At 40.0% G+C, this 142319-nt stretch overlaps 16 protein-coding genes and 2 pseudogenes across 18 annotated transcripts in view; 5 read left to right on the forward strand and 13 right to left on the reverse strand.

The window, feature by feature from the left end:
* Window positions 1-4190: 4190 nt before the first annotated feature.
* On the reverse strand, window positions 4191-13005 carry camkk1b (calcium/calmodulin-dependent protein kinase kinase 1, alpha b). The gene is made up of 17 exons (XM_029446597.1): window positions 12927-13005; window positions 10004-10303; window positions 9847-9894; window positions 9708-9761; window positions 9566-9617; window positions 9371-9480; window positions 9222-9258; window positions 9100-9121; window positions 8890-8978; window positions 8202-8401; window positions 7970-8023; window positions 7805-7878; window positions 6844-6931; window positions 6613-6741; window positions 5970-6073; window positions 4740-4790; window positions 4191-4414 (listed from the first exon to the last, which is right to left on the reverse strand). Exons 2-17 carry the CDS (start codon window positions 10226-10228, stop codon window positions 4333-4335), a joined length of 1419 nt encoding a protein of 472 aa, XP_029302457.1. The 5' UTR covers window positions 10229-10303; window positions 12927-13005; the 3' UTR covers window positions 4191-4332.
* A 753-nt stretch (window positions 13006-13758) lies between these two features.
* On the forward strand, window positions 13759-15608 carry LOC115018092 (vacuolar protein sorting-associated protein 37D-like). The gene is made up of 4 exons (XM_029446907.1): window positions 13759-13909; window positions 14090-14261; window positions 14372-14445; window positions 15169-15608. Exons 1-4 carry the CDS (start codon window positions 13808-13810, stop codon window positions 15589-15591), a joined length of 771 nt encoding a protein of 256 aa, XP_029302767.1. The 5' UTR covers window positions 13759-13807; the 3' UTR covers window positions 15592-15608.
* Window positions 15609-18122: 2514 nt separating this feature from the next.
* LOC115017606 (mitochondrial uncoupling protein 2-like) lies at window positions 18123-21954 on the reverse strand. Its single transcript, XM_029446229.1, has 6 exons — window positions 21401-21954; window positions 20464-20671; window positions 19610-19813; window positions 19136-19237; window positions 18862-19042; window positions 18123-18771 (listed from the first exon to the last, which is right to left on the reverse strand). The coding sequence occupies exons 1-6, from the start codon at window positions 21527-21529 to the stop codon at window positions 18657-18659; spliced, it is 939 nt and encodes a 312-aa protein (XP_029302089.1). The 5' UTR covers window positions 21530-21954; the 3' UTR covers window positions 18123-18656.
* Window positions 21955-22977: 1023 nt separating this feature from the next.
* c2cd3 (C2 domain containing 3 centriole elongation regulator) lies at window positions 22978-38617 on the reverse strand. Its single transcript, XM_029447080.1, is given in 34 exon segments — window positions 22978-23217; window positions 24448-24556; window positions 25200-25926; window positions 26983-27173; window positions 27258-27313; window positions 27315-27408; window positions 27510-27640; window positions 27723-27928; window positions 28019-28083; window positions 28167-28305; window positions 28387-28725; window positions 28825-29424; window positions 29513-29593; window positions 30008-30276; window positions 30551-30686; window positions 30774-30946; window positions 31120-31303; window positions 31383-31566; window positions 31904-32147; window positions 32653-32804; window positions 32924-33376; window positions 33624-33755; window positions 34062-34180; window positions 34293-34408; window positions 34500-34703; window positions 34974-35074; window positions 35208-35355; window positions 35472-35624; window positions 35723-35855; window positions 35951-36105; window positions 36232-36410; window positions 36935-37092; window positions 37169-37438; window positions 38383-38617. Coding segments are annotated over 34 exon segments (6591 nt in total). The 5' UTR covers window positions 38435-38617; the 3' UTR covers window positions 22978-23079.
* Window positions 38618-40129: 1512 nt separating this feature from the next.
* Window positions 40130-53769, reverse strand: p4ha3 (prolyl 4-hydroxylase, alpha polypeptide III). 3 transcript variants are annotated; one of them, XM_029446451.1, is made up of 13 exons: window positions 53418-53769; window positions 51211-51365; window positions 50872-51095; window positions 48163-48312; window positions 48031-48082; window positions 47778-47941; window positions 46700-46876; window positions 44450-44514; window positions 44166-44325; window positions 43999-44061; window positions 43423-43491; window positions 42586-42682; window positions 40130-41834 (listed from the first exon to the last, which is right to left on the reverse strand). In XM_029446451.1, the coding sequence occupies exons 1-13, from the start codon at window positions 53603-53605 to the stop codon at window positions 41764-41766; spliced, it is 1635 nt and encodes a 544-aa protein (XP_029302311.1). In that variant the 5' UTR covers window positions 53606-53769; the 3' UTR covers window positions 40130-41763. The 3 variants fall into 3 exon arrangements, with proteins under 3 accessions (XP_029302311.1, XP_029302310.1, XP_029302312.1); XM_029446450.1 differs by having other exon boundaries at window positions 46700-46879; XM_029446452.1 differs by lacking the exon at window positions 53418-53769 and adding an exon at window positions 53189-53299 and having other exon boundaries at window positions 46700-46879.
* A 1894-nt stretch (window positions 53770-55663) lies between these two features.
* or95a1 (odorant receptor, family 95, subfamily A, member 1) lies at window positions 55664-56614 on the reverse strand. The gene has a single exon (XM_029446512.1). The coding sequence runs from the start codon at window positions 56612-56614 to the stop codon at window positions 55664-55666; it is 951 nt and encodes a 316-aa protein (XP_029302372.1).
* A 5503-nt stretch (window positions 56615-62117) lies between these two features.
* On the forward strand, window positions 62118-63928 carry LOC115018024 (diablo homolog, mitochondrial-like). Its single transcript, XM_029446820.1, has 6 exons — window positions 62118-62254; window positions 62482-62602; window positions 62750-62875; window positions 63164-63274; window positions 63416-63512; window positions 63712-63928. The coding sequence occupies exons 1-6, from the start codon at window positions 62118-62120 to the stop codon at window positions 63915-63917; spliced, it is 798 nt and encodes a 265-aa protein (XP_029302680.1). The 3' UTR covers window positions 63918-63928.
* Window positions 63929-66140: 2212 nt separating this feature from the next.
* Window positions 66141-67065, forward strand: LOC115017954 (odorant receptor 131-2-like; annotated as a pseudogene).
* A 3791-nt stretch (window positions 67066-70856) lies between these two features.
* LOC115017961 (odorant receptor 131-2-like) lies at window positions 70857-71810 on the reverse strand. The gene has a single exon (XM_029446728.1). It carries the CDS (start codon window positions 71781-71783, stop codon window positions 70857-70859), a length of 927 nt encoding a protein of 308 aa, XP_029302588.1. The 5' UTR covers window positions 71784-71810.
* A 3507-nt stretch (window positions 71811-75317) lies between these two features.
* On the reverse strand, window positions 75318-76241 carry LOC115017962 (odorant receptor 131-2-like). The gene has a single exon (XM_029446729.1). The coding sequence runs from the start codon at window positions 76239-76241 to the stop codon at window positions 75318-75320; it is 924 nt and encodes a 307-aa protein (XP_029302589.1).
* A 3573-nt stretch (window positions 76242-79814) lies between these two features.
* Window positions 79815-80744, reverse strand: LOC115017963 (odorant receptor 131-2-like). The gene has a single exon (XM_029446730.1). It carries the CDS (start codon window positions 80736-80738, stop codon window positions 79815-79817), a length of 924 nt encoding a protein of 307 aa, XP_029302590.1. The 5' UTR covers window positions 80739-80744.
* A 3463-nt stretch (window positions 80745-84207) lies between these two features.
* Window positions 84208-85137, reverse strand: LOC115017958 (odorant receptor 131-2-like). The gene has a single exon (XM_029446724.1). The coding sequence runs from the start codon at window positions 85129-85131 to the stop codon at window positions 84208-84210; it is 924 nt and encodes a 307-aa protein (XP_029302584.1). The 5' UTR covers window positions 85132-85137.
* A 3602-nt stretch (window positions 85138-88739) lies between these two features.
* On the reverse strand, window positions 88740-89295 carry LOC115017816 (odorant receptor 131-2-like; annotated as a pseudogene).
* A 3884-nt stretch (window positions 89296-93179) lies between these two features.
* Window positions 93180-94109, reverse strand: LOC115017967 (odorant receptor 131-2-like). The gene has a single exon (XM_029446734.1). It carries the CDS (start codon window positions 94101-94103, stop codon window positions 93180-93182), a length of 924 nt encoding a protein of 307 aa, XP_029302594.1. The 5' UTR covers window positions 94104-94109.
* Window positions 94110-97594: 3485 nt separating this feature from the next.
* Window positions 97595-98524, reverse strand: LOC115017966 (odorant receptor 131-2-like). Its single transcript, XM_029446733.1, has one exon. The coding sequence runs from the start codon at window positions 98516-98518 to the stop codon at window positions 97595-97597; it is 924 nt and encodes a 307-aa protein (XP_029302593.1). The 5' UTR covers window positions 98519-98524.
* Window positions 98525-101158: 2634 nt separating this feature from the next.
* LOC115017817 (odorant receptor 131-2-like) lies at window positions 101159-102085 on the reverse strand. Its single transcript, XM_029446513.1, has one exon. The coding sequence runs from the start codon at window positions 102083-102085 to the stop codon at window positions 101159-101161; it is 927 nt and encodes a 308-aa protein (XP_029302373.1).
* An 8407-nt stretch (window positions 102086-110492) lies between these two features.
* On the forward strand, window positions 110493-113301 carry LOC115017667 (diablo homolog, mitochondrial-like). The gene is made up of 6 exons (XM_029446323.1): window positions 110493-110630; window positions 111029-111161; window positions 111280-111402; window positions 111988-112098; window positions 112279-112375; window positions 112748-113301. Exons 1-6 carry the CDS (start codon window positions 110587-110589, stop codon window positions 112954-112956), a joined length of 717 nt encoding a protein of 238 aa, XP_029302183.1. The 5' UTR covers window positions 110493-110586; the 3' UTR covers window positions 112957-113301.
* Window positions 113302-118247: 4946 nt separating this feature from the next.
* nectin3a (nectin cell adhesion molecule 3a) overlaps window positions 118248-142319 on the forward strand; it is a 28715-nt gene continuing 4643 nt past the window's right edge. Inside the window, exons 1-5 of the mRNA XM_029447063.1 lie at window positions 118248-118465; window positions 131797-132138; window positions 136396-136695; window positions 138543-138660; window positions 140205-140356. Coding sequence (XP_029302923.1) covers window positions 118270-118465; window positions 131797-132138; window positions 136396-136695; window positions 138543-138660; window positions 140205-140356 — 1108 coding nt within the window. The 5' untranslated portion in view covers window positions 118248-118269. The remainder of the gene's footprint in view (window positions 118466-131796; window positions 132139-136395; window positions 136696-138542; window positions 138661-140204; window positions 140357-142319) is intronic.

The following is a 142319-nucleotide window of genomic DNA, read 5'->3' on the forward strand; positions in this document are numbered from 1 at the left end:
CCCCCCTCCCCAAATAAACGCTCTCCATCTGGCTGCAACATACAACAACACTGCTGTCGTTTAGATAGTTTGCCATGTTTGATGATCAAATCATCTAATAATACTGGAGGGGATTATTCATAACTACAGAGGCTCGTGTGATGAACAGAAGTTTGTAAAAAGGTGAGTCTAAAATTAAGTCCCCCCCCCCCATCTCCTCCCCACTGTCTCACAGTTACATCACTCTGCATGTTCTTTCAAGGCCTCACACCACGTTCCCTGAGACAAAATCATCCAAAATAGTACAAGCATAAAAAAATATTTGAACACTCATTCGATGTGTTGATTAAATATCTTCATGAAGATTGTTTACTTTATTGTAAATATATATATATTTACAATACTATATTATATATATATAAATATATAGCTCTCTTAATTGAACGTTTAAAACATCTCATCAATTTCCTCTAAAATGCGGTTTCAGAGGATTCTTTTTCTCCCACGATACTTCTTTACAATAAAGATAATCTGCATAATAACTACTTGCAAATTGATAAGCAATAAAGTATATTTGTATGTTAAAGTGTGCAGAATATATTTTTTAAAGTTGAAGATAATTATGTGACTTATGTGTAAAGAATCTGTCACAAGAAGGAAAGTTTTCCTTTAAATCCCTGTTCTAAAAACACTATAAATAATAAATAATAGAGAACACTGACCATACATAACGAAAAATCTATTTTGTTTTTGCATTTCTTCTATGAAAAAGTGACTTAACTAAGCATAATTATTTTCCCCTTTTTAGCTGTCAGATATCAGTCTCATCTTCAGTCGCACTGTAATAAAGAAAAGCTGCAGGATAGATCAAAAAGAAGACGAAAATGAATCTGGTGTAATGGTTGCAAAAGTATTTTAAAATGTCCATCTTTAATTTTCATTTGGACAGTAAAAAGTAGAAGTATGTGTGAAACTTTTCTCATTGTGTCTTAAAGTTTGAGATACAGTGATATAAACAAAACCTTTTCCCCTGAAGAAACACAAATGTAATTCAACAAAACATTCATGTTAAATATGTTGTTTTTGGTGCACAAAGTGAGATGAGTTGGGGTTATTGACAACACATGTGCATTACGTGTTCCTGTGTTGTTCTAACAGGAGGATAAATGTCTTCTCGGAGCCCCACCTAAAGCATCCAAAGCCGCCCTGGACAGTCGTACAGTGGGTGGACAGTCGTACAGTGGGTGGATCCTGCAGTCAGCTCACTCTCAGAGGAGGTGACCTATCTGTGTGACCTCCTCTGACAGAGTGCTGACCAGGGAAGCGTCTGCAGTGAGGAGGCCACACATATTGAAACGGTTAACGCCTGACTAAATTTAGCTGCATCTGTGTAAGAGAGTCATTTTTCTTTTCCAGTCATGTTTGTTCATAGTCATGAAAGTGAGAATGAAATGACATCACTTGTCTGACAGGCTGTGGTGTGACTCTGTGTCTATTTTTGAAGTCTTAACTCTCACCACAGCAGAGACAGAATAACGTGATCTGTTAATGACTCAAATATAATATAAAGACTTATCTGTTAATGATGGGTTTGATAAAAGAAGTGCAGTCTAATGCTTTCTCCATATCATTATTAAGCAGATTTGAACATTTCTTTTCTCTCTGTGTGTTATTTTACCTTAACAGGATGTAAACAGTCCTGCTTTGTTTTACAATCAACTCCTCAGGTGCCAACTGGTTGACAAATTATACCTTCCAGTGTTTGTGGGTCTGCCTGATGTCTGAGCTGGTGACTCATTATGTATGTGGGCACAGGGGAATCCCAACAGTGCAGGGAAGAAGAAGATGAAAAAAATAAAAGCCTTCCTCCACTCTGCAGCCCTGAGGGGATGTACTGCTCAGTTGTCAGCGGGCCAGTGGGGTCGGCCGTGGTGAGTAACAGGCAGTGAGCCTGGAGAGAGAGAGAGAGGAGGGTGGGGGTGGCTGATGCTGAAGGCGTGAAACGTGGTGTGGTGACAGGCATACAGGGTTAACAGTGAGGGCCAAGGGTCAGTGTTTAGCTAAATATCTGAGGCTGAACTACAGGTGGCTCTGGCTGTGGAAACTAAAGGGAGTGTGGGTGAGGAACCACGCGCTGAAACCACACCGAAAAATAAACAGACCTTATTATGTATTTGAAAATATACAAAATACATGATATATAATATAATATTATGTTGCTTTAGTGCTCAGGCAGTGAGCTCAGAAAAAAGAGCAGTCATACAGGGAAGTTACTACTCTGTATGAGTGCAGTATTGTGCTGTTGCATGGCAACGGTTTCCACAGAAATCTCTGCTCAGAAGCACTCCTCGTTGGTCTTCACATAACTGCAACGGCAGAAAAACGGGCTGACTGCAGGAATACAAATGATCTTATGAACCATTTCAGCTTGCAGAGGCTAAATGATTTTCTAACATATTTCCAGAGCAGACGATTCACAAAATGCATGTTTACGTATTTTCATATAATATATGTAATTTCATTTTCTTAGACCGTATTGCATTTGAGGATATAGGCCACTTGAGGATGTGGTTTGTGCTACTACAGCTTCCAGACAACATTTCTTCCGCTGATCATATTATAGTAGTAATTTACTGCCATGATATGAATATGAATGATATGTCAAACCTTTTGCAAACACCATCTCTATAATAATGTGTTACACAATGCTTACCCAAATCCATCAAAGGACTAATAGCTCTTAAAGCAATGCACTATAACTAAAGCAATAGCTTTTTGGGAAATATGCTTCTTTGCGTTACACCGAGAGAAAAGCAAAAACAAGGAGAATAAGCATTTCTTCCCAAAATGTGGAATTCCTCACATTTTCATCTGTGTGTTGTTTCTCTTCGTCTTTAGTCACACAGTATGTACACTTCTTGTGTCTTTTACACATTGTTCTGTCAGAGATATCGTTCCACCTACCACTACGCACCTCCAGAGAAACCTTCAGGCCCACTCTTCTCTCCAGCATGCTGCGTTTACCTCATTAAAACCTGCCTCCTCAAACTTGAAATTTGTGCTGATCAGGTCCCATCATGGACAGTAACGCTGTGAAGGGGACCGTCAGTGGCACTCAGGGATTTTACATTTTGCAGCATCATACCTCCAACTTATCCGCAGAAGTAAAACATCTATTTTTGCAGCACTATTAGATATGAGGTACCCGTAACATTTGATTGAAAATATTGGTACTTATGTTTTTAAGTTCACTGGTTTTGACCACCTTACCCTAATAATGCAGGAGGATATTATCATTTTACATTATATGTATTTAGCTTACGTATTGTTGGCTTGCCAGTTTTGAATTGTTTCAAATTATTCAAGAGCTTAAAATAAACCAATAATATACCAATAATATTAAAGGGTGTGCTATTTTTGGATGCTTTTTTGTGTTGTGAAGGAGAAAAAAATGTCAGAGCAGTTTTTGCTGGAGCTGGAAGCTGCCCAGTGTCTTGCTCAAGGGCACTTCAGCAAGGTGGTAATGCTATTAACAGGAGCTGAAACTCTGGACCTCCTGGTTTGTAGTTGATCTCTTTACTTTACTCTTTACACTGCTGCCCTCTACAGGTCTGGAGAATGACATGTGTTTGATAGTGAAACCAGCTTTAAAAATAAGACCAGGCTACAGTTTGCTGGTTTGAAAGTGTTTAGAGATGTGAGCTCTCTGTGTCGTTGCAGAGCATCTTTAAAGTTTTGACTAGAGTACATGGTGATGTGGAGTATTAAGTGCTGAAATTGCAAAGGCCTCGTAGATACAAAAGCAGAAAGACTGCACAGAGGCAAACCAAGGACACAACAACGAGAAAATAATGCAATTGTTGTCACAAGGTTGCCATCTAGTGTTTCACATTCAACACAAAAACTCTGCTATGGTGCTGTACGTATTGGAAGTTGCATTTACCCCCCAAAAAAGTTTGAAATTAGAACTTGTATTATCTTCAATAATACAATTATTGTCCTCAGCAGCTGTAGGAAAACCTAAAAATGTCTTCTCTGTGGAGCATATTTAAACTTTTAACGTTTAAAGTCAATACATCACATTCACGAACAGCATCAATCTGTCAACAAGCAGCGTGGACAGAATACAATCTAATTTATTTTGTAATCATTTTATGTATTTAACTATTCACCTTTCTAATATTCAATACAGCACATAATTATTATCAGTGTTATGTATTAAAGTGAGAAACCAATTTTTAGCATGTAAGCACAGCAAACATGAAGTAAAAGTAAAAATGAGGACAGAAAAAGGTACGTTAAGGTAAGGTAAATTATTTTCTGCACTTTTTTAATCTGTGTCCATGTGTCAATTTAATCTGAACACTCTGTATATGCATCGTCTTCATACAAGTTCTCCAACTCGCCGTCTCTGCTGCCTTCGTTGCTGATTTTCCTGTAGGGTGACAAATGCTCGATCATGTTGTTGAATGTACTTAGTGAGATTGCAGATGATGAGAAGGAGAACGAAAGGGAAGGGTGACACTCAAGGAGTACATATCCCCCACTGCTCAGCTCATCACTGCCTACCCACATCAAGAGGACACAAGAGAGACAAAGGCAACACAAAGCAGCCAACAGCAACAACCTTGTCCGTCCACTTATTTTAAATACAGCTTGTTGAGAGCTTTGTCTCCCTTTAATCCTCTTAAAGGTTCAACAATCAACTGAAAGGCTGCTGCTCCGTGTATGAAGCTCAACCTTTTCTTTTGAAAAGTTACCTCAAGGAAGGATGAAGCTGAGACGAGGACCTCAATAAGCCCCAAGAGCCACTGCAAGAAGCCAGAATTTATACTCTGTTAGTTTGCAACACAGTTAATGATAAACATAGATGTTATTGTAGCAGGACTGTAGCAGTTTAAAGTCTTAGTCAAACATTTTGGAAAATAAACGTAATCTCCTCATAGCTGAGGGGTAGATGAGAAGATTGATACCACTCATGTCTGTGCAGTAAATATGAAGCTACGGGCGGTTAGCTTAGCTTAGCTTAGCATACAGACTGAAAACAGGAGAAACTGCTAACTTCACTCCAAGTCTACCTACTTGGCCCTTTAAAGCTCACTGTTTAACAGAGTTGTATCAATCTCCTCATCTAACGCTCAGTATGAAAGTGAATTAGTGCATTTCAAGTTTCACTATATTACATTTTGGACTTTATCGATGATGCCTCCATCAGGAATTTTTATTACAGTGTCCCCATACAGATGATGATTCGATGTGTTGTGTTAACACTGCAGAACTGATGGAGAACCCAAAGTGTTCAATAGTGAGTACATAAATAAGACATTATGAAATAAAGAGTTATGTGACAAAATGCAGAAAAGTGTAATATTACAATACATCATCCCTCCAAGAAGATCAAATCAAAACCATTTGATCTTCTTCTTTAAGACAACTGTAAAGCCAAACTACGCCTTTCAAACCGATCTTTAATTATAGCGTCCCCTTTATTATTCAGGTGCTCAAATATAGTTTCAAATTGAGTCCATGTTGCCTGACAAATTCACCATTTACACATCACATGATCTCCACAGATTTCACATGTGTGGGAGACTGCAGCGCTGTAGTGCTGGAGGTGCCTGGATAAGTGTGGAGGACGATGTAGCTGCAGCTCCACATCTCTTCACGTGGAGGTGTAATTAGCTGTGGCAGCGGCCCCGCCACAGACAGGACTGACTTATTAATGGGAAATAAATGCTTTTATCTGCCTCACTGTGCTGTTGATTTCATGAGCAAAACAGATACAGTGTGCGAGCTAGTATTCAAAGATTAATATATAATATCTTACATATGTATTTATTATGTGAGAGACACGCTACACGAGTATGTTACTGTCTGATCTAATTTTATCCAAGCATCTGCTCGCTGCTTTGTTTCGTTAGAGGCCTAATAGCAGAGCTGGCAGTTTGGCAGAGAGATTGGCACGCAGATTTGCAGAGTAGGCCACTTACGTAAGAAGACCTCCAGGGGCAGACATGGACCTCTCAGCCCGTCTGACCAGACACTCAAAGGGATTACCGAAAGACCGCTTCCTCAGCATGGACTTCACCAGAATCTGCAGAGAGAATCAACAGAAATACAAAACATTTTCTTATCTCCAGTGAAGTCTCCTCCACAAAATACACACATTTAAATGTCAAATTTGTATTATTTTTTAACATGAAACTGGATTTCATGGATATTATTCTGGTTAACTGTTAACTATTAAAGGGTTACTCTTCTTCATATTGTTTAATGCTTTAATACCAACACATATTGTTTAGTCATCTCCCCTTCACCTATCCTTTCATATAAATATTGCAAGTTCATAACTTGTAAGGCAACATGATCAACTAAATGGCTTTTTGTGTCCTCCCACGTCTGTGATTGTCTACATCTTGAGATTTGAGTAAAATGTTTGAGATTTCGTATAAGTTAAATGTATTATCCCTTATATATTTAGGACTACAGAGGATATTTCAAGAAAAGACCTTCAAGCAATCCGCTCAAATAAATGTAAATATTTCAACTGACATTATAATACTCAAAGCAGCAGCCAGTTGTGGTCATTAAGGTGTTAAATAGCGACCAGAGAAGGAGCCTGGTGCGACTTACCATAGTGGAGAGGCTGGGGATGAGTTTGACGCTGTTCTGCACCTCCTCCTCTGTGACCTCCACCGCCGTGCAGTGCTCCTCCTCCAGAGGGAGAGGATTGGAGCCGTTCTCCGTCACCCACGCATGGAGCTGTAACAACGCAACAAAGTAACACAAGTTGTTAGTGAACAAGTGGTCTTTTATTATTTATATGATAATAATCAGATGTGGTCTTTGTTCTTTTCAAGTCACCTTAATTTCAGGGATGCTGATTCTTGTTTCGGGGTTTTTATCCAGCATCCGTTCAATGAGCTCTTTCAATGTGTTACTAATCAATGGCCTGCGAAAAATTATATGGCACTATTATTTTACATTGTGTAACAAAAATATAAATATGTTTTTATGCCAGTGGTTCCCGTTACAACCCCAGCTCAGGGGGAAGCAATAGGAAGGAGTAAACCATTTTTAATTTAGCTGAAATTCAAAAAACAAACAAAGAGTAAACACAGTAGTGCGGAGAGACTGCTGGCTGAGACAGAGCGTGTGAAGGAGGTGGAGGAAGGGCCTTTTATAGATGGATCAGGTGTCACTGATTGGATAGGAAGAATTAATTGGGAGCTTCCTGAAACAAAGACAAAGCCAGGTACACAAACAATAAAAAGCTCATATCATTCGCAAACTGTGCACATTTTACCTCGTGACAATAACCAAGAGGTTGAATGAAGAGTTGTACTTTGTCAAACACAGTTGTAACTTATGATATTATTATTTGAAGCAAGGTCTGCGAGTTAGATTCATTAATTCATTTGGGAACGATAAAGAAACAAGACTGCTCTGATGCTAACATCAACAGGCGTGACATTCTTCCAGCCTTCAAAATGGAGCACGATTTACTTGTTTATGATAACATGTATGATGTTACAGTGGCTTCATCATAAGACATACATTTAATCATGTTTCTCTCTCTCCAGTTAACAAAAATGTTTTAAAAGCTGTCTGTAGAATGTTTAATATCCACATCTACTGTAACACCATTACAAAGTGTGATAGTTGTTTTTTGTATCAAAAGCAAAGTCACTTGCTGCCAGATCTGAGGAAATACTTAAACTAGTCGTGTTGAACTCATACTGATTATGTCATAGCTACATGTATCCTATTACGTAATAAGCCCGGTAGATATTCTGCAATCTCAATGTGTTGAATGTTGTCTTACGCCTCTGGAAACTCCACAGGTTTGTTCTTGATCTTGTGGCGGAGAGACACTATGTATTCATCAAAAAAAGGGCACTGGAACCGGAAAAAAAGAAATGTAGTTATTAAAATTTTAAAATCATATGTTGGACTGGCTTTTTAGTCTCCAAGCTGTGATTTGTCTTACCTTCCCAAAAACAAAACAGTAGAGTGTGACTCCCATCGCCCACACGTCTAATGCCTGGTAAACAAACACAGTAATTATCAGGGCTTTGTCAATACTGGGAGGCTCTCAGAAGGTGTTTGGACATCATGAATCACAATGAAACAGTCTGATATGAGTCAAATCCAAAAAGAAATGTGATTCAGTGATTACCACGGCCTGTTTTTCCAGTTGGCCAATGACTGTAGTGTCTCACCTTCCCGCTGAAGCTATGCTCGTGGTCGGTCATCATCTCGGGGGCCATGAAGGCCGGAGTCCCTGCGGTGCTCGACAGGTTGGCGTCCGTCCCCTCAAACTCTTTGCTCACACCAAAGTCTGCGATCTTGATGTGACCGTCGTCCCCCAGCAGCAGGTTGGAGGGTTTGATGTCCCTGTGGATGATCTTGTGATAGTGCACTGTGATGGACAATGTGTAGACAATGCAAAGAAGTGAACGTGTTGATTGTCTGCTGATAAGAAATATCAGCTCTGTAGTCATTTTAGAGAAGTCACAAGGAACTGTGGGGCATTTTGGTAAATGAAATAAATACAAACTACATTGTATAATAAAATACAATAAGATAATGAAATTACGTTTCTTTGTCTTAATAGTACAATATGTAAAAAATATCTTGAACCATGAGATAACTAGGCTAAGATACTAGAAAAAAGTCCTATCTTTTCAATTTAACTCAATTATAGATTTTAAATGAAACTCCTTATGTGAGCATGTGTAACTTTATTAATCTCAGTTTTTAGTTTGTAGAGTAAGACATTACTTGTTTAAAGCAACAGAGTCGGAGATCTTCTGATTCAAAAAAAAAATGTAAGCAAAGGTTACAAGTAGATTAGATGTTTTAACTTTCTATTTAATATTAATAATTATATCCTATCCGTAAACTTACAGTACTCTATTCCCAGGACGATGTCTATGAAATAGAAATGAGCCTGCTCGTCTGTGAAAGGGTCTTCTGTAGGCACCTCCATCACCGGGCTGAACAACATGAGAGGTGGAGAAAGAGGCAGGAAAAAGTTAATATGTAGATTATATATTATGGACCAATTCAAATGCCCACGCTATCACAGTTTGGAAATGTGACAGAACAAAAACATACCCTTTTGTCATCAAATCGAAGGCTTGAGGACAAATAATCAGAATTGAATGTCTCCCCCCACTTTATATTGACACACATGTAGCTAAACTCAGTTACTGTAAAACTGATGAATGTGTCCCTACCCATATGAAGTCCATCTTCATTGGGATCATCAAGCACCTGCAAGACCCGATACATACAGTTTTCTTCCAGATATCATTCAAATAAACATGCCAGATGAAAATGCTGTATGATTGCGAGATGTGTGCAGCAGGTGAGTCTTCTGACTGACCTCCACCAGCCTTACAACATTACTATGGTCAAGTTTCTTCAGGATGGCGATCTCCTTGTATATTTTCTCCAGAGGGAACGCGGAGTTTGATCCTTGAGAAGGCAGTCGGCCTTAAATTACAAACAAAAACACATCACCGCCAACACCTCAGGAACACCGTGAACCCTTCAGACATTTTACTGTTTTTAGACTCACGAAAAAATCCACACTGCTTCATCAGCTTCTTCTTTGAAACAACTTTCATTGCCTGAATAAATAAGACAGAGCAAATTATGATAATGACACTGGAATGTAAACACAGTGACCATAAATGCACAATTCACAAGCTTCAACTTACGTAGTATTTCTCAGAATCTTCATTATAAGCCAACTTTACCACTCCGTATGAACCCTATGGAGTGTAAACATATCAAAGGTTTATGAATCCTTGTCATCACTTGTTCATTGGATGACTGTGTACAACACTGGTTAATCACCTTCCCAATCTCTTTCTTCAACTTATACTGGTTGAGCTGGACACAATCCTGCATTAAATAAAGAAGGTAGTTTAATCACTAAATGATCTCATCATCATGTTGAATTAAGAAAGAAATCCAACTCTGAGTATCATTTCTGTAGTTCGAGTGTCCTCACATCAGCATCTGTGATGGACACACGTTTGGTCTCGATGGTGGGCTCTCGGGGCATGCGGCAGTCTCTCTCCTGCAGTGACATCTTTCTGTGTGAGACTCTGGTGGTCCTCGGAGCACCGGACCTGTAACCATCAGGTGGGGTTACATTTATGGCTGCCACCAAGTCGGCCAGCTCGCCCATGTGCTCCGAGTCCTGTTCTGCTCTGCAGACGGTGTCGGCACTCATGGTGGCTACAGTCCTCGATCACTCACAGCTGAACGTCCCAGAGCCGGCGTGGTGAAATCACCAGAGGATGCATCCCTGTGTGGAGGCAGACAGGGAGAGACAAGAAATCACACACACTGTCGAGTGGAGGACCATCTGGGTTTGCAGAAATGTGAAACTTGGTCAACTAAGCTGACTTTCTTAAATCAAATTGATGTTTTTGTCTTGTGAAAAAACTTCACAAACTGTGAAATAAGACAACCCAGTCAGTTTTTTGTGGCCTGCCTCGGTCAGAAAACATGGGATTCAACAAGCCATTCAGATTAGGCTCCCCTTCCTGTGTCACATGCAGGCTCATTAGAACATACCGCCCCATTGAGTATCTTCACCTACGGCTCGAGAACTACTTAAATATGAACTTGAAAGTATATATATATATATATATATAGTTTCTCTGCACACTAACAGAGGTGTTTTTATTCACGCTACTTCTAGTTAGGCTGCAAACTCCCCAGGTGTGAGAAAACTGACCAGTGAGAGAGATGTCAATCAAACCCATGCATTTCTGATCTAGTCAGTGAAAGTATAGGGGCTTTAATCTTTCATCAATAAATAAATTAGAACTACCAAACTTACCACCTTATATGTACGTAAAAATATTGTCTTATTTAGTAGAAACTTACTCAAAGAACTTCCTTCTTACTTACTTACCTTGGAACTGACTAACCCACACGGAGTAAAGTCGTCATTAATATAATTCTCCTGCAATACCAAATCAAAACATCTGCTGTAAAAAAGTCTGACTTTTGGCTTTTAAATATCATTGACTTGACAAAAATAATAATAATATTAGAAATCGCTTGTATATCCATCATTAATATTCATCTTAATAAAACTCTTTTATATTCCTTCAGTGTTTGAGCCTCTTGGCTCCCAAACGGCAGCTTGAAAACTTTCAGTTGTGCTCGTGTCCAGAGTTTTGTTTAACATATGACACAAGCTTTAGATAAAAGCTGACAGCTATCATCCTCCTCGACCTCACTGCAGCTTTTGACACCATCTACCACACCATCCTGCTCTCCCGTCTCGAAACCTCCCTAAACATCACCGGCACTGCTCTCACCTGGCTGAAGTCTTACCTCACAAACCGGCAACAGTTCATCAACATCAACAACTGCACCTCCTCTCCTGCCCCAAGGCGTCCCCCAGGGTTTCAGTGCTTGGTCCTCTCCTCTTCATCCTCTACCTGCTCCCCCTCAGTCACATCATACGCCGCCATGGCCTCCATTTCCATTGCTACACCGACGACGTCCAGCTCTACATCTCTACAAAATCTATCACCACTGCACCCCTCTCCACTCTCACCAACTGTCTCACTGAAATATAATCCTGGATGCAAAACAACTTTCTAAAACTCAACTGTGATAAATTTGACATGCTCATTATCAGTCCCAAATCCCTCAGCAAAAACAACAATAACTTCTCCCTTACCATCGACAACTCCACTCTGTCTCCCTCCCCACACATCCGGAACCTTGGAGTCATTTTCGACAGCAACCTCACCTTCACGAACCACATTAATCAGATCACCAAAACTGCCTATTTTCTCCGCCAATCACTTTCCTTCCCTGCTGCCGAAACCCTCATCCACGCCTTCATCTCATCCAGACTCGACTACTGCAACAGCTTCCTCTACGGCACACCATCCAAACTCATCAAAAAACTCCAACTCATCCAAAACTCTGCCGCCCGTCTCCTCACCCGCACCAGCTCCCGTGACCACATCACCCCCGTCCTGCAGAACCTCCACCGGCTCCCAGTCCCCCAACGCAGCCATTTAAAAAAATCCTCCTCCTACAAAGCCCTCCACAACCAGGCCCCCTCCTACCTCACCGACCTGCTCCATCACCACACTCCCTCTCGTACCCTCCGTTCCTCCGACGCCAACCTCCTGTCCCAGCCACAAAGGACCAAGCTCCAGACCTGGGGTGACAGAGCCTTCTCCATCGCCACCCCCTCCCTCTGGAACTCACTCCCTAAACACATCCGTGACTCTACTGATCTCACCATGTTCAAATCCCAAATCAAAACCCAGCTCTTCAGATCTGCTTTTAATGTGTAATTACTTCTATGTACTTTTAATGTTGATGTCCTGTTTTTCTTAATGTCATTTTTAATGTTATATGTACATGTAAAGCGTCTTTGAGTACCTTTTAAAAGCGCTCTATAAATAAAATGTATTATTATTATTACTATTATTATTATTAGATAAGAATTAAAGCTAACATTTGTAATAAGAACACAGAAAATGATAAATATCACCCTCTGACAACAGTCCAGCAGCAGATAAGAGTCAACTCCTCATGAGCATGGCTCACTGTTGCCTAAAATACAGTACGGAGAGCTGAAAAGCTTCTTATGTAACACGGTAGAAGGCATTAACCGACAAGTAAATAAATTATATTTACACAATAAATAGGACTGTAATAGCATCTTTATGATCAATAAAGTATCTATCTATCTATCTACATATATATTAAAGAAAATATGCCTTTGGAAAATGTAAAGCTATAAAATGTTTGATTACATTTTAAAATACAAGAGCTATTGGTATACAGCAACAGCCTAAGACTCACCTGAATCCCCTCTAACACTAATAATGACACTGATAAAATACTGTGTAAGATAAAATATGAGATGAATTATTTGCTTTACTCACACAGAGGAGGTGTCCCGAGTTGGTGGATTTTGAGGTCAATCTGCATGTTGCTCTCAGGAAGGGAAATCTCCTCTGTGTCTCAGTGCAGGACTTTCAGTTAAGGATTAACTGAGGCAGAGTTATTCTGAGGCAGACACACACACACACACGCACGCACGCACGCACGCACACAAATACATGTTTATAATAAAATGCATATATGAATATTCTTTCCTTTTCGTTTAATGACTGTACTGTATTTCACACATTATTCTACGTATACAAAGTATGTACTTTTTACAATAGTGATAGTTGTTATAAACGTTGTACTCTTTGTAATAAATATTTAGCTATGCATTTTTATTTACAAAATAGTGTAAAACAAAAAGCATGCATGTCTTGATTCCAGTGTTACAAGTAATTAAACTAACATTTTAAATTAAATTAAAATTTATCCACAATTTTATTTACCTAATGTATTAATCTCAGTAGAAAAGACACAGCTAAACTCTAAAAAGGAGAATTTATACAACATAAAACCAATTGATTGTTACAGCATATGACTACAGACGCTGAAGTGCTAATATCAAATGATGGCATTACCACAGGTATTGATATTAGCTTATAATTTCGAAAATCTGAAAGTTAATGTGGTTTAATGTATCAACACAACTGCAAATTCTCATTCTGTCCTAAAGGCGTCATATTTCGGAAATAATATATCTATGAAATCTAACAAATGTCACTTTCCGTGTCATACAGTATGCGTTCTAGTCGTGTAGTTTTCGACAGTCTTTGAATGCAGCATTACCAGCTCACGTAGCGCCCCAGCAGGATGTAAGTGAAACAAACATGTACCAAACTTTGATGAAGCAAAGAGCATCCAGTGTGGAGGAGTCATCATGTCTCTGTCGGTGCTGTTTGGTGCTCTGAGGACCAGAGAGCTGCGAGAGCTGCTGGAAGATGAAGACAAAATAAATCACTTCGTCAGGTGCAGTGTCAAGGTGAGACGTTAACAGGACAAAACAAAAAGCCGGATTTCACGTTGACACAAATAATTTGGATTTCAGACAAAAACTATTTGGCATATATTGTGTAGATTATAATAATTTCTCGTTCTTCTTTAAAAAAAAAAAAAAAATCACTCATTCACTCTTTCTTGAACTATTTGTGGTCATTTCCAGTTTCAGGGGCTGCAGAGCGATGCAGAGAAGATGCTGGTTTCAAATAAAACATTAGCCAAACTCGGTCTTTCTCAAAAACCTAAATTTAGAGATGCTAAATTGCTCCTTGCAGTGAAGTACAAGGAACTGGAAAACATAAGAAGCATCATCCAGGCCAAACAAGAACAACTTGGTGAGCTTTCCAAATATATTCTGTATGTTATTGTTTATTTATTTTATTTGATAAATTCACTTGCTTTAATTTCACTGCAATTTCCCCAAATTGCTCATTTTGTTTTGCAGCAGAAAAATTCAGTGTTCATCGTGCACAGTGGAGTCTCCTAAAGAAGATAAATAATGCAGAGGAGGAGTGTGAGGTAATTATTCACTTCATGATTTACATATGAAGGTGTTCAAAAACAGCTTATATTCAATTAACATGTTAATAATAAGTTTCTTTACACAATAAATGAGATGGGGATCTTATCACATAAAAAAGATGAGCAGCTAATAAAACAAGTAGCCCTGCTTACATCAGGAGCAGGTTAATGTGTCTCTTCTGCAAATAAACTTTACATAAAGACGAGTGTGTCCAATAAATGTGAGACAAGAGTTCATAACTCAAAGACATTAAAAGTGTTTTAACCCCATTTTGTTGTTGGTCACATTAAAGTATATAAAATGTAAGTTATCTGGCTGCATTCGGTTTATATATGCGTGTATATACTGTATATATATATATATATATATATATATATATATATATATATATATATATATATATATATATATATATATACATATATATATATATATATATAGTACTACACCATCTAAGGCAGTAACAAACCAGCACACCTCTTATAGAAAAGGCCTGGAGGACAAGGCAGCATTTAGGACAAGAACAGAAAAGTCAGACCTGTGAACAGCTGGCTGTCAGGAGACATAAGCAGACACATAATACATGTCAGACTAGTTTTTTCAGACTTAAGAAAGCCAATATTCCAGGCTGTTGTGGAAGCAAAGGAGAGGTCTAATCTGGTGTAACATAATACCCATTGTGTGTGTGTTTGAAATTAATGAGATATTTCCCCTAACAGGTGCTGTTTCAGAGGTTTGCAGAGGGGAAGACTCCACTGGCAGATTTCCTGGCTTTCTTTCTCGGCTCGCAGAAACTCCAACACATCAGGATGGTCCTGGTGAAGAAAATGCAGAAAATGATTGAATTTGAATCAACACAAAGGCTTTGTGAGATTCCCCCTGACACTCATAACGCCTGCCTCCCAGTCTGCAGTCTAACCACAGCTGTCGTCTTACCTGCCTGCTGCCACCCTCCATTCCTGCTGCCCTGCGGTGTCCACGTGAACACTGCTCACTGTTTACAGCATTTACCATTTTGTCATGATTACAATGAGTCCCTACGTCCAGCAGTGTACGGACGAGGCCACAAATGGTCAGCAAGACCCGTCCGTCTCCAGCCTCTGAAGGTGCAGCAGAGGAGGCATCAACATGCTCCACAATAAAGTCTAATCCAGCCTCAGATACATGTTTACATTTCATTAAAGTTAACAAAGTGGAAGTAGTTTCTGGGTAAAGTTGCCTTTGCATCAAGCCTTAGATTTAGACTTTATTTAAACATTTTTTAAAAGATGTTTCTTAGTCTAAGCCTTTTTTTTACCAATATTTCAGTGTCCTCAGTAACTACATACGTTTAGTCAAGTGCTGTACTTAAGTACAATTTTTAGGTACTTCTACTATACTTGAGTTTTTCCATTTTCTGCTACTTTATACTTCTACTCAAATATTGTACTTTTTAATCACATTTATTTCATAACTTTAGTTACTTTGAAGATTAAGATTCAGATTAATAATACAGAATGTAATCACCACATGTTCTGCAGTTGCATGTCAGACAGCTGCATAATGATTTATATTGGATTTAGATAAACATGTCAACCTTTTTAGAATCTTTTTGCAAGTTTGGCAATATAGTCTCACACTTTTGACTTATTATATATATTTTTTTTTTCTCCAAGTAAGAGCCTCTTTCAGTGAAGAAAACTATCCAAATCTGAACTCATTGTGGTATCTTTAATAATCATCCAATCATTCTACTGACACTAACACTCAAGAAAGGTCAGACTTTAAAATGGTCCACGACAGAAATCCTGACGGGCGACTACGTGTTCACACTATATTTTATTAAGTTAAATTCAAACCATTTCAGGGCCAATTTTGTGATGAAATAATGTAACATATTTCTTATTTTTTGGTTGCATTGACAACCAAGAAGTCTTCCAACACCCCACAGAGAAATGTTCTGAATGAATCAGTATATCAAAGAAATAAAAACGCATCTAAAATATGTTATATTAATGTAAGTGTGGCACATTAGGTCACTTATCTGTGGGAGGTAGTACATAGAAAGTGCAGCATCATTTAAAATCCAGGTAACAACCACAACATCTATTTTAAACAGCACAATAGAAAAATGTACATCATCAAATCGATGGTAAGAACATATTTGTGTTTCCTCAAGTCAGAAAAAAGTCAGTTCAGTGAACTTGAACTGCTCACCGACACTCGATCTCTCCGATCGCCTGTGTGCAGAGACTCCTGCCAAGGTCAGCAAAGGAGCATGACCAACACTTTACTTACTCATCCTAACATTCACCAGTATGTCTTTTTATAAAAGGCCAAAAGGTAATCTAGTAAAACTCATCACTTGTTCAATAATCTTTGTGTCTTCCAACCCGATCAACTGGCCTAAACGCTCATAAGGGTTAGCCAGAGTGCCATATGGCCCAGCACAGCTCAACATACTAATTCAACCATGCAGAATCCTCACTGGCACTACAGGAGATGATTAGCAAGGTGGAGCGTGTTCAGAGGCTTTTGTTACACCACAGACTTCAGTTACATCTTTGTCAGCAGCCTCTTTTGTCCCACAAGACTCAAATTGGGCAATTTTCTTGTCTGTCAGCTGATTGTTTTGTGCTTTTCGCCTCTTTCACCTCCGTGTCTCTGCATTATTTGATGGAGAACCTGGTTATTTCTGCACAGAAACATGTCGAGCTCGTAACAGTATTTAGATTTCAAATGATAACAATAATTAAAATGCCAAAACAAAGCCACCCTCGCTGAAAAGCATAAAGTATTTCATTAAATTACTGGGCACAACAAGCGACACTGGGCCATTTTCTAAAAAAATATGGCACCGCACAATAAAAGCATATTTTTAATGTAAACACATTTGTTATAAAACGCCTGAGTCATGTCTGAAAAGTGTCAGTATTGACTCATATCTCACAGTTAGGATGTGTTTGTATCTCTGCATTGTCCTCCTGAATGGTCACTGGTATAGGGGATTATACAGAAGAGTATCTATAACAGCATCCGGTAGTAGAGCAGGTATGGAGTGACACTTGGTGGGGAATGTGGGTCAATGTTGGTTGACCTTTGTAGAAATTGCTCTTTCAAACAGATATTTTTGGTTTATTCCATTCATACTGTATTTCATTTGTGAATGATGCTTTGTTTGTATGGTTACAGTGTCCTGGATTAATTGTATGATACATTGATGCACATGTTATTATATATTAATATATATATAATAAGTAGCATTCATAGATAGAAGGATAATATATATATGAGGTTTTTTTTAGTATTTAAGTGATCATTCGGCAGAATAGAGTAAATAACTGTGACTCATTATTAATGGAGCTGAAACGATAAATTGATTAATCAACGAGTCGACTGACAGAAAATCAACAATCAAATATTCCCCAGCTCCAGCTTCTCAATTGTGATGATTTGAAGTTTTTTTGTTGTCTTATGTAACATTATGTATGAATATCTTTGGTTTTTGGAGTGCTAGTCGGACAAAACAAGACATCTGATGAGATTCTCACAATATTCTGACATTTTAAAGATCAAATGTATGCATGAGTGTATGTATGATCTATGTGTGTGTGTGTGTGTGTGTGTGTGTGTGTGTGTGCATTGTAACGCTGTTGGCAATTGTGTTGTGTGATGCAGCAGATTGGAGGCAACGATAAATTTCCCTGTGGGAAGTTTATTTTATCTTAAAAGACAATTTCTTTTTAAATTGCATACAATAAAAAAATTGTTAATTGCAACCCTAATTCCTAAAAATGCATTAGTCATAGACTGCATTTTTAGATGATGTAACACAGAGATGCAACACCTGAAATCAGACATGACATACAAAACCCAAACAAAACAATAAAGAAATAATTTAAAAAAGTGTTAATAGAAAGCACTGTAACTCCGACAGGGGGAAACCCTGCGTCCCCGTCCACACCAGACTTATTCTGTAAATAGACCTTTTTCTCTGTAAACATTATTAGAAACATGGCTAAAAAATAACTAATTAAATATTGTGCGCAATTCAACATTAATAATCACTGCATATATTTTTTTAATGTGGCTTCTTTAAGAACATGCGGGTTCAGTTTAATCCTTGAGACAGAGCAGGTCCGATCAGCATCCATAACCCTTATTGTCTCGAGTCCAGGCTTTGCCACACAAAGAACACCAATCCAGCACCAAACCAGCTCTCAGACCGTCAGAGTGGAGACTCCAAGGACTGTTGTAATCTGATCACACCTCTCTTAAGCTGCTCGTAGCTCACAAACATCACAATGTTCCAGGAACCCAGACGAAGAAACGAGGGCATAAATCTATAAAACAAAATCAGATGAATCAAGAAATAAATATTACATCTTAAAACCTTTTACTTTTGTATTACTTTTGATAACTACACTACGTACCCCTTATAGAAAGCCGTGGGTCCCTCTTTCATCAGCATGGTTAAGGCACAGTTAATAGCGCCGCTGTACTTCCCAGGCGCTGAATTCATGAAGCGTGTTTTCACCACATCCACCGGAGACGCTACAATGGTAGTGCAGAAACCTGCTGCGAAGCCTGCTACGAAGTGACACGGCATGTTGTCTGTTGGGAACAAAGTCGTCATGAAGAAGGCCGCCACGTTGACAAAGCGGGTGAAATGCAGAGGACTCAAGTGAAGTGTAACATGTCACTTACCCGTCATCAGGTTGTACTTCAGGATGAGCTCTTTGATGATATCATATGTAACCAGCTCGGAGCAGTTTACGATGGCATTACGAGTTATATTTGGCAAACAACCTGAAAAGCCAGTTCAGCATTGTAGGATAAAAACTGATGAAGCAGAATCAGAGATATCGTCTAACCCTATGTTGTGCAACTCAAGTAACATCACCTGAGGCAAAAGGTATTAAAAAGGTAGTTCTTTCCAAGACCTGTAAACTGACTTTTATGTGTACAATTAAAAAATGGGTTATTTTCAAGTTTAACATCATTGACAAAAGATGTATTAAATATAAATAAAGTAAAGTAAGTTGTGGCTGTTAACTTGATTTCTAAAATGTAGGCTCTGTAAGAATCCCTGTATCGCTGCTTACCGTTTAGAGATTATTACTGACTTTGCAACAATTACACCTACTGTAAGGTAAAATAATTTCCCCCATTGTAATTTACCTTTCCAGAGCCCTCTAACGCCCTCCTCCCTGGCGATGGTCTTGTAGGCATCAAACGTGCTGCTGTATCTCTTCACAGAGCCGCTCTCAGGCAGGCAGCCCTGAGCTTGGAACCTGATTTTCACCACATCAGTGGGTTGCGCGAAGGCCACCGCCATCCCCCCCGTGGTGCAGCCCGCCATCAGCTTCGCCCCAATTCCTGCATCTGTGATACAAGCAAAGGCATTTGTTTCCCTCTGATGCCAAAAGGAAGTTAACACAGTAACTGAAGACTGAACAGGGGTGCAGTTTTGATACTTATTAAAATTATTATTGAAATTTGACTGTGTGTTATATGTGTTTGAATAAAATATGTTACCGACAATCAACAAGAAATAACTACATCCTATATTATCTTCAATTCTGAACCTTCATTTTAAGTTATTTCGTGAACTTTCAAACTGGTTTGACTGGTTATCTGCAGACATGCACAGATAGAAAGATAATACTTGGTCTGCAGATCAGGCTTACGGCACAAATCTGTTCCCTGTAAGAGGAATCTGTGTCCTACACCCGGGAACTGGCTTCATGTAAAACCAGATCAGAGAGTATAAGTCTTTGTATTGTGGGCACAAACTTTCTATGTATTGAAATAGTCTGTTTTGCAGTTATATGATCAGGATTTATTCTATGTATCCTACATTGTCAGTAATATTTTATATTTAATGTAATATGTAATGTAATGCATTTTCTGACATTTGGGGGCAGTGTTTGACAGTGTCATAGCTCTCCTTCAGTAAGCGCGGTATAGTTTGCCCATGGCAATGGAAAGAGGTTGTATTCTGTCCACTGCTTGTTTGTCTGTTGGACACATACTTTCAGAGCCTCTGGTGTAGAACTGCTTCATGGTGTCATACAGGCCGATGCGGACCGAGGCGAAGCTCATCTGTCTCTGCAGCCCTGCCACCAGTCCACTGTACAGACTCCTGGGGCCCTCAGTCTTCACCATGGTGAAGATGGTGCCGAACACACCTCTGTATTTCATCCTTTGGCCTTTCAATGAGGGCTGGGATTCACCTTGAATCTGAAGCCACATAAATGCACAACATGTTAAAAACATTCACAGGTCACTCGTGATGTGTTTATATGCCATTTATCATATTCCTTTCTGTTTGTTATAAGTGTTGCGTCACTGGTTTGACATGTAGAAACATGCACTTCTGACAAGAATTTCCTCCTGTTCTGTGCCTGCTGAAAAACAATGCAACCAGCAGGGCTGTCAGTACCAATGAGGACATGTCTTGTTTCAAGGAATATGGGGGTTGTAAGGACCTGAGGAGGGGGAAGTATTCATATCTTTTACTTAATAATGTATAGTACATACTGGAATATAATTATTGATGGATTATTTTCTTCACTTTAAGGTTTCAGCTGGTAAAGTGGAACTAAGTGTGATGACTTAATATACTGCTGGGTAGCTTAATCTATAATAATACATGATAATAATATATACATTTATTTTCAGGGTGTAGTGGAGTAAAAAGTCAAATATCTACCTCCGAAATGTAGTGGAGTAGAAGAAGAAAGTACAATAAATGTAAATTAGCTAATGTACAAGTACACCAAAACTGTACTTAAGTTAGGTACTTGAGTAAATGCATCTAGTTACATCCCAATACATATAAAGTGCTTTGACAGCATATATGTAGACCATCATGTTAAAACAGTTAAAGGAAAGTAATTTATCATATGACGGGATTGTATGGAGGTTTAATGATCTCAGTATTTCTACACTTTAAGTGATGATCCTCACCTGCAGTCTGACTTTGGCTGTGTCCAGGGGAAACGTGACCAGGTCGGCCACACAGCCAGCTGTTCCGGCTGCAAAGACCTTGACAGCCACTGTTGGAGCCAGATCAGCAGATCCTCCACCACCAGCCATGATCACTGACTCAGCTCAGAGGATCAACAAAGTCTTACGAACAAAACAAAACGCAGCCGTGTCCGCAGTAAATAATTATATCCTACGATTTAAATATTCTAACAAACTAATCCTCTGTCGCTTCATGGCGGATGCAGGTGGACTAGCTCCTGTAGTCGACGTCAAGTTTCAGGTATTGTAAAGTTTGTCTTTTGAAAGTGAAGTCCTCTTGTTGTGACATTAGCCATAAAAAATCTCCAAACTCTCATGCCACTTTAAAACAGCCGGCAAATACAAAATAACGCAAAGCAACGAAAACACCCGACAGCAAAATGAGCGACACTCGCGGCCGGAGTCCAGCCTCTCGCGCGCCACTTGTTGACTATCTGATGAAGCTGCTGCCGCTGCGCCGTCATGCAGGACCTCCGGAAACACCCTGTGCACACCAGCTGCTCCACTGATATGTGCGCAGAGGCTCTGTAGTTACCAGAGAGGATTTTGGTTTCTTAATTGACAAAGAGGTGTAACAATTGACATACAAAAAGAATAAACAGAAACTTTGTACAAACCAGGAAGTCCAGTCACTTTAAGTCCTTTCAGAGTTCAATTACAATGTTTTCCCTATAAAATATTGAAAGTCTAGGTAGTTATTTGTGTTCTTTACATTTTCAGGCAAAGTGCCTCATTTGGTCAGGATGACTCAGCTGCTTTTAAAACCAGAAGACAAACAACAGACATTGAATTCATGTCTTGTTAAAGGACTACTGACTGAGGGGCTCAAAGAATGAAGTGTAAAAAAACAAACATCATAGCTCATAACTTATTTAATCTTAAAATAGTATTATCTTTATAATAAATTTCATCTGAATTTCTTTGTTAGGTCATTTGCATATTGTGTAATACGAAAATAGACAAGAGCCCATAAGGATATCTGTGTCCTTCTCCTTCAAAATAAATGAGGGCCTGAACCCCCTGCTAGTGTGTGTTATTTTAAATTAGGACCCATGGCAAGCATGAAAAAATAGTTCCATCAATTAAAACTGCTTAGGTGGAATTGGGTGATTTAATCTTTAAAAAAAATAAAAAAATAAAAGCACTAATTTAAAGTGAATACTGTTGTATTAATCTGCACTGCACCTGTAACACCCTAAATACATATTGTATACAGTCTGTGCTAAATACTTACAACTTATTGTGTTAAACTCAGCCGTTTAAAACCGTTTATGTCCAGTTATATCACCAAACAGGTCACTAGGAAAACCCTTTTCTACTGTACTGTGTACTGTACATTATGTTAAAAATGTGTCTCCAGATGAAAGCGTCATGTATTTTTGACTGGAGCTATTTGGCCTTCAGCGAAACAGAAATGAAGAACATGTTAAAACAGGAGTCAATCTTAATGTGATCTGAGGCCTGTTCCAAGACACAAAAACACGTGTTAGCAAAATACAAAAAAAAGGTATCCAGTGTTGAAACAATAAACAGTTCATATTTATTTATAAAAATACAAAATGTCACATTTATTTCACATGATCTCAAACCACTGAGCTGTACACATTTCTAGCACCACACTAGTGATTGTCATCAAAGTGAGCTGCAAATATTTTTGCTATTCTTTCAGTCTCTTTCTTCAGGGATGACGGTGACATGTTGGGACGCTGTCGGGGACCTCGGTGATGTGGAATGCTGTGGAGTGAAGAGCTCGGCCCCTGAAAAAAAAAAAAACACCTGCAGTGTGAATACCTAATAATTTTCTATTGTACCCAAATCAAACTAGCATACTGATTAGTCAGAGGATAATGTATTGAGTGTTTGAGGTGTGTGGTAACATGTGAGTGACTGCTCAAACAGAGCAAACCTTTCTTTGGTTTTCGTTAATGGCTGGACTGTTTAATAGGCGTACCACATGTCTGTAGTACATGGAGTACAATTTCTGATATCTCCACACCCTCCTTGACGACACATTAAGGATGGTGTGACGCAGAAATACACCTCTGTTGTGCTTCCCAACTGGCCGTTAGGCTTTGAGTCATCATAGAGTCATAGTCAGTGTGCTTTAGTTTGTGTGATGTTACCGACTGCAGATATTTTCAGATATTAATGTTCACACCAGGCCTATTGTTCTGCAGTGTTTTGTTGTTATTTTTTTTTGTAATATTAAATGTCTGCAAGGCTTGACATGTTACGAGTTATACTATTCTACAGTGATTGAAGGTTTTTACAATTCAATAGCTTAATAAAGATATCTTTTTCATATCAATTTCATAATAACACATAGGTCTGGCCGACATGAAAGAGCAGTTTGTATGTTGACAGCATCCAATGTTGTGAGTAAACTGACAATTTCTATGCCGCATGTCCTTAAATAGAGTGTACTGAAGGTGACAGACGGGATACAAACTCACACTTGTCTTAAGACTGTTCAAACTACTTTGTCAACTCCTTTCCCAAAGCTAAAGGCTGGGACGGGGAAAAACATTAGCGCTGCAATAGAGACTGAATGAGGGCAAATAGATGGAACAATTTCCTCTGCAGTGTAAACAATGGGCGGAACAATGTACACCAGATGCACTCATAATCCTATAACAGTATGTACATAATCTATTTAAAATATTTGTACAAGCTGTTAATGCTGCAAGTGGAATTACACTGAACTTCTGAACTGGTCTCTGCTCAGTATGGGTCATGTGTAAAGTCATCTATTAATAACGCCCTGCGTTTGCATGGAGTTTGGTCCTGATGTCTAGTGACTATAAATGTTATGGAGCAAGTAACACATTCTTCCAATAGTAATAATAAAAGACAATTGCTAAAAACTAAGAAGTTATAAATTAAACCAATATATTCAGGTACTCAGTGAGAGGAGAGTGAACAGTAAAAGGGGGAGAGAGAGCGAGTGAGTGTGAATACCGGAAGTTGAGTTGGTGACAAATACTCACTGGGTCAGTGGCCGTCCTGGAGAAACAAGGAGCTAAACGAATGACTCTCATAGAGGCCTCCAGTTGGTGAGAGGGGAGGAAGAAATTAGGGACCTCCACAGGGACCGAGCTTGATGTAGAATGTTAAAGCATCCATAAAATGATTGAGTTCAGCTTAAAAACACGGTTACACTAAATATCACACGAAGAACCAGTGACAGAGTGTGGCTGCATGCATCTGCTCACACCTTCACGTAAAGACACAAGTGAGTATGACAGGGAACAAAGGACACTCAAAGCTACCTGCTAGCTGAAGGACAATTCACTCACTGAACCTTCTAAAACAGGGGTGTCAAACATGCAGATGACTTTGCAAAGTGTAACAATGTGTTGTTGATCATAAAGTAAAAGCCTTTGTAGATACACTGTGATCAGTAAGTTGTAACACACATGTGTAAATGATAAACTAATACTATTGTTGAAATTCAACCTTTTTTTCTTAAGAAATTTCAGGTTGTTCATAATGTTTTGTAAAAAGATTAAGTTTGAAAATTTTCAGAATGTACTTTTTTGCACTAAAACAAAGGGAAACATTTGGAGTCGTCGTTATTTACAGGTTGTTATGCTGTGATTTTACTGGTTCGGCCCACTTGAGATCAAATTGTGCTAAATGTGGCCCCTGAACTAAAATGAGTTTGACACCCCTGCTCTAAAACAAATGATAACAGTAAAATATAATCTGACAGACAACAACAAATACAGATCAAGGATACGGTTGGAGTGGAACGTCTTGATTGTCGGGGGAGCATGAAGCATCATGGGTATCCGTGGCGTGCTGTGCGGTGGATGATGAAGCTCTGTCAGCCGACCCCTCGTTTGGGCTGTTGGGTTGGGTCCTTTCACCATCTCCCTCTGTGTCTGATGAGTCTACTACTGATCCATTAAAACTGTCACTTTGTTGATGTTCTTCTTCTCGTCTCTCGGCCCCACTACCGTCCGGAGTTCGCAGATTTACCATCTGCCTTTTCTCGTCCTCATCTTCGCTCAGATCCGCCTCCAGGCTCTCCAGAGAAACCAGGTCAGGGTCTGACATGATGCTGGTCCAAGGACTGGTTTTGTCTGTTAAAGAGGTCACCTCGTTTAGAGGCCTCGGCTTCACCACAACCTCCTCGTAATCTTCCTCTTCATCACCATCATCATTATCTTCCTCATCCCGTGTGCAACCTGTACCATCTTCGTCTGTTCCTTCGTTTTCGTCCTCGGACACAGTAACCTTGTAGTTGTGTCTGTCCTGCTCTTCCTCGGGCTCAGAGTCTATAAGGTCCTCAGACATCTTTGCCAGTGGTGAGCGCAGAAGAGACACATCGTCTTGGGAAGAATTTGAAGCTCTGCATGGACTGGAGATGCTCTCTGGGATAGTTTGAGGGTTGTTGTCTCCAACAGGGGAAGATCTGCTCAGGGGGTCTGAGAGAATTCTTTCCAAGTGTTTTCCTTGTAGACCTGGGTGAAGAGGACAGCGAGGATTTTAGTAACACTGCTCTTGAGAAGACCATGCTTCCCCCCCCCTCTCCATTAGACTATATTTTATTGCCAGTTATCATTAAGTGTTTTTTTTCTTCCAGTAATCAAAAAAAGAATACTTTTAAATATTCTCAACCCGAAATTCAGAGCAGAGAGATTGCCCCCACATGGCTCTCAACATGGAGACAGCTAAGGCAGCAGCCTGCAGCTAGCGGCTAACGGTGCTATAAGCACTAACAGTGCTGAAAGAGCAAACAGTTTATCGGACCACACCTACAAAGCACAGAGAAGCTCAGACTACTCAGGACGACAAATTGTTTTATTGAAATCCCAAATAATATTGTTTTCAACTTTTCAAATGTTAGAATTTGTTGGTCAGATAAAACAAGCCTACACCCGAAAAAACAATGATTAATCTAGAAAATAATCTGCAGATTAATCGATATTGAAAATAATTGTTAGTTGCAGCCCTAAAGTACGGTACAACAACTTGATATAAATAGCTTGGGCACTTTTAGAGTGGTAGCAATGCAGTGTTGACTTTATTCCACTAGTTGACATTCCAGCACTAATAGTCTTTATACAGAGGACTGAACGATACAGTCATGCCTCCATTTATGGTTTAAGTGTGCAAGCGACACAGGACTGTGTCCGTAATGACACTCTGGGTCGACTGCCAAGGTTTGGGAAACTAGAACAAAGCTTACTAGCCAAGAATTATCTTTAAATGGTAAAATTACTATTGGAGAACTTAAAACACACACACACACACACACACACACACACACACACACACACACACACACACACACACACACACACACACACACACACACACACACACACACACACACACACACACACACACACACACACACACACACACACACACATATATATATACACACACACACTATCCATTGTAGCATTTTTAAATGCTAAAATTATGTATTCACTAAAGTCTATTAAAGGAAAAATGTTGCTGGTAATTTCAGACCCATAAAATGGCCCCTTTAAGCAGGTGAAAGAGCTCACCAGTAATGATGTTGTTGACTTGTCCAACTAAGTGGTTGGACTTGAGAAGAAGCTGACATGTGTCTGTTTCCGTGTCCTTCGGTTGCTGGTGGTTGGTCTGACAGTCCTGCTCACTCGTGGATGGGAATGTGGGAGTTGAAAGTTTACGGCTGAAGTATCTCTGGATGTTGTCGAGCTCAGACAGTTTTTTCCTGGGAGAACAAAGAGTAAAAGTCAAAGCTTGGATTTAAAAAACTAAACAATCAACAAAGCAATGAATGTCTATGTGATGATACCTGAGAGCTGAAAACAGGAAGGAGCTGGAGGGGTTGAGGTCACCAGCACTGCTGCTACAGACAGAATGAGCAGCAGGTCTGCTCCTGCAGACCCTGATGGTAAAGACGTACTTGGTCCATGTGCTCAAAGTGGCGGTCACTCTCATTAGACCTGAACGGATGTAAAGATGAATTAATACAACATGGACGTTTTTTTTCTCCAGCAAGTAGAGATACATTTTAAATAAATGACTAAATGGAAATGTGACAAACCTTTCAGAGAACAGCCAGTCTGTGCGGTCCGGCGACGAGATCTTTTGCTCGGGGTGTCGACTGATGTGAGAGGGGAAGCTGCTGTATGTGGCTGTGGTGTGGTAGCTGAGAGGGAGTGCCTGGAATAAAGCCTGCTAATCAAACACAGTCATCATTATTCAAGTTAAACATAAACATATTGTTTTTACTGTATGTATGAATACTTTCTCTCACCGGTGAGTTTTTGGCAGCTTCTTCATTCACAGTTTTTCTCTGTCCTCGGAGGTCTTGGACCCCCTTTAGCGGAGTGATGGACACTTTGAGTTGGCCGTGACACTGACCGCTGAAGTCTGTGATGTTGTACCAACCACACACTGACTGGAACCCACAGACTAAAGGGGACAGGTCTACAGAGGCAAATCCAATCACCCTCTCCGTTTCTATGGAAGTAAAACACCCCAAGAGTGAATAAAAAGTATCAAAAGTATCAATATACTATATACGTCATCAAGTTAAACTGCTTTCTGTACCTCCTTTATGCCAGACTTTAAACACGAGAGATTGTTGTGGATCAACCAGTAGCTGCTTTGAAAGCCTGTAAATGTTAAACAAATCATCAGACTATTATTTCATACGACTGTGTACCATAGATAAAGAGTTATGTAAATGTCTGTCGACCTGCACTCATGTTGATGGTCCCACACAGGGCAGTCAGTGTTGGCTATGACAGCTGTGGACGCTAGTTCAGCAGAGTTGGCAGTGATGTACGAAACACAGCAGCATGGTGACCCTTCCATGCGCTCTGCTAGAGGACATCCTGCCAGAAAATGACAACACGATGAAAAAAGAAAAAAGAAAGAAAGTGAAGAGGAAAAAGATTTTCAGGTCACAAGCTCACCTTTGAGATTCAGGTGCATAGCCTGGTCCACTGTAACAGTCACAGGGAAAGATTCATCCATGCTCATTTCTGTGTGCTGCACGGATGTGATGTCTGGGGTTGTTCTGGACAATTTACTCTTGTGGCTGCTTTGTGATTTTTTGGGTGTAGAGGGCAAAAGGGTTCGATCTGCTGCTTCCACCTCCTCTGATGAGATTTCCCCCTGGCTGTCCGAGTCTACCTGGGTGTCAACTCCAGCAGGCACCTCCACGGGGGCAATACCTGCCGTCAGGGCGATGTGCACCCGCAGAGCAGCCCCTTGTAGATCTGCTGCTGAGCGTCTGAACAGCGGATACACTCCTGTCAAACCACAGAAATGTGACTATACAGAAATACAGCTCTAACCTTACTAGAGCAACAATAATCAGTTCAATTATAACACAATTAATAATTTCTTACCACTGAGAGTCTGCTTCTGCTTGGGCGACCTTGCAAGAGAGGACAGGTCGACAAACGCTGAACCCACCAGTCGGTCTGTGTCTCGGGGCCTTTGGGTTTTCTCTTTTATAAAGGCAACCCACACCTGAACCTCCAACCTCTCCTCTCGAAGATACCACATCAAGGGCTGAGTGCTCCTCAGCTCCACAGTTCTACTTCCCTGGAAAGTCACTGTGGCCTGCCCACCCTCCTCAACAGAGGGGTGCTTCAACTGGGAGCAGAAGGCATCCTGGTCGTAGAACTTGTACCTGAAATAGCAGTAGGTGGTGCGCTCAAGCTCACTGAGGCCCGGCAGTAGCAAGCAGTGAACAGGTATCCATGCTCTAGGCATCGAAAAAGTCAAAGACATCTTTCTCGTACCATCTTCCCAAGCTTCTTCATCTTCCTGCATGTCATTATGGGCCATTTCCCAGCTCAAACCCTGAGCAGCTTTAATGACTCTTTCCCTGTCCGAGTGGTGGGCGAAGTTGATGGAGATATCAAGGCCCCCGACCAAGATGTGCTGGTGCTGAGAAGAACTTGTTTCCTGAGATATATACACTCCACGCCAGCCAGAAATACCTTTATGGTTGCAAAGAGAAACAAAAATTAATGACTTCTCATCAAATGAATCTGTTTGACCCAGCTGAGCAGTCAGAGTGCAGCATACCTGTTATTTTAAGGATGAGATCATCAAGAGGTATTTTCACTGTGCCCAGCATCACATCCTTAGGCTTATGAGTTTGCACTGCTGCAACAAACAGCACAAAACAAATGAGTAACTGATATTACTGATTGAAATGAAAAGTTAACACTTACAAATGTACTGCTTCTATAGAAGATTATTTAAAAAACTAAAACTAAAAGATATGATGTCCACAAACTAGAGGTAAAACTTATTCTCAATCTTTAAATACAACTTGAGCAGCTCTGTTAACAACAAAAGTTATATTTAATGTTCGTTTGAATGTATCTTATACATGTTATTAATATTAAAGGATAAGTCAGATAAAAGTAGGACCACTGCCTGTTTAATAATATAAATATCACTTGCATGAAAATAGTTACTGCAAAAAGAAACAACATACATTTTAATGTATACAATTATAATATGTTTATTGAAAGGTAATTGTGGTAAATAAAACTAAATAAGCTTTTTTTAAACCTTTGCGACTGTCTCTGTTCCAGACAGTGAAGACGGCAGTAGCGTCTTCCAGCTGCTCAGCCAGGCTGCAGGTTTCTCCACTGCTCCTCTGAAACAGCAGATCACAGGACAGCTCTATGTGGTGGTCGAACTCCGGGCAGAAGGTCCTGGCAGCTACGCGGGTGCACCTCTTCTCACTCTCGGGCAAGAAGGAGACCTCGACTGTGACGTACGAGTTCACTCCCACACCGGCAAAGTAGCTGAATCTTTCATCTTGTTCTGATAAAACCCTGAAACAGAAGCACAGAAGCACAATAGCAAACTGATGACATTGAGGAAGTATAAATATGTATAAAGCAGAAATTAGGAATAAGTATGAGCAGTTAGAGCTCTAAACATACGGCAATCCTAAAGCGGAACTTCCATTCAGAAATTTAAAAAATGCATTCAAACACTGCACACTTGTCACACAATTAGGAACAGTTTCACACACATTTACCCAAACAAACACAGCTCTCTACATTGCTAAGGGGAGTTTCCATTCCATACAAACCAGTGACGTACCTTGCTGCAGCCTGCAGACCTGATGCTCTGTGCACCTGAACAACGAGTGTCACAACACGAGAGGCAGCTCCTTTGCCAGCCTGTCCTTCAGGTCTCACTGGTCGGTGCTTGTATCGAATGCACACATCTAATAAGCCTGAGAAACATAACATACGAGTCACAACATTGAACATACTAAATGTGTCCATGTGTTATTTTGCCATTACTCTGTGTGTCTGTGTACCTGAGGGCTGAGGCTGATGTCCTGTGGGACTTTCAGTCCTGGGAATCAGGGGCAGGGAGAACATTTGAGCATCATTAGGGTGCTGTCTCTGCATGGTGACCATGGCACACAGCTTTGACAACGGAAGTATTCCTTTGGCCACAAGCTGGTCTCGAACGTTTGGATAATAATATCTGCAGAGACATACAGATCCTTTATATGACACCAGTAAGTATTAAGCTAAGATTGATTAGGATTTATGCACAGGAAACCTCAGGATTTTTCAGGCCGATGACAGCCTTTTCGCTGTAATGAATGCCTTTCAAGTTCCATTTGTTCCCCCCAATTGGACAAGACCACCACAAACCTGCACCAGACATCAAACTGGACACCCCCTCCACTGCTTAGGCCTTGACTTGAAAGAGAGCTGAGCAGCAGCCTCTGAACAGGAACTCCTTCAGGAGCCAGAAGCACATGAGTCTCGGTGTGGCCAAACACCGGGTCAGGGACACAGAGAGTGGTGGTGGTACGAAACAACTTCAGGTTCACGTCTGTTGGAGATGAGATGCAAGTCAGACGGATATAGAGGAAAGAAAAGCTTTTTGGGAAATACAATAAAAATGGCCTTACTACTCTCTATGAGGTTTTGGTCCACTTTTGCAGCAGGGTCAGCCTCCTGACAGGGGAAACTGTACTGAATGTAGCAGTCAGCCTCACCCCACACTGTGGACTGCAGAGGTGTCAGCCCATTTACCTTCTCCACTCTTATAACAAACAGATGCTCTCTCGTTGCTTCCTGTTGTGCTGCAATCACCTGAGAGGGAACACAAGGAGGTGAAAGGGACTTGACAAAGTCGGTGTGTCCTCTTCACTCGTACAGGAAACAAAGATAATCCACATCCATGAGTCAAACAAAAACAGACAAACATGCTTCACACATACTCAAGTCTTTTTAAATATTTTAATATAAGCAGTGTTACACCTAGTTTACACACTAACTTATAAGTAATATGTAAATTATAAAAAAACGGTTTTAGTACTTCCAGAGGAACTTGCCTTGGAAGGTGCCGTTTACCTGCAAGTAGATGTTTGGCAATAACACTCTCACAAACAACGCTTCAAGCATTATGTAAATAAAAATGAACACTGACCTTTGTTTGTGAATGAGACTGGTGATCAAGCAGATGAACTGGTCTCACAAGATGAGGCAAGCAGTCGTATTCTTCATCCTTCGTGCGCTGGAGGGCAACTATCTGCTCTGATTGGCCCATAGCCAAAACAGCCCTGAGGTGTCCTTTACAACTACCTGAGAACACATCAACTACCGGCATGTAGCAGTCCACCCCTAAAACAGGGTACTGCGCCTGGAGAAGCAGGTGGGCGATCTTTGGATCCCTGAAGGCGAGAAAAGCAGAGAGAAGGGTTACTGGTCTCATGTACAGCCTCACAGATATATTTCCGTGTGTGTAGTGTGATTTGTGGTGGAACATTCCCGGAGCTTCATTTTGAGAATTCAGGAAATGTATGGCATGTAGGATAAAAGACAACATATTCTATTTGGAGGAGGAGTACCATAGCACCTCCCAGAGAGCAGGTTAGTAAAAGATCTGCTGATTATTTTCTTGAGTAATCGATTGAGCATTTGGTCTATAAAATGGCAGAAAATTGGGGGAACTGCAATTTACAAGTTAAGTTACAATTTCATAGGAGCTGAAGTTGTCATATTCAAATTGATAGTTTAGTTTTTGTTTCATTACCATAACAGTTACTACTACCACTTGAACTATTTAGTGATAATTCTGTGTCAATTCACTCCTAATCCAGTTAATTACATTTTTTATTTATGTTTAAAACAATTGTGTAATCCGTGTGTCTAATGTGTTGTCTTACTACTACTTGCCTAAATGACATGTAGAACTGGTGGAGAGGTAATTTAACGAGACCGAGGAGTCGATCCTGCCCTGTACTTCCTGTTTTCTGCCACACCTCGATTACCATCACGTTGTTCTTCATCCGCTCCAGCAGCTTAGTTGTTAAGGCCACAGGGGTCACCTGAGACAGAGGTTGGAGAAAAAGTCATTTCAGTGGGATTCTGCAGGAGGAAGTTGCTTCCTTCGTAGCCAAATAAAAAAATTAAGCTATGGTTAGAAGACTCGTTCTGCTGGGCTAACCTGAACAAAGTTGAAAGAAGGATTTGCCTGTCCCCAGCTCATGACAGATCTCGTTGTCTCATCACACCAGAGTTTACAGTTCAAGTACACATTTGGAGCCTGCATGGGCCCACAGTTGAAGTTCTTTCCATCTGGCACCATGAGTAACGTATGCAGCAGGACCTCAGGATCCTCCTCCACCTGCTGCCGTGATTTGTCAGGAGATGTGTGGAGGCCGAGATGAGGAGACGTTTTTTTTGAGGGTTTCTGAGGACTCCAAACATTCAGCCTGGGATCTTCAGAAGAGGCAGCTGGTAACTCCTCCCTGCCAAAAGCAACATGGTGAGATCTGGAGCTGGTCTCTCTCTGTGGACTGGGTGCAGTTTGTGAAGGCGATGCATCTCTCTGAGCCAGCTTGCTTTTACTTTTTTCAGAGGAGAAATCTTTGTTGTCTGTAGCAAGTTCTAGTGACACCTGAGAAAAATAATAATATTACAACTATGACAGTCACTTGGGTAACAAATACCAGGCTTGCAAACATAAATTCCTCGGTAAAAAAAAATATATATATAAACACATGTATATATACACATACATATACATACATACATATACACAAAAATATGTTAATATATATATTTAAAAAAATATGTTAATATATATATAAAAAAAATATATAAAAAAATAAAAATATTATATATATAAAATATAAATATATTACCCTGAGAGGTCCAATCTCCTGTGTTTCACTGTTTCCTTCCACGGTCTGTACAGGTAAGACGACAGACTGAGTCAGCTGCTTGCTCTGCAGCAGAGAGCGCAGAGGATGAACTGCCTTGCCGATGGGAACAGGCTGCAACAAAAGAAACCAAGGTCAGCAGCACTTCATTATCGTACTTTATTTAATTAATGTCTATCTGTCAGTTTTATTTGCTTAATATGGAAGCTCTATTTTATAAAAGTGTCACATAAAGAAAGAACCTTATTTTATAGCGGTGCTAAACGATGATGAACATTATAATTTATTATTACCAGAACAACTCGCATCAACTATACCTTGTTTTAACAATAACCTAGGTGGACCCAAAGATACTTGAAGATACCCAGAAGTCAGTATACAACCAACCAATATAATGCATTTTAATGTTAAGTCACTTACTTTTTTTTGGTCGCTCTTTCGTGAGTAAATCTTGAAAATCAGATCAGTTCCCCACCATTTTTTAACTGTTGCTGTACTGAAGTTGACAGGAAACAAAGAATGCTGCTGGAACTTAACCGCTAAAAAACACAGAAGAGTACAAAATATCAGATTCGGTCACAAATCCCGCACCCAAAACAGTGTTTACCACTCAGGTGGGTTTCATAAAAAGCAGATTGTAACAGGTCATACCTCCTCTTGTGACTTTACTGGCAACAGCTCTGATCACCTCCCCATCGACACCCTTACTACGATCATGTCGACTGGAAGTGGAGGCCATCGGGAACACATACTCGATAAAATATGTGCTAATGGAAAAAGAGAGAAAAGGCTTGTGTTGCTAATAATTTCAATATTATTTTTAAATGAGATCAAAATAATGTTAAATGTTTCGCCTACCACTTCTTGCTGATTAATGGTCGAGGAGGTTTCCCTTTACTAGAGGTCTTTCTAGGTGTGGTGGTTGTACTGCCTGTAGGTACGATTAGGGAGTCGATGGTCACTCGCGCCAGCCGGATCGAACTTAGCAAAGTCAACTGCTCTGCACTCACACCAGGAGGGATACCACCAACATCTGCAGACCGCTGAGGCTCTGATCCTGGACTGAACACAGACAAAAAATGGTGAATAATTGTCTTAAATTACAAAAAAGGCTTATTTATAGGTTTTGATCATTTAGTACCTTAGGGAAAAGATATGCCCTTTAGAGTGGCTACTTTTCAAGATGGACGGATAAAACCCATTGGACACACGGACACACAAAACACACACACCACCACCACCGCCACCAACCCCCCCCACCCACTTGATCTTATGAAAGGAGCTTTTTACTGTCCAAGCAGCATGGCTTAAGGAGCATGTAAAGGCCCTTACCTTCCACTAATCTTTGGTGCAGACTGCGTCAGCTGTGTTTTACTCTGGGACACTGTTCCTTGACCCTCCACCTCAGTGTCGTCTGGTCCGATATCTGACATCTGAAAGAAAACAAGACAAGACAAGAACGACTTCAAATAACCCTCTGCTACAACACAAGTACACTGACAGTGATGTTACACATAAAACTTGCTTTTTCCCCCGACAAATATTTTTAGAAAATCATCCACTTACAGGAGTTTTGTAGAACAAATTTTCCAGTAAGCTCTGATCATATTGTGGATCATTGAGCTCACTGTCATCACACACACTGCTATGGCCAGACAGAGATTCAGGGAAAGAGCCTTCTCCATCCCAGAGAGGCAGAGGAGACGTGTTTAAGCTAAATAAAACAAAAAGAAAGGGGGAGGGGAGAAGAAAAAAAAGAGTACAAATCTTGCGGAAAAAACAATAAAAACATTTTCTGTCACCTTTGGAATTAAATGTACACATATGTACCTGCCGAGGAGCAGAGTCACGGCTCTGTTATCCATGTCAACAGGACAGTCTAAGCTGCAGTCTGACACTACAGCAACATCCTCAGAGTGCTTGAGAGTTGAATCAGCATGAAGAATATTTTGAAGAAACATCCCAGAGGGAGATGGGAACAGCCTGCAGACACAAGAATTAAATCATATAGATTGTGTGCAATATATTATGATGATAGAAAACATTGTTTTGTTTTTCCTTTACACATTTTTTAAACATACTTGGAAGGTGGCAGGATGTTATCCTTTGGGAGAGGTAGAGGGGTGTCTTTCAGAGCCGGGGCAGAATCCATGTCACATTTCAAAGTTGACACAACCATAGCATTTCTGAGCTTGTTCCCACGCTCGAGGATAACTGAAATGAGAGAAAATGTTGGCTATTTCTTAACAAAGTCAAATTTGTGCGTTTGTGGTTAAGCACATCTGATGTGTATTCATGCTGCAACCAACCTGAGAGGATATCATTGGTTGTTTGGCCACAAGGCTCCTGATTTGAAGGATTAACAGCCGTTTGACTGTTTGGAGATCCGTTTGTCGGCATTTGATTCTCCAGCGACACTTCTTTGCCTTTCTTGGCATTTTGGAAATACAAGTAGTCTTTCCCTCTGAAAATTTTACAGCAATATATACAGTAAGATTATTATGCTCAGATTTAAATATACTAACAGTGAGCTCTTATAACAGGACAATATATATGTTATAGCAACATCCCAACAGCAACAACTTCAAACCTTGGAGTGTTTCCACTGCTGCTGCCAGCTAATTCTTTCCCGCTGCCAGCTGAGAGCGATCTGGGCTGTGAGGGCACAGTCAGTGTGGTGGCTTGTGGTCCTTCAATGCTGATATCTGTGATGGGGCCTGAGCTGCTGCTGTCATAGGCTTCTGTGAGAGGCTCCAAATGAAGGGAAACCTGAGGGGGTAAAAGAAAAGGCTAAGATTTATAATTACAGGTACAAACTTGAACATTATTAAGGGTGTTCAATAAAATGTTGCTATCCATCTAACTATCTATGGGGGGTTCAATAGTTTGTTTGTCAATGCCACAATTTCAAATGATGATAATAGCCAGAAGTGGGTGATAGGTGGTGCGTCCTAAATTATTGAATGTCCCCTTAACACTTAACAGATATAATTGTTGATAAAAATGTTAATAGGCTTAAGAGGTTTTGAAAGGCATAATACATCCAATATTTGAGGTTCCCATGTCTTTAAATGCTACTTGTGATATTATTTTGTCCTTACAACATAAGGTCACAGTCAGCGTTAAACAGCACCTGGTGCAGATTAATGATCTTGCCTAAAGTCACTTAAGCGGGATAATACTTGCCATTCGGGGAGGTTTCCGTTTAAGTGATGTGTTATTATTTACTTCAGTATCCCACAAAATCCACAAATGCAGCTGGCAGGTAAATGTGAATTCAAGTTTCCACTCACCTGTAACTCTCCCAGCTTTTCAGATGTTGGAGATATAAGGGTGTAAAATCCACTGATGGGGTGTGACAGAGAGAGACGAGAGATGCCCGCAACCTGAGCCCGTGCAATTGGCAAATGATCAGGTTTTGTCAGAACTTCCAGCACCAGAGAGCCCATATCTGTTCATCAATGACAGGTTAGTGGCTGATTTTAAACAACATTTTGGTTCTCAAACACCAAAGCCTTATTTGTTACCTGTAAGATATGAGGTGAACTGCTTCGGCCCACAGCGGATAGGAAAGCGAGCTGTGGTCTTGATGGTCTTCTGTGACGGCTGTGATCCATCTCTCGGGAAGAAGTGTGTCCCGTTGGATGACTCTCCCCACCAGCGCAGCCTTACAAATGTTGCAGTAGGAGGCTTGTGAACGGTCCATAGTACCCGGCTTATCGCCACCTGCAAGAAGCATCTTAGCTGGCCTTCGACCAGAGGAGGTAGGTTGGTGGCGGGGGACACATCGCTGGGGACTGCAAAGAGTTATTTTTGATTACAGCAAAGTCGAGACACAAACACTGTAAATATTAATGCCAAAGGTTACCATATAATGAGACAGGTAAGAGCTGGATTTGCTGCAGGTTTCAGCTCAATGTCTGATGAAATAGTAGTCATATACTGTTTTCTAAGGCTGTGCAATTGTTCAATATCATTCCTTACTGGATTTCTGCAGAATAATATTATGATATAATCTTAACATGTTGTCTAAATCAATGCTTTGAGCATGCTGAAATTAAAAAACTAACAAACTAAGTTATTAAGTCTGTTCGGCAAGATCAACTTGATTATTTTACATATGATTTTGTAGATGGTTATATTGTCTGATATCTGAAATATTCTTAGTAATAATGTGGTGATATTTTTCACCAGCGTTACTTTTCAGATACACAGAAAGCTTACAGATGCAAACATTGAGTTGTAGCTGAGTTGTAGCCTACTGCACTTTAATCTTTTTGTAATTCCATCGTTAACGTTAGATAACCAGCAAAGTCTCTTATCCAGCCACCGTGTGTAGCAGCACTTATCAAAGTTTTAGACTACACTGCAGCAACTATAAATACTGGAACACAACATTGAAAGAGACACATTTCTACAAATAAAACTAGTAAAGTGTAGTTGACTTTATTTTACAATATTGTCTTTTATTAAAAAAGTAAACTTTTCGCTTAAATTAATATTAGCATCATTTTGCAAACCTACAAGCTGAGTTACACGTTAAGATAATGAACAAATGCTTTCTGCGACACATTAACAACACATGCAAAATCACAAAAAGAGAGAGAGTGAGAGCATATTAACTTAACAGAGCAAGTGCTAGTAAGCTAACATACAAGGCTAATGTGACAGCTGACGCTAACAGCTACTTAACGTAACCTAGCTGTATTGCTAGCAGGTAGCTAAGCTAACAACAGTTTACCTTTCTTTCTGTTGCCTCCAGTTTTGACTGACCTCTGTTTTCGGCTCTTCATGCCGCAGCTCAATAAATATGTATGGTAAATGACAGCCTGGCCGAAGCAGTGGCTGAACCGTTAGCAGCCATGGTTTTTGTCACACTCCATCATTAACTCCACTAACTTTAATCCGTTTAACAGAGCTGCTGTAGCTGCACACACACACACACACACATACAAACGGCAGCGCGCAAAACTGTTCCCCAGCAACAAAGTCTGAACGTGCCGCCTCCGCTGCCGCTGTTTTTTACAGGTGCATTATGGGAAATTGAGTTTATTTTGTTGTGGCGGTCAGGTTTCTGGATAAATTCGACTAGTTTCTGGTTTCTACACATTACGTGGTCATAACAATCTTACGGATTTAGCTCAGATCTAAATGATCAAATATGTCTTTAAATTATTGCACCCATTTAAGTTGCAGTCAACACCCATTATTCTAGCTTTAGTTTTTGAGTTTCAGTTTTAAATAGTGAAACACATGCAATTGTTTAATTGCTCTCATTTTACCCAAAAGTGCATTTTTTATTTATTGGATTTATATGACACATTTGATGGCAAGGGGAATAAAACAATACTGTAAAAGCAATACAACTTTAATTCCATCAGTGCATCTAAAACTTTATCTAAAAAATGTCATTGTTGGTTGTATGGTTGCACACAATGTGACCCACATTAAACAAAAACTTGAAACCAAAATGACTTGTAGGCCTATATGAATTAGGCCTACTCACCCCATATTACCTTGAATTCTTGACAAATACTTTGTTTTTCTCACACATCTCCACTATAAATGAAGAATCCACAAGAATTCAAGGTAACACGGGGTGAGTAATTGATGTACAAATGGTCATTTTATGGGTAAAGTATACCTTTAACATAATATTCACACCTTCAAGCAATCAGAGTCGCTAACCTATATCTACATGTTTTTTTGGACTGTGGGAGGAAAGACATTAAATTCCATAAAAAATAATATAAACTATTGTGAAACTTTACAATAAAAGCACCAATATTTAAATTGAGTCAAAAAACATTTCAACATTTCACTAACTCCCTGTAGTCTTCTTTTACATCACCAGCAGAGGGTAGCAATGGTCTTTCCATCAAATGGTACAAAGCCCACTCACTAACACGAGTATGTAGTTAGTTTCTTTTTTTCCTCAAACCTGAGAATAAAAGAGATTTGCTGCCTCACTTTATTTAGCTGTGATGGGCAGCTTCTCTGTCAGTCATCCCCACATTCAAGTCTATTTTTTCATCAGATGTGCACAATCACTGTATTCAACTATTTCTTAAAATGTTCCACAAGTTTGGACAGTTCCCAACATGTTGAAAAGCGAAGAATTACTGTATGTACTTAACAATGTGTTGAGGTAGACATATGGTCTAGTCATGTATGCTTTACGTAGTTGGGACTGCTCTTGCATAGCAACAAGTCCTTCTGCAGCCTCTGTTTGTTGTGGTGATCATGGAAACAGGGAGGGCCGCTGAGCGTGTATAGGAAGAGTGCAGAATAAAGCCCTTTGAATTCTGGGAAAAGTCAGGCTTCAGGTTGTAAGATGGACCTGTGAAAACATTACTTTAAACCTGCTTTCCTATAGTTCCTCGTTTATTATGTTTCTGACTGTAAAAAATAGGATCTTATCTGAAAAACATATATCTATGATTTGCATTGGACATAAAATGAATCCTTGTCTGTACTAGTAGCTACAATATGTGTGTCTATGAATATGGCCAAAGTAGTTGCAAACCTTATGTTGAGAATATGGAGTCCATTTGTCACAATGGATGTTGTGTATTGTTTATTGTCAAATTTGTGGTGTCAGATACTGTGTGTTTTGCGACTAAATGTAGCTATACCTGTGTTTTTAATATCAAAAATAGTTACAATGAAACAGATCAGAGCATCAGAAAAGAAACATCTTGCTATCCATGAACTCCTAAAATAATCATGTCCTGCTGTTTAGTGTGCACACAGGAAATGTGCAACATGCATCCAGCGGCCTGTTCTTATATTATCTGTGTCAGTAAGTGCTTTGAGAGCGCGTCTGTTTGTGTACACAGTGCGGAGATGGAAGGAAAACATTTATCATTGTGAGTAAGTAGAGGTATTATTCCTCTGTCATCCCCTTATCTTCACTTTCACAGATCCCTTCATTCAATCTGCAGGATGCCCCCATAAAAGGTCACATATAAAGGCCTCTTAGTGCCCAAGCTCAAACAGGGAATTTGAATACTGCGTATGGTCTACTTTAAGATGGTTTATATGACCTACTTAGACACAGATTTCTGAAATATCTGAGTGGTATGCAGTCAGTGCTGGTTGTGTGAATTCAGACACAAAGTCTGGAGCAGACGTGTTCCCAATCGCTTGGCACGCAGAGCAAGATCACTGACGCCCACCATCTAAAGCTCAATGAGAGGCTGACAGATCGGGTTAATCTGTTCCATTAGACAGCCAGTTATCAAAAAAAAGTTTCCCACAGGAAGCAATGACCACATCGTTCAGTTAGCTGGTAATAAACAGGCACACGCACAATGTTCCTTTGACTCATAGCACCAGTCTGAACAGAACTCCAGAGCTCTGAGATGACCCATTACAGAAGAACTTCAACCAAAATATCTGTTGCTAACCTGCAGTGAATATTATTATATATACACATATATATTACCTTAAAAGTCATAAAACATTTTGCACAATGCAACATGCTCTGTATCTGCTTCTTCCAGCACTTAATGGAAGCATTATCACATTAAACTTGAATTTAATACATTTCTTGGCTGCAACATTACATCAAATAGAAAATTCTAGATGCCGTGTGCATCATTTTATACACATTTCACTGTAATACAGGCACATTAGGTATCTTTATAAACTTCTGCATGTACACGTTAAATAAAGTTCTGAGAGTCTGCACAAAGTATCGCTTTGTTGATTTGTAATGACAGACCCTAGAGTGGGCCCAGTGTAGGGAAAGGGCTGCATTAGATGTCAGTTTTCAAGCAAGCAGGAGAGGCAAACAGCCCTGCACAGTTAACTAAATCCAGCACAGTGTGTGAAGGCAGAGGCCTCACTCCATTTGCAGGAACTGGCGAGTAGGAGCAAGAGAGCATTTGGCCTCTGGGGGCTGATCAGCAACTACCCCAGTCTTCTTCGACCCCACCTGTACGCTTCAGGTTCCCTGGGGCCCGGGGCTCCAATTACAGGCTGCCATATAACGGCTCTCCCCTCGCCTGCCTGTGTGCTCACTTTCTGGCTCCCTCCTTCTCTCTGCCTGCGAGTGTGCCTCTCAATTGTAGAGACTGGCTCTTGTACTCCAAGGGGCCCAGCTATCGCTCCACCCCTCTCACTCTTCAGGATTCAGGCTGCAGCGATGTTGGAACTCTTGGCCATGCTCATGGATCCATTTGTTGGCCACTGGAACATATGGAAAGATGCAAACTATGTTTTAATATTCAAAGACGGAAAGAAACTGCATACATAAAAGTTTCTTGCCTTTGCATCTTTTAAATGGTCCAGCATGTAGGATTTTGTGGCATATAGTGGTGAGGTTGAATACCCCTCACCCCTCCCTTTCCAAGCATGTAGGAGAACCTACAGTGGCCTTCAGGTAATGATAAAAACTGATCCCTATGTACATATGAAGGGCTCATTCTAAGGTAACGAAATCATAACGATTATTAGTTTCAGGTGATTATTCACTAATGAAAACATAGTCATTAATATTATATTCCATTTCTGCCAACAAATCCCCCTTAATCCTACACACTGGAGCGTTAAACATTTGGATAATTGTGTGTGAAGCTCTAAAATTAATTTCTGATTATGTAAATGTTTGTTAAAAATGCCAAATGCTTCTGCAGCTGCACACGTGTGACGGTTAATATCCTTCTGTTAGTTTGACTGGGCCCCTAACACACATTTCTGGAGTTTGATGGTCTGGGCCAACCAGCAGCAGATGTTCAGTTTTCAAGATGAGTGCTCAGTGTCTGAACTGCTGTCCGTATCACGTCTAAATGCATAATGCAACACAGATGTTGCCTAGCTCTTGTCAGCCTACATTAGCTCCTGTTTTACAGGAAAACCGAACACTGGAAACGGACCATGATAATGAAAAAAAAGAAGGCTAATCAGTTTAAATGAGAACAAGGACTCTACTGACTCTTACCCCATTTGTCCCCAATAAGCACCGGGCAGCCAGCATGCAGCGTGTCTGCATCTCCTTGACCATTTCTATGGAGATTCCACCAGAAAATGGCAGCTTTCTGTGAAATGAAAAAATAAATAATAATAATAATTACTTTCCATAAGTTAAACTGCAGCTAACAATTATTGTCATTAGCAATTGTCATTAGTGATAATTATTGTATTGGTCAATTGATTAATCTACGGCATTGCTTGAGTAAAATGTCAAAACGTAGTGAAAAATGGCCATCACCATTTCTCAATTGTTTTGTTTGGCCGACAAATATTCTTATTACTATAATATAAAAAGACAACATTTTCTTTGAAAATCCTCACTATTGAGAAGCAAAAACATTCAGCTAAATGATGCATCATAAACTATTACTTTTCTGTTGTTTGATTTAGATTCAATCTAAATATCTCAGGTAGAGATGAATGTCAAACAAGAGAGCTCCTGCAGTTACACTATTTTATTGGCTATTTTATCGGTTTATTAGGTGCAGTTATTTTCTGTATAAACACCCAATAAGTGAGATCTCAATAAAAAGAAAGGCAAGAGGTAAAACCCCAGGGATGGCCTGGTAAACCTTCCACTGTGCCTCATTTATCAACCGAAATACAGCTTCAACCTCCACTGAGGCAGAACTGTACAATAGCAGTATTGTGGAGAAGAAAATCTCATAGCTGTTGTTGCTATGATCTGACCTTTTAGCCTTTTGACAGCTGCACCAGAGAATGTGAGTGAGGCGCAGGGTGAGGTGAAAGTAATCTAGTTTGAGGCGAAAAAATGCTTTAAGCTCATCTTAGACACATTATGTACCTCTACGACGGGAACGCTGAAGTTGGCGTAGATGAAGGCTGTGGACCCACCTGCCTCGACAGAGCTGAGCTGTGGAAAATAACATTCCTTCAGAGTTGTGTCTTGTGTTTATGTGTTATGAAAAGCCACTCCGTCTGCTGCACTGTTTTCAAAGCCTCGCAAAAAGCCATTCTTTTTTTTTTTTAAATCACTATCCAATTTCACATGGGATAATTATAGTGACAATACTTATATGTTGCTGAAACAGTTAAAAAAAGCACTTAATAGGTTAGTTACAAAATAAAAATGGCTTTAATGAATAGAACAAGACTGAAAGTTATAATGGAGGCCAAGACAAAAAATAGAGTTTGATCTAAGTTGGTTGGATGACAGTACATCTATAAAAGTGTAATAAAAGCACTGAGGTCATATCCAGTTTCTCAGGCAGGTTGTTACAAAGTCGTGCAGCACTCATGGCAAAGGCCTGACCTCTGTGTTTGTAATTTATACTTTGGAGCAGCAGTAAGAGGAACCTGCCCAAAACACTTCTGCCTGCCATCTGGTTCATGCTGGGTCATAGAGTAAGACTTCACTCACATATATCATAAAAGTTGCCACTCGATTCCCAGTTTTCAGCTTGAACACGGGACTTGAAGGAGACTGTAAAATGTAAACAGATATGAAAGATATATCGTGATTAATGTGGTCTATAACAATATAATATAGTGTGGTAGCTTGTTAAACAAGTCTAACAATCAACTTACTGTAGCATGGTCAAAGTGTGGTTCATAATGGCCACCAATCCCGTAATTCACAACCTGGAGGTACTCGCCATATGGATGCTTCACATTCAGACCTGTGAGCATGGAGATCTTCTGGTCCAGCTTCCCAACAGTGGAGTGTGCTGAAACCTTCAGCCATGCACTAGAGATAAGACATCTTGATGAATAACAACTTGAAAGTATGAAAATGTGCATCTACAATCATTTGCACACTGTTAAGTGTTTACAGTTTTGTGTTATAATTAAGTGTTGTAAGTAATTTGTACCTCTTGCTGATGCGATACTCTGCTGTTGCTTGTTTCTCTCCAGCTGCCACCACAGATCGCCTCAACTTGTCAGCAAAGACAGAAAACAGCATTTTATAAGTGTGATATTGTTACAGCAGCCAAGCTTTCATGTTCAGCTGGAAGCCCTGAAAAAATGTGAGTTGGAGCATGAAAACTTGCTCCAGTTCAAGAGAGCAGATCAAGAATGTGGATTCAAAAAAGCCACGTTGATGGACTTCTATTATTCTTCTAATCTTGCAAGCACAATATCGGGTTGGGAGGGGGGCTTTATAGAGTTCAGATAACCTTCTTCCCCTACAGGTATAAGTTCTAAGTCTCATCTTATCTTCACCTTGTCAAAGTGCACCTCAAAGTCTCAGTGTTAAAGGGAGTCCTGGGAAGTCTGCCCTTCTTAAAAAGTGAGCCTCTGTGAATACATTTTTGCAGAATTGCCACACTGCCTTTTGGTTATTTCATACATGTATTCCAATTTGCAACGGTTATATAAACTGGTACAATGTCCTTCACTCCAGAAAACTGGTAACACACTGTTTCTAATTGATTTTCAAACGTCTAATGACTTCCAGGCACCTTCACATCATTAAAGTCTGAAGGGTTGACACAAAAGAAGGATAAAAGTAAAAATCTGATAAACAACTTATTATTTCATACATCTATTCTTCATCAAAAAATGCAATACAATGATAGGTATGTTAACTCCAAACAACAGACCAGGCTCTTGGATCCAGAAAGTTTGAACCATGCTCATGGTTACAGAGTGCTCACTGCTCCAAACTAATACCGTACACTGGGCCTGTTTTCAATAAACCCACAGGCTGACATAATGATGAAATGAGTACAGGGGTTTCCATCTGAGCAAAGCATGGAAAACTCATTGAAACAAAACCTCACAGACACTATAGGGCACCAATTGAGTTAGCCCACCAAATATTCCCTTAAGTCAGCTCTGAGGAGCCTGCACTGTGGCTTTCCATTAAATGAGCAGAAAAAGGAAAATTGCTTCCACATAGATACTGAGGATCGTGGACTGAATATTTAGCAGTGGAGCCCAGTAGGGTTATTTGGACAGTTTATGGCACTCAGCCAAGTTTTTGTAGTAATGTATATCCATCATTCCTTTAAGACTTGCTATATTTTTGGAAGCAGACCAACTCTTCCCCCATAGAGTCTTTCCAGTAGTAGAAGGTTGGTTTAGCCAGCAAGACCCACAGCAGAGCAGATTATCAAGTAATATATGCATTTTTTCCACAGGCACCTTTAATAATTTCAATCTTGATTCAAGGCTTGTAGCACAATGTTGACCCCTGAGTTCAACACGCTGAATGCATGACTGGATGGATGCTTTGAGTCAGAAGGAAAGAAAGCATTCAACATAATGACAGTGATGAAAATATGGTGGATGACCAGTATCGAAACATGGTAAGGGACACCTTGTGAGTATTGTTTTAATCTCAGTCAGAAGAGATCAGCTGTAGTGCCCCGACCAGTGGCTGCACTTACACACAGTAAACTGTACTGTGTACCATCTTTAAGGCAGTCTATAAAAGATGGATTTAAAAGGGGAGGTCTACTTCGGGTCAGAGGACAATATCTCCATTTGAGATTAGACTACAAGTGGAATGAGACAAATGTATAGTCCTGTTCAAAGGCTGCCAATTTCATTACACTTTTAATTCCAGAGTAATGGAAAGCTAACATCTGCGCAGATGTCCATGTGATACCAGCACAGCCAACATCAACAGAGGGTAGTTTCCTGGTGAGAGGCCAAAAAGACATAATATATCCTGAACAAACAATAAAAACAAGGACAAATAAAAAGCAATATCCCTGGTAATTGTAGGTAAGTGCATCTTAATTGTAGGAAAACAACAGTAATAAAAAAAAGGCCAGACTCTTAAATGTCAGACTTAGCTACGAGGCGTTCACATGACATTAGCAAATTGGTAAATTTGGGCTATTTTCTAATGTGGTTTGTCTGGTTATTGATCTCAACAAACTTCAATAGACTCTGCTGTTGTCAAGAATAAATACTTTGCAGCTTCATTTTTCCCATGTCCCATGAGAGAAAGCTCTGCAAAACATGACATGACAAAAACATATAAAATTTGATAGGATTAACTAAACAAAATGCAGTGTTGTCAAAACATCGCTCTTTTTCTTAATTCCTAAAAGTTTTCCTAAAAGGTTTTTAATTTTTTAACCTGCAAGTGATGAGGTATATGCACTTACTCCTGGCTGGGCGGTCCTCTTGATGTCCTCAGCCTCTGTGTCGGTGATGAAGTTGTGGTATAGGACCACATACGGCTGCAGGCTCAGCACTTCACGTTTGACCGGCAGCAATAGTAGTCCAGGATTTCCGTTGGTGAATAAATCGCAGAATAGTCTGGGGTTTTCAAAATGAATTGGCTGCTGAGAAACAGGCATCTGAAGTCCATTAACAACATCAAAACAAGATTTATTTATTTATTTTGTCAGCAAACAATTACTCCTAGCATTGTTCTCTCTCCAAACAAGCTTAAAAGCAAATATGCCTTCAGAATAATGAAAGTCTTTTTATGGCCAAGGAAATACCCCTTACATCCTAATAAACTCTTGGATTGGTTGAAACTTGAAAATGTTTTTATAGTTGTGACAAACTACTTAGAGCTGTTTAAATGACAATTACAAAGAGACTTATTTTTGCAGTTGTCTTTGGCCATGCTAGCTGTGTGGCTCTAGGGACGGCAGTGCGTGTCGGTCGTTCCACCACTTCTGTTCAGACTGAAACTATTGGACGGTTTGCTGATGAGTATTTTTGTACAGACATGCATGGTCCCGTGAGGTTGACATTTTAGTTTTTTTTGTGAAATATCTTGACAACTATTGGATGAATTGCCATGAAATTTGGTACAGAAATAGAAAGACCCTCAGAGAATGCATCTTAAAGAATGTGGTGATTCCTTCACTTCTCACCCAACAGCATCATCAAGTCAGAGTTTTAATTTGTCCAATACTTTGGTTTATGATGAAATTATAACAAACATTAATCGGCTACCTGCTAATCATCAGCATGTTAGCATTGTAATTCGGAGCATGCTGACGTTAGCATTGAGCTCAAAGCGTCGCTGTGCTAAAAGTCAGCGAGCCTGTAGACTCTTGTTTATGTAATTTACATAAAATTAATTCTCGCAAACTGCTCTGGAATAGCAAATATAACATTGCACATTTGGTTAGTATTATACAATCAAGAACACTTTGGTTGATGTAGTAACTTATCCCTGATACCTTCCAGATATTTTGCTAACACACAGTTAATTATGATAAATACCTGAGAGCCTTGGGTCTGGCAGAGTCTTTCGTAAGTGTCCCTCGTCCTTAAATTATTGGAGCCGGGTCTCCTCAGTCCATTGCCCGTGATTGACGTGGGTGGACTCGTAACCAGCAGCTTCTCATATTTCTCAACATTCTGCAAAACCCTTCCATTCATTGGATCTGAGAAGAAACGTGTAAATACGCTACATTATATAAGGCATGTTTCTTAGTTACAGTACAGGCTGGACAAGTTAAATACAAACAATTACCATGATGCAGTAACTCTTGAGATAAACTGAGAGCATAGGAGATGTTTCCTGTCTGAAACAATGAGAGGAATTTAGGGCAGTGCAATCCATCAATCATCTTCCAAATGTGCTTTTTCCAAGTGTTCGCCATACTTTAAAATGAGAGAAGGCCAGGTGATCCAGAGCATCCTCTAAAGTCCCTTCATTCTCAGGGCTCCAGTCGCCTCCTGCTCCCCTGAAGAGACGCACCGACTCCTCCAACCACTGCACTGAGTGGTAGTAGTCCTCCTGCTCGTAGGCCACCTGGGTAAAATAATATTTGGGTTACAGCCAGCCATTCCAAAGACGGCTAAGTGTCGCCATGTTTTGGCTGTATTCAGGCACTGAACTGGAGGATTAAACATCAGCCGGCGCCTGTCCTTATGCACGCATGGCTGTTAGATTTTACTTGGTTTTGGGGTCCCATCCAGTTAGCAACAGTCAGTCAGCCTAGCTTTAGGCCGGTGGGAGCAGCAAGTAACTGACTTCATCTTCAGCCAGTTCCATCTCGTCATTCAGCCGATGTAATGTTGTCTCACCGGCATGCTGGATTTATATAAGTAGCCTTATTTTTTTGCTATATTAGCTTCTATTTAAATGAATTACAAAAGAATTGGCATTTTCTACTGATGGCAAGTAGGAGGAATGCAGAAATGTGACGTAAGCAGTTTCTGTCCAGCTGTCCAAAGATGTTTCATGTACTATCATAGAAGACAAAGAAAAGCAGCACATCCACACATTTGAGAAGGTGGAACCAGCAAATATGTTGACATGTTTGCTTAAAAAAAAAAAGAGATTGAAACAATTCATTATTTGGCTATTAATTTTCTATAAAACGACTCGTTGATAAATCAACTAATTGTTGCATCTCTGGTCTCTTTGGACTTTAAAAACATTATTAAAAAAAATTATTTTCTCAATCTGGTCCACTGTCAGCCTTTCAATCCAAGATATTACACCTGTATGACTTCTCACACAAGAACATTGTAGATAGAGCTACATGTTGATAAAACACCCTGAGGATTATGTTTACAGTATGAAAGTCATGAACACTGGCAAGTCTATAAGTTTACTTGGTCTCAATTCCCTTTTGTAGCTGACTTGACTTGATGAAGTAGGTGCTGACTACAGGCCTGACAGCCCCCATATAGCAACAGGGTGACATGTGTCTTCCCCATCAAAGATTATATCCACAACCCCTCCAGACAGCACACAAACAAAATTCCAGTGTCCCATTTAACCCCCGAAAAACACTCAATCACACCAACTTATCTACCCTACCGCACACGGAGTTCCCAACATTGCAACCCATAATTTGGGAGCAAAGAACCAATGAATTCTTGAAAATAGTTCATTTCTACAGATCTCAGAATAGCCTCAGGGAGGTATCAGTTGTTTTTCTGGATTAAAGAGCCTCCAAATGAAACCAAAAAGCTACAAACGTGTGTTGACAAACCCTGCTGGTTTTGAGAGCGGTTTAACAGCCATATAAAACGTGCAGGCAGCTCTACTACTGACAACACCCTTAAACTAAGCATCTCTGTTCACAGATCGTCTCATATAATCTCAGCCTCAGTGCAAGTGAAGGCAAGCTCATACTCTTTACTCCAAGCACTTCTGCTGCGTGAGATAATGTATTTTCCATCCCACACAGTGCCCTGCCCTTACACATCACCACTGTACATAAACAGAGAAATTTATAGCGGGGGAACCTTTTCTTTTTTCTTTCAATCTTGTGTAATAGTATATTTATCTTCACATTGAACAGATTTCCAGGCACGCAATGGGAAGAATTCCACATGTTCCATGCTGACTGTCCAGATTCCCACCACACAATGACTGACAGGTTTGGAATAAAAGTATTTTGCGGACATTTAGAATGGGATTTTATTCAGGTAGGGACATTTTTACAGCAAAATCTGCATGTTAGGAAATGCAGAGGGAGATGAATAATAACCAATATAGTTTATTTACTCAAGAACAAGTACAATTTTGAGGTACCTGTACATAAGCCTACTTTTTTAAGTTACATACATCTACTCCACTGCAGGGTACATGCACTTTTTACTCCACTACTTTAATTTGTAAGATATATTTACTTGTAACTTTCCAGATTAAGATTAAAAACAGAAATCTAATACATTGTTGAAGGTCGTTCCCAATCTTTTTGGTGTGTGACCTCTTACAAAAAGGCTGCGTCTAATTATGTGAGTCACATTTGAGATGTCAATGAGTTATTAGTACTGCGTGAGTGATTTCGCTTGTGAACTTCTCAGATGGTTTCATTTAAATAACTGTTTAATGCCTAAAGAGATAGAATTCTCCAATATTTCACAATAAAAAGCAGAAATAAGAGAAAGGTTCAAAAGAAATGAATACACATTTGAGATCAGAACTTTAGAATTTTCCACTTTCCCTCATATTTAGGGAACTCTTTGGAGGGGACCCCTAGGTTGGGAGGCTCTGGACTAAACTACCTAAATGTACACAAAGTAGGTCAAACTAGCTCCACCTCGAGCAGCTATAACAGTAAAAAGCTGCTTTCACATTGATGGATCAGCAAACATCTAATAATGTCATACATAATGATATATCAGGGGCATTTCTCTGCAGTATGAGTACTTTTACTTTTGGTACTTAAAGTAAATTTAGCTGATAACACTTATGTTCTTTTACTTATAGGCTTTTAAAGACTGGACTTTAACTTGTAATGAATTATTTTTAGATTGTGGTATTGATACTTTTTGAGTACTTCTTTTACCAAAGGAAATAAAGTAAAAACAATTTGATGAAGTAATAAAAGGAAAATAATGGATTGTGTACCTTTCCAACCAGAAAGCAGTCATCACCAGACAGCGGGACAGACACTGCGGGCTGGATGATATCAATAGTCTTGCCATTTGTGACTCTCTGGAAACGACCTTTTACGAGGCTCGCAACTTGAAGAACATACACATCCTGCAGCCTCATCAGCCCCTTAGCGGCCCCCTGGAGGTCTTCCAGTTTGGGCAGATCGGCGTCTTCCTCCTCGTAACTGGACCTGAGGGCTGGACAACACAGGGCCAAAAGGTGAACTGGGGGGGGTTGGGTGGTGACAGCAGAGATGAGAAGGGGGTTAGTTATCACCACCAGATGTGTCTGTAAAGAATGCAGTGAGCCAACCTTGTGTATTCTCCAAGGCTTCCTTGCTGTAGACTACATTCAGCCACTCTGAATGCAGCCGCTTGATCAGGGTGAATGCCACCAGCGGGTTTGCCATTGCAGTCGCCGGGCCTTTGTAAAGTTCAGTGTGCAGGTCGGACACTTTGGCATAAAAGCTATGGGTAAGATTGTTAGACTGTGATCAGAAGTCTAAGATGAGACCATGCACTCTGACAGTTTCACATGTAGCAAGTGAGTCCTGGAAATCTTAAAGGTTCAATGTGTAAGATATGCCAGAGTTTTAATTGAAACCATTAAACTACCAATTAACTGACATTATCAACATAATGTAAAGAGGTAACAGTGTTGATATTATGTCAAAGACGTCGATGTATTGTGTTGCAAAGATATCTACTGAACTTAGCATGCTAACTGACTAGTTCCGCTTTGGAGCAGGTGGCTCGGAAATTACACTTTAAACCTTTAAGGTGTTCTTGAATTGAAAATGGTCTTAGAAAAGAAAAACTTCTTCAGGACCTTTTAGGCAGAACCAAACTTTTTGCAAATGCTAAATGCAATGATACAGAAATATGAATATAATAAAATAAATAAATAATGACCATACAAATCGTATCACTCAGTACGATGACTATTATTTGGCGCATCTGCAAGATTTACCACTATCATCGTCATTATACATTATTAAAACAGATGAATGAAGCTGATGAATGACATGACTCATTTTCCAACCTCACACCACATAAGCCACCACTATTAATCAATGTCATGGTCAAAGGGCTCCTGCATAAAAAGAGAGGCTAGAAGAAACTGTTGAATCATGAGCTTAAATTGGTGGGAAGTGACTGGATAAGTCTCCTTCTGTTTCCAACATAAAGAAGGTTTCTGACTGGAAGAAAGTGCAGCAGATAAAAGCTTCTTGGAAAAAAAACCCTAAAACCCAACTGGACTTAAGAATTATTGCCAGCACTTTAGACAGTGAAGTCAAATTACTTTAAAGGCCCTGTCACACATATCCGTATGACAGAAACGTATGCCGGAGCATACGAAATATCAGCAATAGGTTGATATAAATTAAGGGTAAGTTGTGATCGTTTGAAGGATGCAGACAAAACGCCGAACACGCCAGACATACACAGCTCCGTATGGCAGAAACATGCCGGCTGTATATGAAAATTAGCTCAAAATGTGTCAGAGTCCAAATACGTCCAACTTTTCCACAGCGGTGTTGTAGCTGACGCATACATAACGAATTATTATACGTATGTCAAACATTGATAGCGTATCACTTACAAAACGTATCAGAGCGTCTGGCCAACGGAGCTGGAAAAGTTCCATCTGTCATGCTGATGCTGGAGAACGGCTAAAATGGTGAACGCTAGCTGTACTGTAGAAACACGTTTAATAAGTTACTCCGTCGTCAGGCATCATCTTAACATAGGGTAGGAATAGGTTATCCACTCTTTACCAATAAATTGGCTGTAGGATTCACCGTCAGCCGACGTAACCTATAACTAACGTTCCTCTAACGTATTCACGTACTGTATTCACGTAGGGATTTACGTACTATTACGTAGCGTATTCCGTATTCACGTATGTCGAACGTCACGTAACGTCTGCATATCTTATGAAGCTGCTCGAAACATGCGCTATCAATAGGTTAGACATGTGTACCTGTATATGTTCACTTTTCCGATCCAATGAAAAGTTGGACGTATTTGGACTTTTCGTATGCTCCGGCATACGTTTCTGTCATAAGGATATGTGTGACAGGGCCTTAAGCGGGAAATCAGACATGGACTGATAATGCAATCATGTGATAATGTTTTGGTTTGGTGGGCTCATGTCATTTTTGCATAATTTCATCCAAATGAGGTTTATCTAAAAGCAGGATTCCCAGCTGTGGGTCTGAAAATAAGACCATATCCTAGTGAAACATCCACATGTGCTTTCATCATCATCTTGTTCCACTATTACTCACTGTCTGTGGAGGGGCTGCACGATTTGTCACCGTCTTGTAGACTATATTGTATATCTTTACTATTGAGAGTGACTTTGCTTGAACAAAAAAACAAAAAGAGTTGTGAATGAGTTGTTTAATTCTCCATAGACAGATGCGCATTGCTGTTTCTCAGGATTTCACAACCACAAAACTCCTGGGGAATCAATGAAAACTCTATCTCCAGTGTTTCCTCGTGCATGTCACTCACCGCTTGACGTCCTCCAGTCTCTCTGACTCGTGGTCAATATACGTTTTTAAGTAATCGATCAGCTTCCGTTCAACGCTGATCGCCTGCTTCACGTTCAGCAGCGACGTATACATTTCACCTAAAGACACTGGGATCACAGCCACAGTCAGGAGACTCCAGCTGAAGCAAACGCATGTGGAATACTTCATCTCCAGTGCAGATAATAAACGTATTCCGTATCTTCTGCAGCAGCTTCAGTGAGTGATCTCCTCTCGCACTGCCCTGAACTGTACTGGGGATCTTCAGGTTTCACAAACGTGTCCACACGGGGCTCTCCCTCATCTGCTCTGAGATCAGCTTTCTCCTGCTGTCTATGGGACTGACCTGCAGCCTGAATTCAGTCAGGACAATACATGTATCATTACAGCTCGCACCCGACAGGTTTATTTTCACTATTAATGACAGGAATACATAAAACTTTATGGAGTTAGAGTCCAGCGCCAGTTTGTGAAGACTTTCTGATTTAACGAGCTGTACATTCATTTGAGTTTATATTCATGCGCATAAATCATGGAAATTGATTAAACCAGGGTATCATTGATGCACTTTCATGTAACTTATTTGTATTACTTTAACGTGGGTGATTAGTTAATCATTTGCTCACTGACAAAAAAAAAGTTGAATGCAATTGCGTTTGGAGTCAGTGCGACACCTGCAGGTGAGTGCCGTGCACAACAACCAAACTGCCACAGTAAAGGTATTTTGAGTGACGCTGTGGTGAAACTTAAAAAATATATATTTATACATTATTAATATCAGTTTTAATGTATATGTATATGATGTAGTTTGTAAACTCATAGCATATTTTCTTATAGCATTTTATAAAATGATTTAGTCATAGGAATGCACAAACAAATGCACAACAAAAGAAAAAGTAAATAAAGGTAAATTATATATATCAAATATAAAATCATTACAAAACAGAATGTATTTATACTTAAAATGCATATATTCACAGGTATTATTTGCATATTTGGGACAGTAGCTTGCATGGTTACATTCTGTATTTCCTATTTTTCTGACATGTATATTGTCACCAAAATATCCTTAAAAGAATACGTGAGCACATAGATATATTTTTTGTGTATATGTATCTGCATTCAAACAAGTTTTGCACTCTGATTTGTGCATACAAATATCAGTGTACCATTCTGCAAGAAGGGCTTGAAAGAAACAACCATGTTATCTTTTTGTGATTTTAGGCTTTTAAATATCTGTGATACAGTCTAATCACTACAGAAGGCCGGAAGCATTAGCTTGCCTGTAACCCAGTCCTACATTCTCAGTGCTGCATGTTTCATGACACAAGGAGAGGTTTTTAATCCCAGCAGCAGCTGCCTGACTTTATATAAAATACCTTAAATTCAGTCATACAATTGAGCACTTTTTATTGATGCTCCTGGCATAGAAATACGGTCAGTACCTGGTTTATGTTTAACAGCAGTCAATCAATAACTAACTGTCGAGCTTGTCTCAAAAACGGTGCCAACGTATCTGCAATTCAAAAGGGTTATGATTGCTTTTACAGGTTACCAGAGAGCAGTTCATGATTCATTATGGTTAAAATGAGCTTTTCTCTTATTCACAAATGTTTCAAATAGTATTCAAATGATCAAAATAGAACGATGTAACATTATTGTTCACTCCATTAATGTATGATGACAGTAGATGTTTGTACAGGATTTCTGCAGGGTTTATTAAGTTACATTTAAGACCCTTTTAATACACCATTGAATGCAATTTATAACCTGTTTTATGATCATACTGACGGCATGAAATCAGTAAGGACAGTATGGCCGTAAATTATATTATGTTATATATGTATTATCAAATTTCAGTACTTCCCAGGCTTATATAACAAGAATTTCTAATATAATTAATTAAATGAACGTGACTTGGACCCAGGCAATTAGTATAAAATAGATGAATGGATTATCATTATCTAATTAAAAAAAGTAATTTAAAGTCAATAAAGTTTTTGCAAAAAATCAGCACTTGTACATCATGAGACAATGAGTTTCCTCACTTCTGAAAAATACTGTTAATTGCTACATTTGTTAATTTAATTCAATTCAAGACTTTTCAATACCTTTTAAGGCCTTTTTTGAGGAAACTGTACTCAATGCTTTAAGACTTTTCAAGACCTGCAGAAACCCTGTTTTTATACATCACAAATATAAAGACATTTGTACATTAGGTTTGAGAACTCAACGCTGCTTGCCTCTCACTCCGGGTTTGACTTTGTTTGAGCAGCAGAGGAATGTTTTCCCAAGGCAGGCCCTGATACTCTGATCTCTAAAGCCGTAGATTAGTGGGCTGAGAAAGCGTGGAGTAAGGATGAAACAGAAATAATTAAAAAAGGAGATATCTCCTAATAGCAACCTGGAATGCAACCCGAGGAGACTCTCAGTGATGGGGTGAGTGAAGGCCAGCATGCACAGCACCAGCTGAAAGCCGTGTAGCAGCACAGTGTGCATGGCTTTGCTCCCAGACACTTCATCTTGTCTCATCTTCCTAGTATCCAGCAGGATTCTCACATATGTAAAGAGGATGGCAATAGACACTACTGTAAATAAAAAAATATTTACAGCAGTGTGGAACATAGCCTGGATTGGAGATGATTTGGTAATGATGGTGGATGTGCAATACACAGGGGTGGAGAGGATATCCAGGGCAAGATCCATTCCTCCGATGGACAATTGAATGACAGAGAAGATACAGCTGATGAGCCACAGGGATAGAATAATGATCCAGATACGGTCAGAGCGCCAGGCGGTCGGGCGCTGCAGGGGATAAAAGATGGCCACATAACGCTCCAGTGACATAGTGGCCAGGATTAAAGGTGTGTTCTTGAAAGTGGTAGTGGAAAGTAACAGCAGAGGAATGCAGTAGACAAAAGCAAATTTCACATTGCCCATCACAGAGAGAAAGAGAAGCACAGAGAATAAGAGCTGGACAGTGTCGTTGATCAGCATGTAGGCAAACAGGATGTAACGTGAGCTGTCCAGGAATTGCCTGTTTGATGCAAAGATGTGCAGCATGACAACAATGCAGCAGAGGAAGACGCAGAAGAAGGGGATGACCACACACACCTTGATGATCACAGACAGACTTCTGTTGGAAGTTGCATTGCCTGCAAATTCAGTCAGATTCTGCATTTTGCAACAGTGCAATATAGAGCAAACCTGTTTCAGAGAAAATACATTAAAGGCCGTACAGACACTAAAATACACAGTGACATTGGATTAGAATAAGAATTTAGCTGATAAGATGAAAGAGCAGCATACTGTGAATACATAAATGCTTGATAATCGTAAGGAATAATGATCCACTCTTTAAAACATACCTTTTGCACTGTAACTAAATACACATCCAATTTTCAGAATAAACAAGCCCTTGAATCACCTAAGAATGTTTTCAGTAGTTGACCAAGCTTTAGATTTCTGTTCTTCCTATCATAAAACTTCTATGAACAACATCTCTGGGATGTTCTTCTCTTATCTGAAGGGTTTGGCCAACTTCAGATCTGTTTTACTCAGGCTCAATTCCTCCAGAGATGCATTGTTTACATGTCATCGTCATACAGTATGATGTTTCTCATTAACTAATTACAGCGAGGAGATTGGATCCTGTTTTGATCAAAGTGGCTACTACAAAAAAAAAAGCAAAGTGATAAACCCAGGCAAACCCTTTTTTTTGTTATTTTTTGGTGATATTCTTGTACAATCCCACATTTTAAAGCCTCTTTGGCACTGTGGCCTCAATGTGACTCATGGTGACCTCAGACAAAACTTGGGAAAAGCCCCACCCCCTCCTTACTTCTGTCACGGTAGCGAAAAGGTGAGGACTCAAATGCAAGACGGCAGACGAGGAGATTAACAAAAAAGAGGGCTTTATTCCAAAAAGCTTTACAAAATAACAAAAGGTAAACTTTAAACTGAAAAGACAAACCAGGATGGCACAAGGAAGCACAAGGAAGCACAAGGAAGCACAAGGAAGCACAAGGAAGCACAAGGAAGGGTGACACTTAGATGACAATCTGACAAGGAACACTGGGAAAGACAGGAATATATACACACAGACACTAGCGAGGGGAACAAGACACAGCTGGGGAGAGAGGCTAAAACACAAGGGCAAGGTGAATGGACACAGGAGGAACAAATCAACAATCAGAGGGAAAACACACGGTCAGGAAGTACAACTAGACATGACATAAGGGGGAGTGAACACTTCAAAATAAAACAAGATATACAAAAATCAAGACTGTGACAACTTCACTTAGCCTCTTTAGTTTCACTCAATTCCTGGATGGGATCATGACTATGTTATTTGATCCCATAGACACTCAACAATTGAGACAAGATAGCCTAATATTGCTGATTGACATAATTACTGTAATGTAATGTAACTTCAGACTACACCAAATACGTAAAATAAAAAGTCTGTCCTAAGGCAATGACTGCTGTGGCAATATGTGTCTAAAAAAAATCATTATTGATTGCAAACATGATCAAAAAAGTATTTTCTTATTCACTTTCTAAATCACTTCTTCATCTTCCCACTGAAGTCACGTTTATGTCCCCTGTCCAAGTTAAGATCAATATTCACTTTTCTTTTCGCTGTGGTTTTAATTAGCTATCTGGCACTTTGCTATAAATTGGGCTTTCTTTACCAGCTAGTGTTGGAGGAAAAAGTCTGCGTCCGAGCCAAAGAAAATGTAGGACTTCTCCTGCAAACACTGTAAATTCAGTACAGTTGTGAAACTATTAGAGCAGGGGTCTTCAACGTTTTTCAGGCCAAGGACCCCCAAACTGGTGTAGCGTGGAGCAGGGACCCTATTGTATAGAAGAGGCTAGAAGAGGTCTGTTCAGGTTAGTTCACCCCTCTCCTTTCCTCCACTCTGTCTCTGACTGTAGGTGTGTGTCGCCGCCCTTCGCGAAGTACAGCGGAGGAGGGAATGTGAATGCGCAAAGCAAAAAAATAAATAAAAAAATAGCTTTATCTACATAGAACTTTGCAACCCACCTGCAGTACCTCCGCGGACCCCCTGGGTGTCGCAGACCCCCTGTTGAAGACCTATGTATTAGAGCAGGGGTGTCAAACCCATTTTAATTCAGGGGACACATACAGCCCAATTTGATCTCAAGTGGGCTGGACCAGTAAAATCATATCATAATAACCTATAAATAACGAGATCTCAAAATGTTTCCCTTTGTTTTAGTGCAAGAAAGTACAAGTACATTCTGAAAATGTTCACATTTAATTGTAATTTTTACACTTTGAAAAAATCATCTCGCGTGCCGGATTGAACCCTCTGGCGGGCCGGTTAGCAGGCTTGAAATAAGAATTTACTGGAGAGGATCAGAGTCCAATCCAAAAGAGTTTATTCTTTACATAAAAGAGTTAAACCTGAGAAAAACGCTGCTGTCTGTAACTGTCGTGCTGTTTGGTTTTGGGCACGGAACATTAGCGTAGCTTACAGTGTGCAACAAACACAGGACACTGTAGTTATTTGTAGATAGTTTGCTTAGGCGCATTTGTATAATGCTAGCTAGCTAGCTAACCGAGCAAATAGGCTATGGGTCACTGGCTAGGTGGGTAGAACGTAGCCGATTGGTTTGTTATGTGCAATGACCATTTATTTCGCATATTTGACAGGCAAACAGAAATATATTTTCGGAGCTTTGCTAGCAGCCAGGTAAATACACCAAACTATAAAATATAAATGCTTAGGCCTACCATTATTTAAATTATGTAAATCATCCTGATAAAAATCTGTCAGGGTAAATACACCCTTAAATTCTGCTAAAACCCTCTCCGCTAATATTTATTTTTTTTAATGCAAAGGTGAATGCTTGGTCGAGCCACCAGCAGCTTTGTGTGAGAGGCACAAACTGGCCAGGGACAGTGTCAAGTTCTTTATAGTTTCCAACTTGACAGTTGACATAGGCTACAAGCTCATTTTGAGCAGGAAAATACAGTATGTATTGTAATTATGAGAACTGTTTTGCGTGCAGTAACATCTTGAAACTGACTGATCCACCCAAGCATTATAGATGCCCAAAGTATTTGTTTTTTATACAATTCAGTGTATAGATGACAGGATTTAAAATATCCAGCCTAATGGTCATAAACCAGTGGAATAATTAACTTTCTGCCCAACCTTATTGTTTTGTCATCCCACATGATCAAAAGCAGCCCTGTTTGGTGGAATAAAATCTGGCTGCCTCCCTGTTGAAAACCCCTCATGTAATGTTGCTACAATATTTGTGGACACTGTACAAAGGACTCTGAGCTGGTGAACATCTATGAAAATGAATGGCACTGAAGTGGTTATAGTTGTGGGGGAACTAACTACAGGACAGACTGCAAAATGTCACTTTAAGTTTTGCTGATGCAGAGCAGTTTCACTTAACTAGACCTTTTCCAGCTGGAAGAGGGAGCTCTCATATTGATTGTTGGCACTGTGGTGATTGTGCTGAGTGGACACTTCCAAGTGAGCTGGGTAAGTTCCAGGTGTGCAGTAACACATGCAGTGTGTGAAATGTGAAAGGGTTTTTGCAGCGTATCTCAATACCTATTTCTTTTTTACTTTAGTTTAGATTTAGTGTGACGGTGAAAGTTGCTGTGGATGACTGAGTTTGTGAGCTGCAGCTATCGCTGTCAGTTAAGTGAAATCTATCACTGCAGGAATACCAAAAGAGGCCCCAGTTTATGTTGCTAATGGGTGATGCTATTGCTTTACTTGAAGTTCTCTGTTGACTCTTAAGAAAGTATCACAAAGATAATTTTGACTGCTCTGTAGTGTTAGGCCTGCCCTAGTTTGCTCGTAGTCCAATGCAGGTAACAATACAGTAAACTGTATTCCAGAGACACACTCTTAGACAACATTATTGAAGTAAGTTATCACAAGAGAGACATAACTTCCAGGTGCAACATCAGTATTGTTTTGAAGAAGATGATGAAACTTTCTGTACTGTGAATGACGTACATGTGAATGACTGGAGTGAGTTACTGTAGGATATCTCTAGGGGCCGGTTAGAGAGTACATCTTGTAGCCTCTGCTTAGTAATTAACAGACTGGTTGATTATTAACGTAAAGCTCCTGAGTATAATTGTGCAACCTGAAGTTGTTTGGCAAACAAGTTGACTCTGTTGAGAGCAGCTCACTGGGGCTTGTCAGGTCTTTACGCAAGTTCTGCGTCAGTAATCAGGACTGCAGGGGATTGGACCATAATCTGTGTCCAAAACAAACTTTCTGTAACTGAACCCCAGAGGAAGCCAACTCAGCAGATAACGTATTTGCAGGCTATGATGTTATTGCTAAACTGTTGGCAGCAAGAGTTTTATCGAAATATTAAAAGACATGGAGAAGTGACAAAAACTACTAGACCGTCCAAATGTAAAGAGCTTTAGTATTAAAGTGTGCACTACATTTGGAAGGAAACCTGGGGTTACAAGAAAAGTATTTCACTCCTGTAGCATTATCAGATGGATGGACAGTTTAAAAAGATTATCAGATTGATGAAGCAGAACCAGAGATATTGTATTTTTTATTCCACACACTCTTCTTCCTTGTCAAAATGCAGCTGATATTTGGATTTGTGATGCTAGTAACGGCTGATATAGCCTCAAAAGCCTCTAGCATAGGCAGAGATGAGGAGTGGGCTACAGAGTTCTGGTGAGTTCCCTTCTTTCTAAGTCCACACTTGTTTCATCTTCAAAGCTGTAATCTTCAATCCCAATTGACGCTGCCTCGTATGACATCACTTGAGGCAATTCATCAGATTTCACACAGCTCCCTCTGGAGCCAAAAAAGGCTTTCAGTGGGTTTTTTTCACACAAGCAGGAGGTAACTACCCAAGACCTGTGAACAGACTTTGATATGTAAAATTTAAATCACAAATTATGTGAATCCATTAAACTTGTGATATACTAGCAGCTATCCTGGGTGTACCTGGCCTCTCAACCTCACATCATTTTCAAGTGCAAGTCCATAAATAAAAGAGAAATTTTATAATTATATTTATGAAATATGCCAGAACCACTTTTAATAATAATCGTGCAAACTTGAACACCAGCCAATAATTTGCCCAGTTTCATCGAAACAAAAACAAAAAGTCAATTTTCAGAATAAAATCAGATTTGTCTTAATTTCTCTAAAAGGTTTAATTCATCCTGAACTTTAAAGGGATTATACACTAATGAAAACATAGTTATGAATATTATATCCCATTTCTGCTAAATTCTAAATCCTGCACACTGGCCCTTTAACTGGTCCTCTTTCTCATGTACACACACTCAAACACACAATAGAGCAAGAGGGAGAGAGGGAAACCAGCACGTAATTCATGTCTCTGTGAGTTGTCAGATAAAGCCAAATACGTACATTCACAGGCAGAGTCAACAGATCAATGCCTTTTACGCAATGAAATGGTGCCGGGGCCTTACAAATACCCGCAGGACTCAACAGTTGGTCATTGTCAAGCAGAGTGAAAGGTTGCAAGCAACAAAAAAGATTATTTCTCTGATTTTACAAAGACAAGGGAGTGTATCGCAGATTAGTTTAAATTGTGGAGATCTACAGAGAGCAACATATTTTACATTGATAAAGATTACATTAAGTACATAGAAGTGCAGCAGATTTAATTAGGCGGCAACATGCAAGCTGTTGGTCAGTGTTCAGTGTGTACCGGTCGTGCTGCTGGAGGACTTCTGCGAAATCAGACAGACTTTTCACTTCTGCGGACCAACAAGAGTATGCTCAGGAGAGGAGCAGCCTGTATCCGTTTCATAAGGTAGGTTATGAATACTAAGCAGTGTCATATAGTATGTAGAGGGAACACAACCTAAATCTCTGCCGTTGAGTACTGCCTTTTAAAGTTTTGCAACTGGGTTGTTTACCTGTAGATTTAGCAAATATAAACCATAAAATTATAACTCACAACACAACAAAACTTTGAGCTGAAATACCATTGATCATGACTTTTAACCTGTTTATATTCTATGCTCATTTTTTCTACAGCAGTTCTGAGAGTGTCCTATTCAGCAGCAGGAAGCCTGGAGTTAAACAATTTGGGGAACGGACAGATAATGTGCACATGCCTTTAAGTGTTGGCCTTGGACTTGCTATTCCTTTTGCACAGGTGGGTCAGTCTCTTATCAGAGACCAAAAAAATGCAACTGCATGAATCTTGTGTCCCTTTGGAAAACATTTGTTCTTGTTCTTCACATTTTGCACATGTAGAAATTGAATGGAGTTAAAATACTGATTTTTTTCCAACTGCTTGTAGGAAATGGAAAACCTCTCTCATGACTCCCTGATCAGAAGAGCAGCCTCAGTGGTTACAGACAGTTCAAGTACTTTGCTCTCCCAGACCTCCTTGGCTCTCATAAATGCTCTTAAAGACTACTCAAAGGTAGGTTTTCATCTTATGTGAAACATTATAGGGATCACAGGGAAGAAAATATTGTCACGCTACATTAAACCGTAGCATGAGAAGGCACATCACCCAAATACAGAGTTCATTAATGTCCACATTGTTATGTGTTATAGACCTGTCACCTGACGCAATAGTCATGATTTGAATCTGACTTCAGTGTCTTTATGTTTTTGCATTTGATAAGGAGTTTGCACATGTACAAACCCATACTTTCATTTATCTGTACTGTTCCTGACTGTCAATCCTTCCTCTGTTTGCTAACAGGCTGTGCACACACGCATTGCTGTCCAAAGACGGTATTTAGCCTCACTGGGAAAACTGACCCGAGCAGAAGAGGATTCGTTTCTGGGGTTAATCAATGGCCAGCGAGCAGTGGTGAGTTTGTGTTTAAAACAAACCTAAATATACTCTAGCATTAGTGTTTTTCTTGTTAAAATTAGCTTTCATTCTTAGCAAAAACAGTAAAAATAGATACATTTATAATATTGAGTTTGTCTCATTTCTTTGTCCTAACAGGTTCGTGACAGGCTACATGAATGCAAACGTTTTGAATTAACCTGGATCAATTCTGTCAACTTGTGTAAAATGGCGGTCGAGGCAGCACACTCTTCAGGTGAGTCAAATGGGTGGCTTGATATAAAGCTGAAATAGCGCTGTATTTATAATGAAGGGTTTACGATCACTTTTACTTTAGAAAGTGTACAGTAAATCATGCTCCACATCTAATGTTTTAACTTAAGCTGGTGTTATGTCAACCCTTGAACTTTTTTAGCACTTTGACCAAATGCGTGTTTGCATCTGTGTGTTTTCAGGAGCCGAGCAGGCGTCCATCACAGTGAGGACAAGCGTTCAGGTGGCCCAGGCGCAGGTTGGGGAAGCTCGGAAACTGTCAGCGAATGCAGATAAGAAGTTGGCGGAGACTAAAGTAGAAGAGATCCAAAGGATGGCAGAATATGTTGCCTTTCTAGAAGATGGCGAGGAGCATGAGGTGCATGAGGCTTATCTACGAGAGGACTAAGACAAATTGACAGAGATATCGGAAAACAGCAAAAAGTGCATGCTTCTAACATTTGAAAGCTCTAAGCTTCCTATGCAAGATTTCCCTTTTATGTCGTTCTTTTTTGAGCCAACAATTTGTAATTCTTTAATTTTTCATAAATCATTATTTAAGACTATTTATATGATTCGTGAATATGAGCTGCTTTTCGAGCGATGTTGTATTAATGATTATCGTACCTCCAGTATATAATGGATGACAGCGGGGACCGACATCGGATCACAAGATTGTTTATTGTATATTTATTATATTATAAAGCTATTGTTTGCATCATTGTTTTTTCACTGTTCATGTAATAGCAAAAAATAAAATGTGTCCATGAATTTAATATATGTGTTGATGGGTCCTTGTTTGTTGCCATATTACGTGATCCTAAATTAGCCAGACCTGGTGACTAACTATATACATGGAAAAGCTTTTTAGTATACTTAAAAAGTAACTATATTTCATTACAGTTACAGAAAGAAATACGTAATGAAATTACTGATACATTTAGTAAAGTGGGGCCACGCCTCAACCACACCTCGAATCACCTGTCAAGCCTACTTACCCGGTCAACACATCCGGTCTCAGAATTCTCAACATTACAGGTCAGCAACAGACAGACCTTACTTCACCTCTAAATGCATGATTGCGGTTTTCAAAACATGACTAAATGCTGAAGTTCAGATTTTAAAATAATCTACATACCAAACTGGTACACAGAGTGAACTCCTTGATCATTTCAGATTTTGAGACTGTAATAATTCACTAATTCATTTTAGTAATAATTTTCTCTCTTGTAATAGAGAGTGGTGCCACATAATTAAGTTAACTTTACGTTAAAGTATTTTATTTTATATATACAACTATATATTTAATAGACCAGTTGGAAATGAAGGAGCTGGCTGAAAGTCACCAACATCATTAGCCTTTGGTGGGGCCTCTTGAGTTACTGCTCAACCTCGGTTAACTAATTAACTGAATTTGTTAACCGTCATCCTTAAACTTAAAGGACTGTATATTTCCCCCCTCTTCTCTTACTGTACCAGAGCATTATCCAGCTCATCCTCATGTACTGCTCCTCCTTTTTCAATATGCTCACTGTCAACCGGGCCAAAGTCACACGTATCACCAACACCTCTGCCAGGATAATTGGACTCCCTACACCTAACCTCACAGTGCTAAACAACAGGGCCATCTCACGCATCACAACCACAATAGAACAGGACATTACACACCCACTCAATCAGTACCTCACCCCACTGCCATCCGGGCACAGGTACAGAACTCTAGAATGTAAAAGAGCTCGCTTTGGTAAAAGCCTGATCCTCACAGCCATTGCTGCCTTCAATAACAGGCCGTGCTGAGTGTGTGTACCTGTATACCTGTCATGTGAGGTGCTATCTATTTGTATTCTGTTATTTGTTGTATATTGTATGTATACTGTGTACAGTGCCGTGAAAATGAATTTCCCCCTGGGGGCAATAAATCTAATTTGAGATTTTGAGATAATAATAATAATTAAAGTAATAATTTTCTCTCGTTGTCACGGTGGGGAAAAGGTGAGGACCCAAATGCAAGGCGGCAGACGAGGAGATTAACAAAAAGAGGGCTTTATTCCAAAAAGCTTACTAAAGTACAAAATAAGGCAAAAAGTAAAACTTTAAACAGAAACCAGGACGACACGGGGAGCACGAGGAAACATCTACTACCAGGGTGACACTTAGATGACGAACTGACAAGGAACACTGGGACAGACAGGGATATATACACACAGACACTAAACGCGGGGAACGAGACACAGCTGGGGAGAGAAGCTAAAATACAAGGGCAAGGTAAACGGATACAGGAGGAACAAATCAACAATCACAGAGGGAAAACACAGACAGGAAGTACCACTAGACATGACATAAGGGGGAGTGAACACTTCAAAATAAAACAGGATATACAAAAATCCTGATCATGACACAACGCTTCATTACGCTTGTTACTCTGCTTGTATTCTACTCATTCCTATAAAGTCTTCATGCACTGACTTAAAACTCTACATAAATTATTATCTTAGCACCACAGAGAGAGCTTGATATTAACATTTACCTTTTTGTGTTAAGATCCTCCTTTTCTTTTGATGGACACATTTAACAATGACAATTTAACATTTGGCAGAAACAGTAACAACTTATGTATTTGTTTAGAGCAATGATGGCTGATAACAACTCATTGGTTGGTGGTGAGTTCTCGCGGCGGAAGATCAATGACCAGGTCATTATTGTGCAGCTTCTGGTGATGATTTTTCTTTGCATCAATATTTTGCTCTTAATAACCTTTTTAAAAAAAGAGGGCTTTTACACAACTACACGCTATATCTTATTTGCTGTTATGCTGCTGTCTGATAGCTTAATATTAATCATTTCTGATATCCTGCTAATCTTGAGCTATTTTCAATTCACTATGCACATTTGGTTATGCATAATTATCTCGTTTGTGGTACTTCTGTATTTTGTAGTCACACCAGTTACTTTGACAGTAATGACTCTGGAGCGCTATGTGGCCATTTGCATGCCCCTGCGCCATGGAGAGCTGTGCACCACACGCAGCACTAGTGAATTGTATCCTCATCATTCACTGCCTCAGCTCTGTACCCTGTATTGTTATTCTCTCCATGTATTTTGCATCTGCCTCTCTTAGAATTTACAAACAATACAGTGTGTGCTCTGTGGAGATATTTATTTTGTACAGATGGCATGATCATGTTAGGTCAGCTGTATATCAAGTTTACTTCTTGATCATGTTAATCAGCATTGTATTCTCCTATGTTAAAATAATGAAAGTGGCCAACGCTGCATCAGGAGAGAATAAAAAGTCAACATGGAAAGGGCTCAGAACAGTAAGTCTTCATGCTTTCCAGCTGCTGTTGTGTCTTTTCCGCCTGTGGTGTCCATTGATAGAAAGTGCTATACTTCAGATTAATTTAAGGTTATTTAAAGATGTCAGGTACTTTAACTACATAATGTTTAGTCTTGCTCCAAGATGCCTGAGTCCTCTCATTTATGGCCTCAGGGATGAAAAGTTCTTTCATGCACTGAAAAGCTATGCATTTTCTGGTTGGTATAAAAGTAATATTTGATAAGGTAGAAATTGCACAATTCATTAAATAAAAAAAGATCAAATGTTCTACTGTGCATGATTGCGATTCACTTTTGTATGTTATATTTCTAACTGTTTTCTAATAATTGTTCTAAGCGTAACTGTGATTACATTGTTATTTAAGCAGCAATTTAAGCTTAACTCTGTTTTTGTATATGAGCCTCTATGACCTGTGAGTAGGTTTAATAAGTCATTTGTGCTACACTATCTACAACTTTGTATACCTGACAGAGTTGTGTCAATCTAGACTCCACAGCCAGTTTAGCTGCATGAACTGATTCTTCCCTATGTGCTCGTGTGGACCGAGACCTTAAATCATCAATCAGATGATTGAAATCCAATCAGATCCATTTATTATGGCAATATGCTGCATATAATAGTTTCTTCCTTAGCCCTTGCTACACCTTTCCAACTAGTTTCATGAAAATCCTAAAACTGACATGATAGATCTAATAGATTGTTACATGGATTTTATGTCTTATAAACGCCACATGTTATCATTGTTATATATATATATATATATATATATATATATATATATATATATATATATATATATATCATGCATAATTTATTATTGGTTACATAGTTTGAAATGTTGAGTGTTTAGAAGTTGGATTGTGCTGTACATTACCCTTATGACAAAATAAAATCTGTATTGATGCAAATCTTTGTATATATACAATCCACCCATATTCTGTTGTTTTTTCATGCTTTAATAACACTGTATACATACTGAATAAGACCCCTTTCCATAGATACAGCTAGTTCATGTCCAAGCAGTTTTCAGGACCTACCAAAAACTCACTGTGCAATAATATCAAGGACACATCCTTGGGGATCGCCTTTGTTGATGATGAGTAGGGATGAGGTGTGACTGCCCGTCTGTGGCAGGCCTAAGTTTGTGACAAGTCTTGAGGAGATAATTTTGTTAAACGCTGAGCTGTAGTCCACATACAGCATTTTAACAAAACTTCCCCTCCGGATGTCTAGGAGGGCCAGGGCAGTGCGGATGAAATGGCGTAGTAGACCTAGATTAGAGGTAGTGAGGAGGTAATAAAGTCCTTGATGAGCCACTCAAAGCAATTCATCACCACAGAGGGCAGAGGTACTGGCTGGTATTGATTTAGGCAGCTGGGACAAGGTTTCTTAGACAGGACACCAGACTAGAACACCAGTTCTAGCTTGTCAGTACAGGCTATGACAGCACGTCCAGATATTCAGTCGTGTCCTGCTGCCTTCCTGGTGTTAACTCTTCTAAAACTCACGTTGTGCACTGTAACAGTTAGCTTCAAAGCACAAATAGAAGGTGTTGAGCTCTTCTGTCAGAGAGACATCCGCAAGCACCGTCTTGGAGGAGGTGGCTTTGTAATCTGTTATGCTCCGTAGTCCTTGCCACAGGCGTCTGAAATCAGTCTGGTGATTGTGATTCCAGTTCTAACTCACACAGGCTCCGCTCTCTACTGGACTCTATGGGAAATACTCTCTTTCAATCACAAGCATGCATTTAGCCACTGAAAGTTGTCTCTGTGAGCGTTTTTACGGCTTGCCCGGCTCTACCAACTTTCCAAACCCTCTTGGCGACTTTTTTTGTCCAAAGCTACTAGCGACAAATCTATCGACTTTTTCTAGTGTTATTGGAGACTTTTGGAGACTTTTCTGGTGTTTTGGAGACTCTGACGTGAAAGCACGTATTGTTCTGCAGTTACTGTCCTCAACGAGCAGCGGGTGCTGCCTGAGCCTCTCCGCCGTCCCAAAGCTCTCACAGGGGCGGTCAGTCTCACAGTAGCCTCGCGCAGCAGAGAGAGGAGACCCACACACTCCCACGTGCAGACTGCAAATGAATCGCGCATGCGCAAAGCTGCCGCTGATCCCTTCCTTACAGAGTGGGATGTAAATGTAAATGTTTCTTCACTGTCTCACTAAAATAAAATCACTGCATTTGACTCACACAGCCTCAGTCACTTACTCACCTCGTCCACTGTGTGTGTGCCTCTCTGTGACATACGCTAAACTAAACTAGCTCACCATGTCTAAACTGTATACCCAAAAATACAGAAAGGAGTGGGAATTAAACCCTCAGTTCAAAGGCTGGTTGAAGCCGTTTATTTGAGATGATACACAGTGATGACAGTGGGGTAAAATGAGCTCGTGGGTAAATTGACCCACCCTCAGTTTCTAGGCAACTATACACATGTGTGGTCATGTGACCATACATTCAGGAAGCACCCATTATTTCTATCTGGCTGTGATGAAGGGAGAAAGTATTTTTTTATACAAAAAAATGTCAGCTATAATGACTGTTATGTCAAAGCAAATTTATCCAGAGCTAAACATGTTTATTATACAGATTGGTGATTTGCCAACGTATACAACCATGTGAATCATTAGGCTGAAACGTGCACATAAATTAGATAAATAACATAAGTGTTTAGTTTATTAAATACAAAAGCACCTGTTCAATGTGAAAAGTGAGTTGTGAATATAAAAAGAACCAAAAAAAAAACACCTTCTTTTAATTTCAGGGGGGGCGCGGGGTTCCGCCGGGGGGGCGTGGCGGAGGGAAACACTGTACTTTATTGGTACTTTGTCCTACACACTTATTTCACAATATAGAAATAATAGGCTTTATATGCTTTGGCCTAAATCTGTCAAAGCGAACCCCGTTTTAGCCATTTGCGCATTGTGGGAAATATTAGAGTGTGACACATCAAAGGCTCTTTGCTAGTGTGAAGGAGAATAGCTAGTTTACAAGGACTAGGCTAAATAAATGTTCACAGAGTGATAACAGTGATACTATGTGTTACAGAGGGTATTTTGCCCAGATATGAATACAGGTGTGCCTTGATATTTTGGCTTGGACTAGAATACAAGCAGAGTAACAACTAATGAAATGTTGCTCACTTTCTGTCCGTGTCTGTAGACAAATCTGTCGCAGGCTGATGTAAACAAGCCACCATTACTGCAGTGGTGTCTCACTTTTAAACTACTATGTAGAACTACAATGTTTTGAAATGGATTTCACTTTAAGGCCTTTTCCAATAAATTAGTCTTGTTATTGGTTGAAGTCATCGAACGACATTTAAAAAAGTTAAAAATCTAAACAACTTTTCACCTCTTAAGCCCTATACTAGGAAAATACTCTTTAAAATAACATAACCAAAATATATCAGGAATAGCTCCTCAACCATAAGGCATGTATGCATAACTATTATACCATTCAGTGTAAATAGGGATACATTAAAGGAACATTCTTTTTTTTTTATCCTCGACTAGTTTATGATCTAAACTTCATAGGTAATATCACCATTATAGATCCCATGGATCCCTACTCTTTTACCACAACTAGGAAAGTACGTTTAATGAAAATACACTAAAATACAGCATTTATTATACAATTAATGAAGATATACTCGAAAATATTCTTATCTACAAAAGGGGAGCCCAGCAGAAAAGGTTTGGGAACCACTGCTATAATCAATATCTGATGGAACATTAAAGCTCGAATACAGAAATGCAAAGTGTGACCTACTCAATTGAGTATGTTGATAATTGTCAGTTCATTGTTTTTAAATTCTGGCATATTTTACAGATTGAACCTTTTATCTTCTACCCACAGGTCAGAGAGGCTCACATGCAAAAACAGAATTAAGCTTGAATTGCAATGTTATCACAGTGCTTAGAACAATTAACTAATTTTAACATACACAAATGAATTGCAATCATGCATTTCTAAATTTATTATTAATGAATTGTGCAATTTCTACCTTATCAAATATTTATTTTAAACAAACCAAAAAATGCATAGCTTTTCAGTGCATGAAAGAACTTTTCATCCCTGAGGCCATAAATGAGAGGACTCAGGCATCTTGGAGCAAGACTAAACGTTATGTAGTTAAAGTACCTGACATCAACAAATAACCTTAAATTAATCTGAAGTATAGCACTTTCTATGATCGGACACCACAGCTGGATAAGACAGAGCAGCAGCTGGAAAGCATGAAGAATTACCGTTCTGAGCCCTTTCCATGTTGACTTTTTATTCTCTCCTGATGCAGCTTTGGCCACTTTCATTATTTTAACATAGGAGAATACAATGCAGATACACATGATCAAGAAGTAAAATTGATATACAGCTGACCTAACATGATCATGCCATCTGTACAAAATAAATATCTCCACAGAGCACACACTGTATTGTTTGTAAATTCTAAGAGAGGCAGATGCAAAATACATGGAGAAAATAACAATACAGGGTACAGAGCTGAGGCAGTGAATGATGAGGATACAATTCATAGTGCTGCGTGTGGTGCACAGCTCTCCGTGGCGCAGGGGCATGCAAATGGCCACATAGCGCTCCAGAGTCATTACTGTCAAAGTAACTGGTGTGACTACAAAATACAGAAGTACCACAAACGAGATAATTATGCATAACCAAATGTGCATAGTGAATTGAAAATAGCTCAAGATTAGCAGGATATCAGACATGATTAATATTATGCTATCAGACAGCAGCATAACAGCAAATAAGATATAGCGTGTAGTTGTGTAAAAGCCCTCTTTTTTTAAAAAGGTTATTAAGAGCAAAATATTGATGCAAAGAAAAATCATCACCAGAAGCTGCACAATAATGACCTTGTCATTGATCTTCCGCCGCGAGAACTCACCACCAACCAATGAGTTGTTATCAGCCATCATTGCTCTAAACCAAATACATAAGTTGTTACTGTTTCTGCCAAATGTTAAATTGTCATTGTTAAATGTGTCCATCAAAAGAAAAGGAGGATCTTAACACAAAAAGGTAAATGTTAATATCAAGCTCTCTCTGTGGTGCTAAGATAATAATTTATGTAGAGTTTTAAGTCAGTGCATGAAGACTTTATAGGAATGAGTAGAATACAAGCAGAGTAACAACTAATGAAGCGTAGTGTCATGATCAGGATTTTTGTATATCCTGTTTTATTTTGAAGTGTTCACTCCCCCTTATGTCATGTCTAGTTGTACTTCCTGTCTGTGTTTTCCCTCTGTGATTGTTGATTTATTCCTCCTGTATCCGTATTTTGGTTATGTATTTTCCTAGTATAGGGCTTAAGAAGTGAAAAGTTATTTAGATTTTTAACTTTTTTAAATGTCGTTCGATGACTTCAACCAATAACAAGACTAATTTATTGGAAAAGGGCTTAAAGTGAAATCCATTTCAAAACATTGTAGTTCTACATAGTAGTTTAAAAGTGAGACACCACTGCAGTAATGGTGGCTTGTTTACATCAGCCTGCGAGACAGATTCTCTACAGACACGGACAGAAAGTGAGCAACATTTCATTAGTTGTTACTCTGCTTGTATTCTAGTCCAAGCCAAAATATCAAGGCACACCTGTATTCATATCCTGGGCAAAATACCCTCTGTAACACATAGTATCACTGTTATCACTCTGTGAACATTTATTTAGCCTAGTCCTTGTAAACTAGCTATTCTCCTTCACACTAGCAAAGAGCCTTTGATGTGTCACACTCTAATATTTCCCACAATGCGCAAATGGCTAAAACGGGGTTCGCTTTGACAGATTTAGGCCAAAGCATATAAAGCCTATTATTTCTATATTGTGAAATAAGTGTGTAGGACAAAGTACCAATAAAGTACAATGTTTCCCTCCGCCACGCCCCCCCAACGGAACCCCGCGCCCCCCCTGAAATTCAAGAAGGTTTTTTTTTTTTGGTTCTTTTTATATTCACAACTCACTTTTCACATTGAACAGGTGCTTTTGTATTGAATAAACTAAACACTTATGTTATTTATCTAATTTATGTGCACGTTTCAGCCTAATGATTCACATGGTTGTATACGTTGGCAAATCACCAATCTGTATATTAAACATGTTTAGCTCTGGATAAATTTGCTTTGACATAACCGTCATTATAGCTGACATTTTTTTGTGTAAAAAAATACTTTCTCCCTTCATCACAGCCAGATAGAAATAATGGGTGCTTCCTGAATGTATGGTCACATGACCACACATGTGTACAGTTGCCTAGAAACTGAGGGTGGGTCAATTTACCCACAAGCTCATTTTACCCCACTGTCATCACTGTGTATCATCTCAAATAAACGGCTTCAACCAGCCTTTGAACTGAGGGTTTAATTCCCACTCCTTTCTGTATTTTTGGGTATACAGTTTAGACATGGTGAGCTAGTTTAGTTTAGCTTATGTCACAGAGAGGCACACACACAGTGGACGAGGTGAGTAAGTGACTGAGGCTGTGTGAGTCAAATGCAGTGATTTTATTTTAGTGAGACAGTGAAGAAACATTTACATTTACATCCCACTCTGTAAGGAAGGGATCAGCGGCAGCTTTGCGCATGCGCGATTCATTTGCAGTCTGCACGCGGGAGTGTGTGGGTCTCCGCTCTCCTCTGACTGCAGCTGCTGCGCGAGGCTACTGTGAGACTGACCGCCCCTGTGAGAGCTTTGGGACGGCGGAGAGGCTCAGGCAGCACCCGCTGCTCGTTGAGGACAGTAACTGCAGAACGATACGTGCTTTCACGTCAGAGTCTCCAAAACACCAGAAAAGTCTCCAAAAGTCTCCAATAACACCAGAAAAAGTCGATAGATTTGTAGCTTTGGACAAAAAAAGTCACCAAGAGGGTTTGGAAAGTTGGTAGAGCCGGGCAAGCCGTAAAAACGCTCACAGAGACAACTTTCAGTGGCTAAATGCATGCTTGTGATTGAAAGAGAGTATTTCCCATAGAGTCCAGTAGAGAGCGGAGCCTGTGTGAGTTAGAACTGGAATCACAATCACCAGACTGATTTCAGACGCCTGTGGCAAGGACTACGGAGCATAACAGATTACAAAGCCACCTCCTCCAAGACGGTGCTTGCGGATGTCTCTCTGACAGAAGAGCTCAACACCTTCTATTTGTGCTTTGAAGCTAACTGTTACAGTGCACAACGTGAGTTTTAGAAGAGTTAACACCAGGAAGGCAGCAGGACACGACTGAATATCTGGACTTGCTGTCATAGCCTGTACTAACAAGCTAAAACTGGTGTTCTAGTCTGGTGTCCTGTCTAAGAAACCTTGTCCCAGCTGCCTAAATCAATACCAGCCAGTACCTCTGCCCTCTGTGGTGATGAATTGCTTTGAGTGGCTCATCAAGGACTTTATTACCTCCTCACTACCTCTAATCTAGGTCTACTACGCCATTTCATCCGCACTGCCCTGGCCCTCCTAGACATCCGGAGGGGAAGTTTTGTTAAAATGCTGTATGTGGACTACAGCTCAGCGTTTAACAAAATTATCTCCTCAAGACTTGTCACAAACTTAGGCCTGCCACAGACGGGCAGTCACACCTCATCCCTACTCATCATCAACAAAGGCGATCCCCAAGGATGTGTCCTTGATATTATTGCACCGTGAGTTTTTGGTAGGTCCTGAAAACTGCTTGGACATGAACTAGCTGTATCTATGGAAAGGGGTCTTATTCAGTATGTATACAGTGTTATTAAAGCATGAAAAAACAACAGAATATGGGTGGATTGTATATATACAAAGATTTGCATCAATACAGATTTTATTTTGTCATAAGGGGTAATGTACAGCACAATCCAACTTCTAAACACTCAACATTTCAAACTATGTAACCAATAATAAATTATGCATGAGATATATATATATATATATATATATATATATATATATATATATATATATAACAATGATAACATGTGGCGTTTATAAGACATAAAATCCATGTAACAATCTATTAGATCTATCATGTCAGTTTTAGGATTTTCATGAAACTAGTTGGAAAGGTGTAGCAAGGGCTAAGGAAGAAACTATTATATGCAGCATATTGCCATAATAAATGGATCTGATTGGATTTCAATCATCTGATTGATGATTTAAGGTCTCGGTCCACACGAGCACATAGGGAAGAATCAGTTCATGCAGCTAAACTGGCTGTGGAGTCTAGATTGACACAACTCTGTCAGGTATACAAAGTTGTAGATAGTGTAGCACAAATGACTTATTAAACCTACTCACAGGTCATAGAGGCTCATATACAAAAACAGAGTTAAGCTTAAATTGCTGCTTAAATAACAATGTAATCACAGTTACGCTTAGAACAATTATTAGAAAACAGTTAGAAATATAACATACAAAAGTGAATCGCAATCATGCACAGTAGAACATTTGATCATTTTTTATTTAATGAATTGTGCAATTTCTACCTTATCAAATATTTCTTTTATACCAACCAGAAAATGCATAGCTTTTCAGTGCATGAAAGAACTTTTCATCCCTGAGGCCATAAATGAGAGGACTCAGGCATCTTGGAGCAAGACTAAACATTATGTAGTTAAAGTACCTGACATCATTAAATAACTTGAAATTAATTAGTAGTACAGCAGCTTCTATGAATGGACACCACAGACTGATGAGACAGAGCAGCAGCTGAAAAGCATGAAGAATTACCGTTCTGAGCCCTTTCCATGTTGACTTTTTATTCTCTCCTGATGCAGCGTTGGCCACTTTCATTATTTTAACATAGGAGAATACAATGCAGATACACATGATCAAGAAGTAAAATTGATATACAGCTGACATAACATGATCATGCCATCTGTACAAAATAAATATCTCCACAGAGCACACACTGTATTGTTTGTAAATTCTAAGAGAGGCAGATGCAAAATACATGGAGAGAATAACAATACAGGGTACAGAGCTGAGGCAGTGAATGATGAGGATACAATTCACAGTGCTGCGTGTGGTGCACAGCTCTCCATGGCGCAGGGGCATGCAAATGGCCACGTAGCGCTCCAGAGTCATTACTGTCAAAGTAACTGGTGTGACAATAAAATACAGAAGTACCACAAACGAGATAATTATGCATAACCAAATGTGCATAGTGAATTGAAAATAGCTCAAGATTAGCAGGATATCAGACATGATTAATATTAAGCTATCAGACAGCAGCATAACAGCAAATAAGATATAGCGTGTAGTTGTGTAAAAGCCCTCTTTTTTTAAAAAGGTTATTAAGAGCAAAATATTGATGCAAAGAAAAATCATCACCAGAAGCTGCACAATAATGACCTGGTCATTGATCTGCCGCCGCGAGAACTCACCACCAACCAATGAGTTGTTATCAACCATCAATGCTCTAACCAAATACATAAGTTGTTACTGTTTCTGCCAAATGTTAAATTGTCATTGTTAAATGTGTCCATCAAAAGAAAAGGAGGATCTTAACACAAAAAGGTAAATGTTAATATCAAGCTCTCTCTGTGGTGCTAAGATAATAATTTATGTAGAGTTTTAAGTTAGTGCATGAAGACTTTATAGGAATGAGTAGAATACAAGCAGAGTAACAAGCGTAATGAAGCGTTGTGTCATGATCAGGATTTTTGTATATCCTGTTTTATTTTGAAGTGTTCACTCCCCCTTATGTCATGTCTAGTTGTACTTCCGGTCTGTGTTTTCCCTCTGTGATTGTTGATTTATTCCTCCTGTATCCGTATTTTGGTTATGTTATTTTAAAGAGTAGTATAGGGCTTAAGAGGTGAAAAGTTGTTTAGATTTTTAACTTTTTTAAATGTCGTTCGATGACTTCAACCAATAACAAGACTAATTTATTGGAAAAGGGCTTAAAGTGAAATCCACTTCAAAACATTGTAGTTCTACATAGTAGTTTAAAAGTGAGACACCACTGCAGTAATGGTGGCTTGTTTACATCAGCCTGCGAGACAGATTCTCTACAGACACGGACAGAAAGTGAGCAACATTTCATTAGTTGTTACTCTGCTTGTATTCTAGTCCAAGCCAAAATATCAAGGCACACCTGTATTCATATCTGGGCAAAATACCCTCTGTAACACATAGTATCACTGTTATCACTCTGTGAACATTTATTTAGCCTAGTCCTTGTAAACTAGCTATTCTCCTTCACACTAGCAAAGAGCCTTTGATGTGTCACACTCTAATATTTCCCACAATGCGCAAATGGCTAAAACGGGGTTCGCTTTGACAGATTTAGGCCAAAGCATATAAAGCCTATTATTTCTATATTGTGAAATAAGTGTGTAGGACAAAGTACCAATAAAGTACAATGTTTCCCTCCGCCACGCCCCCCCAACGGAACCCCGCGCCCCCCCTGAAATTCAAGAAGGTTTTTTTTTTTTGGTTCTTTTTATATTCACAACTCACTTTTCACATTGAACAGGTGCTTTTGTATTGAATAAACTAAACACTTATGTTATTTATCTAATTTATGTGCACGTTTCAGCCTAATGATTCACATGGTTGTATACGTTGGCAAATCACCAATCTGTATATTAAACATGTTTAGCTCTGGATAAATTTGCTTTGACATAACAGTCATTATAGCTGACATTTTTTTGTGTAAAAAAATACTTTCTCCCTTCATCACAGCCAGATAGAAATAATGGGTGCTTCCTGAATGTATGGTCACATGACCACACATGTGTACAGTTGCCAAGAAACTGAGGGTGGGTCAATTTACCCACAAGCTCATTTTACCCCACTGTCATCACTGTGTATCATCTCAAATAAACGGCTTCAACCAGCCTTTGAACTGAGGGTTTAATTCCCACTCCTTTCTGTATTTTTGGGTATACAGTTTAGACATGGTGAGCTAGTTTAGTTTAGCTTATGTCACAGAGAGGCACACACACAGTGGACGAGGTGAGTAAGTGACTGAGGCTGTGTGAGTCAAATGCAGTGATTTTATTTTAGTGAGACAGTGAAGAAACATTTACATTTACATCCCACTCTGTAAGGAAGGGATCAGCGGCAGCTTTGCGCATGCGCGATTCATTTGCAGTCTGCACGCGGGAGTGTGTGGGTGTCCGCTCTCCTCTGACTGCAGCTGCTGCGCGAGGCTACTGTGAGACTGACCGCCCCTGTGAGAGCTTTGGGACGGCGGAGAGGCTCAGGCAGCACCCGCTGCTCGTTGAGGACAGTAACTGCAAAACGATACGTGCTTTCAAGTCAGAGTCTCCAAAACACCAGAAAAGTCTCCAAAAGTCTCCAATAACACCAGAAAAAGTCGATAGATTTGTCGCTAGTAGCTTTGGACAAAAAAAGTCGCCAAGAGGGTTTGGAAAGTTGGTAGAGCCGGGCAAGCCGTAAAAACGCTCACAGAGACAACTTTCAGTGGCTAAATGCATGCTTGTGATTGAAAGAGAGTATTTCCCATAGAGTCCAGTAGAGAGCGGAGCCTGTGTGAGTTAGAACTGGAATCACAATCACCAGACTGATTTCAGACGCCTGTGGCAAGGACTACGGAGCATAACAGATTACAAAGCCACCTCCTCCAAGACGGTGCTTGCGGATGTCTCTCTGACAGAAGAGCTCAACACCTTCTATTTGTGCTTTGAAGCTAACTGTTACAGTGCACAACGTGAGTTTTAGAAGAGTTAACACCAGGAAGGCAGCAGGACACGACTGAATATCTGGACGTGCTGTCATAGCCTGTACTAACAAGCTAGAACTGGTGTTCTAGTCTGGTGTCCTGTCTAAGAAACCTTGTCCCAGCTGCCTAAATCAATACCAGCCAGTACCTCTGCCCTCTGTGGTGATGAATTGCTTTGAGTGGCTCATCAAGGACTTTATTACCTCCTCACTACCTCTAATCTAGGTCTACTACGCCATTTCATCCGCACTGCCCTGGCCCTCCTAGACATCCGGAGGGGAAGTTTTGTTAAAATGCTGTATGTGGACTACAGCTCAGTGTTTAACAAAATTATCTCCTCAAGACTTGTCACAAACTTAGGCCTGCCACAGACGGGCAGTCACACCTCATCCCTACTCATCATCAACAAAGGCGATCCCCAAGGATGTGTCCTTGATATTATTGCACCGTGAGTTTTTGGTAGGTCCTGAAAACTGCTTGGACATGAACTAGCTGTATCTATGGAAAGGGGTCTTATTCAGTATGTATACAGTGTTATTAAAGCATGAAAAAACAACAGAATATGGGTGGATTGTATATATACAAAGATTTGCATCAATACAGATTTTATTTTGTCATAAGGGGTAATGTACAGCACAATCCAACTTCTAAACACTCAACATTTCAAACTATGTAACCAATAATAAATTATGCATGAGATATATATATATATATATATATATATATATATATATATATATATATATATATATATATATATATATATATATAACAATGATAACATGTGGTGTTTATAAGACATAAAATCCATGTAACAATCTATTAGATCTATCATGTCAGTTTTAGGATTTTCATGAAACTAGTTGTAAAGGTGTAGCAAGGGCTAAGGAAGAAACTATTATATGCAGCATATTGCCATAATAAATGGATCTGATTGGATTTCAATCATCTGATTGATGATTTAAGGTCTCGGTCCACACGAGCACATAGGGAAGAATCAGTTCATGCAGCTAAACTGGCTGTGGAGTCTAGATTGACACAACTCTGTCAGGTATACAAAGTTGTAGATAGTGTAGCACAAATGACTTATTAAACCTACTCACAGGTCATAGAGGCTCATATACAAAAACAGAGTTAAGCTTAAATTGCTGCTTAAATAACAATGTAATCACAGTTACGCTTAGAACAATTATTAGAAAACAGTTAGAAATATAACATACAAAAGTGAATCGCAATCATGCACAGTAGAACATTTGATCTTTTTTTATTTAATGAATTGTGCAATTTCTACCTTATCAAATATTTCTTTTATACCAACCAGAAAATGCATAGCTTTTCAGTGCATGAAAGAACTTTTCATCCCTGAGGCCATAAATGAGAGGACTCAGGCATCTTGGAGCAAGACTAAACATTATGTAGTTAAAGTACCTGACATCAATAAATAACCTTACATTAATCTGAAGTATAGCACTTTCTATCAATGGACACCACAGGCGGAAAAGACATAACAGCAGCTGGAAAGCATGAAGACTTACTGTTCTGAGCCCTTTCCATGTTGACTTTTTATTCTCTCCTGATGCAGCTTTGGCCACTTTCATTATTTTAACATAGGAGAATACAATGCAGATACACATGATCAAGAAGTAAAATTGATATACAGCTGACCTAACATGATCATGCCATCTGTACAAAATAAATATCTCCACAGAGCACACACTGTATTGTTTGTAAATTCTAAGAGAGGCAGATGCAAAATACATGGAGAGAATAACAATACAGGGTACAGAGCTGAGGCAGTGAATGATGAGGATACAATTCACAGTGCTGCGTGTGGTGCACAGCTCTCCATGGCGCAAGGGCATGCAAATGGCCACGTAGCGCTCCAGAGTCATTACTGTCAAAGTAACTGGTGTGACTATAAGATACAGAAGTACCACAAACGAGATAATTATGCATAACCAAATGTGCATAGTGAATTGAAAATAGCTCAAGATTAGCAGGATATCAGACATGATTAATATTAAGCTATCAGACAGCAGCATAACAGCAAATAAGATATAGCGTGTAGTTGTGTAAAAGCCCTCTTTTTTTAAAAAGGTTATTAAGAGCAAAATATTGATGCAAAGAAAAATCATCACCAGAAGCTGCACAATAATGACCTGGTCATTGATCTGCCGCCGCGAGAACTCACCACCAACCAATGAGTTGTTATCAGCCATCAATGCTCTAACCAAATACATAAGTTGTTACTGTTTCTGCCAAATGTTAAATTGTCATTGTTAAATGTGTCCATCAAAAGAAAAGGAGGATCTTAACACAAAAAGGTAAATGTTAATATCAAGCTCTCTCTGTGGTGCTAAGATAATAATTTATGTAGAGTTTTAAGTCAGTGCATGAAGACTTTATAGGAATGAGTAGAATACAAGCAGAGTAACAAGCGTAATGAAGCGTTGTGTCATGATCAGGATTTTTGTATATCCTGTTTTATTTTGAAGTGTTCACTCCCCCTTATGTCATGTCTAGTTGTACTTCCGGTCTGTGTTTTCCCTCTGTGATTGTTGATTTATTCCTCCTGTATCCGTATTTTGGTTATGTTATTTTAAAGAGTAGTATAGGGCTTAAGAGTTGAAAAGTTGTTTAGATTTTTAACTTTTTTAAATGTCGTTCGATGACTTCAACCAATAACAAGACTAATTTATTGGAAAAGGGCTTAAAGTGAAATCCATTTCAAAACATTGTAGTTCTACATAGTAGTTTAAAAGTGAGACACCACTGCAGTAATGGTGGCTTGTTTACATCAGCCTGCGAGACAGATTCTCTACAGACACGGACAGAAAGTGAGCAACATTTCATTAGTTGTTACTCTGCTTGTATTCTAGTCCAAGCCAAAATATCAAGGCACACCTGTATTCATATCTGGGCAAAATACCCTCTGTAACACATAGTATCACTGATATCACTCTGTGAACATTTATTTAGCCTAGTCCTTGTAAACTAGCTATTCTCCTTCACACTAGCAAAGAGCCTTTGATGTGTCACACTCTAATATTTCCCACAATGCGCAAATGGCTAAAACGGGGTTCGCTTTGACAGATTTAGGCCAAAGCATATAAAGCCTATTATTTCTATATTGTGAAATAAGTGTGTAGGACAAAGTACCAATAAAGTACAATGTTTCCCTCCGCCACGCCCCCCCAACGGAACCCCGCGCCCCCCCTGAAATTCAAGAAGGTTTTTTTTTTTTGGTTCTTTTTATATTCACAACTCACTTTTCACATTGAACAGGTGCTTTTGTATTTAATAAACTAAACACTTATGTTATTTATCTAATTTATGTGCACGTTTCAGCCTAATGATTCACATGGTTGTATACGTTGGCAAATCACCAATCTGTATAATAAACATGTTTAGCTCTGGATAAATTTGCTTTGACATAACAGTCATTATAGCTGACATTTTTTTGTGTAAAAAAATACTTTCTCCCTTCATCACAGCCAGATAGAAATAATGGGTGCTTCCTGAATGTATAGTCACATGACCACACATGTGTACAGTTGCCTAGAAACTGAGGGTGGGTCAATTTACCCACAAGCTCATTTTACCCCACTGTCATCACTGTGTATCATCTCAAATAAACGGCTTCAACCAGCCTTTGAACTGAGGGTTTAATTCCCACTCCTTTCTGTATTTTTGGGTATACAGTTTAGACATGGTGAGCTAGTTTAGTTTAGCTTATGTCACAGAGAGGCACACACACAGTGGACGAGGTGAGTAAGTGACTGAGGTTGTGTGAGTCAAATGCAGTGATTTTATTTTAGTGAGACAGTGAAGAAACATTTACATTTACATCCCACTCTGTAAGGAAGGGATCAGCGGCAGCTTTGCGCATGCGCGATTCATTTGCAGTCTGCACGCGGGAGTGTGTGGGTCTCCACTCTCCTCTGACTGCAGCTGCTGCGCGAGGCTACTGTGAGACTGACCGCCCCTGTGAGAGCTTTGGGACGGCGGAGAGGCTCAGGCAGCACCCGCTGCTCGTTGAGGACAGTAACTGCAGAACGATACGTGCTTTCACGTCAGAGTCTCCAAAACACCAGAAAAGTCTCCAATAACACTAGAAAAAGTCGATAGATTTGTCGCTAGTAGCTTTGGACAAAAAAAGTCGCCAAGAGGGTTTGGAAAGTTGGTAGAGCCGGGCAAGCCGTAAAAACGCTCACAGAGACAACTTTCAGTGGCTAAATGCATGCTTGTGATTGAAAGAGAGTATTTCCCATAGAGTCCAGTAGAGAGCGGAGCCTGTGTGAGTTAGAACTGGAATCACAATCACCAGACTGATTTCAGACGCCTGTGGCAAGGACTACGGAGCATAACAGATTACAAAGCCACCTCCTCCAAGACGGTGCTTGCGGATGTCTCTCTGACAGAAGAGCTCAACACCTTCTATTTGTGCTTTGAAGCTAACTGTTACAGTGCACAACGTGAGTTTTAGAAGAGTTAACACCAGGAAGGCAGCAGGACACGACTGAATATCTGGACGTGCTGTCATAGCCTGTACTAACAAGCTAAAACTGGTGTTCTAGTCTGGTGTCCTGTCTAAGAAACCTTGTCCCAGCTGCCTAAATCAATACCAGCCAGTACCTCTGCCCTCTGTGGTGATGAATTGCTTTGAGTGGCTCATCAAGGACTTTATTACCTCCTCACTACCTCTAATCTAGGTCTACTACGCCATTTCATCCGCACTGCCCTGGCCCTCCTAGACATCCGGAGGGGAAGTTTTGTTAAAATGCTGTATGTGGACTACAGCTCAGTGTTTAACAAAATTATCTCCTCAAGACTTGTCACAAACTTAGGCCTGCCACAGACGGGCAGTGAGTTTTTGGTAGGTCCTGAAAACTGCTTGGACATGAACTAGCTGTATCTATGGAAAGGGGTCTTATTCAGTATGTATACAGTGTTATTAAAGCATGAAAAAACAACAGAATATGGGTGGATTGTATATATACAAAGATTTGCATCAATACAGATTTTATTTTGTCATAAGGGGTAATGTACAGCACAATCCAACTTCTAAACACTCAACATTTCAAACTATGTAACCAATAATAAATTATGCATGATATATATATATATATATATATATATATATATATATATATATATATATATAACAATGATAACATGTGGCGTTTATAAGACATAAAATCCATGTAACAATCTATTAGATCCATCATGTCAGTTTTAGGATTTTCATGAAACTAGTTGTAAAGGTGTAGCAAGGGCTAAGGAAGAAACTATTATATGCAGCATATTGCCATAATAAATGGATCTGATTGGATTTCAATCATCTGATTGATGATTTAAGGTCTCGGTCCACACGAGCACATAGGGAAGAATCAGTTCATGCAGCTAAACTGGCTGTGGAGTCTAGATTGACACAACTCTGTCAGGTATACAAAGTTGTAGATAGTGTAGCACAAATGACTTATTAAACCTACTCACAGGTCATAGAGGCTCATATACAAAAACAGAGTTAAGCTTAAATTGCTGCTTAAATAACAATGTAATCACAGTTACGCTTAGAACAATTATTAGAAAACAGTTAGAAATATAACATACAAAAGTGAATCGCAATCATGCACAGTAGAACATTTGATCTTTTTTTATTTAATGAATTGTGCAATTTCTACCTTATCAAATATTACTTTTATACCAACCAGAAAATGCATAGCTTTTCAGTGCATGAAAGAACTTTTCATCCCTGAGGCCATAAATGAGAGGACTCAGGCATCTTGGAGCAAGACTAAACATTATGTAGTTAAAGTACCTGACATCTTTAAATAACTTGAAATTAATTAGTAGTACAGCAGCTTCTATGAATGGACACCACAGACTGATGAGACAGAGCAGCAGCTGGAAAGCATGAAGAATTACCGTTCTGAGCCCTTTCCATGTTGACTTTTTATTCTCTCCTGATGCAGCTTTGGCCACTTTCATTATTTTAACATAGGAGAATACAATGCTGATACACATGATCAAGAAGTAAAATTGATATACAGCTGACCTAACATGATCATGCCATCTGTACAAAATAAATATCTCCACAGAGCACACACTGTATTGTTTGTAAATTCTATGAGAGGCAGATGCAAAATACATGGAGAGAATAACAATACAGGGTACAGAGCTGAGGCAGTGAATGATGAGGATACAATTCACAGTGCTGCGTGTGGTGCACAGCTCTCCATGGCGCAGGGGCATGCAAATGGCCACGTAGCGCTCCAGAGTCATTACTGTCAAAGTAACTGGTGTGACTACAAAATACAGAAGTACCACAAACGAGATAATTATGCATAACCAAATGTGCATAGTGAATTGAAAAAGGCTCAAGATTAGCAGGATATCAGACATAATTAATATTAAGCTATCAGACAGCAGCATAACAGCAAATAAGATATAGCGTGTAGTTGTGTAAAAGCCCTCTTTTTTTAAAAAGGTTATTAAGAGCAAAATATTGATGCAAAGAAAAATCATCACCAGAAGCTGCACAATAATGACCTTGTCATTGATCTGCCGCCGCGAGAACTCACCACCAACCAATGAGTTGTTATCAGCCATCAATGCTCTAACCAAATACATAAGTTGTTACTGTTTCTGCCAAATGTTAAATTGTCATTGTTAAATGTGTCCATCAAAAGAAAAGGAGGATCTTAACACAAAAAGGTAAATGTTAATATCAAGCTCTCTCTGTGGTGCTAAGATAATAATTTATGTAGAGTTTTAAGTTAGTGCATGAAGACTTTATAGGAATGAGTAGAATACAAGCAGAGTAACAACTAATGAAGCGTAGTGTCATGATCAGGATTTTTGTATATCCTGTTTTATTTTGAAGTGTTCACTCCCCCTTATGTCATGTCTAGTTGTACTTCCTGTCTGTGTTTTCTCTCTGTGATTGTTGATTTATCCTCCTGTATCAGTATTTTGGTTATGTTATTTAAAGAGTATTTTCCTAGTATAGGGCTTAAGAGGTGAAAAGTTATTTAGATTTTTAACTTTTTTAAATGTCGTTCGATGACTTCAACCAATAACAAGACTAATTTATTGGAAAAGGGCTTAAAGTGAAATCCACTTCAAAACATTGTAGTTCTACATAGTAGTTTAAAAGTGAGACACCACTGGCAGTAATGGTGGCTTGTTTACATCAGCCTGCGAGACAGATTCTCTACAGACACGGACAGAAAGTGAGCAACATTTCATTAGTTGTTACTCTGCTTGTATTCTAGTCCAAGCCAAAATATCAAGGCACACCTGTATTCATATCCGGGCAAAATACCCTCTGTAACACATAGTATCACTGTTATCACTCTGCGAACATTTATTTAGCCTAGTCCTTGTAAACTAGCTATTCTCCTTCACACTAGCAAAGAGCCTTTGATGTGTCACACTCTAATATTTCCCACAATGCGCAAATGGTTAAAACGGGGTTCGCTTTTGACAGATTTAGGCCAAAGCATATAAAGCCTATATTTCTATATTGTGAAATAAGTGTGTAGGACAAAGTACCAATAAAGTACAATGTTTCCCTCCGCCACGCCCCCCCAACGGAACCCCGCGCCCCCCCCTGAAATTCAAGAAGGTTTTTTTTTTTTTGGTTCTTTTATATTCACAACTCACTTTTCACATTGAACAGGTGCTTTTGTATTGAATAAACTAAACACTTATGTTATTTATCTAATTTATGTGCACGTTTCAGCCTAATGATTCACATGGTTGTATACGTTGGCAAATCACCAATCTGTATATTAAACATGTTTAGCTCTGGATAAATTTGCTTTGACATAACAGTCATTATAGCTGACATTTTTTTGTGTAAAAAAATACTTTCTCCCCTTCATCACAGCCAGATAGAAATAATGGGTGCTTCCTGAATGTATGGTCACATGACCACACATGTGTACAGTTGCCTAAGAAACTGAGGGTGGGTCAATTTACCCACAAGCTCATTTTACCCCACTGTCATCACTGTGTATCATCTCAAATAAACGGCTTCAACCAGCCTTTGAACTGAGGGTTTTAATTCCCACTCCTTTCTGTATTTTTGGGTATACAGTTTAGACATGGTGAGCTAGTTTAGTTAGCTTATGTCACAGAGAGGCACACACACAGTGGACGAGGTGAGTAAGTGACTGAGGTTGTGTGAGTCAAATGCAGTGATTTTATTTAGTGAGACAGTGAAGAAACATTTACATTTACATCCCACTCTGTAAGGAAGGGATCAGCGGCAGCTTTGCGCATGCGCGATTCATTTGCAGTCTGCACGCGGGAGTGTGTGGGTCTCCTCTCTCTGCTGCGCGAGGCTACTGTGAGACTGACCGCCCCTGTGAGAGCTTTGGGACGGCGGAGAGGCTCAGGCAGCACCCGCTGCTCGTTGAGGACAGTAACTGCAAAACGATACGTGCTTTCAAGTCAGAGTCTCCAAAACACCAGAAAAGTCTCCAAAAGTCTTCCAATAACACCAGAAAAAGTCGATAGATTTGTCGCTAGTAGCTTGGACAAAAAAAGTCGCCAAGAGGGTTTGGAAAGTTGGTAGAGCCGGGCAAGCCGTAAAAACGCTCACAAGAGACAACTTTCAGTGGCTAAATGCATGCTTGTGATTGAAAGAGAGTATTTCCCATAGAGTCCAGTAGAGAGCGGAGCCTGTGTGAGTTAGAACTGGAATCACAATCAACCAGACTGATTTCAGACGCCTGTGGCAAGGACTACGGAGCATAACAGATTACAAAGCCACCTCCTCCAAGACGGTGCTTGCGGATGTCTCTCTGACAGAAGAGCTCAACACCTTCTATTTGTGCTTTGAAGCTAACTGTTAAAGTGCACAACGTGAGTTTTAGAAGAGTTACACCAGGAAGGCAGCAGGACACGACCTGAATATCTGGACGTGCTTGTCATAGTCCTGTACTGACAAGCTAGAACTTGGTGTTCTAGTCTGGTGTCTGTCTAAGAAACCTTGTCCCAGCTGCCTAAATCAATACCAGCCAGTACCTCTGCCCTCTGTGGTGATGAATTGGCTTTGAGTGGCTCATCAAGGACTTATTACTCCTCACTACCTCTAATCTAGGTCTACTACGCCATTTCTATCCGCACTGCCCTGGCCCTCCTAGACATCCGGGGGGAAGTTTTGTTTAAAATGCTGTATGTGGACTACAGCTCAGCGTTTAACAAAAATTATCTCCTCAAGACTTGTCACAAAACTTAGGCCTGCCACAGACGGGCAGTCACACCTCATCCCTACTCATCATCAACAAAGGCGATCCCCAAGGATGTGTCCTTGATATTATTGCACCGTGAGTTTTTTGGTAGGTCCTGAAAACTGCTTGGACATGAACTAGCTGTATCTATGGAAAGGGGTCTTATTCAGTATGTATACAGTGTTATTAAAGCATGAAAAAAACAACAGAATATGGGTGGATGTATATATTACAAAGATTTGCATCAATACAGATTTTATTTTGTCATAAGGGTAATGTACAGCACAATCCAACTTCTAAACACTCAACCATTTCAAACGTATGTAACCAATAATAAATTATGCATGAGATAGATATATAGATATATATATATATATATATATATATATATATATATAACAATGATAACATGTGGCGTTTATAAGACATAAAATCCATGTAACAATCTATAGATCTATCATGTCAGTTTTAGGATTTTTCATGAAACTAGTTGGAAAGGTGTTGTAGCAAGGGCTAAGGAAGAAAAACTATTATATGCAGCATATTGCCATAATAAATGGATCTGATTGGATTTCAATCATCTGATTGATGATTTAAGGTCTCGGTCCACACGAAGCACATAGGGAAGAATCAGTTCATGCCAGCTAACTGGCTGTGGAGTCTAGATTGACACAACTCTGTCAGGGTATACAAAGTTTGTAGATAGTGTAGCACAAATGACTTATTAAACCTACTCACAGGTCATAGAGGCTCATATACAAAAACAGAGTTAAGCTTAAATTGCTGCTTAAATAAACAATGTAATCACAGTTACGCTGCTAGAACAATTATTAGAAAACAGTTAGCAAATATAACATACAAAAGTGAATCGCAATCATTGCACAGTAGAACATTTGATCATTTTTTATTTAATGAATTGTGCAATTTTCTACCTTATCAAATATTTCTTTTATACCAACCCAGAAAATGCATAGCTTTTCAGTGCATGAAAGAACTTTCATCCCTGAGGCCATAAATGAGAGGACTCAGGCATCTTGGAGCAAGACTAAACATTATGTAGTTAAAGTACCTGACATCTTTAAATAACTTGAAATTAATTAGTAGTACAGCAGCTTCTATGAATGGACACCACAGACTGATGAGACAGAGCAGCAGCTGAAAGCATGAAGAATTACCGTTCTGAGCCCTTTCCATGTTGACTTTTTATTCTCTCCTGATGCAGCGTTGGCCACTTTCATTATTTTAACATAGGAGAATACAATGCAGATACACATGATCAAGAAGTAAAAATTGATATACAGCTGACATAACATGATCATGCCATCTGTACAAAATAAATATCTCCACAGAGCACACACTGTATTGTTTGTAAATTCTAAGAGAGGCAGATGCAAAATACATGGAGAGAATAACAATAACAGGGTACAGAGCTGAGGCAGTGAATGATGAGGATACAATTCACAGTGCTGCGTGTGGTGCACAGCTCTCCATGGCGCAGGGGCATGCAAATGGCCACGTAGCGCTCCAGAGTCATTACTGTCAAAGTAACTGGTGTGACAATAAAACTACAGAAGTACCACAAACGAGATAATTATGCATAACCAAATGTGCATAGTGAATTGAAAATAGCTCAAGATTAGCAGGATATCAGACATGATTAATATTAAGCTATCAGACAGCAGCATAACAGCAAAATAAGATATAGCGTGTAGTTGTGTAAAAGCCCTCTTTTTTTAAAAAGGTTATTAAGAGCAAAATATTGATGCAAAGAAAAATCATCACCAGAAGCTGCACAATAATGACCTGGTCATTGATCTGCCGCCGCGAGAACTCACCACCAACCAATGAGTTGTTATCAACCATCAATGCTCTAACCAATACATAAGTTGTTACTGTTTCTGCCAAATGTTAAATTGTCATTGTTAAATGTGTCCATCAAAAGAAAGGAGGATCTTAACACAAAAAGGTAAATGTTAATATCAAGCTCTCTCTGTGGTGCTAAGATAATAATTTATGTAGAGTTTTAAGTTAGTGCATGAAGACTTTATAGGAATGAGTAGAATACAAGCAGAGTAACAAGCTTAATGAAGCGTTGTGTCATGATCAGGATTTTTGTATATCCTGTTTTATTTTGAAGTGTTCACTCCCCCTTATGTCATGTCTAGTTGTACTTCCGGTCTGTGTTTTCCCTCTGTGATTGTTGATTTATTCCTCCTGTATCCGTATTTTGGTTATGTTATTTTTAAAGAGTAGTATTAGGGCTTAAGAGGTGAAAAGTTGTTTAGATTTTTAACTTTTTTAAATGTCGTTCGATGACTTCAACCAATAACAAGACTAATTTATTGGAAAGGGCTTAATAAGTGAAATCCACTTCAAAACATTGTAGTTCTACATAGTAGTTTAAAGTGAGACACCACTGCAGTAATGGTGGCTTTTTTTACATCAGCCTGCGAGACAGATTCTCTACAGACACCGGACAGAAAGTGAGCAACATTTCATAGTTGTTACTCTGCTTGTATTCTAGTCCAAGCCAAAATATCAAGGCACACCTGTATTCATATCTGGGCAAAATACCCTCTGTAACACATAGTATCACTGTATCACTCTGTGAACATTTATTTAGCCTAGTCCTTGTAAACTAGCTATTCTCCTTCACACTAGCAAAGAGCCTTTGATGTGTCACACTCTAATATTTCCCACAATGCGCAAATGGCTAAAACGGGGTTCGCTTTGACAGATTTAGGCCAAAGCATATAAAGCCTATTATTTCTATATTGTGAAATAAGTGTGTAGGACCAAAGTACCAATAAAGTACAATGTTTCCCTCCGCCACGCCCCCCCAACGGAACCCCGCGCCCCCCCTGAAATTCAAGAAGTTTTTTTTTTTTTTGGTTCTTTTTATATTCACAACTCACTTTTCACATTGAACAGGTGCTTTTGTATTGAATAAACTAAACACTTATGTTATTTATCTAATTTATGTGCACGTTTCAGCTAATGATTCACATGGTTGTATACGTTGGCAAATCACCAATCTGTATATTAACATGTTTTAGCTCTGGATAATTTGCTTTGACATAACAGTCATTATAGCTGACATTTTTTTTGTGTAAAAAATACTTTCTCCCCTTCATCACAGCCAGATAGAAATAATGGGTGCTTCCTGAATGTATGGTCACATGACCACACATGTGTACAGTTTGCCAAGAAACTGAGGGTGGGTCAATTTACCCACAAGCTCATTTTACCCCACTGTCATCACTGTGTATCATCTCAAATAAACGGCTTCAACCAGCCTTTGAACTGAGGGTTTAATTCCCACTCCTTTCTGTATTTTTGGGGTTATACAGTTTAGACATGGTGAGAGCTAGTTTAGTTTAGCTTATGTCACAGAGAGGCACACACACAGTGGACGAGGTGAGTAAGTGACTGAGGTTGTGTGAGTCAATGCAGTGATTTTATTTTTAGTGAGACAGTGAAGGAAACATTTACATTTACATCCCACTCTGTAAGGAAGGGATCAGCGGCAGCTTTGCGCATGCGCGATTCATTTGCAGTCTGCACGCGGGAGTGTGTGGGTGTCCGCTCTCCTCTGACTGCAGCTGCTGCGCGAGGCTACTGTGAGACTGACCGCCCCTGTGAGAGCTTTGGGACGGCGGAGAGGCTCAGGCAGCACCCGCTGCTCGTTGAGGACAGTAACTGCAAAACGATACGTGCTTTCAAGTCAGAGTCTCCAAAACACCAGAAAAGTCTCCAAAAGTCTCCAATAACACCAGAAAAAGTCGATAGATTTGTCGCTAGTAGCTTTGGACAAAAAAGTCGCCAAGAGGGTTTGGAAAGTTGGTAGAGCCGGGCAAGCCGTAAAAACGCTCACAGAGACAACTTTCAGTGGCTAAATGCATGCTTGTGATTGAAAGAGAGTATTTCCCATAGAGTCCAGTAGAGAGCGGAGCCTGTGTGAGTTAGAACTGGAATCACAATCACCAGACTGATTTCAGACGCCTGTGGCAAGGACTACGGAGCATAACAGATTACAAAGCCACCTCCTCCAAGACGGTGCTTGCGGATGTCTCTCTGACAGAAGAGCTCAACACCTTCTATTTGTGCTTTGAAGCTAACTGTTACAGTGCACAACGTGAGTTTTAGAAGAGTTAACACCAGGAAGGCAGCAGGACACGACTGAATATCTGGACGTGCTGTCATAGCCTGTACTGACAAGCTAGAACTGGTGTTCTAGTCTGGTTGTCCTGTCTAAGAAACCCTTGTCCCAGCTGCCTAAATCAATACCAGCCAGTACCTCTGCCCTCTGTGGTGATGAATTGCTTTGAGTGGCTCATCAAGGACTTTATACCTCCTCACTACCTCTAATCTAGGTCTACTACGCCATTTCATCCGCACTGCCCTGGCCCTCCTAGACATCCGGAGGGGAAGTTTTGTTAAAATGCTGTATGTGGACTACAGCTCAGTGTTTAACAAAATTATCTCCTCAAGACTTGTCACAAACTTAGGCCTGCCACAGACGGGCAGTCACACCTCATCCCTACTCATCATCAACAAAGGCGATCCCCCAAGGATGTGTCCTTGATATTATTGCACCGTGAGTTTTTGGTAGGTCCTGAAAACTGCTTGGACATGAACTAGCTGTATCTATGGAAAGGGGTCTTATTCAGTATGTATACAGTGTTATTAAAGCATGAAAAAACAACAGAATATGGGTGGATTGTATATATACAAAGATTTGCATCAATACAGATTTTATTTTGTCATAAGGGGTAATGTACAGCACAATCCAACTTCTAAACACTCAACATTTCAAACTATGTAACCAATAATAAATTATGCATGAGATATATATATATATATATATATATATATATATATATATATATATATATAACAATGATAACATGTGGTGTTTATAAGACATAAATCCATGTAACAATCTATTAGATCTATCATGTCAGTTTTAGGATTTTCATGAAACTAGTTGTAAAGGTGTAGCAAGGGCTAAGGAAGAAACTATTATATGCAGCATATTGCCATAATAAATGGATCTGATTGGATTTCAATCATCTGATTGATGATTTAAGGTCTCGGTCCACACGAGCACATAGGGAAGAATCAGTTCATGCAGCTAAACTGGCTGTGGAGTCTAGATTGACACAACTCTGTCAGGTATACAAAGTTGTAGATAGTGTAGCACAAATGACTTATTAAACCTACTCACAGGTCATAGAGGCTCATATACAAAAACAGAGTTAAGCTTAAATTGCTGCTTAAATAACAATGTAATCACAGTTACGCTTAGAACAATTATTAGAAAACAGTTAGAAATATAACATACAAAGTGAATCGCAATCATGCACAGTAGAACATTTGATCTTTTTTTATTTAATGAATTGTGCAATTTCTACCTTATCAAATATTTCTTTTATACCAACCAGAAAATGCATAGCTTTTCAGTGCATGAAAGAACTTTTCATCCCTGAGGCCATAAATGAGAGGACTCAGGCATCTTGGAGCAAGACTAAACATTATGTAGTTAAAGTACCTGACATCAATAAATAACCTTAAATTAATCTGAAGTATAGCACTTTCTATCAATGGACACCACAGGCGGAAAAGACATAACAGCAGCTGGAAAGCATGAAGACTTACTGTTCTGAGCCCTTTCCATGTTGACTTTTTATTCTCTCCTGATGCAGCTTTGGCCACTTTCATTATTTTAACATAGGAGAATACAATGCAGATACACATGATCAAGAAGTAAAATTGATATACAGCTGACCTAACATGATCATGCCATCTGTACAAAATAAATATCTCCACAGAGCACACACTGTATTGTTTGTAAATTCTAAGAGAGGCAGATGCAAAATACATGGAGAGAATAACAATACAGGGTACAGAGCTGAGGCAGTGAATGATGAGGATACAATTCACAGTGCTGCGTGTGGTGCACAGCTCTCCATGGCGCAAGGGCATGCAAATGGCCACGTAGCGCTCCAGAGTCATTACTGTCAAAGTAACTGGTGTGACTATAAGATACAGAAGTACCACAAACGAGATAATTATGCATAACCAAATGTGCATAGTGAATTGAAAATAGCTCAAGATTAGCAGGATATCAGACATGATTAATATTAAGCTATCAGACAGCAGCATAACAGCAAATAAGATATAGCGTGTAGTTGTGTAAAAGCCCTCTTTTTTTAAAAAGGTTATTAAGAGCAAAATATTGATGCAAAGAAAAATCATCACCAGAAGCTGCACAATAATGACCTGGTCATTGATCTGCCGCCGCGAGAACTCACCACCAACCAATGAGTTGTTATCAGCCATCAATGCTCTAACCAAATACATAAGTTGTTACTGTTTCTGCCAAATGTTAAATTGTCATTGTTAAATGTGTCCATCAAAAGAAAAGGAGGATCTTAACACAAAAAGGTAAATGTTAATATCAAGCTCTCTCTGTGGTGCTAAGATAATAATTTATGTAGAGTTTTAAGTCAGTGCATGAAGACTTTATAGGAATGAGTAGAATACAAGCAGAGTAACAAGCGTAATGAAGCGTTGTGTCATGATCAGGATTTTTGTATATCCTGTTTTATTTTGAAGTGTTCACTCCCCCTTATGTCATGTCTAGTTGTACTTCCGGTCTGTGTTTTCCCTCTGTGATTGTTGATTTATTCCTCCTGTATCCGTATTTTGGTTATGTTATTTTAAAGAGTAGTATAGGGCTTAAGAGTTGAAAAGTTGTTTAGATTTTTAACTTTTTTAAATGTCGTTCGATGACTTCAACCAATAACAAGACTAATTTATTGGAAAAGGGCTTAAAGTGAAATCCATTTCAAAACATTGTAGTTCTACATAGTAGTTTAAAAGTGAGACACCACTGCAGTAATGGTGGCTTGTTTACATCAGCCTGCGAGACAGATTCTCTACAGACACGGACAGAAAGTGAGCAACATTTCATTAGTTGTTACTCTGCTTGTATTCTAGTCCAAGCCAAAATATCAAGGCACACCTGTATTCATATCTGGGCAAAATACCCTCTGTAACACATAGTATCACTGATATCACTCTGTGAACATTTATTTAGCCTAGTCCTTGTAAACTAGCTATTCTCCTTCACACTAGCAAAGAGCCTTTGATGTGTCACACTCTAATATTTCCCACAATGCGCAAATGGCTAAAACGGGGTTCGCTTTGACAGATTTAGGCCAAAGCATATAAAGCCTATTATTTCTATATTGTGAAATAAGTGTGTAGGACAAAGTACCAATAAAGTACAATGTTTCCCTCCGCCACGCCCCCCCCAACGGAACCCCGCGCCCCCCCCTGAAATTCAAGAAGGTTTTTTTTTTTTGGTTCTTTTTATATTCACAACTCACTTTTCACATTAAACAGGTGCTTTTGTATTTAATAAACTAAACACTTATGTTATTTATCTAATTTATGTGCACGTTTCAGCCTAATGATTCACATGGTTGTATACGTTGGCAAATCACCAATCTGTATAATAAACATGTTTAGCTCTGGATAAATTTGCTTTGACATAACAGCCATTATAGCTGACATTTTTTTGTGTAAAAAAATACTTTCTCCCTTCATCACAGCCAGATAGAAATAATGGGTGCTTCCTGAATGTATAGTCACATGACCACACATGTGTACAGTTGCCTAGAAACTGAGGGTGGGTCAATTTACCCACAAGCTCATTTTACCCCACTGTCATCACTGTGTATCATCTCAAATAAACGGCTTCAACCAGCCTTTGAACTGAGGGTTTAATTCCCACTCCTTTCTGTATTTTTGGGTATACAGTTTAGACATGGTGAGCTAGTTTAGTTTAGCTTATGTCACAGAGAGGCACACACACAGTGGACGAGGTGAGTAAGTGACTGAGGTTGTGTGAGTCAAATGCAGTGATTTTATTTTAGTGAGACAGTGAAGAAACATTTACATTTACATCCCACTCTGTAAGGAAGGGATCAGCGGCAGCTTTGCGCATGCGCGATTCATTTGCAGTCTGCACGCGGGAGTGTGTGGGTCTCCACTCTCCTCTGACTGCAGCTGCTGCGCGAGGCTACTGTGAGACTGACCGCCCCTGTGAGAGCTTTGGGACGGCGGAGAGGCTCAGGCAGCACCCGCTGCTCGTTGAGGACAGTAACTGCAGAACGATACGTGCTTTCACGTCAGAGTCTCCAAAACACCAGAAAAGTCTCCAATAACACTAGAAAAAGTCGATAGATTTGTCGCTAGTAGCTTTGGACAAAAAAAGTCGCCAAGAGGGTTTGGAAAGTTGGTAGAGCCGGGCAAGCCGTAAAAACGCTCACAGAGACAACTTTCAGTGGCTAAATGCATGCTTGTGATTGAAAGAGAGTATTTCCCATAGAGTCCAGTAGAGAGCGGAGCCTGTGTGAGTTAGAACTGGAATCACAATCACCAGACTGATTTCAGACGCCTGTGGCAAGGACTACGGAGCATAACAGATTACAAAGCCACCTCCTCCAAGACGGTGCTTGCGGATGTCTCTCTGACAGAAGAGCTCAACACCTTCTATTTGTGCTTTGAAGCTAACTGTTACAGTGCACAACGTGAGTTTTAGAAGAGTTAACACCAGGAAGGCAGCAGGACACGACTGAATATCTGGACGTGCTGTCATAGCCTGTACTAACAAGCTAGAACTGGTGTTCTAGTCTGGTGTCCTGTCTAAGAAACCTTGTCCCAGCTGCCTAAATCAATACCAGCCAGTACCTCTGCCCTCTGTGGTGATGAATTGCTTTGAGTGGCTCATCAAGGACTTTATTACCTCCTCACTACCTCTAATCTAGGTCTACTACGCCATTTCATCCGCACTGCCCTGGCCCTCCTAGACATCCGGAGGGGAAGTTTTGTTAAAATGCTGTATGTGGACTACAGCTCAGTGTTTAACAAAATTATCTCCTCAAGACTTGTCACAAACTTAGGCCTGCCACAGACGGGCAGTGAGTTTTTGGTAGGTCCTGAAAACTGCTTGGACATGAACTAGCTGTATCTATGGAAAGGGGTCTTATTCAGTATGTATACAGTGTTATTAAAGCATGAAAAAACAACAGAATATGGGTGGATTGTATATATACAAAGATTTGCATCAATACAGATTTTATTTTGTCATAAGGGGTAATGTACAGCACAATCCAACTTCTAAACACTCAACATTTCAAACTATGTAACCAATAATAAATTATGCATGATATATATATATATATATATATATATATATATATATATATATATATATATATATATATATATATATATATAACAATGATAACATGTGGCGTTTATAAGACATAAAATCCATGTAACAATCTATTAGATCCATCATGTCAGTTTTAGGATTTTCATGAAACTAGTTGTAAAGGTGTAGCAAGGGCTAAGGAAGAAACTATTATATGCAGCATATTGCCATAATAAATGGATCTGATTGGATTTCAATCATCTGATTGATGATTTAAGGTCTCGGTCCACACGAGCACATAGGGAAGAATCAGTTCATGCAGCTAAACTGGCTGTGGAGTCTAGATTGACACAACTCTGTCAGGTATACAAAGTTGTAGATAGTGTAGCACAAATGACTTATTAAACCTACTCACAGGTCATAGAGGCTCATATACAAAAACAGAGTTAAGCTTAAATTGCTGCTTAAATAACAATGTAATCACAGTTACGCTTAGAACAATTATTAGAAAACAGTTAGAAATATAACATACAAAAGTGAATCGCAATCATGCACAGTAGAACATTTGATCTTTTTTTATTTAATGAATTGTGCAATTTCTACCTTATCAAATATTACTTTTATACCAACCAGAAAATGCATAGCTTTTCAGTGCATGAAAGAACTTTTCATCCCTGAGGCCATAAATGAGAGGACTCAGGCATCTTGGAGCAAGACTAAACATTATGTAGTTAAAGTACCTGACATCTTTAAATAACTTGAAATTAATTAGTAGTACAGCAGCTTCTATGAATGGACACCACAGACTGATGAGACAGAGCAGCAGCTGGAAAGCATGAAGAATTACCGTTCTGAGCCCTTTCCATGTTGACTTTTTATTCTCTCCTGATGCAGCTTTGGCCACTTTCATTATTTTAACATAGGAGAATACAATGCTGATACACATGATCAAGAAGTAAAATTGATATACAGCTGACCTAACATGATCATGCCATCTGTACAAAATAAATATCTCCACAGAGCACACACTGTATTGTTTGTAAATTCTATGAGAGGCAGATGCAAAATACATGGAGAGAATAACAATACAGGGTACAGAGCTGAGGCAGTGAATGATGAGGATACAATTCACAGTGCTGCGTGTGGTGCACAGCTCTCCATGGCGCAGGGGCATGCAAATGGCCACGTAGCGCTCCAGAGTCATTACTGTCAAAGTAACTGGTGTGACTACAAAATACAGAAGTACCACAAACGAGATAATTATGCATAACCAAATGTGCATAGTGAATTGAAAAAGGCTCAAGATTAGCAGGATATCAGACATAATTAATATTAAGCTATCAGACAGCAGCATAACAGCAAATAAGATATAGCGTGTAGTTGTGTAAAAGCCCTCTTTTTTTAAAAAGGTTATTAAGAGCAAAATATTGATGCAAAGAAAAATCATCACCAGAAGCTGCACAATAATGACCTTGTCATTGATCTGCCGCCGCGAGAACTCACCACCAACCAATGAGTTGTTATCAGCCATCAATGCTCTAACCAAATACATAAGTTGTTACTGTTTCTGCCAAATGTTAAATTGTCATTGTTAAATGTGTCCATCAAAAGAAAAGGAGGATCTTAACACAAAAAGGTAAATGTTAATATCAAGCTCTCTCTGTGGTGCTAAGATAATAATTTATGTAGAGTTTTAAGTTAGTGCATGAAGACTTTATAGGAATGAGTAGAATACAAGCAGAGTAACAACTAATGAAGCGTAGTGTCATGATCAGGATTTTTGTATATCCTGTTTTATTTTGAAGTGTTCACTCCCCCTTATGTCATGTCTAGTTGTACTTCCTGTCTGTGTTTTCTCTCTGTGATTGTTGATTTATTCCTCCTGTATCAGTATTTTGGTTATGTTATTTTAAAGAGTATTTTCCTAGTATAGGGCTTAAGAGGTGAAAAGTTATTTAGATTTTTAACTTTTTTAAATGTCGTTCGATGACTTCAACCAATAACAAGACTAATTTATTGGAAAAGGGCTTAAAGTGAAATCCACTTCAAAACATTGTAGTTCTACATAGTAGTTTAAAAGTGAGACACCACTGCAGTAATGGTGGCTTGTTTACATCAGCCTGCGAGACAGATTCTCTACAGACACGGACAGAAAGTGAGCAACATTTCATTAGTTGTTACTCTGCTTGTATTCTAGTCCAAGCCAAAATATCAAGGCACACCTGTATTCATATCCGGGCAAAATACCCTCTGTAACACATAGTATCACTGTTATCACTCTGCGAACATTTATTTAGCCTAGTCCTTGTAAACTAGCTATTCTCCTTCACACTAGCAAAGAGCCTTTGATGTGTCACACTCTAATATTTCCCACAATGCGCAAATGGTTAAAACGGGGTTCGCTTTGACAGATTTAGGCCAAAGCATATAAAGCCTATTATTTCTATATTGTGAAATAAGTGTGTAGGACAAAGTACCAATAAAGTACAATGTTTCCCTCCGCCACGCCCCCCCAACGGAACCCCGCGCCCCCCCTGAAATTCAAGAAGGTTTTGTTTTTTTGGTTCTTTTTATATTCACAACTCACTTTTCACATTGAACAGGTGCTTTTGTATTGAATAAACTAAACACTTATGTTATTTATCTAATTTATGTGCACGTTTCAGCCTAATGATTCACATGGTTGTATACGTTGGCAAATCACCAATCTGTATATTAAACATGTTTAGCTCTGGATAAATTTGCTTTGACATAACAGTCATTATAGCTGACATTTTTTTGTGTAAAAAAATACTTTCTCCCTTCATCACAGCCAGATAGAAATAATGGGTGCTTCCTGAATGTATGGTCACATGACCACACATGTGTACAGTTGCCAAGAAACTGAGGGTGGGTCAATTTACCCACAAGCTCATTTTACCCCACTGTCATCACTGTGTATCATCTCAAATAAACGGCTTCAACCAGCCTTTGAACTGAGGGTTTAATTCCCACTCCTTTCTGTATTTTTGGGTATACAGTTTAGACATGGTGAGCTAGTTTAGTTTAGCTTATGTCACAGAGAGGCACACACACAGTGGACGAGGTGAGTAAGTGACTGAGGTTGTGTGAGTCAAATGCAGTGATTTTATTTTAGTGAGACAGTGAAGAAACATTTACATTTACATCCCACTCTGTAAGGAAGGGATCAGCGGCAGCTTTGCGCATGCGCGATTCATTTGCAGTCTGCACGCGGGAGTGTGTGGGTCTCCTCTCTCTGCTGCGCGAGGCTACTGTGAGACTGACCGCCCCTGTGAGAGCTTTGGGACGGCGGAGAGGCTCAGGCAGCACCCGCTGCTCGTTGAGGACAGTAACTGCAAAACGATACGTGCTTTCAAGTCAGAGTCTCCAAAACACCAGAAAAGTCTCCAAAAGTCTCCAATAACACCAGAAAAAGTCGATAGATTTGTCGCTAGTAGCTTTGGACAAAAAAAGTCGCCAAGAGGGTTTGGAAAGTTGGTAGAGCCGGGCAAGCCGTAAAAACGCTCACAGAGACAACTTTCAGTGGCTAAATGCATGCTTGTGATTGAAAGAGAGTATTTCCCATAGAGTCCAGTAGAGAGCGGAGCCTGTGTGAGTTAGAACTGGAATCACAATCACCAGACTGATTTCAGACGCCTGTGGCAAGGACTACGGAGCATAACAGATTACAAAGCCACCTCCTCCAAGACGGTGCTTGCGGATGTCTCTCTGACAGAAGAGCTCAACACCTTCTATTTGTGCTTTGAAGCTAACTGTTACAGTGCACAACGTGAGTTTTAGAAGAGTTAACACCAGGAAGGCAGCAGGACACGACTGAATATCTGGACGTGCTGTCATAGCCTGTACTGACAAGCTAGAACTGGTGTTCTAGTCTGGTGTCCTGTCTAAGAAACCTTGTCCCAGCTGCCTAAATCAATACCAGCCAGTACCTCTGCCCTCTGTGGTGATGAATTGCTTTGAGTGGCTCATCAAGGACTTTATTACCTCCTCACTACCTCTAATCTAGGTCTACTACGCCATCTCATCCGCACCGAATCATTTCAATTTTATTTGTCTCTGTCAAATAACTATAAATAAAGCCAGAGACACATTTAAAACATGTTATTTGAGTAGAGTAACATCATGACTTCAATTTATCAATCAAAATAAATCAGATGATTGTTTTTTTATACAAGCCACAGAGAGCATAATATTTTAGTGCATGAAAAAACCTTTCATCCCTGAGGCCATAAATAAGAGGACTCAAACATCTTGGAGCAAGTATAAAAGTAATGTAATTAAAATACCTGACATCTATAAATAACTTTAAATTAATTTGTAGTACAGCAGCTTCTATTAATGGACACCACAGACTGATGAGACAGAGCAGCAGCTGGAAAGCATGAAGAATTACCGTTCGGAGCCCTTTCCATGTTACATTCTTTTTCCTTCCTGATGCAGCTTTGGCCACATTCATTATTTTAACATATGAGAATACAATAACAATAATCATGAGCAAGAAGTAAAACTGATTTATAGCTGACCGAAGATGACCCTGCCATTTGTGAATAATAAATATTTCCACTGAGCATATTCTGCCCTGGGTATAGAAGATGTGAGTCGCGGATGCAAAGAAGCTGGAGAGAACAACAATACAGGGTACAGAGCTGAGGCTGTAAATGATCAGGACACAGTGCAGAGAGTTGCGTGTGGAGCACAGCTCTCCGTGGCGCAGGGGCATGCAAATGGCCACACAGCGCTCCAGAGTCATTACTGTCAAAGTAACTGGTGTGACAAAAGTGTACAGAGACAAAAATATATATGTAATAAGACACAACCACATCTGTATGTTAATACGAAAATAGCTTAAAATGAGCAAGATATTAGTTATGAGTAAAAACAGACAATCAGACAGTAGTGTTATAGAAAATAAGATGTAGCGCATGGTTGTGTAGAAGAAGTCCTTTGAAAAAAAGGTCACAATAAGCAACAGGTTGATGGAAAGGAAAATCACCACTAGAACCTGCACTATAATGACCCGGTAATTGATCTCTCTGCGCAAGGACTCACCACCAATCATTGAGTTGTTATCTGTCATATTGTATATATAAAATGTTTTATGCCCCAAAATTCAAATAATATACTTAAAATATCAAAATAAGACCCTAAAACCTATTACACAAAGACCCAAGTCCAATGACAAGCTTCTTTCCTATGTCCTAAGATGTTGGTGTGCAGTCATTAATTAAACCTTCCCTGCAGTAAGGTTGCATTGTGGCACAGAAACAATTCAACAATAAAACATAAACAACATCCAACCTTACAAATATGCATAATTAGAGACCTTATAGTGAATCCTGAACCTGAAGCCAATGTGAACCAGATAAAAAGTGTTGTCAGTCATCCAGTTTGCAGTTGGGTTCAAAGACGAATGTCCTCTGCTGAGCTCTGTACAGTTTTTTGAGGGAGGACTGTGTACATCCCTTCAGGTCTAAATGCTAGTATCACTATTGGCTACCAATAGTTAATTGTTAGACAATCTTCACCAACAAATCAAGTCACGTAACTTGTAAAACACAGTGCACAAATAAATACATAGTGATTTGTATGTGTAAACCTGTATCTGCTGATCTGTGCCTCTTTATAACTTGTTTATCATCATTAGTGGTGATGGTCTATTAATATTCGATATTGTTCTATCAAGGTAATATTGTCTGCCCTTTACTGCATCTCTACAAAAACAATCCATAAACAGACAGACAGACAAGAAGGCTGTTAAAAGAAATACACAAGCTCCGTACACACAAGCGTTTTTGCCGTTTCCGAAATAATCTCTGTTCATCCTAACACTACTGAAAACGCATATCACATGACCATTCCTGTACACTAGGCATGCACGTGCCAGTGTAAACAAGAAAGCAGATTTGTCTACTCTGAGGTTGGTTGCTTTTTTACAGCAAAATACAATGGAGTATCATTGTACTTCCTATAACAAAAGGTTCTGTTTGATACTTAAGATCTACTCTACATCTATCTTTCCCAAAGACACACTCTGACTTTGTTTACATCCATGTTTACGTGCTAGCAGTGTTCTTCCCTGTCTTTGTTGGTGCATTGCTGCATCTCTTGGCATATTACTGCCACATGTAAATCAGTAGAAAAATGTGAAACCTGTCAAGATTGTCGCCAATGAAAAAACCCACTACTGATGATCAAAAACTCCACAGGTTACCTTACCTTAAAACACCTGCACCTACAACCATGCTGGTAGTTCTGTGAGGCTGAACAGCACAGCAGAGCTTTGAGCTAAATGCTAACATGCTAACATGCTAACATGATAACATGCTCACAATGATGACGCAAACATGCTGATGTTACATAGTAACTCAATACCCTAGAAATGTTTTGCCTTTGCTGACCTCCAGTGTTATAAACTCTGACCTTGTTGAAGTGATGTGATGTACAAGAAGTAGCTCACCAATGTTAGATAACAAAGGCTTGTTTCAAATGTCTTAGAATTCAATGTGGTTAAAAGGTGGTGCCAGTTCGGTATTGCCTGCCTGGCAGAAAATGTAATAACTCTTTCTGTGTATGCCAGATCATAAAGTTAATCGTCCATGACGTCTGCTGGGTCCATATTCCTGGTTGGTTCGTACTGTTATGGTGCGGTGTAAAGGGGAGGACCCAAACGCAGTACAGACAAGTTATAACAAAAAGAGAGCTAAAAAATACAAAACAAGGTAAAAAGTAAAACTGAATGAACAAACCAGGAAAGACGCAAGGGAGCACGAGGAAGCACGAGGAAACATCAGGTAACATGGATGACAAACCGACAAGGACCAATGGGTTTCAGGAACAAAACTTGAGCTTATTGCCAGGGTGTTTGCTGCATCAGAGATGAGCATTGAGGAGCAACCAACAGCTTACGAAAGAATTTCAATCACAGAAAAAGAAAAGACTAAGCTTTTGCCTGATCCCTTGACATTGCAGGATGGCTGGGTCAATGAAAACAAAAGCATGACTTCTTGGCCGCCGATATACCTCAGCGATATAACATTATTTTTAATGTCTGACCTCCCAGGGAACGATGTCGAGTTTCATAAACAAACTTTGAACGAATACAAAGAAGGCAAAGCATTTAGACTGTTTGACTCTGGCTGGTTGAAACAAATATCTTTCAATCCTCTCACAGATTCTGAGTATAGCTGTTTGAAAGCAAAATGTTCGCAGATGTTCCCAGTCAAGAAAACTGGCGATATCATAAGTGCTTATTGCAGTTGTGTTGCAGGGTAAGCTATTATAAATATTTACCTAACTTGTGTTTGTTAATTATTATAAAACTCAATATATAATATAACAACAAGCAGGGCTATCACATACAACCCATTAAAACACTGAAAGTGTCTGCTCTATTAGCCTACAAATAATATATAATAATACTTGATAAAAGATGGAAATAAAGACTAGAAACAAAATATTTAAACTGGCTCGGCCCAACACTGACTCACTGCAGAGGGTCTATCCTGCACTAAAATGGTGAATGTGCTCTTGGTAGATACATGGTGATTTAGTATAGAAAAAATTAACTTAGTCATTCAAATATTTATCATAAGCATGCTTATACTTATGAACTACGACCAACCTGGCACTTCATACTTGCGTTAGCTTGGCTACTTCCGTTAAAGAAAAGAAAAGTAGGAGCCATACAAGACGAGCATAGGAAAATTCAAGAAAAGTGGACAGGAATTTTTATGTTATGTTTTGGGTGGGATGACAGACATGCTTTTTATGACTGGAAAAGAAAGTGGCTCTCCTGTTGACTTTGTCCCATCAATGTGGCTCTCATGTAAAAAATAGTGAAGATCGCTGGGCTATATAAATAAATTTGATTTGATTTACAAGACATGACACAATGGGAAGTGAACCTTTCAAAATAAAACAGGATGCAGGGACACCAAGATCATGACAGTTTTGCAATTACATCATCTGGTTTGTGCACTTAGTAACTCTCAGTAGCTAACACAGAGACATCATGAGGGCATATGATGGTGATAGGGGCACTCTGCAGACAGGTTTTGTTTTTCTCCTTGTGGATTTAGACTCCCAACAGAACAGTGATGTTAATGAGTCGAGCAAAATAAACTCATGTGAAACTCATTAAACCTGAAGGTAATTGGTTCATTAATTATTTAAACTATCCTCTGTTGATTTTGGCTCTGCATGAAGATGGATGACACAACAGGTAAACAAAAAAAAAAAGGTTTTCATAGTTGGAAAACTATTAAAAACTATTTGTCTCGCACTTTCTGTTACCAACTCCAAAACAACAAGTTGTATAAACTAGACTCAGAGTCTACAGTACACATCAGAATGATAACATTTGCTAATAAGCTCTAAATCATAACCCTAACTACAGCTGAAGCTGATGGGAATGTCATTATATTAGTTTTGCAGGTTTTTTGTCTGAAACCAAATCCTTGGACTATCAAAGGTTTTTGACCTAATGATGGCGCTACATGAAAGGTCAGTTTTTACAATTCATCCTCTGGGGACCATGACTATTTGTACTAAATGCCAGGGCAATCCATCCAATACTTATATTTATAGATTTTTTTAATGAAAAATAAATTATTCTAACTTTAACCTTGTTGCACAACAGTGTTGCGAGTGTGTGGCCTGTACTCAGTTGTACTCAGAAGTTTTTCAAGATTGTGGTCATGATGGGATATTACACTGACATTATTGGCTTGTTTTTCATCATCAGAAAATGTTGTTGTCAACATAATGAAGATGATAATTAGCCAGTTATCTGTATTCCTGTGTGTAATAATAAACTCCAGTGAAGCTAATTAAAAGTGATGACTAATGGTGTCATTAATTATTCAAAGAATGTTCTGCTGATGTTGACTTGGCTAATAATTACATATGTGATGGTTTGGTTATAAACAAAACTTTAAACAAGATATTTGGATTTAATGTTATAAATATGTTTCTTTTTTTTCTTTTTAAAATATGGTAACCAAATGCATTGACAAATAAAAGTAAAGTAACAACAGTTTACACACACTTTAACAACTGCACTGTGAGCAAATATAACCCATTTTTACACCAGTTATTTCACTGGTATAATACTAATAAAAGTATGACCCATTGGCACTACGGACCCAATGACTGATAAAAAATATAATTTAAGCCTACATATAACAATCAGTATTCAGAATGAGTAACATGTTGTTGCTGTAGAGAAGTAGTAATAATTGAAGGCCAGATTACAACGTTCTCAGCCATTTCTCACACAGTGCATAGATTTTGAATAAAGTAATGTTGTTGTTTGGTAATGCGTAGGTGCAGTACATAGAACAGACCACATTGTTGTCTAAAGTATCACAAATAATCAATGAGGGTAAATTAATCTTGAATCATGATTAAGTTGCATCTCCCTTTTCACTTGATACCAACTAGAATTCCTTATGTGATGTAATTCTGTGAAAAGAAATGTCAGGGCACCAAACCGAACTTCCCTCTTTAATCCATTGCATCAGCAGGTCATGTAATGTAATGTAAATCATGTTTTTTGTAGCGTCCTTTTTCAATCTGAATGATTTCCCTTTAAATTTGCTCTAATTACACTTCTACTAATCCTGTTTTAATTTGTGTGCTCATATTCCTGGCTCTCCACTCGGTGGTCACAGGGAGATTGTAAAGGACATCTAAGGGCCTGCATATTTGCACAGTGCTGTTTCGTGCTTTTGAGGCATTTCAGCTGACCACATACCTCAAACCAAAATGTAAACCACTGTATGTCAAACATGATTCCTTATAAATATCTTACTCCCAATATTAATGATGACATCTACCCTCATTTCTCTTTGGATTGGTTTCATTTCTCCAGTGAAGGAAAGTAACTGAGTGCATTTACTTACTACTGTACTGAAGTACAATTTTGATGTACTTTCTTTACTTGAATATTTCCATTTTATGCTACTTCATGCCTCTACTGTACTATATCTCAGAGGCAAATATTATACTTTTACTACACTACATTTATAGTTATTATTATTATTATTATTAATAATTTTAAGTTACTAGTTAGGGCTACTAGGGCTCCAGTAGGGGACTCCGTAGTCTTGCTGGGAGACTTCAACGCACACGTGGGAAACGATGGAGACACCTGGAGAGGCGTGATTGGGAGGAAGGGCCTCCCTGATCTAAACCCGAACGGTCGTTTGTTGTTGGACTTCTGTGCTAGTCATGGAATGGCCATAACAAACACCATGTTCGAACATAAGGATGCTCATAAGTGCACGTGGTACCAGAGCACCCTAGGCCAAAGGTCAATGATCGATTTCGTAATCGTATCATCTGATCTGAGGCCGCATGTTTTGGACACTCGGGTGAAGAGAGGGGCGGAGCTGTCAACTGATCACCATCTGGTGGTGAGTTGGATCAAGGGGTGGGGGAAGACTCTGGACAGACCTGGTAAACCCAAACGGGTAGTGCGGGTGAACTGGGAACGTCTGGAGGAAACCCCTGTCCTGGGGATCTTTAACTCACACCTCCGGTGGAGCTTTTCAGCCATCCCTGTGGAGGTTGGGGGCATTGAACCTGAGTGGGCGATGTTCAAAACCTCTATTGTTGAAGCTGCGGTGATGAGTTGTGGTCTCAAGGTCTTAGGTGTCTCAAGGGGCGGTAACCCTCGAACACCGTGGTGGACCCTGGTGGTCAGGGAAGCCGTCCGACTGAAGAAGGAGTCCTTCCGGGTTATGTTATCCGGGAGGACTCCGGAAACAGTTGCAGGGTATCGAAGGACTAGAAGGGCTGGCAGCTTCTGCCGTGTCAGAGGCAAAGCAGCGGGTGTGGGAGAAGTTCGGAGAAGCTATGGAGAAGGACTTTCGGTCGGCACCTCAGGAGGGGGAAGCGAGGAACCATCCAAGCTGTGTACAGCAAGGGTGGGACCCTGCTGACTTCAACTGAGAAGGTTATCGGCCGCTGGAAGGAGCACTTTGAGGAACTCCTGAATCCGACAAACACGCCCTCTATGGTTGAGGCAGAGCTGGAAGCTGATGGGGGATCATCGTCAATTTCCCTGATGGAAGTCACTGAGGTAGTCAAACAACTCCACAGTGGCAAAGCCGCAGGGGTTGATGAGATCCGTCCAGAAATTCTGAAGGCTTTGGGTGTTGAGGGGCTGTCTTGGTTGACACGCCTCGTCAACATTGCGTGGAAGTCTGGGACAGTGCCTAGGGGTTGGCAGACCGGGGTGGTGGTTCCCCTATTTAAAAAGGGGGACCAGAGAGTGTGTGCCAACTACAGGGGTATCACACTTCTCAGCCTCCCTGGTAAAGTCTACTCCAAGGTACTGGAAAGGAGGGTTCGGCCGGTAGTCGAACCTCTGATTGAAGAGGAACAATGTGGATTCCGTCCTGGTCGTGGAACAACAGACCAACTCTTTACTCTTGCAAGGATCCTGGAGGGGGCCTGGGAGTACGCCCATCCGGTCTACATGTATTTTGTGGATCTGGAGAAGGCGTATGACCGGGTCCCCTGGGTGATACTGTGGGAGGTGCTGCGGGAGTATGGGGTGAGGGGGTCACTTTTGAGGGCCATACAATCCCTGTACGCCCAAAGCGAGAGTTGTGTCCGGATACTCGACAGTAAGTCGGACTCGTTTCCCGTGAATGTTGGCCTCCGCCAGGGCTGCGCTTTATCACCAATCCTGTTCGTGATTTTCATGGATAGGATATCGAGGCGTAGTCGTGGAGGAGAGGGGTTGCAGTTCGGTGACCTGAGGATCTCATCGCTGCTCTTTGCAGATGATGTGGTCCTTATGGCATCATCGGTCTGTGACCTTCAACAGTCACTGGATCGGTTCGCAGCCGAGTGTGCAGCGGTTGGGATGAGGATCAGCACCTCCAAATCTGAGGCCATGGCTCTCAGCAGGAAACCGGTGGATTGCCTACTCCGGGTAGGGAATGAGCCATTACCCCAAGTGAAGGAGTTCAAGTACCTCGGGGTCTTGTTCGCGAGTGAGGGGACAATGGAGCGAGAGATTGGCCGGAGAATCGGAGCAGCAGGGGCGGTCACTACACTACACTACATTACAGTCACTTTACCGCACCGTTGTGGCGAAAAGAGAGCTGAGCCAGAAGGCAAAGCTCTCAATATACCGGTCGACTTTCGTTCCTACCCTCACCTATGGTCATGAAGGCTGGGTCATAACCGAAAGAACGAGATCACGGGTACAAGCAGCCGAAATGGGTTTTCTCAGACGGGTGGCTGGCGTCTCCCTTAGAGATAGGGTGAGAAGCTCAGCCATCCGTGAGAGACTCGGAGTAGAGCCGCTGCTCCTTTACGTTGAAAGGAGCCAGTTGAGGTGGTTCGGGCATCTAGTAAGGATGCCACCTGGGCGCCTCCCTAGGGAGGTGTTCCAGGCACATCCAGGACTCGGTGGAGAGATTATATCTCCTCACTGGCCTGGGAACGCCTCAGGATCCTCCAGTCGGAGCTGGAGGATGTGGCCCGGAGAAGGGAAGATTGGGGTTCCTTACTGGAGCTGCTGCCCCCGCGACCCGATCCCGGATAAGCGGTAGACGATGGATGGATGGATGGATGGATAGTTACTTTATAAATTCAGATTAGTAAAATAAAATATTATCAACAAATCCATCATTATGTATTATTATAGGTTGAGAAAAGATGTCATAAGATGTCATAGATGAATTCATAAGCCACCCAGCAGCACATAAAGTAATTACATTTAGTTCTACACTGTGGTATTGCTACTTTTTAAAGATTTGAGTAGTTCCACCACTGTGTATTAATGGTGCAGTTAAGTTATTTTATTTATTTATAACCTTTATTTTACCAGGATAGGTCTCATTGAGATTAAAACTCTCTTTTTCAAGAGAGTCCTGGCCAAGATAGGCAGCAGGATAGTTCTGCATTGAAAATATAACTTAAAGATTGTATCATTAGCTAAATATTCTTAAAGTATCAAAAAATAAAAGTGCCAAATGCTCAATAACTGCTATGCTATTTTTACATTACAAGAGTAGAATATTAATGAAAAATGCGACTTATACAATACTGAGCATTGTATAAATCGTTTGTTAGAATAGACGTTGTGAATTTGTTGAAACATCTATCATCAAGAAAATTAATTCCACATCCAAGTTGTGGGGAGATGAGATAGGGATCGATAGTACAATGATATCTGTGTTGCTAGGATAATGAATTACTGGGGAAGGTTTGATAAGAGATTTAAATTATTTGAGTTAGACAAAGATATGTTCAACAAAAGTCGTTGTAAGGTTATATATCCCCATTTAATTGGTCCATTCCGCACAGATTGTCTCTCTATATCTGTTTTTCCACTATGGTGTAATGTGAGGTGTGAAGTTGTAGTTTCCAAAGAAGTTGAACCTGTTGGTGATATTTAGCCGTGATTACGATGTCACATAATTGCCTCTTAAGCTTTCTGAGCTCACTGTAATGCTGCTGTTTCACCACGTGAGGGCGACAGTGTTATGTCTGTCACTTATTCACAGCTGGGGAACCTTCGCTCAGTGAGCACGACCATATCTATTGTGACGGACCGACATGGCCGCGCTTGGAAGGGTAACAACCTGCCTCCGTCTTCTCAGGTAGGAAGTGTTTTGCGGTTACATAACGTTATAAAGGTTAAGTTTCTTACTTCATGTATACACGATGTATTAAACTAACCGTCTCTTAAAAATGAAAGGCTGTTGTCGACTTTAAAGGGGGAAAATTAGAATGTTTTTGCTTCTCAATGGAACCGGAAGTGGTCAGAATACACCTTAGACTTGTTTTTCATTGCCTAAAATGAGCATTAGCTTATACATAAGTGACTGTGTTGAACTAGCTTCAGTGATCCACTGTTGGACTATTTTCATCTTTGGTCGCTGGTTACAGTGAGGTTAGCCAGCCTATAGACAATATTAGATCGAGAAATACCATTACGTGACAGCTCTTCACAGTTACAATGGCTGTGTTAAACTGAAACTGGTTTTGTTTTGTTCAGGAGTTCAGCTCGTGTCCTGTTCAGCAGCAGAAAACCTGAAGTCCATAAAGCGAGCAAATGGACAAATATTCTGTACACAGCTATAGCGTCTTTAACTGTCGGCGGTGGGCTGTGTGCTATACCTTTCAAGCAGGTGAGTCTGTCACCTGACCCGAGATAGACGCATAGGAAAAATACAGCAGCCACCTACAGTATATAAATAACAGTATACACTTATCTTGTGTGTTTCTCTTTGTGTGTCTCTGTTGCAGGTTGAAACCCTCTCTCGTGACTCTCTGATCAGAAGAGCAGCCTCTCTGGTTACAGACAGTTCAAGCACTTTTCTCTCTCAGACCACTTTAGCGCTCATAGATGCCATCACTGAGTACTCAAAGGTAAGTTTTGATCTTGTGGTAAACATTTTTCCTATATCCTAGGATTGCAAAAAAGATTATTTGCAAAAGTCAATGTTATTTATATCTGCCAAAATCAAAAATGTACCTCAAGGCGCCTTACAATCTGTACAGCATACGACACCCTCTGTCCTCAGACCCTTCGGAAAAGGAAAACATTTCCTGGTTGTCCAGGTTTAGAGATCTATAAATTGTATTGTTCATGTTCACAACAAACTGTTGTGGTTTGTTAAGTACCCTTTACCCCTCTTCATTTAGTGAAAGACAGGCAGACAGTTTTGGTTTGATATTGAGCTCAAGATCTCTGTGACTTCTGCTGCCACTCCAACACAACAGAGTTGAATGTCATTTAATTTGTGACAGTCAAAGCACCACAGTATGTTTTGTCCATAAGCACTATCCTGGCTAGTGGTAGGGATAATCTACAGACCCCTACGCTCTACAGGCCTATTTTTGTCTGGATTTATCAACTGTAATAGGTTGAAAAGTACTACAGAGAAATCTGTCTCTGTGTTTCTCTTGATTTTAAATGTAAACTGTTTATATCCTCCCTCTGTTTGCTGACAGGCTGTGCACACACTCATTGCCCTCCAAAGACGATATTTGGAATCACTTGGAAAACTGACTCCAGCAGAAGATGATCGCATCTGGCAGGTGATCATTGGCCAGCGTTCAGAGGTTAGTTTGTGTTGTCCTCTTGGGTGAAAAGTACATCAAAACATCCATGAGCAAAGCATCCAGTTTTTCAGTTGATTTATTGATTGCTGCGCCATAAATATGACAGCAGACTTACAATCCATATAAAAACCGTTGTAGATCTGTTTGAGTCTGACTTTATAACTATCTCTGTCCCGACAGATTAGTGACAGACTAGATGAATACAAGCGTTATGAGTCAACCTGGATCATCGCAGTCAAGCTGTGTGAAACGGCAGTTGAGGCAGCACGCACCTCAGGTGTGTAAAAGACCATGTCTGATTGTGGTTGTATGTCTGTGTGAGCGAATGGTAGTGATGTTTTCTTAGGGTTCTTTTAACGATCAATAAAAGTGTTAAACTGTGAATCATCTCCTCAAAGCTTTGTACGTCGCTGTCTGTGCCTGTTCCTGTTCCTGTTCCTGTTCCTATTCAGCTGCTGTCTGTGTTGCACTTTGGACTGTGTATGGATCATTTGCTGTCACTCAGTAGGGCTTTGTGTAAAACTAAATGGAGATGATGGACAGGAGTGCCTTTTTAATGACTACACCTAATGTCTGAACTTAAACTGGTGTTATGTCAACATTTGACTCTGTGTTTGTGTGTGGTGTGTGTCTGTGTGTGTCCGTCCAGGAGCTGAACATGCGTCCATCACAGTGATGACAAACATTCAGGTGGCCCTGTCGCAGGTGGAGGAGGCACAGAAACTGTCCGTGGATGCCGAAAAGAAGTTGACCGAGATTAAAGTAATGGAGGTTGAAAAGATGGCGCAACATGTTGCCTCCTTACAGAGTAATAGTGACGAGGAAGAGGTGCCTGAGGCTTATCTAAGAGAAGACTGAATCAAATACCCAGAGGTATCAGAAAAAACGAAGAAAGCATAAAGAAAAGGGTTATTGATTATAATGTCTTCTCTCTCTTTGAGTCGTTAACATGTTTGGCTGTGACTTGTGTTCAAATGTATGTGTTTACATCTGCACATAATCTGCAATGCTGAAAAAGTAAATCACACAAAGTGTCTAATCATTTAAGACTATATATTTGAATAATGACTCCTTCGGCAGTAGAGAGGAATATGTTTTCGATCCATTGTTTATTGTATTTTGTATCGACCAGCATCTAATTTCTATTTTTAAATGTTGTCCATATTCATTGTAATAAAGATGAGACGCAGTGTAAAAACTTTATTTTTGTTTTTCACTTCATGCATCAGAAAATGCAACATAGCATTTAATTTCATGAATGTTTTGTGGAAGTGACTATTGGATTAGATTCAGGATTGTGTTGCAAGGGCTTGTTTTTGTAACATTGCGTTCATCCAAATGACTGAAAAACATTTAAACGGCGCTGAAAATGGAGGGAAAACAATGTGTCCACTTCCTGTGGTTGCCAAAGGATTGTTTGAAACCGGCATTTGTTCTGACTTAATTGTTAGATGTTCTTACACAGGAGAGGTGTCCATCCCAACTATGTGGACAGAATGTCCCCTGTGGTCATCGTGGGAAATATTCAGTTTGAAGCCACTTCGTAAACACCGTAAAACCAAGAGACGCCACACAATTGGCTGACTTACACTGTGGTACCACTTTTCTTTTAGTTACTCTGAAGTAACCCAAATTTCAATTTGCAAATGAAAGAGTTTCCCAGTGATTTCCCCTTGTGTACCTGTGAGAACATCTTTAAGGTAGTATTGCTTTACTTGTTATTTGTATTTCTCTTCTTCACTCAACAACTCTTCCCTCTCTGCAAATTACCCATGTCCGTTTTCTCCTGTAGAGCTTTTAAGCCATTTCCCCCCACTGTCATCACTTAATCTACAGCATGAGCTCTTTCCACACTGTCACAGAACAGAAAACAAACCGCTCTACCTCAGGTCAAAAAATCAGTTTGAGTTGTGATGTTTTTAAAATGGTTAACGGGAGAATAATTTCCTAAACGGATAGTTTTGTTTCAGCTTGTAAAGGAGTTGACTGCAGACTGACCTCATGTGCAATGTAAATATACCTTCACAGTCTTAAAGCCTTCAAAAGGGTCTGGTGCCCATAAGTACACTGAAAAAAGGCATTTGAAAAATGTGAACCCCTCCTTTAATTCCAGCAGATGGCGGTCTATATCCAGTGCAGCATTATGTATTTGTTATAACTACAGTTGGATGCACTGCATTTGCAGTTTCATTCCTAATTAATTGAAATGTACCTAAAGAAGTCAATAATTTCACGTTGTACTTTCCCTGGTGCAGACACCTACATTCACATGTGGCATTTTGTCTCTAAACCAGCATGTGTACAATGTATTTACTTTTATTATTACAATAGATATGACTCCATAAACTTTGGTGTTTATGATTGTGATTAAACCCCATATTGTTGGAGAACCCATCGTGTGAATATACTGCATACCCTGATGCAAATATCTCCATTTAGTCTCTAAACCAGCATGTGCACTAACAGTACAGAATCATTGGACATGAACTTTTAACCGCTTTGAACCCTAAACCCTCATTTCTGTCTCCTTCTGTTCTCACTTATGTGACTTCACAGTATATTAAAGTTAAACTACCCTTTAAGAATATACACCTAACCTGCAAGTCTACTACCAAATATACTCCTTGTACTAACCTTATCCTTCAGTAAATGTGAATATGCTCTGTAACAGGTACGCTGTTAATTGTCTTCACGTATGCCTTCCAAAGGTCAGTGTGTACTGCAGAGGGTCAAGCAGAGGGAGCTCATTATGGGGGAGACCTATGTGGAGCTGCAAACACGAGTGTGTGGCGTCAGCACTGAGGTGACCTCTCTCTGCTCTAGATGGTCAAGCCTTGGCAGGGGATGGGACCATGAGAGTAGCTACAGAAAGGGAGGAAGGGGGTTGAGGTGTGCAAGGACTGGCTCACCAATGTGACTAGTGTGGAATGTTGTGTTTAACAAAGGCTGTTTTCACAGACTGTAAAACCAAATGTCCCAGACGGTCTGTGTGGATGTGCACCCACTGGTCACAGGGGAGGTGGTGCCGGTGCCGCATTGCCTGCCTGGAAGAAAACGTAACAGGAGCTTACTAAGAAGTATTTTCGCAGCATAAAACCTCAATGAGGTAACCACAATTACAAAGGTCATGGGCTATAAATGCTCATAAACTATTTAGTGCCACTGAGGGGGTTTGAGCATTTCTGCAGTATTTCTGCAGAAAATGTTATGCCAGTGGTGTAAAATAACTCTCACTGAAACTATTTCACCCAAGTTAGTGATATCATTAACACATTCAATGTTTTGTGGAAAGAAAATGAGATGTGATTTATCCTCTCTAAATACACAACCCTCCTCATGCTCTGACTTTACTGTTCCAATGCAAAGTGGCCCAGGAGGGGAGATTGATTGGTGAAAAGGGCAGCACTTTCACCTGGGGATTTATAGTTCTTTGAGGATATAAATAAACCACCGGAGAGTATAAAAGGCAGGAGGTATAGTGTGGTGACATATCATGGGGTCATGCTTTAATCACAGTGATGCTGAGCTGTAGCGCTGGAAGAGGGAGAGGGTTACATTTTGCAGGAGATGGAGGCTCCCTGAAGAGTTGACGTCCCCTGATGAGGACTCTAATACAGGCTGTGAAGACGTCACAGCAGAGGGAAATGGGAAGCTCAACATGAGGGAATCACATTGAGCCGAGCATTTTTGCTTATCTTCAGTGGATAAATATGATGTCTGCCTAAAACTGCTGAAGGAGCATGTTTATCAGTTCAAGCTGCAGTGCATGATAATAACACCGTGCTGCACACAACGCTGGATTCCTGAACGTGTAAAAGCTGTAATTATCTCAAAGAAAAGAACAATGCAAGAGAGTGCTTCATTACCATTTTGATTTAGGACAGAGTACAGTGTGCACACTTTTTCAGAAAGAGGAATGAGTGAAGCGTTTTCGTTGCATGTGACTGCTTTGTCCTTCAGTAGCTCATCTCCTGGGGTTTATATTAACTTATTATTAACGTATTCATCTTACATTCACTTCCTCATTTTCCCCACAGTTTTAGAATACTTGTACAACATTGGTTACACATTTTCTAACACGTGATTATCATCATATGTTGTTGGTTTATTGTTAATATTTAGCTGAACTATTTCTATATATTTAGGTATAGTTTGTGGTTAAACAATGTTAGTAGTTTCTCCTTTGCGGCTGCTTTCCTTGACCCTCAACTTCTCATAATAAATGTGCTGAATACACTGTGGTAAAGGTTACAGTCTTAAAAGACTCAAACGTGTATGTATTTCTACAGAATAAATGTGTACTGAATATAGTTGTGGAAGCAAAGGAAGCTTTGTTATCCATATTGACTGATTGATTGAATCTGGAATCCTTACAAATGTGTTACGTGAAAACAACATTTATATAAGTTTATACAATTTGAAACTTGCATATGAAAACTTGATCTATAAATAGGCTGGTTACAGAGACTACAGGTTCTGTGTCTCCTGTATGAAGACGGTGAACATTTACCTGTTCAGTCACTGCTGTGAAGAAGATAATCATGCTTAAAAAGTAAAACGGTCATTTGGACAATTAGAGGTTTCTTTGCAGATTAGCGTGCACGTTTTAACAAGTGTGCTCTTAGGACACGGGTATTTCCCACTTCTCTATACAAAATTACAAATACACTTTTATTTCATTTTTTTAAAGAGAGAGAATACACATAAAGATCAGCAGTTATCCTCCTATGTTCTATCCAGGGTAAGATTAACCGTCTACTGATCCCCTCGACCCTGTTTCTCCCACTTTCTATAAGCTGCGTAAGCATTAGCCAGAATCTGGTAATTATTTTAAGGTATATGCATAATGTAAGTGCAATATAAACTGACATTTTAAAGGCTTTAAAACTACTTTTTAACTTAGGGCCAAGGAAGGGCTTCAAAATGATGTCACAAAGCCGGTGTCAATTTAGGGCCCTGATCATGGCAGTTTATGCTGTGCTTTAGTGTTGCAAACAGTATTACTAAACAAATGTTAAATTAATCAAATGACCTAAAACTAATTGCCACATGGTGAACCTGGAGCCTTCGTCCCCCCTGAGGTTTTAGAGCCCCAGAGCAGCTGCTCACTTTGTCCTGTTGATCCAGCCTGGGAAGTCAAAGTACAAAGTGTTAGTATCAAAACATACTTAAAGTACCAAAAGTGAAAGTACTCATTAAGCAGAATGTCAAATTTCAGAATCATGTACAGTATATTATATATTTGTATTCTAATTATTGATCCATTAACGTGTATGTCACTTTAATGTTGCAGCTGGCAAAGATGTAGCTCAGTTTAACTACTTTATATGCTGCAGGGCAGTTTAATCTCTCCATCATAATTTATAAATTGATTATATTTTGTTTTAATAATCTGAATCTGCGAAGTAAATACAACTATCAGATAAATGTGATGTACATAAATAGATAGATAATTAAATAAATGTTACCGTTAAAGCAGTTTAAAGTAATAAAGACAAACGTAAAAACAATAACTTGAATAGAAAGTGCAGATGTGTTTAAACTGTAGGCCTACATATAGGTGTGAGGTAGACATGGTGCAAGTATTGCCAAATTGAATGCAAATTATAGCCCTCTGAAAAGTTGTAGTGCAGTTCTGGATGAGATCATTTAAAGCTGATGAAAGGCGTAAACCTAGAGTGAGAATGTTTATAGTATGTTGTTAGTCTGTAGTTACTTTCCACCCCTGCCAATACATAGTTTATTGCTAGGCCTGATCCAATATACTGCCCAAACCATACTAAAGTAGTACCCTATAAATAAAGTCCCCCACCATTATTTTTGTTTAAGTTTTTTTTCCTTACAATATTGAATCAGAGGAGATTTAATGTGGGTTTTTTTTTGTCCCTGACCAACATCAAAAAACTCGTTGTATATGTACTGCTGTATGGATGGAGAAATACTAACGCTACCGCTACAACCAATACCACCAAGTTTCCACAACACGTCCTGACTCCACGTTACTGTTTTACTCATTGCATCTCATAGGTGTTAAAATAGAACAATTCAAATCAAATGAGGATAATTGGGACCGTGCGTACGTGCGTGTGTGTGCGTGCGTGGGTGCGTAGGCTACGTTTGTTTCTGTTTGTTGTCCTGCAGAAGTGGTACAGCCCACGCGGATCGGTCGCTATGGAGAGCAGCTCCCCAGGAGCGCGAGCCAGCCAGAGAGAGCAGAGACGAGCGAGGAGCGAGGAGGACGGATCAGAGAGTGCCAGAGCGCACACACAGACAACAATCATGGAGAAACGATCACCGCTCAGGAGGACTTTGCCATCTAACGGACTGCGACTTTTAACAACACTTCTCACCTTTTACGGACTTACCTGTGAGTTAACGGTCTCTTTGTCATTTTGCCCGTGCTACTTTTGAGGCCATTGAAAGAAGTTGCAGTGGAGCTGCTCGGAGTCTCTACCGTTAGTCACACATTCAAAACCGGCTAACGTTAACGTTGGTCCTCGTTGTGTTGAGATGGGCTGTGTTTCGTTCAAAGCCTGCTAGCTTTATTTAGGCTAACGGTACTTGTCTGGGGACAGTTATCCTTACATCATGTCGGTAGGAAAGTAAGTTAGCAGCTGGCGTCAGTTCACATTTAGCTAAACCTCGTTTGTCTTTCACATTCCAATGCAACTTTGTTAACGGTTAACGGTACTAACAATAGTTTAACTAATAAACCAGCAACTGCTAATTACACACAAGCTAACTCAATTAGATGTGTTATCCCAAATCCCTCTACTCGGGACAGAAGATAACTTGGATAACGCAGCACTGATTTTGTGGTATTTATACACACTTTTTCTAGCTAACGTTAACGTTACTTCCAGTAAGTCACATCATGGCTTGGCTTACATACATCTTACATTACTCAGGGAGTGTGAGGGAAATACCGGCTTGGTTTCTCTCCCACTCAAATAGAAACTCATTGAGGAGCGGTATTGATTCGTGTTGTATACAAATAGAAACGAAATTGAGTATTGTGGGTGTCACTCATGGTGAGCAAAGAGGAGCTCCTTTGTGAAAAGTTTGCCAAGTGGTTGTTGGATACAGATGGGGGGGTTATGTGATACAGGAGAGGAGAGGCAGCGCAGACCTCTCTCCGCTTTGGGCGTGAGGGGTGTCAGGGGAAATGAAGACATATTTCAGGGGAGGCACTGCAGTCGCAGAGTCTCTGGAAGTATTGACCTGCCGTTGGGCTGCATGCCAGTCAGAGCACCTTCCAGTCTCCATACTGTCCCGAGTAGTGCAGCTGGAGAGCTTTGCTGCATCCCAGTCCTGAGCTGGGATTACGATACATGACAGGCCTGCTAAGACAAAAGAAGAGGCAAACATTGATGGATACTAAAGTAAATACTGCTCAGGAATGCACCATTAGTTTTTTCCTGAATGCAAGGGCAATAAAAGAGTCCCTGCTATGCCATGGTAGCAGTTTCTTAAAAGGACCATAAAACCTTTCCTGAATTGCTAAATGTAATAAGTGACATACTCCCAAGTACACAAGTCACAAAAATATTTTTTTAAACTGCCACCACCTAATACTTTATAGTATGGGGCTGTAACTAATGATATCTGTCATGCGTACACACACACACACACACACACACACACACACACACACACACACACACACACACACACACACACACACACACACACACACACTCCTCTTCATACAATACTTTTTCTGTCTGTACCCACAAAACACTGGTTCATAAATCAACGCGGGGAACTGATAAACAACAACTGCACAGTTGCAAACTAAGCTGATTGAAACATGTGCTGCTGTTTGGGGCCATGTGTGTGTGCAGATTTTCAGTTTAACTAGTCACCTCGACAGCCAAACAGGCTGATTATTAACACAGAGGACAAACTTGCCGGCAAAGGTTAGTTTTGGTGTCGTGTTTGGAAGAGAAATGCGTGCAGGTTTTTGAATTTCAATAACATATGGTTGGAGCCCATGTGGCTCAGACCTACTGTTGTGCAGGGGAACTTCGTGTCAAAAACCTTCCTCAGCTGTGTCATTTTCAGATTTGCTGTAGTGTAGACAGAGCTGTGAGGAGGGGATTTATTCAAGGCGTGGCTACAGGCTGTGAGGTCTGTAATTGAAGACCATAGTTGTGTGGTTTCTTCTCTTGGGGCCATATGATTCATAATATAAATAAATAATGTCGTAATGGAGCCACCTAAATTACAGACTCAAAGCAGAAATAGATTTGAAAAAGCAGTGCACTGACTGAGCATATGTCTTCCTCCATAGAGGTTAATGTGCTTCAGTGGTTATTAATTGGCAGCAAGATGTAGCCAAGAAAGTAGTTTTGTCATTGGAAATATAAATCAAATACAGCTTTGTCCCCACAAAGCAAAGGGCCGATCAGGTCAACTTTGGGCACTTTCTGTTTGCGGGAGGTGGGTGGATAACTTAATGTCATTATCAGTCTGAACATTCAATTTGTCTTTTAGATGTAGAGATATAGTTACCTGCCAACCTTCCTGGCTTCTCTGGGGAAATTCCAATGCTTTATCAGGCTAAAACAAAACCTTCTGTCACAATGAATTGTACTCGATTAATTTGATACTTTTACAATTTGTAGTCAGTCCAGTTCAAACGATGATTGGTTAACTTTAAGTTGAGCATCTATTGGAATTATATACAAGAAAGTTTTAGGATTTGTATTCACATCTGTGGGTAGCAGCTGCAGCATTCATCTGATCCTCTCATTTGATCTTAAATCTCAGCTGTGAAGCAGCAGACTGAAAACTCCTAATCACATTAAATGCAGGCAGTGTTTCTTTTTGAAAGAAGGCCATCAGCAGATGAGTGTGCTGCTTTATTGTGGGACATGGAGGCAGTGTGTGTGGGGTTCAGGGCACAGGCTGTGGTCACCAGCTTCTGTTGACTCCACCCTTTGCTTCCTTTCCCCCGACAGATGTGACTGTCAGAGGCTTTGTATGGCAAGCTGTTCCCTGGTGGTCCATCAGTAAATTAGGAGCTGTAACCCCCATTTTTAGTTTATCCATGAACTTGTGTGTAGGATGAATAAAAAGACCCCAATGTGACACTGCAGTCAATTGTTGATTACTTTCAGCCCATTTTCTTCGCACGTAGGACTGCCTGCACTGACCTATTCTAACCTGAATTACACTAATTTAAGATACTGTTTATTCTTTATAATAGGGGCTCTGAAGATGGCTCCAATTCTCCAATTCTTATTCATTCTTATTCTTTTGAGTCAATCCAACATTGACAATGCTGCATAAATACTAGCTAGCTAACTGTGAGGTTATATTCACTAACAAATGCAGTACACATTAAGTCCTGTTTAAGTAACGTCGGCTATAAACTACAGTGCCCAACTGTTTTAGGAAATATTTTTTTACACTGAAACGTATTATTTGCGACCCAGCTTTTAAAAGATTTGCATCTTCTGCAGGAATTATTGGGCTTGGTGCTGGGTGCCACAGACAGGTTATGAAAGCAGAAAAGCATTGAGAGACAGACTAACACTTTATTGAATTTGGTCTTTCTCTTGGATTTAATAATGATGACACAAATATTAACCTTTAACCCAAGCGTCTGGTTTCACAAAGCAATCACGGTGTTTTTAGTGGCATTCATTATTTTATGTCTATTTTCTCCCCAGAACAACATTGGGAGTTACCAGCCATTAGGACCATAGTGCATGGGTAATTAGCCATTCAAAATTGTGAGGAAAAGGGGGAACATGCAAAAAATACATAGAAAAGGCTATTATTAGGGATGCTATTTCCACTGTGCCAGTAGCCTTGTCAACTGAATACATCTTGGATAGACAATTGACTGTTTCAATCACTGAGTCATAGGAAACTGTGCGGTAAAAATGGCTTCCAGACATTTCCATGGTTAATTACCTACTGTGAATGAACACAGGGAAACCTTTTTAAACCGCTCTTTTGCCTGCTGTTTTCAGGAGTCAGGTTTTTTCCCCTAGGTTAGGGTCACTCGGATACACTGTGGCTTCACAGTCCATATTAAAGAGGTATACATGCAGGATGTGCACAGTCAGCAGTTGACTCCCCCAGGAGGGGAGTGCTGAGGTTATGGGAAACAGGTGTGGCTGCTTTTCACTGCTCATTCTTATTTGTTTCACTCATTCAGCTGTCAGGCTGTTATGATGTTTGGGATGAGCACACATTCAGTTGTATACACTAACACACCCCCTACCACCCAAGTGGAAGAGTATTAACACCCACCAGTCAAATAGGAGGTGCTGACTATAGCAAGTAATCTATCAGTAGTGTTGTCTTATTTGCTTGTACGCAATGAATGATGCCATACATTATACTGTAGCTAATGGAAGGAATCTTTCGTTTTCGCTGTTTTCAGCACACCTGCAGCTTAGATCCCTCTGTATTACACTCACCTACTTCCCAGTTCTTATGCCTCTATGCGCCTCGTGTATCTAGTGTCCAAACCTATGATATGTGTTAAGTATGAAAACACACATTTGGCTCAAGATATCTGGACAATTTCTACCAAGTCAGTCAACCAACTGTTTTAATTCTCCCCCTACAAAGTTAATGTAGTCTTCACAATCTGTGTCTGTTATACTTTACATCCACACATTTATAGTCTATGACATACAACTAAATCTAGCATTGGAAACATAAAAAGTATCCTTACTATCCCAGAGTCCCAGGGTCCAAAATCATAAGTGAGCAGGAAATGTTCACTGCATGTATTATTTACAATAATGGAGTTGCTGATGAGTGACAGTCCAAACATGTTTCTTATAGTACTGAGGGTACAGTTTTAACTTCCCTGCATTTCACTCGGGAACACTCTCATCCCTTGAAGCAGACAAAAGTAAACGCATATGTTGGGTTTCACGTAGAGTTTTTACTATTTTATCAGTCCAAGTTTTCTAGGTTTCAGCGCCCACCGTCTGCCCTCATTGTGTGTGAGATAACATCAGACACCGAAACTAAGGGAAAGAAAGATATGTCCCCTGGCTCTGAGTTCCCTGATTTGGCTTGCTGAGCAGCCCTGGTCCTTGATGCAGATGTATTGCGGTAATGGCTTGAACATGATTTTGCACTACTGTATCCCTGCTGGAATTCAGCCAAATGATTCTGTATTCCCCTGCCATCCTTGCTACACCCCCCCCCCCCCCCCCCCATGTCCACATTTCCCCCTATAGTTTACATCCTACTGCTTTGGTTCCTGATACTCTTTTCATTTTCAAATAGACTGTACAGCTGAATACTTGTAGCAAATAATACCAAATGGACTGCAGGGTTTGTTTCTGTTTAGTATTAACGAAGGAAGGTCGAACATATACCGGTACTCTGTTTTTCAACAGCTAAGCTGCTCTGTCACACAATGGTAGTCATAAATTACTGCTCACTGCTGACAAACATGATAGTTCAATGTGGTTGCTATTTTTTCCCTGTACTTAGATTGTGAAAAGGATCATAACAAAACAAGTGGCCAGTTCTATTTAGGGCTTAAAAACAATGTCAGAATATCGGATATTGGATTATGGATTGATTTGCATTTTAAAGAAGAGGGCATCACAGTTAATTTTACTTACTTTACAACCTAAAACTGTTAGACCATCATTGAATGGGGTACTACTGCCTTTTTATATACTCAAAATATTTGTCTTTTACATCCAAGTGAGCTTCATGTTATGGGAACACTATGTCAAACCAGACGTGTAACCTGAGTCCCAGAAAAAATACACATGTATGTTGTCTTACTGGCTTTTTTGATGCTCTGTGCTATAGAGTTTAACAGTGTGGGAGGGGTGTGTGTAGTACATTGCAAAGAGGGGTGTGTTGACAATATTCCCCTTCCATTGAAGTCGTAGTCATAGACCGAACAGTTTGATAAAAACTTCTTTTTGCATTGCCATGTTGTCAAATACATGCATTTGTGTTTTTCTGTGAGGTCACTATAGATGTACTGTAGTCAACTCGGCTGTGATTTGGTTTTAATCCCAAATTAGCTAAGGCGCTAAATCTCCTTCTCACTGTTCAAAGTGAGTGGTAATTGTAAATCAAGAGTAGCGCTTTAATCTGTTGCAGAAACAGAGAGTATGTGCCGGGAAAAGTGGGTGTGCCGGGAAAATGAACTGCCTCTGACCAGGATAATGCTGCTGAAATGCCACACTGACCAAACTACTTACTGTTTTTATTGACCGTCGGGTGCACACGATACAGATGCTAATTTGTGTTGGACTGCTTTACTTCCTCTCCCTAATGTATTTTTTATACTGTACATTTGTTTATTTCTAGAGACTTCATTGATGGAGGGAGCGGCATCCAAACTTGGTTTAGGGTTAGTTTTTGAGAAGTTCGGGACACCAAAATAAAAAAAATATGCAAAACAGCTTTGACCAAAGACTATTTTACAGAATATTTTTTATCATATACTGTAACAAAACATCTTAACTCCCTACTACACTCTCTAGTCCTACTAGCATTTTTTACCATCTGATTTGGCACAAAAGAATAAATAACAAATAAAGATTTACTGTGCTCCCTCTTTCCTTTGTTGCTATTCAACGAATTGCCAGATAGCACATTTTCTACTCAAGGATGTTTGCTTTTAGTCTGTCATGCATCTTACTGGATGGCAGTGTATTGTTACCACCTACCAGTGTTCTCAGCTCTATCTCTCTTACACCAATACATAGGCCTATTACACATCTCTGCACGTTCCTTACATAATACAAGTCCAGAGTGTGCAGCCTACATGTGACAATCACTAACATCATGTAGAACCTTTGGGAAAAAAAGGTTGTTTGCAGGAACAGGCGTCCTACAAGAAATCTAAAATTGGACAATGATGGGAATCATTTTAAAGAAAAACAGTCTAATTCCCACTGGGATCTCAGTGACATGTGGGAGACTATGTTTCCATTATGTTGGATCAGACTAATGAAAGTACAGTAGCCCATTTAGACCCAGTGAAGGGCAGTGGAGTCTGTGATTAGTACAGAACCCATTCTCTCTTCTCAGCAAAGCTCCTCCCACCGCCCAACAAGGGCCTGATCTATTTCTGTCATCATGAATGAAGATTTGAGCTTGATTTTATACAATTTTGATTCAAAGGACATAGGGACTTGTGTAAATGTGGTGAAAACAACATGTGTCAACAAACAATGCATGATTCTTAAATGATAATCTCTCGAATGCGTATGGTTCATTGCTGGGTTTACACTCGAGCATTGTTAAGGAGACTGCTATGAGAAAAATGACATTTCTCTTTTCGTTTGGGAATACAGTTGTGTGAGACATGTTGGTGGTGTCTTTGCGGTGGGGATGGGTCCCAATGATAAAACTATAGTCAAAGACAAAGTTGGATTGAGTTGCTGTTTTGAATATATGAGGCCAAAATGTTATCTGTTATTATTAAAGAGGCTAATGAGGAGGGTTGGACATTGAATCACCCTTCCTTGGTAGCCTTCCTATGCTATCTTTGTTTGGCTCGATGCTAGATTTTAGTGGATGCTGTGAATAATTTACTAAAATCAATTAAACAGATATTAGGCCAAACATAAAACAGCTGGAAGTATAAAGGCTCCAGTTGTCTTTGAGTGATGCCTGGCTAATTGTTTTATGTCGTATATGTCTAAACATTCATTCATGGCTGTCAGCTTCTGAGACAAGATAAAGGTTTTTTTGAGAACAGTCAGCTATCTAAAAGAGGACAGAAGCAGTAAGGATGTACTTGATGAGCTTGCAGACCCTGACATAAACAACAATTCTACCCCTGTGCAATTTTCAACACCACTGTGGTGTGATAGTGAGTGCAGTGTGGTGTCTTATTAGCATTACTGTGTCAGGGATGTCATACACTTAAGCTCTAATTGAGAAAGACTCTCATTGTAGCTTCTCCCCTTAAAATGAAACCCTCCTAAATGAAGTTAATTATCACACAGCAGCTTGAACAGTGCCCTTCCTTGCTGTCTGTGACCATCTGTGACTTTTCCAACTGTCTTTTATTTCCCCAAAATAGTACATTTTGTTAGACATTTTCTACTGGAAGGGAAAATAACATTGCTGCCCATCTCTGGGTCCATATTACTGTGTTCACATACCGAAATACCTCAAACCCCCACAACAAACAATAACAAATCCCACACAATAAGGCAGGATGCTGTAGGAGTGTTTGTGTTGCCTTGATACACAGTGGAAGACATTGTCCTTCACAAGTTCTATAGCCGTAGTTGACTCTGATGAGAGGTTGTAACCTATCCTGACACTTTGTATGTCAACACTATTGATCTTTTTCTTTTAAGCATGGATCTTTAATCAAATGTGACCTGGATGAGAAGAGCACAGAAGCCCACATTGCTATGGGGGAGCAATGAGAAAAGGGTTTTGAAGAGGACAGTGATGTGTGAAAGAGGCCCACACGCCCCTTTTTTTAAAAGGCCTGTCAGCCTGTGTTTGTCTCCACCATGAATTAGCCCTCTGAAAAAGCATCACACTCTCACAGGATACAATGCAAGGAAGGAAGGGGGTAGATTAGAGCTGGTGTAGGCACTAATGTTTCTTTCAGACTGCACAAATATTTCTTACGATAAAGACATGCTATAAAACAGGCAATACACCACTTGGCCTATCCTGTCTAACTGATTATAGGTCTTACAAAAATAAAGCAATGGTCTGGGGTCCTGTGTTAGGCATATAGGCATTGTCTGCTTTTTCTTTTTCAGGTCACCTCTTTCGAGGGTAACAATACCAAACAAATGGCTCCACAACGCCTATTGACTTCTTTGAGTTTCCAGTGTTTAAAGAGACAGGCGAAACAAAAAAAAACGCAGGCCCCAGTTGAAGATTTATTGCTGAAAGAAATGCTATTGCAAATTCCAAACTGTTACAATTTTTGTTCATTTTCCTCAAAGCCGTGTCCCATCTACAGATGTTGTTGCACACAAAGAATGGTTCAAATGTTATCCCCCCTCTTTGTCCCCTTGGATTGGGTTGGGAATGGTTGCTGTTGTCGGCATTAGTCCATGAAGACATAATTGAATAGCCAATTGTTTTATGACTTCCAAGTTCCAATAGTCATATATCAATCATATTCATAGATTTTCTTTTTGTGAGGTTGGCAGAGTTTGCCAATGCCGTTTTAAAATTCACGTCAATGAACATTTTTTTAGATGTAACCTTAAGAATCAGATGGAAGTTTAATAGTCAGCTAATGTTGTCATTGGCCTATACTAGACTAAGGGACTTTAGTGCATGGAACGAATGACTGCAATCATTAAACAGTAATGAATCACTGCCCTTCAGCCTGTGTTCACCTCCTACACACACTTGAAAATTACTGAAGCAGGGAAGAGGGTGAGGACTAGGCTGGGACTGGTGCATCCCAGCATGCTTGCTAACATTGCGGAGAGGAGACATCTATTTGATTACCTTTGGTTCCATTGCTTATGATAACTGTGTACTCCTCAAAGTAACTGGTCAGATAATCCTGCAACGTTAGATACGACAAAGGTGAACAGATTTATTTTACCCAAAATCTCCGTTGCAAACATCACAGTTTACAAACCAACTTCCTGGTTCATCTGTGACATACAGGTATTGTACTTATCCAGGTTTCCCCTGCAGTGAGGGATTATTGATTATGGGTGTGCAGACCTTCACTTGTAGAGTTGGCTAGTTTACAACCTATCTGATCATCTGACTGCTCAGGTGTTTTGTCCCGTTGTAGCAATGTCACAGCGTTTCAAAATGTCTAGTTGTAATATAAACAATGTGGGTTATCATAAACGATAGATATGATGGCCAAAGATGTGAAAAGACCTGTCATCAATAAAGGCTGTCATCAATAACCCCATGACCTAAATTCTGCTGCTGAAATCCGATAACGGGGATCTCATAAATATAAATGCAGGCACTATAAAGTCTGCGCAAATCAACCGTCCTGTCTCTGTAGTGCTTATTATACGTATGCGTTTGTATCAGTAGGTTTGATTTTGTGGTCTAAACTCTGTCAAACTGTCTGTATTAATATCAGCTTGTAAAAATGATTGACCCAGCCTAGTTACATGTTATGTCCTCACACTGTTGCTCAAGTTGTTACTTCTGTCCATCTCACTCCTGTGCTTCCTCCCAATAACTGCCCTATTTCTTGTTCAGTGTCCTTATTCCTCCTCGCCTCAAATGTATTCATTTCTGAATGCTGAGCACTCAGAGTTTCCTCTTGCTTTATTCCTAAACCACACTCCCTACTGCACAGATCTCATGTCTGCATTCTTCTCTTGTGAGGTCTGCAGATCAGTCCCTCATGAGTGCTGTTTGACATGATAATCTATGCATGGAGTTTGTCTACATGAACATGACATATTGTCTATTTTGTTGCTGCATGAGAATGTATCTGGCCTTGGATCCCATCCCTCCTGTCTCACACGCTTATGACATGAACTGCAGGCTTCATTGCGAGAATCTCTAGCCAGGAGACAGCCTCCTCCTTCGGGGAGGTCAGGCCTGAAGCTAGGTCAGGTCTAGGTAGGTGGAGATCTTGGCTCATCAAGTGGCCGACGTGGAATGTTTGAGCCGGTTACCAGGCAAAGAGGAAGGTTTTGATTTACCATTGCATCTGTCGAGCAGCTTGTCGCAATTAGTGATGTCAGGAGGGAGAGAAACAAATATGAAGCATTTCTTCAAAGGCCAAGCATATCCTTCCCATGAGTTCATTCTTTCCTTGGGTTTCTCAAGGAAAAAGGGGGCAAAAGTGCAGCATATTCTCTCAAGTCAAATTAGGGATTGCAGGCCAGGGTTATTCCTGTTCTCTGGTGCACTTTGAGTTGACTAAATGGGTTTCAAAGTACCCAACTGTGACCCAGTATAAAGATGGGAACAAAATATAGTTTTTCATGTTCCTATTAAAATTCTGAAACGTATTAGTTCACTGGATAAGTAAGTAACCAGTAATGAAACTAGTGACAATCCTGAGCTGTGCCTCCACTCTCTCTCTTTTATTTCTTGATGAAACACACCATGACCTGTCATGCTTTGTTTAACGCACTGCTTACATTTCGTTTGCCTGCAGTATTTTAGATAATATTTCACGGAGCTCCAGTTTGCGAGCTCTGGCTGTGTTCTTCACGATCCCAGCCTTGCATTGCCAAGTTTCCCCACTCTCATCCTGGCTTTAGGTATCCCATGCAGAGGCCATCTGTCTCTCCTCCCATAATGGTAAGGGTGGAGTCCTCTTTAAGCACTTCCCCCCTTTCACTCCCTCCTTTCCTACTTACTCCCAAATGCTTACTGTAAAACAAACAGAACATGGCACGGATGGAGTCTAGTTTCTTTGTGTGCTTTGACAGGCCTGAAAGCTGACACACTGAGATAGACAAACTACGAACGGTAGCAGTTGGAGTATCGTGTCAGGTAGCTGCAGTATGTAGAGCATGTTGGGGAGAAGCCTGGTCTGAGACACGTGTCTGCATGCATCAACACAATGCCATGCATGCCAAGCATGTTAGTTTACCACTCAGACAACCAATGCTGAAGGAGGCTTTTTTTATCAGCATGACATCTATTCTTGTATCAGTAAAACATGTATATTTGCAAGAATTTATCTCACTGTCAAGATTTTATTATGGCAGTATAATTGTATTTTTATAGCAAAACAACTGAGTTGCATTAGTAAGGTGACAACAAACAGCTGTCGCGTCAGCTCAGCTGGCCGTGGAGTGCAGAATGCGAAACCCACACGGCTCTGACCCTGATTCTCCCCCACACCAGTGCACCCAGAGGACTCCAGCAGATGCAATGCAAACACAGGGTAACACATGCACTGCTAAGCACATTATAGCAGTATGGGCTTTTTTTAGACCTGGTCATGATTCAAAGGTGGGAAAAAGTTGTAATTGGATCCCTAAAATTATCTTGGAGAAATTGAATAATAATCCAAAGTGACTTTACCAAGTGAATGACAAATGAGGCAGGTTGAGTTAAATGCTGCACTTTAATAAGTTAGGAGCCTAAATGCAGTGCAGAACAGTGTAAGATTAGTTTGCACAGTAAGGCAAGAAACACACAAAGTATTTAGAAAATGTGGGTCAGTAGAGAAAACAAACAAACAGGAAAGCTAGAGTATTATAGCTCAGCCTGAAACTTCACAACACAATGTAACATACATTTAGGAGTCAGCAGACATTCAAACAAAATGCCTGACTCTTACACACATGGTATGAGATACACATTTGGAAAAGAGAAACTCTGTATGTGTGCTTTTGTGTGTATGTGTGTAATCACTGAAATTACAGGGGACGTAATGGAGCACGGGGAGCCTCAGCCTCCTTTTGGCTATATTCCTCACAAACCAAGATAGCATTGCTGTGGCTTACCACTCACATTCATGCCAACGACTCAAAATACCAGCCAGTGGACCACTTTTTTTATAAGCTTTACTCCATACACATCCGTGACTCCGTACAAAGTGGAAATTTATGGCTCCAAATTTAGCTTACTCCGACTGTAACCATGACGAGAAAACTTACTGTTTGAATATTTTTGAATGAAATCAACTTTTTACATTCTATCTGTAAAACAAACATTTTCACAAGGTTTATTGTGGATCTACTCCACAACTCACTTTTGAATTTGTAAAGACATTTCTTAGCGTACATGTTTTTTATCAATTACTCATTTGTGTCATTTACGCTCACGAAACAAACTGAGCTTTGGATGGATGGAGTTTTTCCCCATTCAGGGCTGTAGCCATAACCTGTAATTTAGGACTTATTTCAGGTCAGGTTTGCAAGATACTGCATTCATGTCCACTGAGCTGGTTGTTTTTGTTTTCTTTTGCTACAACCCAGAAGTACCGCCATCAACAGTGACATGCAGATGACGCAGATGTCCATACAGTTTGCATCACACACACACACACACACACACCGAATCACACTCATCTGTTTCTTTATTTCTCAAAGTTAAAGTGTGATTTCTTTTTGCTGTGACCACTCAAGGCACATGCTCATCTTGTCTTGCCTTGCTCTCAGGAATTACAGCATTCAAATAGCCATTAATATTCAAAACCAAGTTTACATGTTGCATTACTTTACTTTAAAATAACACGTTCAAAAAAACCTGCGGTTGGCTTCAAGTCAAGTTTAAGGGTCTCATAGAAAGAGGGTATAAAACTTGTTTTGTTTCATCTCCTGCCAGTGATTTTTTTTCTTTCTTTCCTGCTTAAAAGGTGCTCTGATGATTAGCAAAAGGGACAGTCTGAGTGTCCTGTGGTGAACGTGTGTTGCTTATTAAGAGTGAGAGCAGAGCACTCAGACTAACCCAGATGCAGTCTGGTCCTTTGCCCCAGGAGAAACATGTCTGAAACAAAAGACGGCTGTTAAAGTGACCATGGAAGACTATATTGATGATGAGTGACGGGAATTAATGCATAATCCGGTGTACTGCAAAGCTAATCAAGCATTCAATTTTAATATGAGCCTCACTGCTGGCACTTTGCAGCTGCTGTCGAATTCTAATCTCTCTTATAGCTATCACAGTGGACGAGGAGAAAAACTGTAATCTCTGAGTCCAATGAAACGACAGTGTCATGAGAAATGCATTTTTACAATTTAATTAAAGCTGCAACAATGATGTGTTGCTGTTGTTTGTTTGAATCCCATCTCTATCCTGTTTTCTCGGCAGGTGTGAGCAGTAACCAGGTGGTTGTTCCTGAGAAAGTGAATGCAGTGCTGGGGAAGAACATCACACTGGGCTGCAGAATAGAGGTGGGCTCCAACCTCACACAGAGCTCCTGGGAACGTCTTCTTCCTTCAGGCACCATTACTTTGGCAGTGTTCAACCCCGAGTTTGGAACCTCCATCTCTCCAGACTACACCAAGCGCATCTCGTTTGTTTCCCCCTCTGTACGAGATGCTACCATTACCATTGAAGGAGCTGGCTTTGCAGATATTGGGTCCTACACCTGCAAAGTTGTAACATTTCCTATGGGCAACACACAAGCATCAACCTATGTTAATGTTTTAGGTAAAGTATAGCTCTCTCACTTCCTTTTTTCATTGTATTGAGTGCTTCTTTATGCTGTTCTTTAATCTCAATTTTCAAAGCAGGAAACTGTTGGTTGTGATTAAGCAAAGCTTAAGTGACTACTAAGTGTTTGCCCTGAAGGAACAAACTACTCCCTGAAGCTACCTAGCGTTTAAAATTACTACCTGGACACAGCCCCTTGTACATTTAAATCCCTAAAGGAATCTGCAGCTGTGTAGAAGCTGCTGTGGTGTGGTCCCTCTCATCTCACTCACCCCAGTGTCTCTGACTGCGAAAAACTGCTACGTCAGGTTTAAATTCATTTCTCCATGAGGCCACCTACACACAAAGCACACATTAATAGTTATAAGGCATTTACAGACTCTCCTTATGAAGCAACCATGTAAACAAAGTGCAGAAAGTTCACAGTCCCAACAACAATTTAATTGCAGGGTGTGATACAGAGGGACTTTCAAGACATTCACTTGCATTTAACCATGCTGTATGAAAATATGTAATACGTAGTAATGATCTTCACATTACAATGTTCAGCTATTTCCCTCGAGGCAGTGAGAATTGTTGTCTGCTCTGCCCTCTTTGTCACTAATTATGAAATTAATGCCTCAGGCTGAGTAATTGGCATTTGTGAAGCTCTCACAGGCATTGGAGTACGCAGATGACAAACTTGGCAATCTTGAGTGAAATAAAATGTATAATAAAAGACACTATACTTATTGGTATCTGCACATTTAGCTTTCTTTTTTAACGATTTCTTCTAGAGTTGCTCTATGTTGAGGCAATTTGACTTTCCTTGATAACCCCAACAACAAAAAACATGGCCACATTATGTAATAAACACCAAAAGAATCAATAAGAAATGTACAAAACCCCATCAAACACACACACTGTACCTAGATCTGTGTACTGTATTAATTGCCACTCACCGTATACGCATGTGATGCACTTTTAATGAGGATTCTCATTACCAATTTCTTGTTTTCCCAAAGTATTGCTTCCACAGAGTACACTGCCTGTGCTCTGGTGTTAACATGTACATTCTGCACTGTATGGGCACATACAGTAACCCCGTCTCTGAAGAGCATGAACGATGAACTTTCTCTGTGGTCAGCGTATGTTTCAAGCCCTAAATTGGTGGTTGTATTGCACTCAGGCAGCGCTGAGAGTCGGAGATTGCACTGTAGGCAGTAGTTTCTTGTCTCCCTCCAGAGACTGAAGGAGACTCTGATGACTAATGAGTGGTACATTAAGTGCTGCTGTGACAGCCACAGTGTCTGGGACCTCACAGAGTTCAACTACACCTTGCTCTCCTCTCTGAGCAGCTTCTCAGGCAAAGTTTCTTATTTTTATGGCTCACACAAACACATACATGCAAGCCCATACACAAATACATACTTAAGCCTACTTTACAATTCAGATGTAATTAGGGTGTGATTATGTTGGAAATATATGTTCTTGGCAATTAGATACATGTCATGTGGGCATAGGGTATTTTTCTTAAAGAGTGAACTTCACAATTACAAGACCTAAATTAAGCACGTTCAAGTTCCCAAGGCAGCGATGAAGATTGGATTCATCATCTCTGTCTTGTTTTGGTACGACTTTTTTTCACGCGTGTTTAGCAAAAGGAAAAACTGGCTGCAGCCCTAAAAAAAGAAAACAAATCTGGATTACACGTCAGCATATGGACAATATAGTCATGTTGAACTAGAGTTAATTAACATATTGTTTTAATATACAGCATATTGCTTGTACGGTGTGTGTATTTGTTTAAACTACTCGACTTCAAGTTTGAATTCATGTTTATACTCTGAGGTTTGGGAGAAAGCACTTGACTTCACTTTCATTCCTTGTTAAATGAAATAAAGTAAAGCGATGAATAATAGGCCTAAGTCACGGCACATTATAATGATTAACAGGTGACTTATTTTCAAAACAGTTGCACCTACTCGTGTATTTAATCATGAAACACTCAACACGCAGTGTTTGTTCTGGCTCAACGCTTACCTTTTCATTCTTGTGTCTACAGCTTCTCATAGAAAAGGCCCAAGCTTTTAAGGAACAGTTCAGCAGGAAGCGTGCGCCAAAGGTTCCCACCAGTAAGCAATAGGAAGGAACCAGAGGAGGAAAATATGACACATTAAGTGAATGAATTAGAATGACCCTTTGTTTTAAAGTGCTGAAAGATGAATGGCTTGTACACGTATTAAGTTGGCGAGGCAGATTTTATCGATAAGCATTCGCGCTTACTCCTCCAACCACAAACTTTAAACAAAATTCTTTTTTTTGTTTAAAGTTCTCTGTTCATTCATGTGGCCAATAATGTCTTTCTTTGTTGGGTCATAAAATAGAGAAATCAGCCCCACAGATAGATGGTTAAAGTTGCTTACTCAACAAAGCCAAGTTTTTCTGTGGTGAGAAATGTTTCATTTCTCCTTTCATACTATTCAAACAATGCCGAACTTTCCCCCCAGTTTCTGTGAAGTGTGTGTCATGAAGCTATATTTTTGCTTGAATATCGCTACATGTCCTATATCTTATCTTTTCTAGTTTTGTCACCTTCCAGCTAACGAAGCTAACGGCTCCCTCGCAGATAATTCCACTAATCATTTGCACAGCCAATGTTGGTTGTTTTTCTTCACTGGCTTTTGTTTTCTTAAAGCACCGACCTTTTCCCTCACAGCATCCAAAGTCTAAACATGAAAATGATGGCTGCGATAGATCATCATACCAAAGTGACTGCCAATTTATACGGTTTTAGATGCTAAATCTTCCTGTAAAAATGTCCAGACGTGATGCATTAACATTGAAGATCCAGTTAAATCCCTACTTTCTAGGGGTTCCCACTCTGACGTCAGTGTTTGGTGTGCATATGCGGATCAGTGTGCATGTGGGCGGGAAAGGGCCAATGCAGCCAGTTTGCTGAAGGGAAATCGTTACCCTTTCCCCTAAAGCATTTCCACTCATCCAAAGTGTTCCCCTTTCTTCCTGACAGCAACTCCAAATTAACACGTCTCTCTGATTTAGTTATTCTCAAGCTTCGGCCAGCTCGCCTCTTAACATAGAGCGGCTACTGTTTATAGTCGGAGGCCTGTAGGGAGGGGCAGGGAGAAGTGAGTGAAGAATGTGAGGTGGATGACTGGGAGCGGTGTCCCCGCCCCTGCAGTGGGCACAGGAGACGCCAGGTTATTTTTGGAAACAGGGGTGCCGGGAGTTATTTGAAGTTGTTGTTGGACCTCCTGCTCGGGTGGAGTGGAGTGGGGGGGGGGAGGGGGCAGAAGTCTTAAAGGTGATGGCCTTGTCTTGTGGATTAGTCTGCCGTGTGCCCCCACGTGTCTTTTAAAACTGTCACCATTGCAGTAAGTGGAACAGCTGTTCTTTTAAGGGACACGGAGATGGACGAGGTGGTGCACTGCAATACAAAGACATTCTAGCCACGGTACATGGAAGTGTAACCTGTTTAGCCAGTCGACTTCACTACCCCCTACATTGTGTCTTCCCCTCCCTCAGCAGACCAAACTGTCCTATTTACATCTTTTGTCTCGCTGAACTTTCCCAGGTGTCATTTCTGACAGTCTGTGATTATTAAACGGGCCCCCATGTGTTTGTTTTTTTTAGACTAGTGCAGCATAAGATAAACTGTTTCACTGCTTTGCACAACAGGTTGAGGGTTGTGTTATTCTGGTCACGTCCCTCTTGCATGGATCTGTTTTGCCTCTCTGTTGAGAAAGGCCTTGTTCCGTATAAACCTGCAGTTATTCTCGGGAAGCCGGTACAGCATTACACCAGCTGTAAAGCGCTGAGAAGTGTATGGAAACTTAGCTCCTCATCTTCAACGCAGTGTTGACTGTCGGTAGCCTCTGATTCTGCAATATTAAGGAGTTGTCCCCTAAAGCCATGCATACCATAGTCTCTGCTCAACCCACACAGTAGGACAGATTACTCTTCCTCAAAACACTTTATATGTTTGACACACATCAACAAAGACCGCTCAGTCTCCACTGAAATGCCTCCATATGATTGAATAGCATGGTTCATCAATTCTTAATGCATATATGTGAAATGAAGGAAGTCAATCTGCTCTCTCTGGCAGTTAAGTATGCTAAGGCCCCTTCCGTCTCTCCATATACAATATGATGGACATTATTTATTCATATACATACACAAAAAGATCAATATTCATTTTGTAATCTTTTCTCCCCCCCCAACACTCTCTTCTCTTCGCTCTCTTTAACACAGTGGAGCCAAAGGTCTATGTTTCCGCCGGCCCCGCAGCTCTGCTGGATGGTGGGAACGAGTCACTGGTGGCCACCTGCATAGCAGAGCGGGGCCGTCCCGCTGCTGAGGTTTTCTGGGAGACGGAGCTGTACGGACGAAGCGAGAAGCAAAGTCAGGATGAGCCCAACGGCACCACCACCGCACACGTGCGCTACATGTGGCAACCGCAGAGCTACGCCCAGGGGAAGCTGCTCACCTGCGTAGTGCGCCACCCGGCCCTGCAGACAGAGTTCCGCATTCCCTACATACTAAATGTGCAGTGTAAGTGCTGAGTTATTACATTCCTGTGCTCTCGCACATCCGACGGGATAAGTCTGGTGAGATTGTATATTTATCTGATGGTCAACCAATCTCATGGAAAAACAAAAACCAGCGATGAATTGATCCGACTACATCTACTACGTGTTGCCTGTGTAGCCAAAGCCTGATGTAGCTGGCTCCTCTGTGCCACAGACCTCCATTGTCCCTTTAACATTTCTCCTGGAATACTCCAGGGAAAGTACATTTCCCAAATTGTTTTTTCATGAGGTACAGATGAAGATGTGTCTTTTCCCAATGTTATAAAATAGAAATAATAAAAAGAGCACTCGACACTGCTGCAAGTCCTTTGGAGGAAGCAATTTCAGTTGCTGTTTTATTGTCTCAGAACTTGGACAGGAAAGATGTGTGTTGCTCACAAATCAGTGAGCAACATCATTGCTACTTGTTAACGATGAACACGGGCTCTGTAGTTTACTTTGAGTCCTTCACACGTACACCATCCTGCTGCCGCAGCGCACTGCAGCCACGCTCCCCAACAAATGCACTATTTACGTGTCAGTGTCTGCTAAAAACTACAGTCACAAAAATATAGAATATCTGCAGCCTTAAGTTCCACTTCCATGTTCAAAGATGTAATAAATGAAACTTTAGTGTGAATGGTTTTGTGGCATCATCTGATCATGTTGCCACTTTAGATTGTAGTAATTAACTGTCTAAGATAATACAGTTTATTGAAATGTAAGTTATTATCATCAATAATATAAAATATTGCGCAAATCGCCAAGATGAATAATCATTATATCCGGCAAAGTAATGATTATTCTTCTTCTAATTGTGCAGCCCTAACATGTACGGTATATCTTATCGATATTAACCCGTGCTGAAAGCTTGATTTATGAATAGCATGATCCCTACCTCTCCCTCTCTTCCCATAAAGGGGCTATTTAAGAGTCATCTTAATGTTATAATCATTGATGCATACTTCCTTGGCAAGCAGCACTGAGGGTTAGCCTGTTCGGACTGTGTGAGTGCAGACCTAATGAAGGTATTTTATGAAATATTGATCAGGCCTCAGCAGCAACACAAGTAACAAGAGGCTGCTGGGGGCAGTGGCTGGAGAGACGCAGAAAAGAAACAAGGTTAATACAGGAAGAAAGAGGCTTCCCAGCTCAATAAATCATGTCAAATGCAGAGGCAAGGGATTTTAAGTGCAAAAGAAGCACAATTTCAACGTTGAGCTGCGTGAAAAGGGTCAGTGGTCACAATAAGCCGAGGCATCTTCCTGTGTGCTGTAATGAGTTCCTCATTTGTCCTCCAGAGAAATCAAAATGAAATATTGGATTCCTAAGTCAGTGTTTGCCATGTTTTATTACAGTGGCATGTGCTGGGCTTCATTTAGGCATCCTCCTGCTTTCTTTTGTGATGGTTAGGCTGTAGAGTTTATTATTAACTGCAGTGCATCTACTGTCTGAGTGAGTCTGTCATTTTCTAACTTTCCACCAACCCAGGGTCATTTGTTTGTTCTCTTGGCTCACGTTCACCAGCGGATCCTGTACCCTGCTACAGTCCTGCACAGCCCTTGTTTTTGTCATCGCTCGCTACTGTGCTTATAATGCACGCTTTGTTCCTTCTGGAAAAGCTCATTTGTCATCAGGCGGCTGGGATCACAATGACTGATTATTGAGTCCTAGTCTTGTAGCCTTTTTTCTAGAACAATAAAATACATTTTGGTCAACTTGCCAAAAGAACAACACCGCCTTGAAAATATATTATAAAAAACTGTTCTTAGTAAATCATGCACATTATTTTTTAATGTCAAAACCTTTTTGTTTTATTTTGTTTTACAGTTGCCCCAATGGTATCCATAATAGGAATTGACAAGAATTGGTATGTGGGACAAGAGAATGTGAAGTTTACCTGTGGAGCTAAAGCCAACCCACCTGCCCGTCTCTTCACATGGACCAGGTCAGTGATACTAAAGACTTTGAGTTTTGTTTACTCAAATGAAAAGTGCATTTTTTATTATTATTATTATTATTATTATTATTATTATTATTATTATTATTATTATTATTATTATTATTATTAAAGTAATGTCTTCCTGTAGAAAAACAGTGATGTCAATATGTTGTGGACATTATGTATCTTGTCTGCCATAACAACGCCATGCATGCAATAACCATAAACAACATACATTAATGCTGACTCCTATAAACCCTACTTTATTGAAGTGAAGGAGAAATGCCCTAACTTCTCATCAGAAATGCACAGTCGCATTGTTTTCTAAGGTGTCTGTTGTGTTATTCTAAAGGTTGGGTTAGACAAACTGACCCTTCATCTACACACGTCCACATTTGGACTTTGGGGTCACTGGGATGATACTACAACCTCGTTCAGAGGTTTGCACTGGTCTTAGGTGCTGGTTGGTGTTGTTCTCTTCCCCCTGCAGCCTTCTCCGTCCCAAATTCAGGGGACACGACACACAGATGTCTCCTCTGCAGCCCTCAGTAGTGGAGAGCAGTCAGTTGTTAAAAGGTGCAGTCAGACGGTCTTCGTCAAATCAGAAACCTGGGAAACACTTGTCTTCTATCTAAACTATTTGTCTTCAGGTTGTCAGCATTAATGTTAAATGACATGACATGATCTTGATGATTTGAATAAGCCATTGTAGAATGTAAATAATGAAAGCCAGGTGTAAACTGTTTATACTTAGCCTGGACGCTGATAGTTCATCATGTGCTGAAGTAAAATCTCACTCACACAGTTAGTATGTTGTGATGGTGAGCTTTTCTTTTTGTCTTGTTGAACAGTTCAGTGACAAACGGGCAGAAGGAGCATGTTTGTTGAGTAACTAATGTGATATCAAATCCTACATGACAGATCAGCCGCTGTTTGGTCCAGGTTCATCGAACTAAACTGATTTAAAACAAACTTAAATTATGCAGCGAAGCGTTGCAGCTTTTGTCTATAAATTACCCCCAGCATGATTTTTGGAGCCTGGACACTGAAGCTGTCGAATGCGCTGCTGCACCCATTGGGAAGACTCCCTGCTATAAATAAAAGATTCCAAATGGTTCATGCATCAGAGCAACACTGGCCTATTGGCAGCTCTTTGTCATCATCTTGCTTGGAAAACAAGAAATATGGTCTCATTTAAACTGACAGTACCAGTAAAGTCTAGACAGCCAAGCTCTTTATTTTATTTATTTTTCTTCTTCCCCCCCCCCCCCCCCCCCCCCCCCCCCCCTGTCGTTGAAACCTTGTGTTCATTTCCATTCTCCATCGACTGGTGGACGTGCTGTCAGCTCAAATTATCCCAGTCATGTGATCATATAATAGTTGCAACAGGTCTACAAATAGTAGAGCCAACACAAGCAGCAGACTCGTCACGGATAGGTTTTTCAATTATACTTTGAAACATGCAGTAATAACATAATGTGTTTCTTTGAGTTACTGTGCATGGTGAGCTGTACGCTAAAAGATTCATGTAATGTTTCATTTCTGCACAGGTTGGATGGATTGATGCCCGAGGGTGTTGAGAAATCAAACAATAGCTTTGCTTTCACTCGCCCTTTGGAGCGCAATGACTCTGGAGTGTACCGCTGTGAAGTGATGAACGACATCGGTCTCCACAGTCAGGATGTAAACCTCTGGGTACAAGGTACTTTTTCCACATAGTTCCCTAAGCCCTTTTCCCACAGGACAAAACCCCCACTAACACCCATTAACATCTGGCTTTTGTCTTCAACGTGAACGATTACAATCCCGGGACAAATATTCATATATGTGCTAAAGTATTAAAGTGTTATTGGATGTTTTTTTAACCATCTTCTTACCTTTAAATAAATTACCTTTTGACCTAACACTTTAAAATAGCCACCTGTGCCTTTAGACATCCATCCTGTTTCTCTGATGTAAGATTACCCTCTCGGTGCGATAAGCCTTCAGTCCAACACTTCTAGCGGAGCGAAGCCTCCATATAAATGTCCCTGCCCAGATCCACTTTCACACATTCCTGCCAACAGAGGAGCACGGAGTGCAGATAAAGAGTATCGGTAGCAAAACGTTTACAGTGTTGTGGTTTTGGCAACATTAGATTTCTCAGATAGGGAAGAGGGTGTTTACCCCTGCTGGTTCAGCAAAGTATGCACACATGTAGTCTTTCTCCTTGTTTCGCTTAAGGTCAGGTTTCACAGCGGGACATAATGAATTGTGTTCACATATCTGCAGTACACAGAAGTATGTGTGTGTGTACTCCTTAGCATTTGTTATTGTAACTTATATCGTACTCTTAAAGCTCTTCTGTGTGCAATGTGATTTAGTTTCATTCAACACTTCATGATTAAAACTAATAGCCAGAGAGGGGACTTCCCTCCATCATCGAAAGGGCTTTCCCTGCGTGTGGATTAGTTTTAATGCTGTTTATTAATCGACATAAATCCTTGTCAGAAAAATCACAGGATACTAAAGTACTCCCGTCTGCTCCCTCTGTCTACCCATGGTGTGCTACTTTAGTTCATTATTGTGAAGTCAGGGCGTGGATCCTGAGAACTCTGCATCTCTTTTTGTTTTCATTTCTCCTCTGCTCCTTTCTAATCCTTTTCCAAACAAAGCAACTGCTGCTTTTGGACACTCCGCTAGAGCGCACAACACACACACACACACACACACACACACACACACACACACACACACACACACACACACACACACACACACACACACACACACACACACACACAATCCTTTTCGTTTTCTCTCTGTCGGGAGGAAAGAGCTGGAGAAGCCCCAGAAAAAGGCTGTCATGCTCCATCTGTGTACAGGCCCGGGTTTTGGAGTCCTGCTCTTTACAGCTGACATCTTGTCCAGGACAGACTTGCTCTGAGCAATTATCTTGCTTCTCTTGTCAAATATTAAGACTTGGACATGCGGCCTCTCACTTCCATCCCCTGTGGAGATAGCCAGGTTGAGCTCAGCTATAGTCCCCCCGCCCCCCCTCCGTGGCTGCTCAGTGTAGCTGTTTCACATTCCCAGTTGTCTGTGCAAGTTTTTGGCTGCTTGTCCCTCAGATGATCAGCTCCATGGTTGCAGATGCACATAACCCTACATGAGTTTAAAATGTCGCGCCGCAGGGTGGGATTGATAGTGACTGACGAAGGAGACGATTGCCAGTATTTCAGCTCACTGACCTTGATCCGTCCCCATTATCCTCCCTCATGCTTTAGCTTCAGCCCTGATCCTTCAGGCTCACACAAAGTGTATAATTGCAGGTAATTACAGTCTTACTCAGTTACACAAATTGTGGAAATCATTACAGCGCCACGGGGAATCCGGTTTTGATAACTAGGACCTAAAAACCTCCTGGAGATGCAGAGCTCTATTAGTGAGAGTCATATTGCTTTGTAGTCAGGCCTTTGATGTGCCGGTGCAGAGATCGACTAGTGGTATCAGGCTGCTCTTAGCCCCAGAGGCTGGAGGTCAAAATGGAGACATTTATCCTGACCTTGAGCTCCTAACAGCCCTGTCCTCTCCCACTCTGGCTGCTATCACAAACGCCGGCCACAGGAGAACAAATCAGATGCAGGAACTTCACATCGATCACACAGCGTTTCATCTTCTCACAT

This window comes from Cottoperca gobio, chromosome 13, assembly GCF_900634415.1.
Source record: "Cottoperca gobio chromosome 13, fCotGob3.1, whole genome shotgun sequence".
NCBI classification, from domain to species: Eukaryota; Metazoa; Chordata; class Actinopteri; order Perciformes; family Bovichtidae; genus Cottoperca; species Cottoperca gobio.

Excerpts from the sequence above, each read along its gene's own strand:
- camkk1b (XM_029446597.1), bottom strand. The coding sequence starts at position 10,228 with ATGAGTGCCGACACCGTCTGCAGAGCAGAACAGGACTCGGAGCACATG. Across the intron at positions 6,932-7,804 it reads CCTGTGGAGTTTCCAGAGGC|GCCATTGATTAGTAACACAT; the intron begins GTAAGACAACAT and ends AATTTTTCGCAG. Across the intron at positions 4,415-4,739 it reads CAGCTTCATCCTTCCTTGAG|GAAAATCAGCAACGAAGGCA; the intron begins GTAACTTTTCAA and ends GTCACCCTACAG.
- LOC115018092 (XM_029446907.1), top strand. The coding sequence starts at position 13,808 with ATGTCTCTGTCGGTGCTGTTTGGTGCTCTGAGGACCAGAGAGCTGCGA. Across the intron at positions 14,262-14,371 it reads GGCCAAACAAGAACAACTTG|CAGAAAAATTCAGTGTTCAT; the intron begins GTGAGCTTTCCA and ends TTTGTTTTGCAG. Across the intron at positions 14,446-15,168 it reads ATGCAGAGGAGGAGTGTGAG|GTGCTGTTTCAGAGGTTTGC; the intron begins GTAATTATTCAC and ends TTCCCCTAACAG.
- LOC115017606 (XM_029446229.1), bottom strand. The coding sequence starts at position 21,529 with ATGGCTGGTGGTGGAGGATCTGCTGATCTGGCTCCAACAGTGGCTGTC. Across the intron at positions 19,238-19,609 it reads CGTTAGAGGGCTCTGGAAAG|GTTGTTTGCCAAATATAACT; the intron begins GTAAATTACAAT and ends CTGGCTTTTCAG. Across the intron at positions 18,772-18,861 it reads CCCACGGCTTTCTATAAGGG|ATTTATGCCCTCGTTTCTTC; the intron begins GTACGTAGTGTA and ends TTTGTTTTATAG.
- p4ha3 (XM_029446450.1), bottom strand. The coding sequence starts at position 53,605 with ATGAAGTATTCCACATGCGTTTGCTTCAGCTGGAGTCTCCTGACTGTG. Across the intron at positions 47,942-48,030 it reads TCAAGAGTTACTGCATCATG|ATCCAATGAATGGAAGGGTT; the intron begins GTAATTGTTTGT and ends GTTTCTTCTCAG. Across the intron at positions 41,835-42,585 it reads GCTTATTGGGGACAAATGGG|TGGCCAACAAATGGATCCAT; the intron begins GTAAGAGTCAGT and ends CATATGTTCCAG.
- or95a1 (XM_029446512.1), bottom strand. The coding sequence starts at position 56,614 with ATGCAGAATCTGACTGAATTTGCAGGCAATGCAACTTCCAACAGAAGT.
- LOC115018024 (XM_029446820.1), top strand. The coding sequence starts at position 62,118 with ATGCAAGCTGTTGGTCAGTGTTCAGTGTGTACCGGTCGTGCTGCTGGA. Across the intron at positions 62,255-62,481 it reads GCCTGTATCCGTTTCATAAG|CAGTTCTGAGAGTGTCCTAT; the intron begins GTAGGTTATGAA and ends TTTTTTCTACAG. Across the intron at positions 63,275-63,415 it reads TCAATGGCCAGCGAGCAGTG|GTTCGTGACAGGCTACATGA; the intron begins GTGAGTTTGTGT and ends TTGTCCTAACAG.
- LOC115017961 (XM_029446728.1), bottom strand. The coding sequence starts at position 71,783 with ATGATGGCTGATAACAACTCATTGGTTGGTGGTGAGTTCTCGCGGCGG.
- LOC115017962 (XM_029446729.1), bottom strand. The coding sequence starts at position 76,241 with ATGGTTGATAACAACTCATTGGTTGGTGGTGAGTTCTCGCGGCGGCAG.
- LOC115017963 (XM_029446730.1), bottom strand. The coding sequence starts at position 80,738 with ATGGCTGATAACAACTCATTGGTTGGTGGTGAGTTCTCGCGGCGGCAG.
- LOC115017958 (XM_029446724.1), bottom strand. The coding sequence starts at position 85,131 with ATGGCTGATAACAACTCATTGGTTGGTGGTGAGTTCTCGCGGCGGCAG.
- LOC115017967 (XM_029446734.1), bottom strand. The coding sequence starts at position 94,103 with ATGGCTGATAACAACTCATTGGTTGGTGGTGAGTTCTCGCGGCGGCAG.
- LOC115017966 (XM_029446733.1), bottom strand. The coding sequence starts at position 98,518 with ATGGCTGATAACAACTCATTGGTTGGTGGTGAGTTCTCGCGGCGGCAG.
- LOC115017817 (XM_029446513.1), bottom strand. The coding sequence starts at position 102,085 with ATGACAGATAACAACTCAATGATTGGTGGTGAGTCCTTGCGCAGAGAG.
- LOC115017667 (XM_029446323.1), top strand. The coding sequence starts at position 110,587 with ATGGCCGCGCTTGGAAGGGTAACAACCTGCCTCCGTCTTCTCAG. Across the intron at positions 110,631-111,028 it reads ACCTGCCTCCGTCTTCTCAG|GAGTTCAGCTCGTGTCCTGT; the intron begins GTAGGAAGTGTT and ends TGTTTTGTTCAG. Across the intron at positions 111,162-111,279 it reads GTGCTATACCTTTCAAGCAG|GTTGAAACCCTCTCTCGTGA; the intron begins GTGAGTCTGTCA and ends TCTCTGTTGCAG.